At 45.0% G+C, this 132,211-nt stretch overlaps 2 protein-coding genes across 4 annotated transcripts; one reads left to right on the top strand and one right to left on the bottom strand.

Annotated features, from left to right (window-relative positions):
- Positions 1 to 11,401: 11,401 nt before the first annotated feature.
- Positions 11,402 to 31,894, bottom strand: Tgfb3 (transforming growth factor, beta 3). Of its 3 annotated transcripts, none has more exons than XM_013014047.1 (8): positions 31,478 to 31,853; positions 30,982 to 31,129; positions 22,657 to 22,820; positions 22,265 to 22,394; positions 17,633 to 17,740; positions 15,995 to 16,166; positions 13,562 to 13,715; positions 11,402 to 12,113 (listed from the first exon to the last, which is right to left on the bottom strand). In XM_013014047.1, the coding sequence occupies exons 2-8, from the start codon at positions 31,085 to 31,087 to the stop codon at positions 11,955 to 11,957; spliced, it is 993 nt and encodes a 330-aa protein (XP_012869501.1). In that variant the 5' UTR covers positions 31,088 to 31,129; positions 31,478 to 31,853; the 3' UTR covers positions 11,402 to 11,954. The 3 variants fall into 3 exon arrangements, with proteins under 3 accessions (XP_012869501.1, XP_012869507.1, XP_012869493.1); XM_013014053.1 differs by having other exon boundaries at positions 31,520 to 31,853; XM_013014039.1 differs by having other exon boundaries at positions 30,982 to 31,894.
- A 3,890-nt stretch (positions 31,895 to 35,784) lies between these two features.
- On the top strand, positions 35,785 to 111,093 carry Ift43 (intraflagellar transport 43). Its single transcript, XM_013014188.1, has 9 exons — positions 35,785 to 35,852; positions 38,233 to 38,325; positions 63,138 to 63,202; positions 91,550 to 91,582; positions 92,447 to 92,493; positions 109,760 to 109,832; positions 110,053 to 110,128; positions 110,594 to 110,656; positions 110,816 to 111,093. Exons 1-9 carry the CDS (start codon positions 35,799 to 35,801, stop codon positions 110,933 to 110,935), a joined length of 624 nt encoding a protein of 207 aa, XP_012869642.1. The 5' UTR covers positions 35,785 to 35,798; the 3' UTR covers positions 110,936 to 111,093.
- The last annotated feature ends 21,118 nt before the right edge of the window (positions 111,094 to 132,211 follow it).

Genomic DNA, 132,211 nt, shown 5'->3' with positions numbered 1-132,211 from the left:
CCTGGGCACTGTCCCTCAGCTCTTTAGCTCAAGGCTAGCACTCTACCACTTGAGCCACAGCACCACTTCCGGCTTTTTTCTTTTTGCTTATGTGGGGCTGAGGAATCGAACCCAGGGCCTCCTGCATGCAAGGCAAGTGCTCTACCACTGAGCCACCTTCCCAGCCCTGAAAGATGACTTTTTAACTGTGAATAAAATACTATTATTTTCATATGACTAATGCTCTCTTGTGCCCTTTATAATGTTCACAGTGCTTTTGTGCGGACCAGTTTACTTAACTCTTCCAGAAATGGAGTGAAATGAGTTACTTCCAAGTTACAGAGAAACAGGCTGAGAAGATGGCTCAGTGGTAGAGAGCTTGCCTTGCATGCCTGAGGCCCTGGGTTCTGCAGGCTTGTGCCGTGATTTTTGAAACTGTAAATCGTGATCTGATAGTGGGTCATGGAGTGACTTTAGTGGGTCACGTGTAGACTCACTCGAGCCAGTGGTGCTTGTCCCCTCCCTGTGGTGTCTTCAGCAGCTTTGTGTTATTTGAACCTGCTTGTGGAAATCAGCCAACAACACAAAGTTGGAACTTTTGTTTGTTTTACCACTGACAGTTAAACATTTACTTAGCACACCTCAGGCCACAAACCATCAACTTCTTGCTCCCTCTCAGTGGAACCAAATAGAATAGAAAAAAAAGAGTCCATGTTTAATAATTAAGTTTGCAAGACTTCTGTTTAAGTAATGAAATTTATATGTTAAATGACTACATAGGATGTCCTCTTTAACTATACATTGACATCCAAAAACAGTTCAAAAGTTAGTGGCCAAGCCGGGTGCTGGTGGCTCACACTTGTAATCCAGCTACTCAAGAGGCTGAGATCTGGGGATTGTGGTTTAAAAGCCAACGCCGGGCAGAAAAGTCCCTGTGAGAAAAGTCCCAATTAACCACCCAGAAAACCAGAAGTGGTGCTGTGGCTCAAAGTGATAAGAGCAAAAACGGCTCAGGGACAGTGCCCAGGCCCTGAGTTCAAGCCGTACAACCAACACACACACAAAAAATCACTGGCCAAAAGACCTTTCATTTACTTCTGACATCCTTCAGGCAATTGAAAGGACTTTTCTGATATTCAGGCCTAGAATAGGTGCCCAGCATCCTCCATTCACATCATATCTTGTAAAGGAGAATGGAACCTCCTGTAGTTGAACTACAGGAGTTTCTACCAGACTAACAGTTGCTGCTTCAGAGTTGATTAAATCTCTACCCACATCTGTCTGATCTTTTAAACTCAAAGCAAAACTCAGAAACCCCACCAAGGATTTTCTACAATAAGCAGAAAACAATTGTTAATATTATTATGGTCTAAAGATGAGTTGCTGGTATATAGCAAAAATTAGCTTAAGGCCATAGTTTAACACATTATCTGAGCATTCTCATAAACTCATTTGTGTGTGTGTGTGTGTGTGTGTGTGTGTGTGTGTGTGTGTGTGTGTATACACACATGTACGTGTACATGTACACATGCACTTACGGGTACGTGTTCCATCCCAGAGCTTGAACTCAGAGCCTAGGTGCCGTCCCTTAGTGTTTTGCTGTTTGTTTGTTTGTTCACTCAGGGCTACAACTATACTACTTGAGCCATACCTCTACTTCCAGGTTTTTGGTAATTTATTAGAGATGAGTATCACAGACTTTCTTGCCCAGGTTGGCATTGAACTGTGATCCTCAGATCTCAGCCTCCTGAGTACCTAGGATTACAAACATGAGTCACCAGTAGCTTGCCTAAGAAACTTTTTTTAAAAGAAAGAATTGTTTCATAAAATAAATCACTTACCCTATAATAATTCCTTTTGTAAATCTAGAGTTTATATCATATAGAAATAGAGCTCACATCCTTAGATAGATTGTGCTTCAAAAAGCATGGTGGTTAGACCACAGATTTAGATCCCAAAAACCTTTATTTAGGTCAACCTTACACATTTTAAATTTCCACGAAAATGTAATGATTGAATATTCCCATTGAACAACAACAAAAGTAGTTGTCAAATGTATAAAATGGTCTCCCCTTAAGAAACTACTTCTTCCAGGTACCTGAAACTCACGCATGTAATCCTAGCCACTAGAAAGACTGAAATCTAAGGATTGAAGTTCAAAGCAAGCCCAGATAGGAAAGTCCATGAGACTCTTATCTCCAGTTAATCACAAATTAAAAAAAAAAAAAAAAGAAGTGGAGCTGTGGTTGAAATGGTAGAGCACTAGCCTTGAGCACCATAGCTCAAGAGCAGCACCAAGGTTCTGAGTTCAAGCCCCAGGCCTGGCACGCGCACATGCATGCATGCGCGCATACACACACACACACACACACACACACACACACACAGATTAGCAACTTACATGTAGCTACAAAAAAGAATACCTTTCACTGTGCAACATTTGAAAGTCATTCAATAATTTCTCTCTCTGTTCCATGATATAATTTTGTTATGTATGTTTACTGGTTTCATATAACAAGAAAATGAGACACAGTAAGGGAACATGTTGTCCTCCATATCTTCAAAGATAAATTATATTCATTTTTCTTAGAAGAATTGGACTCAGTAAGGCATGATGCGGTACATGCCTATAACCCCAGGTAGAGGCTGGAGGATCTTGAGTTTGAGGCTAGCCTGGAATACATATGAAGACCCTGTCTCAAACAAAGGGAAAAATAACTACTTACAAAGCAGTAGCAATGGAATTCTTTCATTTTTTAAATTAACATTATTCAAGACTCGTTTGCAGATAGAAGGTAAATCTTCCCCTAGGTAGACACTTGACCTAATGTTGGTTTTTGACATCTGTGACTTGAACCAAGGGTTTTGGTTGTTCATTAGGAATGACCACGGATATCTGGGAGCACATGTAAGTTGGAGCTCCAGCTCTGCTGCCATGGCCAGCTCATGGCAGTTACCCCAGGGCTGCCTTTGCGCTGAACAAACCTGTTGCAGCTGTGCCTGGCGCCTTTATGTCACCCAGGCAGGGTTTCATGAAATGGATCTGCTGTTCTGCTGCCTGTGTTGTTCATTCCTCTGCTGGAGCAGTGCCCAGGAAGGTGAGGGGGCAGCAGGTTAGCCTTCACTCCCCAGCTGTCCCTTTCTACTAATGTCACCAGAGTATAAATAGATTGATTTGCACAGTATAGTTTCTATTGAACCTTTGCTGCTCATAGGGTAACACTGCTATTGGTCATTTTCCTCATCTATCAGCAGACTATATACCAAGCAGCTCCCATGTAAATATTTACAAGCAAAAGGCCAGGTGCTTTAGGTCATGTGAATATTTGTAAGATGTAGTCTCTGCACTTAAAAGAGTATTGCAAAATAAATGTGACAGATGAAAGACAGAATCTCTCCCCTTGTCCCCCCAAAAGTGAATGAAATGATAATTCAGATCATTTTGGAATGTCTGATCAGCATATCTCTCAGACACTCAGGCCTTCAGAGAGAGCATGAATCATAACTCTGCTCTTCCCTCAGCAGCTCTCTATTGCCAGGAGATCCTTGTAGTGCAGTTACCTTAGCAAAGGTTGGTAAGAATGTCTACAAATGCTGTCATCCCCTCCTGTGGCCCTAAACACAATCAGGTGCTTATAGAACAGCAGATTAGAAGAAAAACTGGGTTTATGGGATTGTTGATGGTTGCCAAACCAGCATGATGTGTTTTATAGGTGCTTTAAGGTTTTTAAAAGTAATTCTGAATATATTTTTATATTGTTTATTGTCTTTAAAATTCTGAGTATTAATGATCTGAAATCTCAAAAATACATAGACTGGCAAGCTATAATTTAAAAAAAAGAAAGACTTAACCATCTGTTGCCTCCAAGAAACTCACCTCACTGGTAAAGACAAATGCAGGCTTAAAGTAAACGATGGGGGGAAAAGGCAAGTAGTATCTGACAGCAGTTAGGAACAGCCATATCATATCTGACAAAAAAAACTTCCAACTGAGACAAAGTCACTTCATATTGATTTAAGAAAAGGAGGATAATCTACCAAAAGGATATACACAAATGTTAGCACACCCAATCATCCAACATTCTGTCAGGTGATTTAATAGCCCATTCTTGCCAAGAGATAGATGCATCCCTCCCCCAAATCAGTAAGGAAACTTCATAATTAAACAATATATGGTAACAGACATCTACAGAATATTCTACTGAAAAACTCCAGAACATACATTCTTTCCAGCCTACAGAACTTTCTCCAAAACAAATATTTTAGGACACTAAGTCAGCCTTAACAAATGTCAGAAAAATGAAATAATTTTCTGAACATTATCAGAACACAGGGGAATCAATAGAAAAAAAGGTATATATAAGTGTTAACATATAAATTTTTAGATTGATTTTTATGTTTGCGTGAAAAATGACACCAAAAACCTCTTAGATCTGATGAACACTTTTGGAAAACAGCAAAGCTCAAAAATTAGTAGATTTTCTATATACTCATAATGGGAACAAAGTCAAGAAAACTGTTCTATCCATAGCCTCAAAAAATAATAAATACCTAAGAATAAATCTAAGGAGATGGAAAACCTAAAATTTGTACTTAAAATTATACTACAAGACCATAGTAATAAACAGTTTTGGTGCTTACACATATAGATCTAGGTAAAGAATATATACTACCCCTGGAGAGGGGACCCACAAAGCTTCAGCCATCTAATTTTTTTTTACTAAGATGCCAAAAGCACAAATGGGGCAGAGACAACTGAAAATCCACATATAGCATATTCCTCTATCTAGTTCTGAACAAAAATCAGTTCAAAGTGGATCAAAAATCTTTTCTGTGTATATTTGTATGTGTTTGTTCATGCACATGTACCATTAACTAGGGTGGATTGAAGATCTTAATGCAAGACCTGATACCTCAGAACTAGTAGAGGAAACATAGAGAAAAGACTAGAAGATGCAGGCATAAGAAAATAAGTACCCCCTAAGATATGTATTCAAATGTTTTTTTTCTTTCATGCGATTGTTTCTAACACATTTATAAGATTATTTTTTTGTTGCTTTGTATGTCCCTCCCCCACGGTATAACCCCTGCTTTCACTGTATTTGATATCAGTATAATTTGTGGAGGGGAAGGGAAAAAACAAATGGTTTAAATAGGGATACAAGTGGACCCATTGCAACAATGAGATGGACAAGTAGTTATGTCAAAAAACGAACTTTATAACTTTGGTGGTGAGGGAGGAAGAGTTGGGGGGGCGGAGGGAAGATGGGAAGGGGAAACAAAGGAGGAGGCTACAATGCTTGATAAGAAATGTACTCATTATCTTGCCCATGTTTTTTTTAATAAAAAAAAAAGAAGCACCAAAAGTAGCAAATGGGATTGCTCAAATGAAAAATTTCTGCATATCAGCGGGGCACCACTGGCTTACACCTGTAATCCTAGCTACTCAGGAGGCTGAGATCTGGTTTACACTTGTAATACTAGCTACTCAGGAGGCTGAGATCTGAGGATTGCAGTTCAAAGCCAGACCAGACAGTAAAGTCGGAGAGACTCTTATCTCCAATAAACTACTCAGAAAAAGCCAGAAGTGTCTCTGTGGTTCAAGTGGTAGAGCGCTAGCCTTGAGCATAAAGAGGTTCAGGGATAGTGCCTAGGCCCTGAGGTCAAGCCCCAGGACCTACAAAAAAAACAAAAACACAAAACTTTCTGCATATCAAGGAAACAACTATTGGAATGAAGAACCAACTGACAGAATGGGGAAAAAATCTTTGCCAGCTATTCATAAGATAAAGGATTAAGAGCTGGGAAGGTTGCTCAGTGGTAGAGTGCTTGCCTTGCATGCATGAAGTCCTGGGTTCCATTCCGGAGCACCACATGAGCAGAAAAAGCCAAAAGTAGTGCTGTAGCTCAGGTGGTAGAGCACTAGCCTTGAGCTGAAGAGCTGAGGGACAGTGCCCAGGCCCAGAATTCAGGCCCCATAACAACAACAAAAAAAAAGATGAAGGATTAATATTCAGAATATATTAAAAATTCCAAAAATTAAAGACCCAAAGAAATAATCTTAGTAATAAGTAGACAAATTTAAACAAAGCATTTTGAAAAAAAAGTTCAAATGTCCCATCAATATATATATATATATATATGCATATATATATATATATATATATATGATTCCATTTTTAGCCATAAGAGAAATAAAGTCAAAAATGACATTGGGACTCCATTTTATCACAGTCAGAATGGGTGCCATCAAAAAGACCAACCATGACAAATGCTGATGAGGATTATACACTGTGTATATATACTTACACACTTAAACACTGTTAGGAGTGCCCATTAGTGTAGCCACTATGGGAATCGGTGTGGAGGTTCCTCGAGAAACTACAGTGGGAACTACCATATGTTCCTGACATGCCACTCCCAAGCATATATCCCAAGTTAGGTAAATTGGCACAAAACAGAGACATCTGCATACCCATATTTACTAGCAGCACTATACCCCGGAGCACTATACACTATGGAATCAATCCACCAACCCAAGTGCCCATCAAGTAATGAATGTTGTTTTTATTTTTTATGTGGTATATAGAGGTAATGATAGGCAGCAAGATAGCATCTGCCAACAGGGTCATTCAAGTAGTCAAGTCCAAATCCTCATTAATTAGGTTCCCTGAGAGAAGGAACAATCCTAAACTGCAGTGCATGAGACACTTTGAGATCACAGGGTCCCCATCTCACTCTTCTCTAGTCTCCCTACATTCAAGCGAAGTAAACCAGTAAACCACCCAGATTTACTGCATCACACCCACCAGACCATGCGGAAGTATTAACACATGACCTCAGACACACAATGAAACTTGTAGCTTGAGAAGAAACGGGATCTGCCCACACTGGACATACAGACCAATCATTATAACTGTTGTTTGCTATCAGACAAAAGAATTAGCTTTACAATAAAGGACTTCCAAAATGACAAGTAACAAATGTATAGTAAGCAGCCTTCATAAATATTCTGCAAAAATATTCTCCACAAGCTTACCTAACCTTATAGTGTACATTTTTAATGTTAGGCTATTAATTTATTTCTGATTATGAAGCATTACCAGTGATGAACTGTTGAAGCACAGGGTAACTTGTAAATTACTGTAGGTTTTCCATAATTTCACTTTTCTTTCTGTTTCTGTTGGATCTGGAAAGAATTCATAGGCAGAATTATTACTTTATGAAGGTGATTTTCTTGAAATTAGATTAGGACCAGTGAAATAGTATCTCCATTATATGTTCTTGAGCCCAGGAGTTCAGGACCAGCCTGAAGAACTCAATGAGGCCCTGTCTCTTGAAAGTAATAAACTAAAATAAATCCTTTTCTCCCAGAAAAAGAAGAAAATGTCCAAAAAGCAATGGCAGAAAATGAATGTTTCAGGAAGGTTTCCAACAAAATTGGTTTAAATTGAGTGGTGTTCTTCAAGGGGAATGTCGCTGACATGGCTATAAAGGAATAGAAGCCACCCTCTTCTCTCAGTCACTTAGTGGTTGCTCTTCTTTTTTTCAGATCCCACTCACACTGACAGATGAACCACAGACACCGGAAGAACCCATTCGCTGCTCCTGGGTGCGAGATTGCGGGCAAAGCATCCACCAGCATGGCAGGGGTCCATAGTATTTTTTTGCGGCCTCAGAGTCCCCAAGGCCCTCAAGCAGAAGTGGCAGTAGATGGTTGCCATCAGCCAAGCCAGACTTGTACTGAAACAACAGGAAAGCAATCCTCTGAGCTTGGATGGAACTTGGCAGTGGGGATGCCGAGCTGCTGCACTCACCCACATCAGCACATACTTATTTTACCTCCCCTCACCCCCCCGCCCCAACCTGCTTAGGTCTTTGTACCTTTCCTGCTGCTGCACAGAGATGATATAAAAGAGGCTCTTTGGCTATTTGCATTTTGCTTCCTCTTCTTTTCCAGATTGCACTATTAAGCTTTATTTTCTATGTACAAGCTTAAAGTCCCCATATCATTATTTATCAGAGCTGTTCTTCCCTTTTCAGAGGGCCTGGGGGAGGGGAGGCACACACCACAAGTTCCCCAGCACATGGAGACAGGGTGGCATGCTGCTGATGTGAGCCACGGTACAGGCAACCCTGTGGAATTACTGATTTCTAAGATTAATAAAGTAATTCGATTTTTATTTTCTTTTTTTTCCATTTACTAATTTCCTAACAATCATTCACAAACAAGACTAAAATGGGACCAAATGGCCTTTTTATTTCATTGCCAATTTTTTAAACTTCATTTTAGAAATGTGGGCTATCCAGAAATTTTGTTTCAGCAGATGTCTGTCCTCCCTCCGGAGGGAGGCTCCCGCCTCCCGGAAGTGGGAGTGTGCAGCCGAACCTCCCCAGTCTGCCCTCCAGCAGCAGGCACACCAGTGTGGTCCTGCATGGCATGTGACCGTGTCACGGTTGCGGCGCACACTGCCTCCCACGCAGTGCATCCAGATAGTGCAGCATGGCCCCAACCCCTGTCCCCTGCCCCTGCTCACTGACTTCCACGCCTTTCCTAGAGAAAGGTTGGAGCCCACTGAATAGGATGTTCTTGAAAACAAGCCATGGTCAGACTGTTACAGCAGGTCCTATAGACTCAGCACTGGAATCCAAAGAGAGAAATGACACCCGAGAAGACAGAAAGAAAAAGGATTTTATTGCCTTCTTAGTGAATGAAAACAAAGATTTGAGCACATAGAAGCATCTTGTTTGCTTGGGAAGGACAAGGACTCACAGTTACAGGAGAGGGGAAATATATCGTATCTTCCCAGAGTCTTCTGGGTAATAGTTGGAGGACCACCTTAACTCACTTGTTTTGAGTTGGATAGAAGACAAATTGAGATCCTATTTCCTTATTGCTATGTAGAATTAAGAGATTTGGAGGATCTCACCAGTGAATCTTGGGTAAAGGGATACAAAGGTATGATTTAGAGCAACTACAGTGCATGGAATTGCCCTGCGTGGCCAGTCAGTTAAAGCTGACCCACAGGTGCTAGGAACAGACTCCAGGTCTTCCCTACCAAAGCACTTTCAAGGCATTCTTACTGGTACTAGACTTGAACTGACAATGAACCAGATGAATCATTTGAGCCTTTCTCCAGCAGTGTCATTCCCAGTGTCACTGCCCTCAAAACAAGTATGTCTGTTTGTTTGTTTGTTTTTTTTGTCGGTCGTGGGGCTTGAACTCTGGGCCTGGGCGCTGTCCCTCGCTCTTCAGCTCAAGGCGAGCGCTCTACCACTTGAGCTACAGCGCCACTTCCGGTTTTCTGGTGGTTTATTGGAGAAAAGAGTCTCTCGGTCTCTCCTGCCCGGGCTGGCTTTGGACTGCGATCCTCAGATCTCAGCCTCCTGAGTAGCTAGGATTACAGGTGTGAGCCACCAGCGCCCGGCAAGTATGTCTTTTTGAAGAGATCAAAATTCAAGTGTCCACAGTGCCCACCAGTGGTACATGGAAAGGGGAGGCTGGGTTCCAGACCTCCTTCCATATTTGGATCTGCTTGTTAACATGAAGGGTAGCGCTTGAACGTGAAAGAACATTTGGAATCACGGTCTTTGGGACATTTCAGGAAGTACCTCAGTTGCGTTGGTTCATTAGGGTGAACGACAGAGCAACCTTTTAGCCATGTCCTGTGAGGCTGGATGAAAAAGGAGATTTAGTCTCAGGCCACTTCCTTATTGATGTTCCAAATAAGGACCAATGTTGAATGCAAGGCACTACTTCTCTCAAGGGAGTTTTCAGCTGGCCTGGACCCTACCCCAGCATACAGATGATTCTAACACTGCAGCCAAAACACATAATCCTCTGCTAAAATCTTAGAACTGCCACAAGTGAACAGACTGACACTTGGAAAAACAGCCACCATGGCTGGCATGCTGGCCTGCAGCACATACCCCTTTCTCAACCCACTGGCTCCTGGGATAAGACAGCACATTCCCACAGCCAGAATTTTCAGGCAGGGGCATATAAACCCTTAAAGGGCAATAGAAGTAAATGGGTGCCCCAGAGACAAAGTCAGAGAAGCCTTAGAACTATCTGGACATGGACAAAATGGGGAACAAAGTCTTGGAGACCTCAGAAGAAACAAAGTATGCACACACCTAAACACATACAGGCATGAGCGTAAGTACAACCTCCATCCTGTGGATTATAGCTTCAGATGGACTCTGTACCAGTGTTAATGTGAGCTTGCTGGAGGCAGGTGGTTTGGGAGAGAGGGGGTCCCTTGCTCTGCTCACTCCCTGTGGAAGGCTGCTTCAAATGGCCGATAATTTCCAAGAGCAGATGTACACCAGTGAGCCACAGCACAATTGTGTAGAGGCCTGGGCACTGTGGTTGGAATTGCGCTTTTCTTGCCCTCTCCCATTTCCAAACCACAAGCGAGAGGCCCAGAGTCTGAAAAGTGTTTCCAGGTTGGCTCCTTTAGGTGTAACTCAATGACAGAATTTGCCTCTGGGTCTATTTGCCTGAGACAGTTTCTCTAATGTTCAAATCATTTGAGAGCTGAGATGAGATTTCCAAAAATGATGATGTGGATTGTTAGATAGAATACACAAGCCACATTTCCATATGTAAAAGTTCACACCACAGAGTTATCTGGAAGTTAACTTGGTGCAAATCTGAGCCAGTATCTCTGTGTGTCTAAAAACATGTTCCATGAGAGGGAAGGGTGCACAGACAATAGGGCCCTCCTCCCAGATGGCAGAGGCAGCTCTGTGCGGCCACCTTCTAGCACGCTCACACCAAGCAGTGAAGTGACCTTTGCAATTATCTGCCTAGGTTCCAGTTATGTCTGAACAGTAGATGCAGGCATGGAGTTAATGAGAGGGTAAGAAGGCTACTTATGGAGTCAGACATTCATCTTAGAAAAGGTTTTTTACTGTTCTAGAAACAATCTCCCAGAAGATGAAATCATCCACAATTCCCCCCCAAAATATTTATTTATACAAAAGCTTTTAGAGTAATAATTTGTATTTGTTTTTGTATCTCAGGCTATGCGTCTGGGGCCAAGTCACTCACTGTGTGGTACATGTGCAGCTCCCCAGTGCCTGACATAGCACCTGCTTCCAGGAACATCAAGGGAACACAGGGTTGTAGAGGGCAGGAGAAGAGGAATCCCTGATGCCCAGGCTGCATGGACCCAGAATCCAGATTCTTTCACCCTGACCTGGAAGGTGTCTAGCCAAATGTCCCAGGGGAAATGTGATCAAAGGAGAAGCTGGGAGGAGGGGCCCAGAGGGCAGACAGGAAAGTTAATTCCCACCCTTTCTTCGGAATTGAGCATCTCCATGGATCCAATAGAGTTGCTTGGCCCAGGAACTCACTGTAGTACCTGTAATAAGCCAAGATGCTGACTGATGGAGAGAAGACAGTTTGAAAATTAAAAACAAAAAGAGTTGTCTTTAATCCCAGGTAATGCAAGATACAATTCTGGGACTTTGTCTTGGTAACCTGTCTAAAAAAAAAAAAAAAATTCTTGCCTCCTATAACATCATCAGAGTCCCCAAAGCAGATATGGCACACCAGTAACCCAAACTACAGATCCAAAGTATCTTCCAGTTTGGCCACCTTCTGCCCCACCTCCTTCCCAGGGTAGCCCAAATCCCATTGCCACTTGCCATCCCTCTTCCTCTACCCCAACACCTCTGTGTCCACTTGCCCTCCCTCTTCTCTACCCCAACACCTCTGTCTGCACCACAAAAGTACTGTGTTCTAAAAGAGTTCACTTCCCCTAACCAATCCACACTTTCTTTACCACAGTGATTCTCAGAGCCAACAAGAAAGAGAAATGTTCCAGAAGGAAGCCTCCATTTTAGCTGTTCACCAGGAGCCAAGGGTTGTAGGCTCCAGGCCTCTAGGTGAGGTCTGTTGCTTCGGTTTCCCAAGGAACGGGGCCGTCAGCAGTGGCAGTTCTCCCTTCTCTGTTGCAGGCTGGGCCTCAACTGCACTTACAGGACTTCACCACCATGTTGGAGAGCTGCTCTACCTTGGGGGTCCTCCCCACGTAATACAGAATGGTCAGGGGCTCCAAGTCCTGGGGCACGCAACAGGGTGAGGCAGATGCTTCAGGGTTCAGGGTGTTGTACAGCCCCAGCACCTGGAGGTGGAGACCATAATATTTAGAGGTGAGAGAGAGAGAGAGAGAGAGAGACATTGCAAGCCCTCAGTCCAGGAACTCTACTCTGAGGGTGGCTCCGAGATGAGCAACTGGTAGAATGGCCCCTGCTGCTATTGAAGAACAATTACAGGACCACAGTTCAGTGAGAGACAACTTGTGTTCACCCTCTGGAGCAAAATGCAGAACACATACACTTGTCTGAATTACTAGTTTAAACAGGTGGCAGTTATTGGAGGACTTCTGTTTGATAAGGAAGTGCTTTGCTAGTAAGAAAACAACTCCTTTGCCCTTCCTTGCTGTAACTGATCACATTAGTGAAAAAGGTTTTCACTAACTAGTGTCGTGGGCCATTTAGTAAGTGCCCAGACAGTATGCAGCCCTGACTGTCCATAAGTAAATGTGACTGACAAACCACTGCCCTTTTCTATTCCCCTTGGGGAAAGGCAAGTTTCAGAGGTTGAGCTCACTTTCTCTCTCTCTCTCTCTCTCTCTCTCTCTCTCTCTCTCCCTCCCACCCCCCTCCTCTCTCTCCTCACTGTCTTTCAGAATACCTTTGTACATGGTACACAAGTGCATGCTGGCACTGGGTCTTGAACTCAGGGCCTGGGCCCTTTCCCTGAGTTTTTTTGCTCAAGGCTAGTGCGCTACCACTTGAATCACAGCTCCACTTCTAGATTTTTGCTGATTAATTGGAGATAAGACTGCTGGCCTTTCCTGCCTAGGCTGGCTCCAAACTTCAATCTTTAGATCTCAGCCTCCTTAGTAGCTCGCATTACAGGCTCAAGGCCTGTAATGTAATGTTTCTGCCACATTACAGGCTCAGGCCTTACATTCCTTGCCAACCAGGTCATATGACGGTTAACTTCCATAGTTCAAAATCTTTAGTCAAAGCAAATAAAAAAATTAGTCAAAACTTTTTTGAGGGATTCTGGGGATTGAACGTACGGCCTCAAACATGCTAAGGATAAGCTCTACCACTGAGCTATACCCTCAGCCTCTATGATAGGATATTTTTTTGTGTGTGGGGGGGTCCGGTCGTGGGGCCAGAACTCTGGGCCTGGGCGCTGTCCCTCAGCTCTTCAGCTGAAGGCTAGCGCTCTACCACTTGAGCCACAGCACCACTTCTGGCTTTTTTTTTAACTTTTTGCCAATGTGGTGCTGAGGAATCGAACCCAGGGCCTCAGGCATGCAAGGCAAGCGCACTACCACTGAGCTACCTTCCCAGCCCTCTATGATAGGAATTTTAAGGGCTTGGTGGGATGTTCGTATTGGGCTGGGATGCCAAGATCAGAACATTTATTAGAGGGATTTTACTCACCCAGCTTATCATTCACTTATTCAACATTCAACCCTTTATTCGTGCTTTTTAACAAATGGCCTAGTTGGCTGACCCTCAGGATTCTCTTAGCATGCGCCCTGCTCCGTACCGTGCTGTGGGTTGTGTCTGTGCTGCGGAGGTATGGGCAAGGGCCTGAGCAAAAGTTTGCATAGTAGCCCTTAGGTTCGTGGACCCATTTCCAGCCCAGATCCTGTCGGAAGTCAATGTAGAGGGGGCGCACACAGCAGTTCTCCTCCAAGTTGCTACAATGAAAAACATTTACAGGAAATCAGGTTCAAGTGCATGGGATGAAGAGACCCAAAGGCATTTTCCTATGTTGAAAACCAGGATCCCAAAGTTGTAATAGGAGATAGAATACTGCACGAGGGACAGTAAAGAGGTGGAAGTCTTGTCCCCTTGTATACCACAAATCAGAATGGATATAACATGCTCCATATACAAGCAAGTCCTAGAGGTTTCAGTCAAATCAGCTTTGTTGAGATTGGTTTAGTGATAGCTTCTGCATAACTAGAAATAAACTCGAAGCTCATGCAGCTTGCATACTACCATATAGTGTGCTTTTTAGACTACCTTTAGCCAAAACAAGGCCTCTCCTTCTAGCAGAACCACGATCTACAGGTTACCAAGTTGCCAGACCTCAATCCTGTTGTCTGCAAGAGCCCACTTGGCAGTGCTGCTTGCTAAGTGGGCAACTAGCCTCTGCTTTCAGTGCATTTCAGCTGAGACCTGGAATGTGTCACTTCCAAAGACAATGACTGGCCAAAGTCTGACTCGTAGGAACCATAGCAGACTCTAGGGTTGTTCTGAAGTTGCCATTCCTAACCCTTTTCTCCCATGCCACCTCACATGACAGTCTGCAACACTACTCATTTTTCTGGCCATTGCAGGCAGAGGTGGTGATATGAACTAACAATGGCCAATCAGACATAGGAGAAGGAGGCAGGGGATGAAGTCGAGGTTTTGCAAAGTTTATTTGTTTTGTTTTTGTGACTTGAACTCAGGGCCTGAGCATTGCCCTTTGGCTTTTTCACTCAAGTCTGGCACTCTACCATTTGAGCCACAGCTCTATTTCTGGCTTTTTGCTAGTTAATTAGAAATGATCTGATGGACTTTTCTACATGGGCTGGCTTTGAACTAGGATCCTCAGATCTCAGCCCACTGAGTAACAAGAATTACAGATGTGAACCACTGGTGCCCTACAGGCCAAGAGTTTTTTATTTATAAAAACCTAAACTGGGGATGTCACTCAGTGATACAGAGTTTGCCTGACAGTGCAAGGCCCTGGGTTTGAGCCTAGCACCATAGAAGTGGGGAGAGAATAGAGATTAGTTATAAAAGCAACAGAGGGAAGAGAATACTACTAGCTCATTCCCCGCTCTTGTCTTAAACATGGACCAGCTCCTCCCTCGTAATACTGTGACACGGATGAGAGGATGAAGAGCTAACATACCAATCACACCAGGCTGGAAAATGGGAAATCTGCGTCCTCAATGGCACAGTTATGCAGCCCGAACAAACCCAAAGCTGCTACCACAGACCTCTTGTGAATAGAACTTCTGTGGCTGAATTCATTGTTGCTTGAAGCCAAAACCAATCATGTCTCACTGATAAAGACACACAGAACACTTCTACATGCTAGCCTGCAGACAGATGGCAGCAACCACAGAGCCTCTTCCAGATCTTTCTGCTCTCCAGGTGTGAGATCCCTCACTGATTCGGTAGATCATCGCAGATACAGTTCCAGATCACAGAGATTTCCCAAGTCATTCTCCTGGCTGCTTCAGGCAGCTTGTGCAGCCAGATCCTGTGCTACCTCTGCCCTTACCCCCAGGGCTTTCTGCCTCCCCCATCCCTACATCCCCAAGCCTCCCCCATCTTCCAAAACACTAAAATCCCACCCTTGCTGAAGCCTGTCCTGTATCTGTGCTGGAACCCCTGACTCCCGCTGTGCAAAGGACTTCACCCTGACCTTCAGGTACACAGACAAAACATCCCTCCTGTGTATGTGAGCACTTCATCTGCTCCAAGGAAAGGGACGAAGCTGGGTCTTCTCCATCTACATCATTGAGTAACAATGGTTACTCGAGAATTTCTGAATTCATTTAATTTCTCTAGCTCAGATTTTCCATATAAAAAGAGGCTACCCTACATTCCTCCCCTCTCTACCCAGTGGCATCCTTGCTTCCTCTACTAGAACAGAGCAAGCATTTCCTGCAAACTCCTGCAGTGATTTCTTCCCACACAAGCATGCCCCACAAGGACTGAAAACACAAAAACCACCAGGAAGCTTCAGGCAAGCATCCACCATCCAGACTATTTTCCCAGTACACTCTGCTCACGCTTTCCCTCATTGCTCCAGCCAGGCCCTGATGAAGTTGAGGTGCAGGAAAACTGGAAGCTTTGCAAAAGGTTTCCAATCAGTTCTGTGCAGTGCAGTATCTGGCTCCATGTGGGTTACGTCTGAGGTCTGCACCACAGGAGACCCAGGGTATGTTGTGGTCCCCATGGGGCCCAGGCTCACCGGAAGCAGTAGTTGGTGTCTAGGGCCCGCTTTTTCCTCTGACCCCCCTGGCCTGGGCTGTCGAGCCGGTGTGGAGGAATCATCATAAGGATCAGATGGGGGTTGTGGTGGTCCTTCTGCTTCTTGAGGCGTCCCAAGTCTCCACGGCCATGGTCGTCCTCATTGTCCACCCCTGCAGAAGGGCAGGAAGAAGACAAGCTCCAATCTATGAAAAGCAGAGCTGTTAGAGGCTGTCTCCTCACCCTGGCCCATCACTGCCAAGGGGCGTCAGTGCATCCATGAGAGGGCGGGGGCGGGGGGTGAGCTGTACCTCAGGATCTCCTGTAGGAAAGCTGAGCTGAGCAATCGCTACCAAAAGAACTCAACAATCACGACAACCGTGCTCAGATCTCCTCACAAATCCTGCACAGAATGTTCCAGAGGACAGAAAGCCCTTCCTGAGATGCTTCCTGGAAATCACTGTGAAGCCATGACGCATCTCTATCATCCGGTGGACAGCTAACACTTGCCTTTGAGTTATTGAGACAAGAATCCAGCAGGGTGAGTGTAAGGTATCCCAATTTAATATAGTTTGAATGGGGGTGGGGCAAAGAAACAAAACTGAATGACAGCAAATATTTACATTGTACTTATTGTTTCAGACATGTATTCACTATAAAATTCAGGTGAGATAATAGAGTGTATGTTATATGGCTTAGCAAACTTTTTCTGAGAAAGGCCCTGAATCCATCTGAACCTTTTCTAACTGAAGAGGAAAAAACAAACAAGTCTGACTTAGAATCTCAACTAGCTGGAGCTCTAGTGTGTGAAGGACAGAAGCCAACTACTCATCAAACTTTACCTGACAGGACATGAGCATTAGAATTTACATATTAACATGAAGGGGAGTTTCACCTTAGCCTGGCCTCTAAATGAGGGCTCTGAATTTCTGAGCTCTGTGATTAGGATGTGAAATCCTTGGCATTAAAATTGAAAAAAAATTTCAAGAATTGAGGTTAAAAGAATGACAAGATGCAGGAGGCAAGAGCGCATCTTTTCTCAAATGAGCCTCTGACGGCAGGCATTGCTCAGGTGCCCAAAACGAGACAAGGAAAGGAAAAGATAGCTTCTCTGAACTCCAGAGACTGTCAAAGCTGAGGCCCCTGAACTCCCAGCTACTTCCATCTCTCCACAAACACATGTGGTCAAATGCCTGAACCCTGAAATCATCATCAAGTCTCAGACAACCCCTGGGTAAAGATCAGGTAGGCCTGATAATTTTAGGAAAGCTCAGTGATACTCATGTTCAGGGCACCATAGTTTACTAACTTTAGGGAGAAAGAAGACAGCTATAACTTGTTGAGTGTCCTTGGTGCTGCTTTACATGTTATCTCATTTAACACTGTGAAAGAGATACTGGTGACCTTGTTTCCTGGGGCTCTGAACAGCTAACCTACTTGATTTCACCCAGAGCTAATTCAATCTCTAGATCTGCATGTTCATTGCTCTTGGGAGAAAGCAGATTTACTGAAGTAAATACTAGTTAGCTATCTCTTCTACGAAGAACATTGGTTTCATGGGGGTCTGGTTGGGTTCTCCTGTTCTGTCCTGTCCCATGAACTGCCCCACCATACTCTCTCACGCATCCATTACTGTTACCTTTGAATTTGATTTCCATCACCTCATGGACATTTTCCAGGATGTCTCCGTTGGGTTGAAAGGTGTGACATGGACAGTGAATGCTGATTTCCAGACCTAAGTTGGACTCTGCAAAGTAAGATCCAGAGTCAGTGAGAAAAGCACTGTGTGTGATCAGGTGAAGGTGGGCCAGGAACTGAGTGGTACAGAGGGTCACAGGAGACAGAAAGAGCTTCCAAAGCTCAGAATGGGCCTTGGTACCATACAAGTTGCTATATTCCATGTACTTGTATTACATTATGAAAAGAACTGGAAGTGACCATTGTAGCTACCAGGAAAGGGAATGTAAATGGTCATCCATTTTCAAAGGACAGTATTAAGAGAAAATGTCACCACCTACAATGCACAGGGGAGAATATAGGAAGTGAGTACAAAGGAGGAAGGAGCGATGACTTCCCCCTGCAGTAAGGCAGCTAGAAGAAGGAGCTGGGGTAGTTTTAATGAACCACCGAACACCATGTATACTTCCTGCTCAAGGTGTCCGAGGAGGCCCAGGAGAGACCTTGAGTGGCCACGTTCGGATTGTTGGGTAAGAAAGCAGACAGATGTTTGTGTGGGGGAGAGTAAGTTCGTGTGGTCAGCATGACAGAATGGCCTCACTTGGCCAATGGAAGACACAGAAATGACAGCAATAATCATCAACACTGTGGAGCATTGCTGCAGGCCAAACACTGCTCTATGGCTTGTCAGACACTAGTACATTGAACCTCAGTAATCACCCCACTGGGCAATCACCCCATTATGTATATGAGGACAAATGGCTCAAGATACAGTAGTTGGTAATTTTGGGATTCCTAGCCTATGAACTGTGGTGCCAGAAACCCAGATCCCACTGTTTAAAAAAAAAAATAGTGTCTTTCTTACCATGTAGCCCAAACTGGCCTCAAAATTACAAGCCTTCTGTCTCAGCCTCCCAAATGCTGGGATTATAGGTCTATACGAGCATGTCTTGCTTAGATCCCACATTCTAAGATGTTAAGAGACAAAGAATGGCAAAGAGTAGACAACAGAGAGCACCAAGAAAGACACCCACATGTTTACTGAGATGCAAAATGGCTTTGCTTTCTTAGTATATAGCCTGTCCTGATCCAGGAAGCTGGGGGGGGAGGGGCAGGGGAAAAAGGGTCCCTGCCCAACCTGGCTCTACATACTAAGAAGCTAAGAAGCAGACCCTAAGAATAATAGCACAAAAATGTGAGGATCCTTGATCCTGGACAGGGCTCCAGCCAGCTCTGGAACCTAGGGCACAGCTTGGGTAGCTGGTGCACACAGGCTCTCAGATGCTTGCTAAGTGACTCCAAGACCTCTCAGATAATGCAGAGCCTCATCCATCTAGACCAACCATGGCTTTAATTTAGAGTCCATTTGCAGCCTGGCATGAGGCTGTGAACTTTGATGGGACTCTTGAGCTCTGTATAAGCAAAGGTCTAATGTTCCCAAAGAAAGGAAGGCAGAATTTGCCTAGGCGGGAATTTGACATTTGCAATGAAGAACCAACCTCAGAACTGGCAGCAGTTGGGATGGTGGGTTAGGAAGCAACAGGTTTTATTATGAAATTGTCTTTTCTAATGTCTCAAGGAGGATGGAAATGATTCTCTCTGTAGGCTTCTCATTGAGTTCTACAGCTGTGAAAATAAGAACTCCAAGTGCCCAGGGCTTCAAAGAAATCCAGGTGGAGCTGATCTGAATCAGACAGGGAAGCTAAGAGATTAATTTCCCCAGCCCCTCCTTTCTGTGGCCAGGCAGAGAACGTCTGAGTCAGAATTCCCAAACAGTGCTGCTGTTGGCCGAGCCTCATGGGTTCTCCCAGCCTTTGCCTTTGCCCAGGAGCAGGAAGAATCTCCAGGCCATCATCTGCCAACTCAGCCACCAAAGAGGCCCCTTAGATGGGGGTTTGCAAACTGAGTTTTCACACTTTGGCAGTACTGGTGTTTGAACTCAGGTCCTTGTTCTTGCTAGGTAAGTACTCTAGCACTTGAGCCATGCCCCCATTCCAATAGAGGAAAACTCAGTGAGAGGGGAAAAGGGCAGATAGGGCTACCGTGCATAACCCTCACCAGTAAGGGACAGACCTAACCGAGCACTGTCATGAGACACATGGAGAAGAGACTCAAGTTCTAGTCCAGCTGGATGACCTTGGACTTTAACTACTCTGGGCCTCAGCCCCTCTATCTGGTATGATGAAAGCTTTGTGTGTGTGTGCCAGTCCTGGGGCTTGAACTCAGGGCTGTCTGTTAGCTTTTTTTGCTCAACGCTACCACTTGGGTCACAGCTCCACTTCTAGCTTTTTTTTTTTTTTTGGTACTTAATCTGGAGATAAGAGTCTCCATGGACTTTCCTGCCCAGATGGGCTTCAAATCACAATCCTCAGATCTCAACCTCCTGAGTCACTAGGATTCCAGATTGGTACCTGGCTGAAAGCTTATTCTTTTAAAAAATATTGTTATTATAAAGGTAATGTACAGAGGGGTTACAGTTACATAAGAAAAAGTACATTTCTTTTTGGACAGTGTTACCCCTTCCCTCTGAAAGCTTATTCTTATAAAATATGCTGAAAGTTGAGCTGGGAAGGTGGCTCAGTGGTAGATTGCTTGTCTTGCATGCATGAGGCCCTGGGTTTGATTTCTCAGCATCACATAAGCAGGGGGAAAAAAAGCTAGAAGTGGCGCTGTGGCTCAAGTGGTAGCATGCTAGCCTTGAGCTGAAGAGCTGAGGGACAACGCCCAGGTCCAGAGTTCAGACCCCACGACCAGACCCCCCCCCAAAAAAAAATACGTTGAAAGTCTTGACATTTTCTAAATATCTTTGACCCTTAAAACACCTCTATGAGGCATGCTGCAAGGGTACCATTCTGTCATCTTCCAGGTGAGGAGCCACAGTGAGTGAGTAAGATATTGAGGACATGGAAAGATTAACATACTTATTGTATAGTTCTATTTGGATGACCATTAGACTTTTTAAACTTAATTGCCAAAACAGAACTTGCCCTTCACCCTCTTTTTCCAGTCTTCCCTATTCCAAGATGCCACTACCTGCCTGCTATTCCAAAAACTTAGAAGTCAACCAAGATTGCTCTTGTGTATTAACAAACTGTTGGCTTTACCTCCAAAATATGGAACAAGCTAAACACTGGTGGCTCATGCCTTTAATCCTGGTATTCAGGAAGCTGAGATCCAGAGGACCATAGATCAAAGCCAGTGTAGGCAGGGAAAGCCACAAGATACTAAATCCAAAATAACCAGGGCTGGAGATGTGACTTGAGGGGTACAGCACCAGCCAAACAAGCTGAGCAAGTAAGTGCAAGGCCCTGAGTTCAAAGCATAATACAGTGTGTGTGGGGGAGGGGAGTGAAGAATATGGAACAAATTCATAAATTTTTTTGGTCAGTCTTGGGGCCTGAACTCTGGGCCTGGGTGCTGTCCCTGAGCTCTTCAGCTCAAGGCTATCACTATACCCCTATAGCCACTTCCAGCTTTTTCTGCTTATGTAGTGCTGAGGAATTGAACTCAGGGCCTCATGCATGCAAGGCAAGCACTCTACCACTGAGCCATCTTCCCAGCCTGAATCCATATAATTGCTATGACCAGCTACTGTCCCAGTCTAACCCATTGACTTCATCCAGACTATTGCAATGGTGTCTAACTGATTTTCCCGCCTTTTCCTTTGACCTCATGGTAACTAGAGGAAGGAATCATTTAAAGGTATAATCAGTCACTTTACCCACATTCCCAGCTTGCTGACAGAATACTCCTGGATTTTCATCACACCTGGAATAAGTCCTAAATCCTTTTTGTGGCCTGAAAGATACTAGGTCATTTCCTATGGTCCCAGCTCATTTTACCCCACTTGCTATAACAAATCAACTTGCTTTACAGATGAAGACTTGGGCCTTGAGGTTTCCTTTGCTTAGGACAGCCTTTACTTTACCTTCCACCTGACCTTCCAGGGCTGACTCCTGCTTATCAGCTGGATGTCAATGCAGGCTTCCCTTCCTCAGAGCATCTGATCTTGGTTCCACCCACTCATTATGGCCTTATGCCTTTTTTATTTTGCATAACTACCCACAGTTCTTTTTATCTTTTTTCTATCTTTTTTTCTTTTTTTACCAGTCCTCGGGCTTGAACTTGGGGCCTGGGCTCTGTCCCTGAGCCTCTCTGTGCTCAAGGCTAGCACTCTATCACTTGAGCCACAACGCCACTTCTGGCTTTCTTCTACTTACGTGGTACTGAGGAATCAAACCCAGAGCTTCATGCATGCTAGGCAAGCACTCTACAACTAAACCATATTCCCAGGCCCCACCCACAGTTCTTACTTATCAGTATGTTCACTTGTTTAATATGTGTATGTATCTGTCCCAACAAAATGAAATCCCATGAGCCCTGGGACCTCACCTGTGTATTCACTGCTAAATCCCCTGACTTCGACTTAGGCCTGACTTAGAACAACATTTCAGAAACACAGATTGAGTAAATGAAGGAAAAACAGAATCAGTGGCAAAGCTAAGCTTTGAACCCAGGTCTAAAACACAAGTCTCTCTTCTTCTCTGTCACAATGAACAGCGGGTCCTGAAATGCTTGCCCTGGGGCCACCTACCTCTTCGTAACAGCCACTCACGCACTGTGTCAGTGACATCAAAAGACAGCCACTCGGCAGTGCCTCGAGTGGGCAGGTTCTTGCCACCAATGTAGCGCTGCTTGGCGATGTGCTCATCTGGCCGGAGTATCTACAGGGCAGAGAAAGGAATAACTACCCAAGGCCAGGATACTATACCAAAAAGAAGTAGGTCTCCAGGCAGGACAGGTGGACAGAGCAATGAGAAATCAATGTTTTCCAGATGCTTTTACACACCCCAAGTAACCCATCCCTCTTAATGACAAATCTGGAAATGGAGGCTCAGAGAAGCCAGGATTCAAATCTATGTCTGCTGTGCCTAGGGAAGGTTGCCCAGGGTGGAGGAACTGGCTTTTGGGCCTAGGGATGGGTACCTGAAAGAGCTCAATCCTCTGCTCTGTGCGCTTGGAGCTGGGGTTAGGCACCCGCAAGACCCGGAACTCAGCCCGGAACAGATTGGTTCCATTTTTTTCCACTGAGGACACGTTGAAGCGAAAAACCTTGGAGGTAATTCCTTTGGGACAGACAGCCAGCTCATCTAGAAGACAAAGGAATGGAACACAATGTGAACCTCTCAGCAATAGCGAGCCACCAACAGACACGTGTTCAAGTGGCCAGAGTCCTGCCTGTGACCTCCCTAGATGCCGGAGGCCTCAGACCTGATGGAGATAGGAGGAAGTTTCTTGGTGACCTGAGAGTCACACAGTCTTGAGTGAGGAGCAGGGAGACCTCAGAGGCCCAGGACACAATAGTAAGACTGATGAGTGAAGGGTAATTACTCTCTCCTCCCACCACCTTAACATTCCAAACCCACTGAGCTCTCTAGCCTGATTTTCCTACTCTCCTACAAAATCAAAAATTCCCCCAAGTAGTGTAGTTATCTTATAGATATTTGCTTCATCCAGGTTCATTTGGGCAGTCATTCACTTATTAACCATCTATAGAGTAAACACTATGCACTACTAGCATTAGCCGTGGGGAGGTAAAAATGAATGGACACAGTCCCTGCCTTCCAGGGGAGAAAGGTTAAGGGAAGTCATTAACACATAGACCCAGACTGCAGGGTCAGAGAGAAGAGTCCAGGGGTGGCTGCAGGAAACAAGAAGAGGAAGAGAGCAGGGCCCTTCATGGAAGGGAGGACTGGCTCAGGAGGGGGAAGAAAGAAAGTTTACAGGGAAAGTGATTCAAAGAGGTAAAGGGAGAGGAAGAGGGACTCAAAGCCACAAACCTGCAGCCTGGTAAAGGAAGGTCTGGACAGCAGACTGGGAGCCACCTGCAGGGTGGCTGAGAAGCTGAGAAGCTGGATTCATCCTGTCATGTCATGCTGAGAAGCTGGATTCATCTTGTCCACCACAGAGAGCTATAGAAAGAATACGCGCAGCCAGATGCCAGTGGCTCATGCCTGTAATCCTAGCTACTCAGGAGGCTGAGATCTGAGGATCACGGTTCAAAGCCAGCCTGCGCAGGAAAGTCCATGGACTCTTATCTCCAATGAACCACCAGAAAACTGTAAGTGGCTCTGTGGCTCAAGTGGTAGAGTGTTCATCCTTGAGCTGAAGAGCTGAGGGACAGTGCCCAGGCCCAGAATTCTAGCACCATGACCGACAAAGAAAAAAAAAAAAGAAGGAAGGAAGAAAAGAAGGAAGGAAGGAAGGAAGGATGAATTTGAGCAGCACAGTGACAGACTCAACATCATGAGTCAATCTTGTATGAAGCAGGGTTCATGCAGCAAGGAAGCCACATCTTGAACCTAAGAGAAACACAGATGAGTGAGTGACTGAGTGACTAAGTCGCTACCATTGGTTCTTTTAAGTCTGTGTCCTTGAGCTGGGTACTAGTGGCTTTCGCCTATAATCCCAGGTACTCAGGAGGCTGATATCTGAGACTCTTATCTCTAGACAACCATCAAAAAACCAGAAGTGGAGATGTAGCTCAAATGGTAGCAAACACATACACATTCGCTCTTTCTCGCTCTCTCTCTCTCTCTCTCTCTCTCTCTCTCTCACACACACACACACACACACACACACACACATACACACGAGTCTGTGTCTCTGACAGCTTGTTATGGTGGCCTGTGTCCCCTACTCCCTGCAACTTTTTCCCCTGAGTACTAGACAGAAGGGAGCAGATTCTCCACTCACCACTCCAAACCAATTAAAGAAGAAAGCAAGCCAGACCCTTTTCGGCTCCTGTGAATGCTACAACCTCCAGATCTGAGGAGTGTGAACACTCACAGAAACCTTTCTACACAAATGGTAACAGTAGCCAGAACTTGAAATTCAAGCTCATGGACCCAGATTCCACACATAATGGACATGGCTGAAATGAGCTCATAATCACCCCTAGGGTGGTTTAGGGAGTCATGGACAAGGCGGGACAGATCAGACACTATGAAGGAGCAAATGTGCTACTGATCTTTAGGAAAGGATGAGTGTGTCTCTGGAAATTGCCATCTGGTGGGTCTGACATTGGTTCTTAGGAAATTAATGGAACAGATGTTAGGAAAACAAATGTATGAATGCAGTTAATGATGCCCTGATTAATAACTGGCCTTGAAAGAACAAATACAGAACAAGAGCAAGAAATCAGAACACAAGGCCTCGAGCATAGCAAGTACTTTAACCCTTGAGCTACACAATGTAGTAAATAAGTTGACAAGTTTACAACTCTGGACATGGATAAGCTACTTAGACTCATGACCCTCCCAAGCTGACTTCAATCTGGTTTCAGTCATCCAAGCAAGGGCAGTAACCATAAAGAGCAACTCAGGCCAGTACCCTTGGCTTACACCTGTAGTCTAGTCAGAAGGCTGAGATCCATTGGATCATAGTTAGAAGGCAGCTTCCAAAGTAACCAGTAAAAATCTGAGCTGGAGGCATGCTCAAGTGGTAGAACACCAGCAGAGCAAGCAAGCTGAGCAAATATGTAAAGCCCAGAGCAAGTATATCAAGGTATCAGGGCTTTAAAAAAAAAAAAAAGGATAAGTCAGGGTGACATGCACCTCTGCATAAAAAGGAGAAGGAAGAAGAAAAATGACACCTGCCACTGAGGAGAGTCAGACTGGGTTTAAGACATGGGAAGCCAGGATAGGGAGAAAGCCATGTGCTAAGAGAGGTTAGTCTAGTGACCATCCCTCCTTGGTTTCTTCCAGTCTATCACTCCTACATCTGTGCCCCAAGATGAACTCCTCATAGAACTTTTAAGGCATTTGAAGAAAGAGGTAGGAAAGATCGTTTGCTGTCATGGAGGTGAACATGAACTCTTCACACAAACACAGCCAAGACCAACCAGAAGGGTCTGGACAAGGTCACACAGGAAGGAGCTGACACTAGCAAGCAAAGCTCCACATAACCATCGTGATGACAAAAAGAACTGCCTGGGAAAGAAAGAAATATAAATATAATCCCCTGGACAATGACAGCTGCCAAGTAATAACCATGTTTTAAATAATTGATGGAATGAGAATCAGAGTCAGAGTGTGAATTACAGAACGTAATAATGCTACCTTACATTTTCCACAACACTTATTAATTCATCTGCTTTTCTAACGATTCTTGCAAGTAAAGAGAATAGATAAAATTTGCTATTCTACAAATGAGAAAAATGAGTATCAGAAAAGTGCAATGCTTTTCCCAAGATCATTTAGATAGGAGGTGGCAGATATGAGATTGGAACCCAGGTCTTCTGACCACACTTCATATATTGAAGCAGAGACCCTGGGAAGTCATCCAGCAGAAAGATACTTTTGATTTTGCTCTGGGGAGGAAACAAAAAATAAGTACACAAAAACTAGGCAAATACAGAATTCATGTAAAAATTAGGAAATAGTAAACTGCTTCTAAAATGTTTTCAGACACCTGGCTACTAGGTCTGCTTTCGGTGTAGACATCCTCTTTCGGCTTGTTCCAATGTAAAACCTGGATCTGTAGCACAACTACCTGGGACTCGTAAGGTCTTACTACAGACCCCAGTAGTGGGGTAGGTGGGTCTATAATTGCCTGCCTGCCTGCTTGCTTGCTTCTCTCTCTCTCTTTCTCTCTCTTTTCTTCTTTCTTCTTTCTTTTTCTCTTCCTTCCTTCCTGTTTCCTTCCTTCCTTTATTTCATCTTTCCTTGTTTCCTTCCTTCCTTCCTTCGTTCTCCAGATGACTCTCATATACAGACAGAGTTGAGAACCATTGTTTATAATCCATAATCCACTATGTCAGAGGTTTTAGAAATTGGAGAAACCACTGCCTTAAGGACTTTACACTTTACATAGATTAACTTTTAAGTGCATCAGATGTATTATTTGGCCAGTGCATCATGTTTTAAATGTCTGGATTTGAAGCCCATAAACATTTTAAGTGTATATGACAAGTTGGGAGATGTTGACAAAAAGACCCAGAATTTTCTGTTCTTTGGGGGAAATGACAAAATGTAGTCAAGTTGGTCCCACATTCCTGAAGGTAAACATCAGATGGAGCTGAGCAGAGTGACTTCCTCTTCCTACAGGTCTCAGGCCTCCCAGGTCCCCTCCTTCCCCCCTGCCACACATCTATGTTCTCCACGATCCCAAGTGCACAAGTGTCCCCTGTGTCTTATCATGGTGCCTGGACCATGGCTTTTCTTCTAGACCTCCCTGCCTGTGTCTTTAGGTCCTTGTATTAGCCAGAGGCTTTCCCTCATTCCCTTGCTCGTTACGCTTGCTGAAGACACAGGCTCTCTAGGACGCTACCTCCATCCCCAGAAGTTGTGATGGTGTTAGGAAGACGCAGGGGCTGGGAATCCACACCCACCGGCCTCTGGGCTACCTTTGGAGAATCACTGCCATACTGTACATACAATATCAACCTCTAGGGTCATGAGTTCTTTCAACATGAGACATTTTAACTTTTAGCATGAACAACATCTATGGTTAGTAGCTAAAAGTTAAAATACCAAGTTTTCTTTTTTCTTTTTCTTTTTTGGTTCCGGTCATGGGGCCTGAACTCTGGGCCTGGGCGCTGTCCCTCAGCTCTTCAGCTCAAGGCTAGTGCTCTACCACTTGAGCCACAGTGCCACTTCCAGCTTTTTTCTTTTTGCTTATGTGGTGCTGAGGAATCGAACCCAGGGCCTCATGCATACAAGGCAATCGCTCTACCACTGAGTCACCTGCCCAGCCCCCAAGTTTTCTTTTTTTGCTCAGGAATTCTGGGTTTGTTGATTGTCTGCCTTTGGCTCAAAACAAGCGTTGCCCAGCAGACACAGCTAATTCTAGGACAGAAGCTAAATTGTCACCTACACTGATGATGCCTTTGGTGACAGAGGCACTGGAAAGGTGGCATCTTTCCCTACCATGTAGCTCAGAGAAGGTGCCTACTCACCGCCCATGGCAAAATCCTAGAGAAGTGAAAGGTTGCAGAGTCTTGCCTGTACTCTCCAGCAGAGGTAAGTGAACCATCTGACTTGGTGATAAAATTCTTTCGAGAGAAAGGGAAGTTAGAGGTCCTTTCGGATGTTACAGGAGAGGAGACAGAGAAACAACTTTCACTTGCCTCCAGCAGCTTGACCTACTTGAGGCTTTTCATGAGATAAAGAAAATTCTTTCATTAAATTTGGAAGAACATTTGTAGCAATATTAATTACCTGGACAAACATCAACCAACCAACTACTACCAACAACAACAAAAACACCACGGAGAACTAGGAACAAAACTAGTATTATCCCCAATCAATTTACCACCTGGGTTATTAAGGCAATTTATTGCGTCTGTCCTCTCTTGCCAAGATCTACATGGAATTTATCTGTGTCCTAAATCAAAGTTCTATGGAGCCTCAAGGTTAAAAAGTGAACTTTTAGAGCCTGCCACAGTAGCTCATGCCTGTAGTCCTAGCTGCTCAAGAGGCAGAGATTAAGGGGATTATAGTTTGACACTAGCCCTCAGATGAGAAAAGTTCAGAAGGCCTTATTTCAACCTAGAAAAGCTAGGTGTGGTGCATATGTCTGTTGTCCTTGCTATGCAGGAAGTGTAAATAGGAGGATCATGGGCCAGGCTGACTCAGGCAAAATTAGAAAATTAGACTCTATTAGAAAAATAGCTAAAAGGCAAAAATGGCTGGAGGAGTGACTCAAGTGGTAGAGCTTCTGCCTAGCAAGTGCAAGGCCCTGAATTTAAATCACAGTACTGCAACACACACACACACAAATAATGCATTTTCCATGTATATTGGTACTTTATAGCACATATTCTGCACCTATCCTGTCTGGGTGAGAACCCTGCTCTTTTTGGACAAATTATTTAATGGATATGAGTTTGATCCCCTCATCTATACACTGAGTGACAAAAGAATGCACAACAGGGCAGAGCCACCGGATAGCCTGCCTCTCCACTCGCACCACCAGAAATTCTTTCTTTCTTCGTGTTCCTCCCCAAAGACTCTTACTTTCTCACTACATCTCCTGTGTTCACCTCCTTCTGACTGTCAGTCTACTGGAAAAAAAGAGGTGGCTGAGAGTGCTAAATGTGAGAGAATGGCATCTCGTGACCCCTACTCTGGCACCAACACCACCAACACCCTGCTGGTGCCACATCACAGATCCAGAATCCCCGCACGCACCTGGCCTCAGGAGTTAAGGGCAGGTGTCCCTCTCCCACACCTCTAGGGACTGGCTCTCCACCGCTCAGCACCGGCTGGGCTTTTGTATTTCTTTTCTACTTAAGTGTGCTTTGTGAATTTAGGGCGAACTCAGCACCTGGCCAGCTGTGGGGCGGGCCCAGGTCCACATCTGCTCAAGCTCCACGTCACCTCCTACAGCTGCAGGGACTGGGCCTGCTTCCTGTTGGCAGCTGAAGGTTCCAGTAAGCGTTGCCTGCATCCCACTGAGCACCCGCACCTCCTCACCACCCAGAACAACATTCTGCTGGCTGTGCAGAGTTGGTCCAGACCACACCACCATTCCACAACCCCATGGCTACCCCTACAGGCAGAAGCAGCTCAACACCCTTCGGGCCCTGCTCTGCCCTTGCCCCAGGCCACCTCCCTTTGGGCCCAGAGTCTGCCACACCTGTGTAGCCTTGTCTCCCAATCCCCTCTCCCTTAGGTTCCTCGTCCTCATTCAAGCCATGAAGGTCTGAGTCGTTCCCTGCCCTCCCACCCCTCCTTACCCTTGTCTTTCCATAGACTTCTCCTGCTGGCCTCAGATGACTACCCGCCTCTGCTTTCATGAGTGACCACAGAGTTGAGGATTCAGCCATGTAGCTGCTAGGTGTCTGTGGGCACCGCACTGCCAGGCAGACCCAAGCCAGCACCACTCAGAACCCCTGGGCAGGGAGTTCTAACTCTTGTCTCACCTCCTCCAGCCTTAGCCCTGCATGGTAGCCACATCCTAAGGCAGAGCACTCCAGGCAGCCACAGGAAGCCGCAATGGGAACCCCTGGCCAGAAACCACAGGCTCCTCCACCCAGTATAGGCCAGCTCCCAATGGGGCAGTTTTCACCTTTATCTAGAGCTGGTCCACCCATTGGTAGCCACTGTTTCTTCTCTTGAGCCACCTTCCTGGTCAGCCCATGACCACCCTTACCCTGCAAGCTCCACTTCAGCCTCCCACCCCTACTCAGGCACAGCTCACCTCCCAAGTGGGCCTGGACTGGGGTAACCAGGGCACGGAGGACACCTGCTGGTAGGAAAGCAAACAGAGCTACTCCCTGCGTCTGGCGCATGAGTGGCTCACATTCCTCTTTCCTGGGCTGTTGGTTTCTCAGCATCTGCCAAATTTCTCTCTTGTGTTGAGGTTTTTTAAATCCCCATTCAGTAAACACACATGACTTCCACACGTGTACAAACACACACAGCCGTCTCACCCAGAAGCTTCCTAGCTCCTCAGCAGATGGGAGCCTCCTGGGAAGACACACTTCCACTCTCACACCCCTGCTGCCGCCTGGGAGGGGGGGCCCCTCCCCCCTGTGCTGCCACCGGGCCCACCACCCACTCTTCAAGATGGGTAGATGCGAAGAGCTCCCAAGCCCTCCTCTATACTCCCAGAGCCACGACCTGCTCTCCCATGCCCGCTGCCTGGGGGGGGGCACATTTGCATATATGAAGCCATATGAGTTCCTATGACCTCCACGTCTGGGTACATGTGAATGTGTGCATACCCCTCCCCCACACTGCTCACGTGGGTCACGTGGGTGGGGTAGACCCAGGGACTCAGGCAGCCAGAAGCTGTCTCTTGCCTGGACTTCCAAAAAGCTTGACAGACATTAATTTGGGGGCAAGGTACTATGCTTCCCAAGAGTTGGAAAAACTGAACTGGAGACGTGTCACACGAAGCTGTGGAAACACCGAGAAGAAGAAGAGCAAAGTGTCCAGGCTCCAGGCAGCCCAGCCCTTGATGGTACCCATATGCTTACAGTTACCCATATGGTCACATGGGCAGGAACCCATCTGTTTCCCTGGACGGCACAATGTAATTCCAAATTAAAATCAGTCAGGGATATGATGTGAGTTCAGCATGCCGTTTGGCTCTGAGGCTCCTGGCCTCCCAGAAGTATCTGGCTCTTACTATTACTGCTCTTTCCTTCCCCACCCACCTACCACCCAGCACCAGAGCCTAGGTGCCAGTGAGCCCTGGGGCACTCTGCTGTGTCGCCCCCCCTCCCAGCAGGCTCCTTCCATGCAGTTCCCTACTCCAGTTCATCCCCTTCAGAGCAGACACGCAGTGAGCATTCCGACTTACTGTGCTCCGCCAACCCCTGGATCATGTCGAATTTATGGATCTCTTTGGCATAGTATTCCGACTCCGTGTTTTCCTGAGTGCAGCCTTCTTCCCTCTCTCCCTGCATCTCCTCCAGCAGTTCCCGGGTGCTATTGTAAAGTGCCAGGACCTGATAGGGGACGTGGGTCATCACCGATGGCTCAGGGGGGCTGGTGAGTCTGAGCTTGCTCAAGATCTGTCCCCTAATGGCTTCCACCCTCTTTTTCTTGATGTGGCTGAAGTCCAAAGTGGTGCAAGTGGACAGGGAGAGGCTGACCGTGGCAAAGTCCAGCAGGGCCAGGACCACCAGAGCTCTTTGCAAGTACATCTTCATGTGTGAGCCGGGGAGAGGGGTTGGGGGGGCAGTGAAGCCTGGCGAAGAGGAGCCCCCAGCAGACGTGCAGAAAGAGGGAGGAAAACCAGGCAGCCTCCCCAGATCCCAAACACTGAGGCTTGGCAAAAGGGTGCATGAACTCACTGCACTGCGAGAACTTCAAGACTTCCAGGAAGCGCTGGTTACCCTGAGGACGAAGAAACGGACTGTGTGTGCCGCGGAGCTCTGGGATTCTTGTCCATGTGTCTAAACAGGTTTTGCTGGGCTCTGATTCCCAACAGGCCAGGTGGAGGGCAAGCAGAGGGCTGGGAGGGGTGGCAAGGCAGCTGGGAGTGGGAAGGGAGCTGGAGTTTTTCCTTAGGTAAAAATAAATAGAGCGGATATCTGATATTGCCAAACACCGCTTGGCGATGGGGAGAAAGTGGGTCTTTTAAAGAAGGCACAGAAGGACCAAGGGCTGGAACTCAAAATCAAATGGTTTGCCTTGTGCTGACGGAGAATAAGGGAAGGGGTAGGGGGAAAAAGAGGGGAGGGGGGGATGGTTTAAAAAAAAAAACAAAACGAAAAACAGCAACCACCAAAAAACCAAACAGTCAGATCACCAGTGAGTAGGTGTGGAAAGGCAGGGCCCAGTAGCCGCTGGCCCGGCTAAAGGTGGGGGCAGTGTAGAACACACTTGTCTCTCCATTCATGCTTTCCCTTTTGTTTACACTTCCTCGGGGGCTTTCTAAAATGACTTTGTTCACGCTGCCTCCCGTCTTCATTGGCTGGGATGCATGCGGGGTTATGTGCACTGGCAGGGAGGGAGGGCAGGCCTCTAGAGATCAGCCCCAGGAATCCACTTAGACGCCCGCCACCGCCGTCACCCGCATCGCAGCGTGTCTTCTCCCTCGGCCATCGCTTCTGTGTCCCTTGCTTCTCTTTAAAAAAACAAAACCAAACCAAAAAAAGTCAGAAAGGAAAAGAAAACAGAAGGCAGTTCACTGCAGTCCACTCCGGAAAGCGCCTTATTCCTCCGTCCCCAGCTTCTTCCCCTGTCTCTGCCCTCTCTGGCTCATTCCCTTGAACTTGACGCTGAGCTCTCTCTCTCTCTCTCTCTCTCTCCCTCACACACATGCACACACACTCACACGCGCACGCACACACACACACACACACACACACTGCTTTTTCTATTTCTCTCTGCTGTAATTTTATACCTCCCTCCCATGACGTCTGGGGCCTGGGGTGGGGGTGGGGGGGAGGGAGGGAGGGAGGGACCGGCGCACGCAGCCCCTTTCGCTGCACGAATGTTAATGTTTTAAACAGGCACCGGAAAAGCCGAGCCCATTTGAAAATACTTTGCGAGTCCTCTCGTTCGACGTGGTAACTGAACTTTTTTCCTCCCCCCCCACCCCTTTTTCCCTCCCCTCTTGGAGTCACTCCTGCTACACGTTGGCTGTTTTTCTGGAAAGTTACTCGGCCGCCGAGCCCCCTCCCTGCGGCTCCCGCAGCCCCTCCGCGCGTCCTGGCCGGCTGTCAGTGCGCGCTCTCCCGCCGGCCCGCGTCCCGGGCCGCTCCCGGGCCAGGCCTGGCCGCCCGGGGCGGGGCGGCGGGCACTCCCGATCGCGGGGATCGCGCGCCGTCCGGCCGCCAGTCTTCGCGGACCAGTCTGGAGGGAGTCGGGCCGGCTGGAGCTGAGAGCGGGACGTGGAAACATGGTGGCGCTTTCCGGAAGATCGAGGGTGCCCTCTGGCGAGGCCCGGCCGCCAGTGAAGACCGGCCTGGGCGGCCGCGAGCCCGGAGGACCCGGGCTGGGCGGGGTGGGAGTGGGGGGGCCGGGGATGGGGGTGCTGCGGGAGAGGAAGACCACACCCGGCGCCCGGCCGGGGGAAATCGCCGCGCTCGCCACGTGCGCCTGTCCCGCGCACCGCTCCCGGATCCCGGAGGCCCGCAGGGCACCGAGGATCGCCGAGCGCCATACGGCCACCGTCCCCAGCCCATTTCCCAGATGGTTGAGGGGATACTTGCTCTTCCCACCCTGAGCTGCAGGCCTTCTACCCTGAGCAGCTGAGTGGGTGTCTTCCCTACACACACACACACACACACACACACACACGACTTGTGCCTGACCTGACCAATTTTTCCCTCACCCAATTTCCAAGCCTCACTCTAGCCTCCATGGACTCTTCCCAAGAAGCCTGTTTTCCTCCACAAATTGAACGTTAATGTAGCTCCAGGACAGATGAGGAAACTGAGGCACAGAGAATTTGGGGTTTTGTTTTTCAAGTCACAAAGAGTGAGACAGGATGTTGAACACAGGTTCTCTAGTTACTGTAGACATTATTTTCATTTGCATATGAAGAACTAATGAAGAACCCTAGGTGTAGATTTGCTTGGAAAGTTGTCAGCCAGATCCCAGTGGCTCAGGACTGTAATCCTACCTTCTCAGGAGGCTGAGATCTAAGGATCTAGGTTCAAAGCCGTTCAAGCCAACTCAGACAGGAAAGTCCCTGAAACTCTTATCTCCAATTAACTACCAAAAAGCCTAAAGTAGAACTGTGGCTGGGCTCAAGTGGTAGAGTGCTAGCCTTGAGCATAAAAAAAAGCTCAGGGACAGAGGGCCTAAGCCCTGAGTTCAAGCCCTAGGACTGGCACACACACACACACACACACACACACACACTCACAAGGGATTTGTCTAAGGTCACATAGCTAGTAGGTGGCAACACTGGGGTTTAGGCCAAGGAAATCCATTGCCAGAGTCTGTGCACTTAACCCCTATACTATACTGCCTCTATTTGAGAAATGGTTTTGATATTTGTTATATGCCAGGCATATTCCAGGTTCTGTGGATAAATCAAAACACTCCCTTTCAGGGAGCAAAAAATTAGAGGCAGTAGTAAGGCAGCAGAAGAGGCAATAAATGAAATGAATACATAAATTATATATATGATAAAAGGTAAGCGACAGTGAAAAGTAAAGCAGGAAGGGGGACAGAGACTGCACGGTTGGAGAAGAGGAGTGTTGTGATTTAAAATAGAGTGATCTGAGGAAACTTTATGGAAATCCTCAAACAAACACTTAATGAGTGCAAACATTGCAGAAAATTTCCCCTTCTACAACATAGAAGCTCCACTTCTATTAAATTAGAGTTTCTTGAGATGGGGCCTGACATCTGTATTTACAAATACAACTCTCCTATGATTCAGGTGCTGGGCAAGGTTTGGAAACCCCTGTTACATGCTCTTAAGATTTGGAGCAATGACTCTTTCACCAGATTGTTGTCTAATAGAATATTCTTTCTGAGATGCAGAATGATTGAGCAAGAGACTTTAGAAGCAATTTTGAAAGTTAATTATAGATCCAGAGTGGCTCTGTTCTGCTTACACAGAGACTTGTTAGCAGAGCTAGAATGAGAGGTCAACTCCAGTGATTCTCAGGCCAGTATGCTCCTCATTAGGCATAGGAACACAGAATTCTGCTTAGGAAACATGTAGAGTGAATGATTGGCCTGAATAACTTAATGGGTGCGTAATAAATGTTTGCCATTCTGTTTTAGGAGTACCATTACCACTTCCAATCCTTGCTTTTAACCTGTGAAAACCTAGGCCTTACCCTCAGCATGATATTGGAGATATTGTTCATTTTCAAGGTCAGAGCCCATCTTTGGTGAGTTACAGTGACCAGAGCCTGGATCTAACCCATTTGTGTTGACTTAGGGACCTCACCTGGTAAGAGTCAATGAAATTTGAACTTGACTGCCACAAGGCTGGGAGTTTGTGGCTCCTTCCCCTCTATTAGCATAAGAGAATGGTTGATACCTACTAGTATGAGCTAGAGAAAAATGCTTCACTAATAACTGCTGTTATTAACTGTTACTCTGGCACTTATCACGAAAGTTCTTTTCATAAAGCTATCTCAAGTGCCTCAGTGTCTTGCTTTGCACTTACAGCTGTATATAAGCAGGGGTACAGATGGTACAAATGCACACAGTCCCTAAGACTTAACTTTTTCCCACCGTCTCACAGGAGCAGCAGTGAGTTTTGATATGTTTTTTAAAAATGTGTGGGAAGTCAAGCAAGGTAGTTTAGGAAAGATGTGTTTTAAAATAACAAAAAGCTGAAACAAGGATACAGGTTGACCTACTGTAACAATGAGATGTACAAACACTATGTAGAAAACGAACTTTACAACTTGGTGGGGGGGGGAGAAAGGGGTTGGGGAGGTGGGGAGGAAGGGGATGGTGGGAAAAGACAAAGAGGGGGGTAACACTGCTCGTTACCTTGCTCACGTAACTGTAACCCCGCTGTACAGTATCTTTACAATAAACAAATAAAAGAAAAAAAAAAACCGGGAGGGTTGGCACGCGGAATCCAGGTGTGGCGTGGCGGGCCCTTTAACTATTGGGATGGAAGGGCGGGTCGTCGTCAGGAACGCGTCGGGTCGCTTGGTTTCCAGGAAGTGACGTCAGAAGGCCGCCGCGATGGAAGACTTGCTGGATTTGGGCGAGGATGTGCGCCGGGACTCGGCGTTCTCCGTGAGGACGGAGGAGGGGAACTGGGGTTCCGGAGTAAGCGGGTGGGGAGAAGCGACCCCGTCGGCCCGGCTCCCCGGAGGCGCCTCGGTCGCGGGCCGGCGGCCCCGCAGCGCTCGGCGGCGGCCCGGCCCCGCGGCCTCTCGCCCCGCCCTCGAGGCTCCCGAGGCTCCGGCTGGCTTTCCTGAAAACCTTCAACACGTAGGGAAACACGGGGACCGCGGGGGATTTCTGAGCCGGGGGCCCCCAGTGCGAGCCTGGCGTGTAACCGCCGGCTCCCGGGGTGACGGGCGGGAGCGGCCTGGACCCGACCCTCGCGCCTGCTCCCCATCCCGGGGTTTCCCTCGGGGCTGCCCTGGTCAGAGCTGCCAGGCTCCTGGGCGCGGCGAGGAGGCCTGGGGGAACGTCTTTTCCTCCCTGTCAGACCCGCACCCCCAGGGAGATGGGGGTAGCCTGATTTTCATGGTTGGAAGTCATCGAGATTTTTGAACGATTTATAATGTAGCGGAGAGATTAGGCCCCGAAGTCATATGGAGTATAGAATTGTTACAAAGCTTAAAAAACACACACACACACACACAACGCGTAATTCCCCCCACACAGACACACACACACACACACACACACACCCCCCCCCCCAGCCTCAGTTTCCTGGGGCCTGAAATGGACATGCTGCTGTGAAGACGCATACATGGAAAGCACTTAATACAGTGCTAGATGTGTGTGGATTTACCTGAAGAGCTTAGCTGTGGTTGCCTCCAAGAGCTGTGATTGGCCCTAGGATAGCCAGTAAATGACAGAACTTAATTCCAGACATGAATTCACAACTCCTGTCAGGCCTCTATAACTTGGGTTGTGTGTGTGTGTGTGTGTGTGTGGTTTTTTTTTTTTTGCCAGTGACTGGTTAGGGCTTGAACTCTGGGCCCGGGCTCTGTCCCTTAGCTCTTTTGCCCATTACTATACTCTGTTACTTGAGCCACATCTCCACTTCAAGCTTTTTGGTGTTTAATTGGAGATAAGAGCCTCAAGGACTTTCCTGCCCCGCTAATCCTCGGATCTCAGCCTTCTAAGTAGCTAGACTTACAGGCATAAGTCACCAAGGTATAACCCTTAAAATTAGTCAAGATTGTAGTCACTAAAAGATTGGGCCTTAGTATCTGCTGTGAAACTTTGCAAGTGTTTTAAAGTTGTGGAATAGCATTGGGTGTCTTCTCTCCAAGGGACAGAGAGGAACACCTCTCCCAGGGATGGGCAAATTAGAGAATGAAGCAGGCTATTTGACTAAGGAGAATATGGAGCTTATCTGGCCTTTCTGATACACGAACTTTTCTACTATCTATCTGAGGATATGGCTATACTTGCTCATTCTTTTCCATAAATGTATATTGAGCCCTACTCTGTCATTCATTGACCTAGCTGATAGAGAGACAGCAGGGACCAAAACATGGGTCTTCTGTCCTATTAGAAGAAAATAGGCAATAAACAGACAGTTTTCAAATCATATAAATTAGGTTTAAGGTGTTTTGTGTTTTATTTTTTAAATTTTTATTTTTTAACCTGTGGCCCTTTTTTAAAGACAAGAGTTTCAAAATGTTTAAAACCTTAAAACACATGTCAGTTGTTAGAGCTTTAGTAAACAGCAATTAGAGGCATCTTTGAGATTTTAACACACTATATGTCATATATCATATTTAGATACTACAACAAATGGAAAAGGGGAGCCTTGGGTGAAGGTATAGAAGTGTCTGCCTTGAGAAGAAAAGGAGTTGCCTATTATCAGGAATATTTATTTACTTGCAGAAATGATTCATCTGCTCAATAAGCTGCTTCTTTTCTCCCCCACCCCCCCTTTTTTTTTTGCCAGTTGGTCCTGGGCCTTGAGCTCAGGGCCTGGGCTCTGTCCCTGAGCTCCTCTGTGCTCAAGGCTAGTGTGCTATCAATTGAACCACAGCCCCACTTCTGCCTTCTTCTGAGTAGTTTACTGGAGATAAGAGGCTCACGGACTTTCCTGCCTGGGCTGGCTTTGAGCTGTGATCCTCAGATATCAACCTCCAGAGTAGCTAGTGTGACAAGCATGAGCTACCAGCACCCAGCTTAACTGCAGTCTTAAGTAGAAAAGTAACTTTGCTTTTGCCATCCCTATAGGTATTAAAAAGTAAACTTCATTGTCACAAGCCCATTTCTAGTTAATAGAACTAACCTCAGTTACCTGGTTTTAAGGAGTTAGAACACTTTGTATGAATTTATCCAAGTTATTCAAATACCATTCTCCATCATGTCATCCTAAATCTGGTCTTTGCTTACCTTCCCAGAATTGCCATCCTCATAATGGCTTAAATAACATTTGATTACCATCAGCATTACCCTCTGTCTGTCTTTCCAGGGCGCCAAGATGGGTCGCCGAGCTCAACAAGAACCAGCCCAGACTGAGGACTATTTCAGTAGCAAGAATTCTTCATTACCTCTGACTGGAGAGGTGAGTGCTAAAAAAATAAACGAGGTGTATGGCTCAAGAGGAGAGCTCTGAGTTTAATCCCCAGTATACAAACATACAACCACTGCAGAAATGTTCTTTATGAATGAGTGATTTGTCAATGAACAAAGATTTGGTATTCCATACTTCTCTGGCATGCCAGCCTTTCCTCTTATCTTGGTTTTGGAATTCTCTTCCAATTAGCAGGAAATGAGAGAGGAGCAATATATATATATTTTTTTGAGGACAAACTAGTTTCTACACCAAACTATTGGTGTAGAGCTTTTTAATTTTAGCTGCAGCAAGGGTCTGGACAGTTTCAAAATTCAGTCTTTCAGTCAAAATTTAGGCTTTAATTCCTGCTGAATAAATGCCAATGGTAGATGCAGATGATCAGGTTGGATTATATATTTGCTCTCAGCAGGGACCTGTATTTTCTGCAGTTTGCAGAAAGGGCTTATTTACTGGCCTTGCTTCCCTGGAAACTTCCTAGTGGCCAGGAGTTCTGGGAAGAATCACCTTGCTTCTTTGAGAAGTGTGGGTGAGAGAGATGAGCAATATTATTATCAAAACTTTTTTTTTTGCCAGTCCTGGGGCTTGAACTCAGGGCCTGGGCAATGTCCCTGAGTTTCTTTTGCACAAGGCTAGCACTCTACCACTTGAGCCACACAGCACCACTTCCAGCTTTTTCTATTTATATGGTACTGAGGAATGAGCCCAGGGCTTCATGCATGCTAGGCAAACACATTGTCTCTAAGCCACATTCCCAGCCCTGACCAGGGCACTCTTTTACTCACAGCTTCTTTTTACTTTCCTCTTACTATTTGAAAAATCTGCCTTTCAAGAGTCAACTGGAAGACCATCCCTTTTGTTAGTTTTCCCTGACTTCTGCTGTCTGACTTAGAGCTCCCTCCTGTCACTTCCTTAGGACTGGTCCCATTTTACACTCATTGTCTTCTTCCAGCTCTGTCTGTTCTGCAAGATAATGAGTCCTTGCCAGTTTGTCTTCTTTCCTTTTTTCACTTAGATGTAAGTATTGGGTATAGCAAATCATCAGTAATAACTATGGCAGCCTGACAAAATTGGTGACCAGCCCTTGGCCTTGTGACCCTAGGGGGCACATTGTGGTGGAGGTACTAGAAACTGTGGGGCAGGTGCCTCTTCCAAAAGGACAACTGCTACTTAGTGAAGCTGGTTGAAGCTGTAGGCAAACAGATTACTGTGATGGATCAGATTTTTCAAGAGAAGCTAGCTTGAAGGTTTGTTATTGTCATTGTTGCTATTTGTTTTGTTTCTTCTTCTTCCTTTTTTTTTTTTTTTTTTGGCTGGTCCTGGGGCTTGAATTCGGGGCCTGAGCCCAGTCCCTGAGCCTTTTTGTGCTCAAGGCTAGTACTCTACCACTTGAGCCACAATGCCACTTCCAGCTTTTCCTCAATAGTTTATTGGAGAGAAGAGTCTCATGGACTTTCCTGCCCCAGCTGGCTTCAAACCGTGATCTTCGGATCTCAGCCTCTTGAGTAGCTAGGATGACAGGCATGAACCACGGATGCCCAGCTTGTTGCTTTTTGTGTGTGAATGTATGTGTGCGTGCTGGGGATAGAACCCTAGGTCTTGCACATAATAAACAAGCACTCTACCCCTGAGCTTTACTCTTAGCTTAACAGTCTAAAGTATCAGATGAGAGCAACACATTTTTGTAAGTTATCACTGATATGCAAGTTATGTTATCAGATGATCTAGTTTTGGCCGGAGGATTGTTGGTTTGTGACTTTGGCCTTCCCATTATTGTACTTACTACATTATATTGTTTTTCAGTTGTTTTCTTGCCTGCTTCTCTTATGTGAATTTCTGAAATGCAGAAGGTGTATCTTATTGCTTTATCCTCTCATTTATCATAGTACCTGGCACAATACCTGGCATAGATGTGCACTTGCAACTGCCAAGGGGATGTGCAGAGTTTCCAGTGTATATTTTATATGTTAGAAGCTGAGTGGGGGTTGGGCAGATAGTGAGTCATGAGAGGACCGTTGGGGAAGAGGGATGATGTAGTAAAGTAGGAGGGGGAGCAAAAGTAGTTATACCAGACCCCATTCCAGATCTTAGGGGAGCTTTAGCTTCAGTAGTCTATGTCTTTCAAGAGAAATGACTCAAGCCTGTAATCTTGGCTACTCAGGAGACTCAGATCCAGAGGATGTCAGTTCAAGGCCAACCTGGGTAGAAAAGTCTGCTAGATTCTATCTCCAAAATAATGAGCAAAAAGCTGACAGATACTTGGGAGACTGAGGCAGAAGGATTGAGTTGGAGCCCAGTTTGACCTACCCAGTGAAGCAACATCTTCAAATACAAGAGAGAGGGAGGAAAAGTAAATGACTGGGTTGCTGGAAACCTTGTCACAGTTTCTTGTCATTTCACTCTGTTCCATAGGAATCTAGGAGAATCTATTCTGGTACTGATCCATTCATCCTACCCTTCATTTATTTATTCACAAATATTATTGTGAGTCAGATATCATTGAGTAGAATTCAATGATCAAAAGAGACAAGATCTTTTGCCATATGGAATTTATATTCCTGTGCTCATTGGCAAGTAGGAGACTAATTAAAGTTCCACTTAATTGTGAAAGAGGTTAGTGGATAGATGAGTCACCCTAGGATGAGCCAGGATGTCCAGGAATGACATTAATAGCTCTTGAAGCCTTAGGTGACCCTCATACCAAGGTAGCTCCAAAGCTGAGGTCAGCAAGCCTTATTCACCTGCCATCCCCTTCCCTGGTTTCTTAGGTGAGATTCAGGGCAGTGAAAATTCAATTCTACTTACAGACTAGGATAGACCTTTCAAGTTTTCAGGAGGACTAGCTTGTTTTTCTTTTTGAGACTCTGAGCCATAATACTTTTTAGGAGAACATGATGAAAAGTCATCCTGTACCTTATCCAGCTGATGCTCCTTTTGGGATTCCAGGATGCCAGCCTTTCCTTCCTGGGTTAATTGAGGTTTGAAGCAACGTGGGCAGCCCACAGGGCCAGATGCTCACTTGGCTGTGTGGGACTTTGGCTGTTTCTTTCTAAAATTAGATCCCAAGACTTGTGTGTGTGCCCATTTACATTCCGACTCTGAGTATATCACTTAATACATTTATTTTTTTCCCTCTTGCTGACTTTATTCTCTGTGAAGATATACATGAACATGTAAATGTGGTACCTGGAAGCTGTCAAACAACTGTGGTTACTTTAGTGTGTTAGAGTGAAGTAGAAATTGTTCTCAAACAGTTAGGTTGAGATAGTGGAGTTGGGAGCTATTGTGAAGAAGCAGAGAGAACACAGGGCTTGGCATCAAAAGATGAGGGCTCTGCTAATAGTCTGGATTTTAAGCCCACTAATCTCAGGAATCCTCTATTTTCATTACTGTCAAATAAAAATAGTACCCACTAGATTGATGTGTAGATTGAATGAAATGTGCGTTTAACTTTAATAAACTGAGGAGCCATGACAAGCATCCATCCATTCAATAAATTAGTGCATGGATTAGTCTTTGGAGAGTGCTTTGCTGTTTTATTGAGGGCTGCAACTCATTTATCCCATAGGTTGGCAAGCCTTGAGGAACAGAGTTTCAAGCTTTCTGGCTGCAGTGGGCATTCTTTATGAAGAGTGTACCAGGCAGGCCTCAGGGTCAGGCAGGCCTGGGCTGACAGCCAGGCTGCAACCCATTATACCTATGATTGAGCAAGTTAATCAGTCCCTATGCCTCTGTGTCCTCACTGGTAAAATAAGGATAACAATATCACATATCTCATAGGGTGGCTAGCAAAAACAATAGCTGATACATGGAAAGCCCTGAATACTGTGATACATGAGTGCTCTGCATGTTGCTAACCATTATTACTTCACTAGATCTTGTAGTTTTGTTTTTAAAGTTACTAATTTTTTTTCTCTTAACTATTAAACTTGAAAGCTTTTAGGCTGAAGTTAGCCTTCAGTCATACATGTTTGATTTGTGCCAAGTTTAAAATTTAGTTATCATTTAAAAATTGGAAAATTCACAAAATTATTTAGATTTGGTTGTTCTCATGAAAATTGGAAGTTCTCACCCATCAGGAATGATGGGCTGGCATTCCTTTGTGGTGACACTTGGCTGGAATTTGCTGGTGGTATTGCGTAGGTGCTAGGCAAGTGCTTGAAAACTGAACTACACTTCTGGCCCCTCCCCACTCCTTTTTTTTTTTTTTTGCCAGTCCTGGGATTTGAACTCAAGACCTGGGAGCTGTCCCTATGCTTTTTTACTCAAGGCCACAGTTCTACTTCTGGCTTTTAGGTGGTTAATGGGAGATGAAAATCTCACAGACTTTTCTGCCCTAGACTGGCTTTGAGCAGCAATCCTCAAATCTCAGCTTTCTGAATAGCTAGGAAATTCAGGCATAAGCCACCAGCACCAAATTTACTTCCAGCCCTTTTAGAAAAACAGACTATTTTGAGCAAGATTTTACCCTTGAACTTTTGATCCTCATGCCTCAGCACCATGTCCTTCTTGATATATACCAGGTCACACTGATTTATTTGATCTACCTAGATCCTATTTCCCCTTAAGTTGAAAACTTCTGCTCTCTTAGAATAGGTTTATTTTTCCAGTATTCTTCCGCATCTACTAGAGCTGAGTCTGGCTCCATACATCAGAAATTCATGTCCAGTACTTTACTGAAAGAAGTAACTTTTTTCCTAACATAGCAAGAAATGTGTACAGCAGAATGTGTAGACACAGCAGGATGACCTGTCATCTTAGTCCCTTCTTGCTTCCAGCTCTGTCATTTGGAGCTTATGACTTTTTTATTCATAGTTGCAAGATGATTGGTAATTGTCCAGGGTTTAGGAAGGAAGACAGTTGGAAAGCTCAGGGTACAATGCCAATTAAGTGTGCCCCTTGTCAGGAATACAGTAGCCAGAGACCTCACTAAGTGGATATATGTTTACAGCTGCTTTGACTTTCAAGGGACCTTTTAGCCAGGACAGAATTGGGTCTCATAGCCAGTACTCCAAGTGTAGTTTTTACCTGTACATTCCTCTGTGATAACTAGACTTTCTTGGTAAGGGGAAGTAGCTGTTGGATAGGCACTTCAAAACTGACATGATTTTTTTATAACTGATATTTATACAAAGCTTTTCTTTTCCCCCATACAGTTGAGTAAGGAAATGAAGAAATATTTCTAGTGGCTTATTTAAAAAATTTGTCTCCAGGGGCTGGGAAGGTGGCTCAGTGGTAGAGTGCTTGCCTTGCATGCCTGAGGCCCTGGGTTCGATTCCTCAGCACCACATAAGCAAAAAGAAAAAAGCCGGAAGTGGCGCTGTGGCTCAAGTGGTAGAGCGCTAGCCTTGAGCTGAAGAGCTGAGGGACAGCGCCCAGCCCAGAGTTCAGGCCCCACGACCTGACCCCAAAAAAAAAAAAAAATTGTCTCCAGCGTTTTAAATTTCAAGTTGGATTTCAAGTCAGCGAAGACCCTGTATCCTAGCATACATGAGAGAGTTGTCCTGTGACCTGTTTCACAAGTCTTCTTCTTTTGGTTATTTTTGTAACATGTTAGGGCTTTGTGCTGTACCTGTGGCAGTCCGGGTACTTAAAGTTTTCCACCTGCTATGAGAGAAGAGGAAGATCTCTTCATTTGCTTAGACATTCTTTAAATTTCCGAGAACCTGACTGCCTAATTTTACTGAATTGATCTACCAGGAAGATGAGCTCTTTGTGTCATTTACTGACTTGACTAGATCAGTTGTACCAAATTCTTGGGGGAGGTTGTGAAGATCAACTTGGGCAATACATGTAGAGAATTCCAGCACAGTAACTATTACATGATTCTCCCCAACAAATGGTGTGACCTAAGAAAACTATGACTAGCTGGGCACTAGTGGCTCACGCCTGTAATCCTAGCTACTCAGGCGGCTGAGCTCTGAAGATCGCAGTTTAAAGCCAGCCTGGGCAGGAAAGTCCGTGAGACTCATCTCCAATAAACCACTCAGAAAGCTGGAAGTGGTGCTGTGGCTCAAGTGGTAGAGCACTAGCTCAAGGACAGCACCCAGGCCCAGAGTTCAAGCCCCACGACCAACCCCCCAAAAAAGAGAAGAAAACTATGTATGTGGGGGGGGGCGGGGGGCGTCAAATGGGTTACATAGTTAAGGTAGCAATTTAAATAGATGGTAATTGAAGTTTCTGGATTTTACTGGAAGATAGTTCTATGATATGTCTACATGTCTGCAATATGTAACTTTCTCTGCTAGCTATACTGGATTTCTCTACCTAAGAAGAGATTCTATTGATAAAAATGATTCTGCTCTTACATAAATAGTTCCTTTAAGAAAGAACCCAAATACTTTTAATCCATAATGATATATTACACTAAGTTTAGGTAAAAGTAATTTTTGGACTGATCTTTTGGATGAGCATTCTCATTGGTTATAAATCATTTATTTATTTATTTTTGAACCAGTTCTGTGGTTTGAACTTGACCTTGCATTTGGCTTTTTCATCCAAGGTTGGTGCTCTACCACATAGGCCACACTTCCACTTTTAATGTTAGCTTTTATTTTGTAGATTTTTTTTTTTGTTCATAACAATAATAATCCTATCCTACACTGTAGCAGTTGACACCTATCAATCTGATACAGCATTGTAGTTAAGCCTTGGTTCTTGAAGAGGGTATATTATCATCTCATTTACTTGTGAGGTTTTTGGGACTTTAAGGCCTTGGATAAGTTGTTTAGTTACTCAACTCATCTCTGACTATAGCAGGTGCTTAACCACTTCCTGACCTCACCTACTTGACAAGTGAATGCCCAGACCTCTATGGAGAAAAGGCCTTTGGAGGGAGCAGAGAGATTCTGGGTTTTTCTCTTGGACTCTTTGGCTATGGGATTGAGTTCTCACTTGGTCACCCTTATTCGTCCAATTGTCAAGAGCAGTGTTTGAGTCACAGCTGTTCCGTTTCTCCCCCCATGCCCTCGGTGTTCCTCCGAGGACGCAGAGCTGAAAGTTCTCCAGAATCTTTTGCAGGAATCTGAGAAATGCTGCTGGACTCATGTTCCCAAATTAGGCCAATTTCCTCATCCCCGGCAGCCTCCCTGAGCTGGAGCTCCCTCAGTGCCTTGCATTACGTCCTTCACCCTCTGCCTTTCCCTCACTGGTCTGCCAGCCGGACAGTTATTTTCAGCCCAATAGGGTTATCTGCTGACCCTTTTTGGTGACATTTTCTTCTTTCTCACAAAAATAACTCTCTTGATTGGTCACATTTTTCAGCCTTTTTCGTAGTCCCTCTCCACCCAGCTAGAGTGAATGATGCTTTGATAACATTGCTGAAGAGGGATGTGGGGAATTTGATTTGGAGCTGTTCATAAGGAATGCGTTTTCCACACTTCATATTTATGTCATGCTTTACATGTTTTAGTTTTGAACTGTCCCTTGGGGTGGCCAATGCATATCATCCTTGGGGCTGGCCACTGTTTGGGAGGGAAATGTTGTGTCAGGGCAGAGCATCTCAAGAAGCTCCTCCAACACAAGCTGTGGTCTAGGATCTTTGAATGCCCCAGGACAATGTATACCATCTTGCTGGCTTCTTCCAAGTCCTGGGGTAGATATTTTTGTTTACAGAGCACTTTGAGATTCCCTTCATCCTTTCTGAGAGTTTGACATGAGAAATACCTATTGAGAGCTTAGTTCAGTGGCACAGTAAATTAGCTATTGTAATTTGAGGACTTCTCAGATTACATTTTTGTTATCATTTTTTCCCTCTAATCTCAGCTCTGCCAGTTTATATCAATAAACTGGGCATATTTCTGGCAAGTAACTAAACCACCCTAAGTCTGTATCCTTATCTGCTAAACCAAAGTAATAGTAGTTCTCATTTCATAGGGTTGTTGCAGAATTAAATAAGAGAGTATAGAAAGCTCTTAGTAGGATTGTTGTGCCTGGCACATGCTAGTTGTTACTGTTACTTCTCTGTATCACATGAGAATTAAAGCATGATATCAATTGAATCTTTTTTTTTTTTTTTGGTTGTGGGGCCTGAACTTTGGGCCTGGGCATGCCCCTCAGCTCTTCAGCTCAAGACTAGCGCTCTACCACTTGAGCCACAGTGCCACTTCTGACTTTTTCTGCTTTTGTGGTGCTGAGGAATCGAACCCAGGGCCTCATGCATGCAAGGCACTCTACCACTGAGCCACTTTCCCAGCCCCAATTGAATCTTAAATTTGCAATATTGTTCAAGATACAGAGATACTCATATTTCATAAAACAAACTGATCTTTGGGGCAAATAAGCATTTAGATGAGGAATCTTTGATGAGAGTTCCTTGTACCACTTGAGACCTGTTTTGTCTCCTGTTCCTATGCCATTTGCCAATACATTTCTATTGCTATTGACTAGAAGTTGGCAGATGATGTGGCTTGCATTGAGGCATAGGAACAGGAGACAAATTCCAGACTTTCCCACACCATTTTTTAGTGTTGAATATTTATATACAATTCACATTATTATAAACTTAAAAATTCACCTTGTTAGTTAGGTACTGGTGGCTTATGCTTGTAGTCCTAGCTACTCAGGAGGCTGAGATCTGAAGATTGGTTTGAAGCCAGCACTGTAGAAAAGTCCGTGAGATTCTTATCTCCAATAAACTACTCAGAAAAAACTGGTAGTGGAGCTATGGCACAAGTAGTAAGAGTGCTAGCTTTGAGCAAAAGAAACTTAGGGATAGCTCAGGACTGTCACACATAAAAAAGAAAAGAAACAAATTCACATTATTATTAACTTAAAATTTTCTCCTTTTATGCTTAAATAACATTTGTTTTTTAAAGATAACAATGACATCACAGCTTATGATAAGTATTTCAATGATGGAGCAGTTCCAGATTATAACTGGCATTTGAAAAAATAGTAAAGCCACTGGCATTTCAAGAATCAGGACACCATGAAGGTAAACGTGAACTGAATTGTTCCTGTGAACAATTTACTCAGAATTATGAGACTAGTGGTAGAAAGAGAGCCAAATGCCCAATTTTCATCCGTGTATGTTTGGCCAATTGTTAGTGCCAGGGATGAAGAAGATAGTGCTTCACGAGAAATAGTGTGTAACCATTTGGAAGAGTCATAGTCTAGAGGAACTTGAGGGAATGAGGCAGGAGCATTCTCTTGGGGGCTTGGATTTGTGAGGTTTTATAGAATGATCAGGCTGTACTTGATAGAGCTGCTGGAGAAATGAGGTTCCTGAGAGAAAGCCAGGTTTTAGGAGAAGGGAGGAGCTGGAGAGAATAGGCTATCAATGGAAAATGTCCAGTCTGCTTAGGATCATGAGATTGTGAATTTATAAACCCTCATTGAAATCATTAGCTAGGCTACATCATTTCTCATTATTTGACTATCATTCTGCTACTTCTCAGTAATTATTGTGAATGTCAATAATTACTGAGAAGTAGCAAAATGATAGTCAAATACTCTTTTAGTAATGATACTCTACAGAGGAAGGTACTCACTAAGGTTGAACGTCATTGAAACATTTTGGGTCAGTCACTTACTTTCACCCAATAGTAATAGAGAATATGTCTCTGCATTTAGACATTTTCTTTTATGTCCCAGTCTTCCAATGGCTTTTTGGGTGTAGCTTTTTATATGATTTTTGTAGTGGATACTCTGGGGATTAAAATATGATTTCTAGCTGGGTGCCTATGGCTTACTCCTGTAATCCTAGCTTTCAAAAGGATAAGATCTGGGGATTAAGAAAGTCTGCGAGATTCTTATCTCCACTTAACTATCAAAAGGCCAGAAATGGAGCTGTGACTCAAAGTTATAGAGCACTAGCTTTGAGCACAAAAGCTCAGGGACAGTGCCCAAGCCATGAATTGAAGCCCCAGGACTGGCAAAAAAAAAACAAAACAAAAGTATGAATCCTTATTACCAGTTACTTCATATTGTAGCGCTTTATGTAAAAACTTTTGTATTATTGATGTCATATTTAAAAAGTACTTATAAACCCCACAGTACAAGGGTATTGGTGGTTTATGTCTGTAATCTTAGCTACTTAGGAGACTGAGATGTGAGCACTGCAATTCAAAGTCAGTCCAGGTAGGAAACATTTATCTCCAGGTAACTACTAAAAAGCCAGAAATGGCATTGTGGCTCCAAGTAGTAGATCACTAGCCTTGAGGAAAAAAAAGCTCAGGTACAGTGCCAAGGCCTTGAGTTCAAACCCCAGGACTGGTATACACATACACAAATTCTCAGTTTTATTGGCTGGTATCTCTTTAGATTGTTTTTCTGTCCCATTTTCACTCTCCAATTGGAGGTTCTAGGACTTCAGTTTTGTGAATGTTAGACTTCTCATTATCTTATAGGTTTGTCCATTGTTTTCCAATTTTGTCTTTTTTTGGGGGGGAGGGAGCCTGGTCGTGGGGCCTGAACTCTGGGCCTGGGCACTGTCCCTCAGCTCTTCAGCTCAAGGCTAGTGCTCTACCACTTGAGCCACAGTGGGCTTTTTTCTTTTTGCTTATGTGGTGCTGAGGAATCAAACCCAGGGCCTCACGCATGCAAGGCAAGCGCTCTACCACTGAGCCACCTTCCCAGCCCCTCCAATTTTGTCTTTTTAAAAAACTGTATGTATGTGTTTATGTGTGTGCATGTGTGTGTGTGTGTGTGTGTGTGTGTGTGTGTGTGTATTTGTGTATTTGTCTTTTCTTTTTGGTACTGGGGATCGAACCCAGGATAAGTACTTTGCCACTGGGCTGTATCCCAGCCGCCACCTTTTTTTTTTTTTTTTTCTGGGAATCAAACTTAGGGTATTGTACTTGGTAGGCAAACACTCTACCATCTAAACCATACCACCAGTCCAGTCCTTTTTTGCTGATCTGTCTTTAAGTTCACTGATTCTTTCTTCTGTCTCCATGCTATTGTTAAAATTATTAGTTGAAATTTTCATTTCAAATATTATATGTTTAAATTCTAATTTTTTTCTCATTTTTTATATATAGCTTCTATTCTCATCATGATTCCTCATTTGTTTATTCACTATGATTATCTCTGCCTTTAAGTCCTTTGCTTATATGAATAGTAACTTCTTTAAAGTCTTTGTTAATTGCAGTATTTGGGTTATCTTAAAGTTAGTTTTTAAATCTGCTGTTCTTTTGACTATGAGTCGCATTTTACTTTGCTTTACATGTCTAATAATTTTCATTTGTAGATCATGGTTGATACCTTGTAGAAACTTGGATTTGGTTATCTTCTTCCAAAAAGCACTGAGTTTTGCTTTAACAAGCAAATTGTTGGTAGTAGAACACTTCAGTTACTGCAGGCTCGGTTTGAGGCTTTGTTAGGTCAGGTCTATTTTTGTTTTGCCTTAGTCCTAGAACAAATCTTATTGTCTTGGGAACTGGTCTTCTAAGGCATGGTTCTGCTGAGCTTTTGATCACTACGTATATATTGGAGTCCTTATCCTTGTATGCAATGCAGTGGTTAAAGAAGGATTTTAGGGGATGTTTCATTGCAGAAAAAGACACTGTAGTGAGTTTTAGCACTGGTAGCTAGGAATGTATTTTTTCTTTGTTACCAAATGAGAAAAGATTGAATGTAAGTTTTTCATAGATTAAGTTTATTAAATTTAAAGGTCCATTCCTTATCTTGGCTTATATCCTTTATAATTTGAAGAGATTGGGCAGGTCCATTCTTTAATGATATGATTTTGAGAAGGAATGGTAGTTCAAAAAAGATTAACAAAATTAAGTTACTAACCTGGTACCGTCAACCACATCCCAACTCCTAAACAAAATATTATTGTTTGAAATACTGATTATTCATGAAAATCAGAAGTTTGAGAAACAGTTCTGCAAGTTAAATTTTTTTTAAGCTCACTGGAGACATTTTGAAGTTATATGCAATGGGACAGCAATATATACAAGACAATATGTTGGAAATGATCTGTATAACTTGGGGTGTGGGGTGGGGGGAGGGAAAGTAGGAGAAAAATGAGGGAAGAGGTAACAAGTTTGACTAGACATGTACTTATTACCTTACTTATGTAATGGTAACCCCTCTGTACATCACCTTTACCATAAGAAAATGTGAATCTTAAAAAAGAAATTATATGCAATGGGGCTAATTTGCCAGCCATGACTTAACATCTGTGCTTACAGTGTTTTCTCCTTGAGCTGTCACAACTGAAGCAGGATAAAGAACTGTAGTGTGTGACCTGTGATGTCCCTGATCTCACCACAGTGTGACACAACATGAGGAAAGGAGCTAGCTAGGCTTCCTTTCAGATGGGGCTGACAGCCTAACGATTAATAGCTCTCTTTCAAGCTCCCCCCACTTTTCCATCATCACCCTTGAGAAGTCTCATGAGAGATCAGGTTTCTTAAAGGTTGCGGCTTGCTTCTCCCACCCTCCCTTCACTCCAAGTTATTCCACTCTGGATTTGGTTGAGGTAGCAAGTCTAGACTGTGCTTACACAAAGCTATGAAGTCATAGGTGCCAAGTGGGGCTGCTTCTTAGAGTGTTGGGAATTTACACCCTCACCATCTTGTGCATTTCTGGCTACACATGTTGGATTGATTTTAACAAATGGAAGGGAGTGAAGAGAATGACAGAAATGTATAGGTTTTCATTTATGATGAAAGTTGAAAAGAATGTTTATGTTGGCTGAGTAGCAAAAAGTATAGGGGAACGGAGCATGTCTTTGTAAGTGTCTAGAAGGTATGTAGACCCAAGAAGGACGAGGAGAAGGAGAAAGAGAAGGAAGAGGAGGAATTGATTTAGAGTTGATTTAAATATATCCCAAGGGATAGAATTAAACTTAAAAGGATGCCATCCAAGGTGGGAAAATCCAGGGTGAGTTCTAAGCATAATTTTCAGGACTAAAATCTGTTCTCTCTAGTTCAGCCTCTTCAGAAACTACTGGCAGCTCTATCTTATGAGTGACTTTGAGTGCACAGTGTAATGACTGTTGAGCTATGGGATATGGGTCTTTTTATTATAAAGTGCATGTGACTATCTGGGGAAGTACGACACCGCTGAGAGCATTTGCTGCATACTGGCTGGTCCTGTCATTTATGCATGTGTCAGCGAGAAGCAGAGCTGTAGTTTCCTCCTCTTCATTTGAGTACCTTTAAAGATTTCCTGGTAGGGAAGACAGAGTAGACGAAAACTAGATCTCGGAATGAAACACGTGCAAGGCAGCCCCAAAGCAAAGGCCCTGCTATGCATGACTATCAAAACCATGCCATTGATCAACCCCAGGCATGAAAGACTTGTCCTCCAGACTTTGCAATTTATTATTGATTTCTGATAAATAATAAGGACCATCCCCAACAAGAAGTGCTTGCTCTGTGGCAAGGGGTTGTTACTTGGGCCTACAGTACATCTGCAAGGGACTCATGACTACTACTCTTACTTTACAGAGGAAAGGAGGCTTTGTGAAGATGCAACTAGCTCAAGGCTACTTAGCTATAAAATGGCAGCTCTAGAATTAGAACCCAAATTGTTATTTCTTTACTCCTCTTCCTTCTCACCCCCACTCCTACATCCTTGTATTATTAGTAAGAAGCCAAGATAGGAAAGATCACAGTTTCTGACAGAAAAGGCTATGAAACCATCTGGATCAATTAAGGTGGGCATGATAGTGTGAACCTGTCATCCCAGCTGTAGCAGGAAGAGAAAAAAATAGGAGGATCACGGGCTAGGTATTTACCTGATCAGGAAGAGAGATCTTATTTCAGAAATAACCAATGAAAAAAAGAGTTGAATATGGCTCAGTGGTAGAGTACCTGCCTAGCAAGCATAAGGCCCTTAGTTCAAACCTGAGTACCACCAAAAACAAAAGCTGTTCTTATTGCCTCCTGGTAAACCCACTTCTTCCTCTCTTATTTATTCCATCATTCTTCAAAATGACTCCTTGGTATGAGGAGACTCTCTTGTGGCATGCAGTAAAGACCCAGCTACTTTCCAAGTGCAAAAGATTTATATTGCATTTAGCCTGTCACAGTTTGGCACAGTATTCAAGTTGTTTCAGTTTATTTTTGGCCTCACTTTCTAATCTTGCCTGTATCCTTACCCTTTCTCTCAGCAGAGGCCTCACCAATGGGGTGGGGCTAACCCATGTTACTTTCTGGTTCTCCTATCTTATTTAAACGTATTTGTATTGTTAGTAGGTACATTTGACTTTGTCCCAAATATAAATGAAGCAGATGGTCTTTTCAGTTCGATCTTCCCAGTTTTCTTTATAATGTCAAGCTAATGGCACAAGATTCTTACTCTCTAGCATTTGGTTCCAGCTCATTTCTCTCTTTTTGCTGGCTGCTGTGTCCTTCCAAGTTCATCCTGGCTGGCATGCATGTGGCTACCAGGAAGTCTTGTATCGGCTGGCTTTCTGAAAACTCTACTGACATGCTGACCTGGATTTGAATCCTTGCTTCATGACTTATCACATGAAATGATTTGGGGATCTCAGTTTCCTTATCTGTAAACTTGTTACATAGTAGAGCATGCTTCACTGAGTCATGAGATCCAGCAAAGCAACTCTCCTGAAGCTTTGGAGAGTTGTATAGTAATCCCTCAGAAGATGTTAACTATTATTACTATTATTATTATTTTGCCAATCCTGGAGCTTGGACTCAGGCCCTGGCCACTGTCCCTGAGCTTCTTTGCTCAAGGCTAGCTCTCTACCACTTGAGCCACAGCGCCACTTCTGGCTTTTTCTATTTATGTGGTACTGAAGAATTGAACCCAGGGCTTCATGCATGCTAGGCAAGCACTCTACCACTAAGCCACATTCCTGGCCCTATTAATTAATTAATTAGTTGATGCCTTCTTTTACTATGCCTAGGTTAGTACTACTAATCAAGTCTATGTTTTCTCATTTTTTTATGTTTTCTCATTTCTTGATGTAGCTTCCAACTACTTTGTACCTACTCAAATTGATAACTGTCCCATGTTATCATTTCTACCATTTCCCCTCTTGCTGCCTCTTGCAGAATTCAATATGCTACAATTCATAAAATCACAAACTTGTAGAACTGGGAGGAATCACTCTTATCATGAGCAAAGCTCAAGATCTTGGTACTAGAGTGGTAAAGCCAGGAGCAGAAGCAGATTACATCATGTTATTTTAGTCACACTCTCCCCGTATCCTAATTTCATATATGCATATAAACACAAAATACCAGTCACAGTAAGGTGGGGGTTGGGAGAGTTACATATATCTGAAAGTGAGGGTCTAGAGGCGTAGTTCAAGCTATAGCACTTGCCTAGATATGTATGAAGCCAGCAATCCACAGCACCACAAAAACAATAAAAGTACATTTTTTTCATCACTTCTAGTGATGGATTTTTGCTGTAGTTATTCTCTGGTCTTGGTGGTAGGAATTCCTTGCCATTAAATAGAGAATATCTCTGATCCTATTCAATATAGTACTTCCTTGAACATGTAAATCCATTCCTCATAAAAAGAACTCTCCCCTACACCAACCCTTCCATTTTTCTCTTTGGTTAACCTGAACTTCATACTCTTAACTTCATTAGTATTTGGGTCAACTTTTCATTAAAATTAGAAACATTTTGAAAAGTAGAAGTTATACAATGAATAGCATACACCTATCACTGAGATTCATCTGTTACTAACATTTTCCCATGCTTTGTTATAATTTATAAAATATTTGAAATTATGTGATGTCAGGAAAATGAACCGTTAGATGTATATTTTAATGTTTTTTTCTTTCATGCATGTGTTTCTAACGCATTTATAAGATTATCTCTTTGTTGCTTTGTATTTCACTATATTTGATGTCAGTATAACTTGTGGAGGAGATGGGGAAAAACCAGTTGTTTAAGGATACAGGTGGACCTGTTGCAACAATGAGAAGTACAAGTTGTCATGTCCAAAACGAGCTTTACAACGTCGGTGCGGGGGGGGGGGGGGGGAGGGGAGGGAGAGGAAGGAGAAGGATTGGGATTGGGGGGGAGGGGGGAGGCTGGGAAGGGATGTGAAGGGTAAACAAAGGAGGAGGCTGCAATGCTTCGTAAGAAATGTACGCATTATCCTGCCCATGCAATTGTAACCCCTCTGTACAGTATGTTCACAAATAAAATAAAATAAAATTTATTTAAAAAAAAGCAAAAAGCAAACAAACAAACAAACAAAAGAAATGTACGCATTATCCTGCCCATGTAATTGTAACTCCTCTGTACAGCATGTTCATAAATAAAATAAAATTAAAAAAATATTTGAAATTATAAGGCTGTATTGCATAGGATGCATATATATAATATTTTTGATGCATTATTTCAGTAAAAATGACAAATATTATAACCTGTTATTTAAATGCTTTAGCATATTCGTGAAGAATGCTCTCTTCCCAGGAAACCATAGAGCTATACCTTAACAGTGTTAATAATTCTTTAACACTTATTACCCAATTCATATTTGTTTTCTCATTTTCTCCAAAATTGCTTTGTGTGTGTGTGTGAGCGCGTGTGCACACGCACATGTGCATGCCTTGTACTAGAGTTTGAATTCTAGAACCTAAGCTTTTGTTCAGCTTCCCCCAACCCTTGTTCATGGCTTGATGAGCTCTACCACTTGCAGCATGCTGCCAATCTGGCATATTGCAGGTTAACCGGAGATAAGAGTCTCTTAGACATTTCTGCCCAACCTGGCTTTGAATCTCAATCCTCAGGTCTCATCCTTCTGAATAGGATTTTAGGAATTAGCTACTGGTGCCTGGCTAAAAAATTTCTTTAATTAAAAAAAATTTAGTTAGCTGTACAAAGGGGTTTCAATTCAACAAATCAGTTTATAAGTATAGTGCATCTTGATCAGTATTACTCCTTCCATCATTTTCCCTCATCTCAATATTGCTTTTATAATACATTGTTTACAGTTTAGGTTCCAAGCAGGAGCCACATTATTACATTTCTCTCTATGAAAGTCTTTTAATTTAGAATGATCCTTCACCTTGCTTTCATTCTCCTTTAATAGCATTGACTTTTTAAAGAGATTGGGTCAACTGTTCTATAAAGATTCTCACTTTCTGTATTTGTCTGATTCTCTCTTCCTGGTGACAGTTAACTTTTTCCTCACCTAATTTCCAGTAAGCTGGAAATTATATTGAAGGTTTGATTAGGTTCTAGTGAAACATTTTTGGCAGGAATTTTTCCTGGATGGCTCTGTGGCAGCACATCATGTCCATTATTAATGTTGCTGTTTGATCACTGAACTAAGTTAACAAGAAATAGTTTCATTGTGAAGGAACATTCTCTCCCTTCAGTAGTGTGGAATGTATGGTCAGTTCTTTGAAACCATAAGAATATCCAGATCTTTCCTTCAGTCTCTTACCTCCTCGCTTTACCATCCATTGATGGTCAAGATTCTTTCTTAGGTTTAAAATAGAATTTGTTTTATATGTGCACTTCAGCTTGTTCTTTCATAGAATTGTGTTTACTGAGTTAAACACAAGTTGTAAGTTCTATTATCTTCCTTGATCTTAAATCCACTAGGGGAAAACTTGGGTGTATGATGGGACCTGGGGTTTAGGAGATAGATGGAAGCATGGAAGACAGAATGGAGGGATGGATCCCTGCAGGGGTGCACATATTTCTAAGTGTCTGTCTTGCCTTTCATCAAGCATATAAAGAACAGCTCTCTTCAGTCTTCTTTTAAATTGCTAGGGAAAGGACAGGAAGTTGGCTTTTAGTAATTTTAGTTTAGGTGTGGGAACTGTATGGTCCCTAGGACCTGAAAAGTGGATAAGGTGTGAAATTTGCACTGGATCTTACTTAAGTAAATGCCTTTTGGCTGGGAATATGTGCATATCTCTCTGTGTGTGTGTGTGTGTGTGTGCATGTGTGCGCACATGTGTGTGTTGCAACAGGATGCTAGTTGGATTAAGTCCCTAGGACCTGAAAAGTGGATAAGGTTTGAAATTTGCACTGGATCTTACTTAAGTAAATGCCTTTTGGCTGGGAATTTGTGCGTGCGTGCGTGCATGCATGCGTGCATGCGTGTGTGTGTGTGTGTGTGTGTGTGTGTGTGTGTGTTGCAACAGGATGCTAGTTGGATTAAGAACAGCCTGATTCATTTCTTTGGTGGTGGGGATGGGAATGGGGGTAGGATTTCTCCAGGACTTCTGAGAGTATATGAGAAGTCCCTGAACTCAGAAGGCTCCTTTTTTGGCACTGCAACATTTTTCTGTGCCGGCATCTTAAGAATCTGGGGGAACCATATAAAGATCAGAAACAAGTTTGGCCTGTGAGTCTCCCTCTGACATGGTAATTCCAGTTCTTTGAATCCTGGCCCATTCGGATGAGACCAAATAAAGAGACTATTTCCTGAATTTCCCGCTCTTTGCCTCTCACAGGCTCCTTTTTGTAGCAAGCTGGTATTTCAGGACTGTAGCCTGCAGTCACGTGCTCCTAACCCTTACAGTCATTCCTGCCCCCCGTTTATTTTTGGAGAGAGTGTATTTTTACTTCTCTTCAGGAGCTATGTAGGGTCCTGCCCCCTCTGCCCATCGGTGGCAGCCCCAGCAGACTGTTCATTTCCCACACTCAAGATGAAACTCCACATACAAGAAAGGACAGAGGGATGCACAGAGGACTACCATAACAGCTTCTATTTCTGTCCCTCTTGGTGTTGCATATTTTAAGACTTTTCTTTCTTTAAAATGATTTGGATAATGTTACCTGGCAGAAAGTCAGCCTGAATTGGAAATTGTTTTTCCAGTTGATGTCTTTGTGGCCATGCTTCTGCATTTCAGAAGCTAAGTAATTTGAAGAATAAACCAAGGCTTGTAAATTGTAGGACCAGGCCTGTCTTCTGGGATTTAAGATCAGTCAAGCTCTAGTCTGTCTCCAATCCAGTCATTACATGCAAAGTATACACATTGGGAGTAGATATATAATGTCTTTCCAAGAGCTTGATCAAGGAAGTTCTAGAGTTGGTGGGCTCCAAGCAAACAGTGTCTCGGTTGTCACAGTCTGCCAATAGTTTAAATGTCCAGTTTTGAAAATGAATCAAGAACATACTTCTTCACCTTTAAATATATACTCAGTATGTGATGTGAGTTATTTTACAGAGAACTTGGACACATAAAATTCGGGGGGGGGGAATCATGTATTTGTGTCTTCTCTGGACTTACTTAGATATGGTGGGCATGAAAAGGAAGCATCTCTTTTCCAAATGGAAAAATCCCTGGCTAAAAGCTTTCAACTCTTCATTGCCTAGCTAGGAACCAGAGTTCTGACAGTTCAGCTGGTAAGGGCATTCCTAGCCTCTGATATGTCAGCTGGGAAAGGAAAGCACACCAATGCTAGCATCTAGGTTAAAATGAACAACAATTGTAGCCTGGCCAGAATGCCTTTTCTTGTTTCAGACTGCCCTTGGGGGAGACCCGTGAGACTCTCTTGGGATTGGAGCTGGCTAGGTATCTAGATGTCATCAGAGTTCCTAAAAACAGCATTCAGACATTCTGGAGTTTGACTATCCAGGCAAAAGGATATGCAGGACTTTCTGCATTATATGACTAAAAAGCAGTCATCTGCTTCCATTTCAAACAGTTTGTTTCTACTTAATTTTAGAATACTGAGTTGTGATGAGGGAGCATCAGCTTCCACTTACAGCCTGTGGTGTACCCACGGTGACAGATGTGGAAAGGCTCAGACACTGACCATTATAGAAATAGAGTGGCAACATATGCTCTAGGAATAGTGTTGTGTTTTCCTGGCATCACTATACCATCATATCTGGTTGTTTCTGGAGTGTTCTTCTTTGATATATCTAATGCAGTACAAGCCTTGCTTTCCCCATAAATAGAGTTTCCTGGACCCCTCCTTTTCCTCAGCATATCCCAGTTTGGTATAGTTTAGCCCTTTGCTATGTTATGCAAGTGTTATGCAGGAAATACTACTATTAAACCTACCAGAGAACTACAGAAATGTGTGGAGCTGTCCTGTGGCTAAGGGATTCTACCATAGCTCCACCTCTGGACCCTGGATGGACCTTTCTGGAATACCATGCCTCTGTTTCTCATGGTAGGGGTGTTTGCAGAAGCATTTCCAATTCTTGGAATTGGGACTGTAAAGAGCCTTCCTCCCTCCACAACAAATCTGAAGATGCTTCCCTCTAAATGCACCCTCCAAACTTCTCTCTGTATACACAACTAAGTTTTACTTGTTTGTCCTAGCCTCCCATCTGCCTCCGGCACCTCTAAGACCTAGTGAGTGGGAAACAGGAGGACTCCTGTAGTTTCTGCCTCAGTTTGCTCTGAGGATTGTACCAGGAGCATGTCAGTTCTTGAAGACCTCAGTCATTATTGAAGAAGACACTTGTTTTTAGAATTTGTTGTTAAACTGGACTGCATATTAGAGGAGTGACTTGTACACAGTGAGATTTGTTTTGTAGTTGCCGCTAGCATTTTACAATAGGGGGAGAATAAGCAGAAATGTGGCTTGCTTCTACCTGTAGTTGGAAAGGATCTTCATATTTTCATTCACTCCTTAACAGCTGTAGCTTCCTGGAGTTTGTGGTAACAGAAAAGAAAGCCCATCATTTTGGTGTTTAGCATATTAAAAAACTCCTATTAACTATGCCCTCTGGTTGTCAGACTGGCAGGAGAAGAGGCTAGGCCAGCATCATTGTTTTTCTCCCCAAATGCTTAATGTATTTTACTGGACATGTTGACATGAGTAATGATGATTATGGTATAAGGGTAGAAACAGGTAGAGTACTATGTGCTGGGCACTTCTTTGAGCACTTATCCATTGGGTATTGATTTAATCTTGCCCTAGTTTTAGGGATTACTCAAAAGACTGCCTTATGAAAGAAGTTTATGCCACTTAAGATCCTCTTCCATGCTGTCCCTTCCCAGTACAGTTTTTGCTCTTCCTGTCTCCACTGTGACCTATATCACAAAATAGAAAACAGTGGCTTTAGGCAACACAGGTTTCTTCCTATCTCATTGTGGATTCTTGGCATTATACAGGATTGGCCAAGCTCCCAAAGAGACTAGGGCACTCCCTCTGTTATGGCATCATGATTTTACTTGGGTCTTTCTGTTCTCTCAACTCGTGAAACAAAGAGAAAAAAGCAATTGCTCTAGCTCTACACATCTAGTTCAGGGTCTGTACACCTCCTGCATCAAGGCTAGCTTTGATGAGTGAAGTAGAATTGAGCTAAGACAGATATGCTTTCTGTTTGCACACTGTATATGTATATAAGAAATCAGGACAGTGAAGGTGGCTCAGTGGTAGAGCGCTTGCCTTGCATGCATGAGGCCCTGGGTTCGATTCCTCAGTACCACATAAGCAAAAAGAAAAAAGCCGGAAGTGGCGCTGTGGCTATAGCCTTGAGCTGAAGAGATGAGGGACAATGCCCAGGCCCAGAGTTCAGGCCCCATGACCGAACCTCCCCCCAAAAAAAAACCATATAAAATGATGCTAATCAAAATGAACTCCAAGATATGTGAACAAGAGTTTTTTTTTTTTTTAATGTACTGTGTGAAGTTCTTTCTTTTTTCTTTCTTTTTTTCCCTTTTGGTTTATCTCCTTGTCACTATTTTTGATTTTGGTACCGCGTGTCTTGTATCTATGTTTGTCTGATTTGGGGAAGGGAAGAGCAATAACAAAATGTTGAGACAGGACTGGGAATGTGGCGTAGTGGTAGAATGCTTGCCTAGCATGCATGAAGCCCTGGGTTCTATTCCTCAGTACCACATAAGCAGAAAAAAACCAGAAGCAGAGCTATGGCTCAAGTGGTAGAGTACTAGTCATGATCCAAAGAAGCTCAGGGACAGTGCTCAGGTGCTCAGGTCCTGAGGTCAAGCCCTAGGACTGCCAAAAAAAAAAAATGTTGAGACAAAGGACAAAGTTTGAACTAATGCAGCATTAATACTCACAAGATACAATGCTGGAAATGAACTTTACAACTTGGGGAGGGGGAGGAAGTAGGGTGGAAGGAAAGTGGGAGAAAATGAGGGAGAGGGTAACAATGTTCCACAAGAAATGTACTCATTACCTTACTTATATAACTAATCCCTCTGTACATCACTTTTACAATGAAATAAACTGGAAAAAATAAAGAGAAGGATGCTCTCCCATTTTATTCAAAACACTTGGCATAGCTTTCATTTTCACTTCAGGCAGACATGGGGACAGAGAACTCCCTACCACAGGAGAAAGAGCCACACCGTGCAGTAATAGTAGATGGCAACTGACACTTGACTTCAGCAGACACTTTAGCAGGAAGAAGACAGAAAGGAAGGGTGGGGACTGTGGCAAGCTGCATTATACATGTTCACTCTACAGGGGGTGGACAGCTCCTGTGCAGCCCCAACACTACTGGATAGTTCCATTTTCAAGAAAAGTTAGAAACTGAATTTTTAATGTGGAAATCTTTTGATAAACTTAAAGCAAAAACAAGAGAAACCATGTTGCTGAACAAAACATATGGTTACCAGGCTATGACTTTATTATATTATCACTATATAGTATGTCCTTGGGTAAAGAAATATACACAGCCTAGGGAAAACAGCAGTAGGCCAAACTGCTGTAAAACATCCTTAAGGAAGCTCAGTATGGTTCAGTTCTCCTCATAATTTTGTCTCCCCTTCACAATGCTTTATGCATCTTAAGAGCTCAAGACAAGGTCCTTGGATCTGCCTGTACACTACTTTGGCTTGTGAGAGTCTTGGGTTAATTTGACTCTAGCTGGTCTTTACAGTTCCAGTGCTTTGTATTGCCTAACAAATCTGCCTCTGTGCTTCAGGTCTAGATGCCTGAGACAGGGAATTCAATTGGTTCTGACCAGGTCTGGTACACCCCCAGTATCTAGGAAGTTCACAGAATGTGAACTTCCAGCCTGTGGATGATGAGTGTGGGTAGACTGGGAAGCAATGTGTGGCCAGTTTCTCAGTACATCTTTGGACTTCCCTCTGTAGAGACAAACAATAACTGAATTTGGGAGGTTTCTATCTGAAATATTAGGAGCCTTTCTATAGCTGTGTTACCTGCTTCTTGCATAGAAAACTTGAGTTTGTTTTCTGTAAGTGCTGCTTCCATTTCCCAGATGCTAAATGGGTACCGGTATTCCCAGACTTGGCTCCTTCTCAGTCATTTCCAGCAGGCTCTGGCTCACACTGCAGAAAGGCCGCAATTGTACATGGAGCATGTCCTTGGCAGGCGAGGGCACCACTAGGGAAGCAGGAAAGAAAAGGTGTCAGGGTGTGAAATAAAGGTATCAAAAATATAAAGCTATTTGAGCATATCGAAGGGGCTGTTATTTTAAAAAGTGAATGCCTATGTTAGGCATTAGGCTAAAGGAAAAAGAGACCACAATGTCACATTTTAGTCCAAGAGTCAGCAAGCTACACTCTTTCTGCCAAATTTGGCTTGCTGCCTGTTTTTGTTTCTGTTTTTGAAATTCAGCTCAACTTGTTTTTCCACTTATATAAACTGTCTCTTTCTCTATAGTATTAGAGCTGCATAGTTGCATTGGAGTTTATGGCTCACAAAATAAATGTATACCACCTGGATAGTATACATCCTGGGTAGAAAAAGGATCTCCAACCCCTGTTATCAAAGTAGCTTTTCAGGTTAAGAGTGACAGAATTCTGTGAAGTGCTTTGGGAAAAGTAATGGTTGAGTAACCCAAAACAGGAAGTGTCCTGGTCTATCTAACTTACATGATTTGGTGGATTCATTGATCTTCTCTTGGTGTTTTTAGTTAGTATATGCTGGGTCAGAATCTTATGCACTTGGGTTTCTTCATGAACCCATTTCTGGGCTCAAATAATTTAAATAGACTTTTAACCCATCAATTTTGTTTATGTCTTCTAAGAAAGCCTCAATCTTATTTCTGTTACTACTTTTTCCTTTGATTCAGGTAATAAAAGTTAAAAAGTTAGACCATTGCTGGGTGCTGGTTGTTCACACCTATAATCCTAGCTACTTAAGAGGCTGAGATCTGAGGATTGGAGTTTGAAGCCAGCTTAGGCAGGAAAGTTTGTGAGAGTCTTAAAATTCTCCGGATACCACCAAAAAGCTGGAAGTGGAGCTGTGGCTCAAATGGTAGGGCACTAACACACACACACACACACAGGAGCTGTGGTTCAAATGGTAGGGCACTAACACACACACACACACACACCCTCAAAAGAAAATATACAAAACAGAGAGGAAAAATTCACACACACACACACCCTCAAAACACACACACACACACACACACACCCTCAAAAGAAAATATACAAAACAGAGAGGAAAAATTAAATTGGAGCCTCTAGTTAGGCACATGTAGTTAATTAACACTAGATACTATATATCCATAATCTCATTACAAAATTAGAAGCTGTTTGAAATGTTTTTTTAAAGAAAATGAATATGTACATTAAACTTTCTCATATCGTTAAGTATTTTTGTAAAATAGTTTTGCATTATTTGCATAATATATTCATGTGTATTCTGCCATATACTCAGTTCTTCATTGCTGATTATTTTGATAGCTTCCAGCTACTTAGTATGCAGAAGTAACAGTGTGTTCTACTGTGTTTATTTTTTAGGGATAAATTCCTAGGATTAGAATTACTGGCTCAAAAGCCTAAAAAGGCTGGGGTATAATTATATACCCACTAGGAGGATATGAAACCACCCAGCTTTTCATACTAAATTAGAAAGCCTATTGTATTTTTCTTCATTTGTATTTTAGTTTTACATTTTTATTGAGGTTGACTGTTGGTTTAGATGACCCGCTCATAGCCACTGTAATGTTTGAATGCACATGTTGAATGATGGTGGCTTCTCTTTCATTGCAGGCCCCTCCTCCAAAACCACCTCGAAGGCAGGGAGGCTGGGCAGTTGATTCTGGAAAGGTGTCAAAGTGAGTACCAGCAGCCTATGTGGATGGGGGTAGGTGGTGGGGGGTACACCAGTCCTTTGTCATTTTATTGAGATAAAATTCACATACCAGTTAAAGGATACAATGGAATAATTCATAGGATAGGCACAGAGCTGTGCCACCATCACCACAATCAGTCTTAGAACTTTATTTTTATCACACCCTACTCAAGAAACTTTGTATCTAACAGTGGCTTCCCACAGCCTCCTAATCTCCCCAACTCTAGGGAGCAATCAATCTTCTGTCCCTGGGATTTGCTTATTCTGGATGTTTTATGTAAATATCATCATATATCATGTAATTCTCTATGACTTGCCTTTATTGCTTGCAAAGGATTTGTAATGTTTACCTACATGTAGCATTCTGTGTTTTTAAAGTACACGAATGAAATTGTGCCTGGCTACTGGGATGAACTTTGCATCATGGCCACTCTGGACATAGATGGTTCACAAAGAGCAGGCCAGATATCCTATCCCATCACTCTGTCTAGTTGGCATCTCATGTTTACTGAAAGGCAGTGCTGTCATTTGGCAGGCGTATTGGGACTGTGACCCTCCAGTATTAACTCATCAGCTTACCCTCTTCTGCGAGGAATAATGTAACATCACAGAGCATTCATCAGCCCTTCGTAAGCCAAGTGGGTATGGATGCAGCTTCTGTTTTCACCAGGCTGGATGATGTTGGACAAGGTGTTTTTTGTTTTTTTTTTTTGGTCCGGTCGTGGGGCCTGAACTCTAGGCCTGGGAACTGTCCCTCAGTTCTTCAGCTCAAGGCTAGCACTCTACCACTTGAGCCACAGCGCCACTTCCGGCTTTTTTCTTTTTGCTTATGTGGGGCTGAGGAATCAAACCCAGGGCCTCGAGCATGCAAGGTAGGTGCTCTACCACTGAGCCACCTTCCCAGCCCCTGGACAAGATGTTTATACTGCCCAAGCTGCTCAATGGAGGCATTGGTGCTCCCTTCAGTGTAGTGCAGGAATATGGTGGCTGTTTGTAGCCCTCCTGGCTTCTCTGCAGCTTAGGCTAGAGGCTGATCCCTTGTGATTCCATGTGGAGGGATATCAGAGTACAGTGGTGTACTTAGGAGCCACAGCTTACCCTGCTTTTAAATCCTCACTTGTGCCGCTTGTGTCTCAGGGACTTTAAGCAAGTGGCAAGTGATTTACCTATCTAGTCTCAGTTTCCTCATCTCTAGAGTGGGTTAAAATAGCTCTTACTTGAAAGGACTCTTGTGAGAATTGAATTGATTCATATGTGTAAAAGTGCTCAGAAGAGAAAGCATTTAGGAAGCATTCTAGATGCTGACTTCTGTTGCTATAATGATGATTGTGTGGCTTCGAATATATTATTTTTCCTTTGCCAGTCCTGGGGCTTGAACTCACAGCCTAGGTTCTATCCTTGAGTTTCCTTTGCTCAAGGCCAGTGCTCTACCATTTGAGCCTCAGTTCCACTTCCAGCTCTTTTGCTAGTTTATTGGAGATGAGTCTCATGGACTTTTCTGCCAGGGCTGGCTTTGAACCATGATCCTCAGATCTCAGCCTCCTTAGTAGCTAAGACTATAGGCATGAGCCTGTAACATCCTCTTGTTGCATATCTTTATACACTCATGAAGTTCTGGAGCTTTTAGATGTTTATGTGGGTATATTTTGGGGAAATAATTCCAGGTTAGGAAAAGCAAGGGCTGTTTTGATGATCAGGAATTGTCTTTAATCATGAGTTTACCAGCCTTAAATATAAGAATGTCAGACTTTCTAAGCTTTTTTAGTCTCAGAAGCACTTTTAATGTACATGGTGTTAAGAATTGGACATAATGGCCTGGTGCTAGTGGCTCATGCCTGTAATCCTAGCTACTCAGGAGGCTGAGATCTGAGGATCACGGTTCAAAGCCAGCACTAGCAAGAAAGTCTGTGAGACTCTTATCTCTAATAAACCACTCAGAAAACCAGAAGTGGCACTGAAGAGCTCAAGGATAGCACTCAGGCCCAGATTTCAAGCCCCACGACCAACCAAAAAGAAAAAAAAAATTGGACATAGTGAATGAGTGATGTCTTCTCATCTCTGCTAGCATCAGGGAATGCATATGACCAAGAGCAAACTAGGACCCTGGACACCCAGACTAAGATCTTTGTCTCTGGGATGGTTTTATAATGACTTTGTCTTTAGTATGGAGAGAGCAGTCCTAAAACTTCTTGCTGCTCTTCAAAGGACAACATTTGTCTGAAACCCCAGTACTTGGAAGGTGGAACCAGAAGGATTGTAAGTTTGAGGCAAGGATGAACTGCATAGTGAGACCCTGTCTCAATTTTTAAAAAGGGCTGGGCACTCATTGCTCACATATGTAATCCTAGCTACTCAGGAGGCTGAGATCTGAAGATTGCAGTTTGAAGCCAGCCAGGGCAGGAAAGTCCATGAGATTCTATCTCCAATTAACATCTAAAAACCAGAATTGGAACAGTGGCTCAAAGTGGTAGCGCACTAGACTTGAGCACAAAAGCTCAGGGACAGGACCCAGGCGCTGATTCAAGCCTCATGACTGACAAAAAAAGAAAAGTCAAAGGTTTCTATGCTAATTCAGGAGTGGCAATGAAGTCTCTTCTTGTTTGTTGGATAGGAAGTGACAGCAGAACAAATTTTAAAACACAGCATCTGATTCAGACATACCTGGGTTGGAATTCAAGTTTCAGTACTTCACTGGTTGTGTAAACTTGAAATATTGCTTGCTCCTATAAAACAGTCACAGTGCATATTACAAAGATTCATTCTGAGGATTGAATGTATAATACAGGGAAAAGCACCCAGCTTACTATTAGTAGCTAATGCTGCTATATTTGTTAATAATTGACAATTACTTTCTGGCATGCACAGGGTCCCAGGTCTCTGAGCTCTGTAACTGTAAAACGTTGCAGTGTTGCACATGACAGTGCTGGCTGCTGCCTCAGGACTTGTTATTCTCTCCCAGTGGTCTTTTGTCACTCAGATGCTGTTAAGCCTCTCTTTTCTTGATAGGATTCAGCACTGGTTTTTAGTGACTTTGAAACACAAGTCTTATGTGCTAGAGAGAATCTTGGATAGGAGCCTTATTTTTCTAAGATACTAGGAGATTTTATTATAATATCTAGAAATGTGGAAATAAGACAAACCCTCTGTCTTCCTCTTAGAAAACAAAATATTATGACAAGTATTTATTCTTCCAGCAAAAATATTTGAGATTTTTCCAGATCAAGTCAGTTTTCTCTTGGAGAGAGATACTTTTCCCTTCTTATATTCTCTTTTCACAAGTTTTACCTTGGCTGACTCCTCACTCAATTTGTGTTGTTTGTCATTAATAATGTTGGAGGGTCAGGCAGATCCTGAAACTTACTTTGTGCTGTGTCCACATTCATTCTTTGTGATCCTTTAGCCTCAGATTTCATCTGTACACCAATGATGTCCAGTCCTCCCCCTGGACATCCACTTGATGTTTCTACTTAGTTATACAACTTCTTAATTTCCATGCCTTGTTCCCCTCTTCCTTAATCCATATCTCTATATTTCCTCAGACCTTAGTAAGGGGCAACCCCATTTTCCTAGATCCTCCTACAGTTACATTGGAGTCACCCTGACAAGGGGTCCAAGAGGCCAGTGCTGAGCTACATTAAGGACCTCCCCCATTAAGGTTGGAAACATAGCTCTATTTGCAGAAGGCTCTCGGGAATACCAGAGTATAAGAGCAGAATTCTAATTGAGGCATTTCTGTTCAAAAAATCAGAAGCAGCAGTAGGCACACATTGTGAACAAAATGAATGGCTAGTACTAGCCATGTGACGTCAGAGAACAGAGTCATCTCTAAAATCAGGGTACACCTTTCAGAAGATCTGAATTCTGATGAGCATAGAGGCTCATAAGAGCATTCAGGCTGAAAACTTGGTGTTGAGTGGTTAATAACCTTAGTATGGCAGAAAATTCACACTGGGAATACTATACTTTTTGGATAATAATAGTAGTGTTCTAGGCACCTGCCACAGTTCAGCTGCCATAACAAACTACCTTATATTGGGAACCTGAACAATGAACGTTTATGTCTCAAGTTTTTGGAAGCTGGAACTCTGCATTCAGTCCTAACTAGCATGATTGGGTCCTTGGTGAGAGACTCTTCCTGGCTACATCATCACATGCTTCTTTTTTTGTTATCTGCACAGAGAGAAAGGTGTGGGAGTGGGGGGAGAGCGAGATCAAAAGTGCTGCACCTTCATAATGATTTGTAGACCCAATCACTTCCCCAAAGTCCCACTTCCAAACATCATCACACTGGAGTTTCAAGTTCAGCATTTGGGAAAGGAGAAGGAAGGATGGACACACATTTGGTTCACAGGTGCATCTTTGAAGTGTGTTATATCAACTCTTGGGTAGCTTCTATTCAATGAGATGGTATCCCTTACAAGGAAGGTGGGAGGAAAGTGACATCAAGGTTGTCACCAGTGGAAAGTAGGAAGTATCCCCTTCTTGATCTACTTTTCCCTTGTATGTGTCTCTAATTGAGGAGCTCAGCACCAAACAATATGAGTTCTTAGGGTAGCCTTACTTTATATAATGCTACCCAAGACAGAGAACAGAGCATTTGTCAGCCATCTCCCAGGGTGCCAGAACTCATGCTCACCCCCAAGGCATGAAATAGAGTAGAGTTCAGGGATTGCCTGGGACCTGGAATTACAACCTGTCCCTTCTCTTGGCATAAAAGGCATAGCTATGAACAAGATGCCATCTTGGAGCCAGTTTCCCTTGGCTCTAAAGTTGTCTAAGTTGGGGCACTTTGAGTTGATAGGTCACTGGCTTGGCTGTGGAGAATAGAATGAGAGGGACCAGACTTAGTCAAGAGAAGAAGGAAAGGTAGTCTGATTAACTTTTGTCTCAAAGTGTCTGTTTTTGGGTTTGTCCCTGCATTGATCTGCAAGGGAATGAGGCAAGTAATGGCCCCTCAGGGACTTTCAGGACTTTGCTCTCAATGTCAGCCGTCATTTTCAATCACCCTCTCCCTCCCAGCCATTAATTTTGGCCCAGGATCATGGGGACTTGTCCATCTATCACTCCTAATTGACACTAAATGATCTGTCAGTTTATTGATGAACGGCAGGAGTGGAATTGTCACAATATATTTTACTTTCTAACAACTCCTCCTGACAATTTTACCTTGTCCATCTCACTCTCCGCACATAAATCTCCATTGGCCGCTCATTCCTCCTCTCGGGCTGTTCTGGTGCCAGCCACTTCCACACCATCTGCACGTGTCAAGGACATCAAGATGGCGGGAGAATGCCGTGTGCTGGTCCCGAGGTTACCCCCCTTCCCTCCTCCTCCACTCTTTTCCCTTCTCTCTCTCTTTAATGGCATAGATGTTCCAAGAATACTAAAGGGCTTCTGTGCTCTTCCTCTGTCATTGCCATATCAGAGTCTCTTTACCTTCTTGTTAGCAGCAAGTAGTTAATGCTTATTAGGCTTCAAAAGGCAAAAACTCATAGGGCTGGAGGCGACTCTAAACACAGCCAGCTCGGTTATGGGCGGCGCATCCCCAGTAAAGCCTGTTCCTCAGAAAGGTGTCAGAGTAGTATAGCTGGAGCTTCCTAGTTGCTGTGTTGTGTGCTGTTCTGTATGCAGGTGTGCCATAATCTAGCATTCGCTGCCGTTGGGCCTGCTGGGTCTTCCTAGTCCTGCTGAGACTCCTAGGCTGCTTATCTGTGCCTGTGAGAAGTCTCATTCGTCTAATCGGTTTGCCATCCAAGTGTTACTTTTAAATGCTCCATGTCTTGAAAGATGGGGAGTTACTGAGTTAGGCACATCTAAGGCTATACAGTTATTTAGGTTTAAGAAGATAGATGGATGGATAGGAAGAATCCATTATCCTCTGGGAGATCTGAGGAGCCTCACAATGGATAAGGAATGTCACTGATTCCCTTCCTCCTTCCTTTCCTGCTGGAGGTAATTTTTGTTAATTGGCAAAGACTGTTTTTGTTTATTAACCCTCATGCCTATCAGAATTAATAATAATTCTTAATATCATCTGCTATCGAGATCATATTCAGTTATTCTCATTGTCACATAGATGTCTTTGTAGAATTGGGATTGTAAAAAAGGACAAATCAAGGTCTCCCATTGTATTTAGTTATGTTTTTAGTTTTTTTATTCTGTAGCGCTGCAAACACTTTTTCTTTCATGCCATTATTTTCTTGTTTTGTTTTTGTTTTTTTTGGTAAGAAACTTGTCCTGTAGAGAGCATCCCATATTCAGGATTTGGCCCTTTTCTTCCAAGTCATGATGTTTGACTTATTTCTTCATCCCTCAGGTTCCCTGTTATGTCTTTTTTTTTTTTGGTCCGGTCGTGGGGCCTGAACTCTGGGCCTGGGTGCTGTCCCTCAGCTCTTCAGCTTAAGGCTAGCACTCTACCACTTCGGCCACAGCACCACTTCTGGCTTTTTGTGCTTATGTGGTACTAAGGAATCGAACCCAGGGCCTCATGTATGCAAAGCAAGCACTCTACCACTGAGCCACCTTCCCAGCCCCCAGGTTCCCTGTTAAAGGGACAGTTCCATTTAATTGTTAGCTCAATTGAGGCTCAGAAGTATTTTGTAGGTTGGGCCATCTGCATCTCCTGTCCACATCTGAAGGGTCAGGTGTGGGAAGGTTCAGGCGTCCTTCACTTTACCTCACTTCCCATCCATTTCCCTGCTACTGGCTGTAGCCTACTGATGGTAGTTGTCTAGGAAATGGTTTCATTAATGGTTGTCAAATAGCAATTTTCTAATTTTCAGTTGTTAATGGAAATTGCTCTGTAAAGAATATCTCCATATCAACCATTTGGTTGTCCTCTCAGATCTGTGTACATGTGTGCATGTGTGTGAGTGCCCTTGCGCACATGTGCGTGCACCAATCCTACAACTCAGGGCCTATGCACTGTCCTTGAGCTTTTGTGATAAAAGCTAGCACTCTACCACTTGAGTCACAGCTCCACTTTTAGCTTTTTTGGTAGTTAATTAGAGATAGAGTTTCATGACTTTCCTGCTTGTGCTGGCTTCAAATCATGATCCTCAGATCTCAGCACTATTGAGTAGGTAGAATTACTGATGTGAGCCACTGGTACCCTGCTTCTGATCTTTTATATTCAGAAAAATTTAAAACCTATGAAAAATGTTGGAAGAATAACAGAGCAAGCATCCTTATACCTCGTATAGCCAGTTGTAAATGTTCACCTACTTTCCTGATTGTCTAGTTTAATTTTTGTCTTTATTTTTTGCTGTAGCTGACTTTGTATTACTGGTAACTAGAAAGTGATTACTGTGTAAGAGATTTTTGTCTATATCTTTTGCTTCTGGATCTATAGTACTTGGTACATATGGTGTTCATGGTGTATCAGTGGGTGAATTTTGGACATTTCTTACAGAAGTACATTACTTAAGAAGGGATCAAGTAGCTGGCAAAGGTACCATTGATTCATACCAGTGATCCTTACTACTTGGGAAGCTGAGATGGAAAGATTGTGGTTCAATTAGCCTGGACAGAAAAGTCCATGAGATTCCATTTTAGTGGAAGATGCTTGATATGATGATGCATGCCTGTCATTTCATCTACATTGTAAAACATAAAATATGAAGACTGTGGTCCAGAAATGCACCAGAAGAAGGAAGCAAGAGCAAGACACTGAGTCAAAAATAAATAGTGCAAGCCAGGTCCCACTGGCTCATACAGGTAATCTTAGCTGAGGTCTAGAGGATCACCATTTAAGACCAGCCTGGGCATAAAAGTTGGTAAGACTCCGTGTGCAAAATAACCAGCAAAAACCAAGGCTAGCGGCATGTCTTAAGTAGTTGAGTACCAGCCTAGCCATTGTGAAGCCATGAATTCAGACCTCAATATCCTCTCCCCCCCCAAAAAAAAAGGATTATGTATCCCTGAGTCCTAGCAAAGTAAAATAACTTAAATCTTGACCAGTAAACACATTTTCACTTATTTTATTTTCAAGGAAAACAAAGCAGAATTAGAAGCATTGAGAATTTGTTTTCTCCATGTTAGTAGCCAAAAATAATAGATATTATATGACCATGGATCAACTGTTGATTCTCAACAAGGTTCGTTATCTAGATAGTATGAGGCCATCTGTGCAGTTACATTTGAGGTGGTTGAGAAGGGAAGGTCTCGGATCGCTAATTGCACACTATCTCCCATTGCTGTACCCAAGTATTGGGTCTTGTCCCTGTTTCTGTGGCTTTTGGAGAGATGCTCATATGAGTGTCCTGCTTAGATGTTGCCTCAACTTAATTGTGTACTTTGTGTGCATCTGTGCTTTTCCTCCAGGTGCTTCTCAGACACTTGTAAGCTTACCTCACTTGCAAAGTAGCTTTAGGGCTAAACAACATCGTATCTTTTAAATGTACTTAAAGTGTACAGTTTATTGCTGAAGATCTTACACATGCTGTAAGATCTGAAGCTGAGGTAAACAACAGCCAGTCTGTGAGCACTGATAGAATGAGAGAGAAGTAGGAATTCTCCAGGAAGTGTAGTAAAGTGGGGATATGTCAAACACAAACCTTCCCTACCTTCAAGCACTCATATTCATAGTTTGATTTCATGTGTTTAGTAGCTAGTGGAGTGAAATGAGGACCATGGAGGGATAATGAACTGGAGGGATAATGGCTGACCCACTTGTGGGTGAAGCACATAGTTGTGTCTTTCCATCCCAGCCCTTGAAGCTGCACAGTGGTGTGTGAATTATTCAACCAAAGGTCCCATGCAAGGGTGTCAGGAACAGCATGCACTTGTTCATTGCCTGGATGTTTTCTTGGCCAGCACAGACACCAGGGCTGGCTTTATTTAAAGTGGAGGACAGTATATTTAACCTTCAAACTGAAATGTAGTCAGATCAAGAGAGGATGATCATTTCCAGAGGTCTAGGGCAAAAAGAGCAGGATGTGGACACTGGAGAAATCCTTAGGTTTCACTCATTATGTATAACTTTTTACCATCTTTTGAGACATGAGGACTCTTGATGAGTTTTAATTGTATTTATTTTCAAACAAAGACTAAATATACATAGTTTTAATTTCAAGAGATATGAAGGATGTAGTACACAATGTGTCTCCTTTCCCTGCTTCCTATCCTGAAGGCAAGATTTTGTTTGCTTCCACTTTGCATTCCCCCCAAAAAACACAGGTTAATATATTCTTCTCTCCAACTATGGCACAAACAGAACATATCTATTCTGCACTTTTCTTTTATCTTAGAACAGTATTTCTTCCTGATCTTTCTGAATTTCCATACAGGCAGAACTGCCTTTTGTTGTTGTTTGGTTTTGTTTTTGAGACATGGTTTTACTCTGTACTCCAGGCTGGCCTCCAATTCATAGTCCTTCTGCTTCAGACTCCTGAATGCTGGGATTACAGTTGTGTACTACCACCATGCCTGGCAACTGCCTCATTTTTAAGGGCTGCATAGTAATACAAAATTTCCTATCTCTATGAAGGTAATTGATCATGTATAAACAGCAGACATGGTATTTTTCCCAGGTTAAAAAAGCAGGCTTGCCGTGTTTACTCATGGAACAGCTGTAAGTGGACCCTGGGAGGTTTTATAAAGGTGCTAAATATGGCACATAGGGTCTTACAGGCTACAGAAGAGGTATAAAGTGTTCTTCATGATTTCTCCCAGTAAGATTTGGTGGGAAGACTCTTTCATGCACTTCTGCTTGGGTGGATGTTTGACACTGAGCAGGTGGTGATGTTCAAGGATATAATTATTGCAATTCAGGGCCTTGGATTGCTTGTCTAGTGTCACATTTACTTATGCAAATGACTAAGTGCTTCCCAGTTCTTAGTAGTTTGTGGGCACTTCACTTGCCACTGTGAAAAGCAGGGCAGTCTTCCGCCAAGTGGCCCTCGTCACATCTGACACTAGGACAGAGTGAGTCCTAATGCCCTAGAAGAATGGCAAAGTGAAAGAAGAACCATGAGCACCTGAGGTGAACATGCTGTCTGTGCCCATGCACCGGGGAGAGGGCATCTGGGCATCCACACCCAAACGATGCCAGGTATACACACCAGTCTGGCCTCCCCAGAGCCTTCCTCCAGCTTCCTCTTGTCCTTTCAGCTTTTCTTTTCTTTTTTTTTTTTTAAAGGAAATCTGTCCCTCAGCTCTTCAGCTCAAGGCTAGCGCTCTACCACTTGAGCCACAGTGCCACTTCCGGCTTTTTTTTTTCTGCTTATGTGGTGCTGAGGAATCGAACCCAGGGCCTCATGCATGCAAGACAAACGCTCTACCACCGAGCAATCTTCCCAGCCCCCTTTCAGCTTTTCTTAACTAAGCTGCCCTTGACCTTTACTGTCATTACAAACTAGGTGTGCTTCTGGAAGGGGTTTTCTGCCTGTCTTGTGATTGCTTTTACTTTTGTCCCTGCTCCAGTTCTAGTTTTGCATAACTGAAAACTCAGTGACTAGTGCTGGTCATTTAGTGGAACCATGTGTCTTGTAGAGTCGGAACATCTCTAAGGTCAGGAAAGGAAGGAACCCACAGCAGTATCTCTTAAAGACCACAGGCAGAAAGTACTGGCTCCTAGAGAATGTGCCTTTGTGTGGGGACCCTCAGGAAAGCTGGAGCCAGTGCTCCTAATTCCAATGTGTGAATCACTGCTTAGGGTCTGTGAGTACCTATCCCTTCCATTGCTGGGGAACTCACTGAATCTGTTTTTTAAATTAGGTCCTTTTTCAGTTGTACAGGCAAACTGAGAACACTTTGCTAATATAAAATTTAAGCAAAAGAAAAAGCTAAACTTACTTGTAACTGCCATCCCCACCAATCCCAGCCACTGCTCCAGGAGTAGCTACTGTGACCCTTTGGTGGTATCATTTATGTGCTGCAGTGGATGCTCAGATGCCCTGACTTAGGAGAGTGCAACTTAAGAATCTGGGTTTGCAGTATGTGAAAGTAGTATATGAGAGCAGAAACTATACTTTGAATTTGGTTCTTATTTCAGTACCACAGCTTCCTGTCAGCTACATGGTCACAAGGGGAGATGTTGACCCTGTTGCTAAACTGTGGCAGAGTCCATTAAATGCATTTCCAACCTACAATTGGTTTATTTTCACCTAACCCTATTGTAAGTTGAGGAACATCTTACAGGAAAAAACTTTTGTGTGTATGCTGGTATTGGGGCTTAAACTTAGGGTCTACAAATGCTCCTTTAAGCTTTTCACTCAAAGCTGAGTCTCAGACTTTTCTGTCCAAGCTGAATTCAAACCTTGATCCATAGATCTCAGCCTCCTGAGTAGCCACTATTATGAACTTGAGCACCCAGCATCGAGTGTGTGTGTGTGTGTGTGTGTGTGTGTGTGTATTCAGGATAATATTAAGTGTGTTTAGCATCAATTTTTTTGTCTTCATATATAGCCTAGGCTGTTCTTAGTGCTATGATCACAGGTATGAATCACTATGCCTAGCCTTGCTTTTATTGATTTTTATTTTTAAGTTTTCCTTTAGCAGTAATTATATCCTGGAGCTCTTTTAATCCATGTAGATTTACCTCATTAAAAAATGCTTATATATACAATGGAATTCTATGCCTCCATCAGAAAGAATGACACCGCCCCATTTGTTAGGAAATGGAAAGACTTGGAAAAAATTATATTAAGTGAAGTAAGCCAGACCCAAAGAAACAAAGGTCCCATGGTTTCCCTTATTTGTAATAACTAGTATACGTCTAGGACAATCTTACCAGACAAGCAGTAAAGGTCAAAAGCTATGTACATATGACCATATAAGATGATGCTAAGCAAAATGAACCCCAAAATAGGAACACAAGAGTTGTTGTTGTTGTTGTTTGTCGCTGTTGTTTTTAATGTACCATGTGATTTTTTTGTTTCTTTTGTTTGTTCTCCCCCCATGGTATAACCCCTGTTGTCACTGTATTGGATTCCAGTGCCCTCCATCTTGTACATACATTTTTCTAATTTGGGGAGGGGAAGGAAAATACTGAAACAAGGATACAGGTTGACCCATTGTAACAATGAGACATACAAGACACTATGTTGAAAATGAACTTTATAAGTTCAGCGGATGGAGCAGAGCGGGGAGGAGTTGGGGGAGGGAAGGGATTCTAGGGGAAAACAAAGGATGGGGTAACAATGCTCTATAGGAAATGTACTCATTACCTTACCCATGTAACTGTAATCCCTCTGTACAGTATCTTTACAATAAAAAAGAGAGAGAGAGAAAATGCTCTAGCCTGGCACTGGTGGTTCATGCCTGTAATCCGAGATCTGAGAATTGCAATTCAAAGCTGGCCTGGGCAGGAAAGTCTATGAGACTTTTATCTCTAATTAACCACCAAAAGCTAGAAGTAGAGCTGTGGCTCAAGTAGTATAGCACTAGTCTTAAGCAAGAGCTCAGGGACAGTGCCCAGGCCCTGAGTTCAAGCCACACAGCTGACAAAGAAAAAGAGAAAAATCTAGAGAGAATGAGTGAAAGGGTGACATTTCCAAAAAGAAATGTATTCTTTACCTGACTTACGTAACTGTAACCCTTTTCCCATCACCTTTATAATAACAATAAAAAATTAAAAAAAGAAACAATGCTCTGTAATTCTGTAATATATGTGCAGTTTGCCTGTTGGTGGACATTTAAGCTCCTCTTTCCACCACTACTAACCCTTTTTTTAAAAAAAAAAAAAATCTCGATTCTATAGGGAGTTTGCATCTTCATCCTCAGAAGCAGACTGATGGGCTCTGGGCCACACAACAGAGCCCATTTGTGAGCATCCTGCTGTCCTGAATAGCCTCAGCTGTGTGGATGACGACACACTTGTATCGTCATAGGCACCTGCTTGATGGTATGGGTACATACACGTAACAGTTATTGTGACTGGCACCTTGCTAAACTCAGTCCTCGTGACAGAGCCCTAGGAAGTTGGTACCATCTTCATGCTTGCTTGCAGATGAGGAAGCTGGTGTTCAGAAAGCTTAGGTAGCACACTCAGGTCACTCAACTGGGCAGTAGCTAGCCAAGATTTGAACCCAGATAAGTGAGTGTCGAAGTCACACTGATCTTCTCAGTACTTGGCTGCCTTTTGGCCTTTGGCTCTTGGTACGTAGCTTAGTGTCCTTGCCATGGTGGAGCCTCAGTGGACATTTCCCGGGGGTTGGGTGATTGGCTTCACCATGTCTACCCTGAGGAAAGCAGCAGGGAAACGGGGCGGGGGGGGGGGCTGATCATTCCTGACCCTTCATGGGCCTGGCTGCCCTAGGAGCTGTGTGCCCGCCAGCCACCTGGCCCTTCAGAGAAGGTGAGGGCGAAGGATGCAGCCTGCTCTTAGGGCACAAGCCAAGGCCACTCCAGCCCTGCCATTAAAAGGCTTAATTAGGCTAGTCATTAAGTTCAATTAGGCATTGGAAACGATTGTCCCCTCCAACCCTGCAGTGCCCTCCAAGAACTGGATCCATTCCCAGGCAACCAGCACTAGTTACTGGTGCCCGGGCAGCCCCTGCCTCTGCTCTGGGGACCGTGACTTCAGTGTGCAGAGGGAGGGGCTTATAGTGCAGCTTTTGACTGAACCCCTTCCTCCCCTTCCTCCCCTGAGATGTCCCTGTGCTTTCATCCTCTGCCTCTCACTGCCCCATTGTGTGCATGCTTTGGACCAAGGTTCTTTGAGGGGTTTGGACTCATCATTTCAGGATTCCTTTTCACCTGTGGCATAGTTTGATGGTGCAAACAACTTGGAAGTTAAGGCAAGGGACAAGGAAAAGCAACACATACAATGCCAAGCCCTGCGTGGGAATCTTTGGAGAAGCATAGGGTGGCATCCAGCAGCCAACTCAGTACCTGTGGGTTCTATTTCTTCACCTTAGTGAAAATTGAGTAGGGCCAGGTGCCAGTGGATCACTTTTATAACCCTGGCTTCTTGGGAAGTAGAAGATTGGCTGTTTGAAGCCACCCCAGGCAAAAAGTTAGCAAGACCCCATCCCAACCAATAGTTGTGCATGCTTATTATACCAGCTATATGGGAGGCAGGAGGATCTCAATTCCAGACTAGCCTGGGCTAGTTCACAAGACTCTAACTCAGCAGAAAAAGCTGGATATAATGTTGTGCAACTGTCATCTCAGCTATGGGAAGAAGTGTAATAGGAGGATCTCAGTACAGACCTGTGTGGGCAAAAGTGGAACTGTCTTGAAAACATCCAGCACAAACAAGGGCTACAGGTATGGTTTATTGGTAAGGTACCTAACAAGCATGAAGCCCTGAGTTCAAGCCCCCATACTGCAAAGAACAACAAAAACCCCAAGATTTCTTAGGCTGAAATAGAGTAGTTACTTGCCATGCCTACAACCCTGGTTTTATCCCCACTGTCCCCAAACGAGTAAGAGCCACTAAGTAGTCTGAAAGGTTTTCACCAACTCAGAAGGCCTATGTGAGCATCTGACACACTTTCTAGGTGGCTGCCAGAAATAGGATGTTTTAGACCTTGAATTACTGCTTCCAAGTAGAACAGTTAGCCTCCAGTGAGGCAGAATAGACTGTCCAGGCTGAGGCTCAGAGGAGGCATGGGTGTAGTGTGTTCAGAATGCGCACAAAACAGGGCTAGAGCTCAGGTTTGCCAAGGGCAGTAGAAGGAGTAGATTGGTAATGGAGGAAGGCCCAAGGGCAGGCTCCTGAGCTGCAGGCCCAACTTCAGTTTTCAGCAAATAAGTGTCACTGAGGTGCTGACAGGTGAGCATAGCACAAGGGTTGCCTTGTCATACACTTAGGAGCAAGATGTGAGTATGTGGGTGGAAAATTCCATTTTCCCCAGAGCAGAATCATCTTTGTAGGATAACTGACCAACCTCTCTCCTGCTGTCTTAATACTCAGCACTTCACCGCAGACACCAGACTCCTGCCCAGCAGACCCCACCTGGTGCTCAGCTCAGGTCTCCACTCAGGTCTCACGCTACATAAATGAGGTTAATGTCAAATCCCACAGGGTTAGGACTCAGCCCCACAAGACTGCAGACACCCTCAACTTCAAATGCCAGCTGCCAGCCTCTGGTACCTTCTTGACCACTGAATGATAATTCCTCTTAGGGTCCCATTAATTTGCTGGCGCAGCTCACAGAACTCAGGGAAACCCTTTGCTTTCCATTGCTGATTTATTGAAATGCATAGTTGAATGGATATAAATGAGCTCTTAGGTGGAGAGAGAGAGATAGTATGAAGGTAGGCAGGGTTTCAAGCCCCATGGAATTGGGCTGCGCTGTTCTCCTGTTATGAGATACATATTGTTCTGGAAACTGTCAGAACCTACTCCTTAAGTGTTTATAGAGGCTTCATACCTGGGCACGAGAATCACTGGGCCTTGGTGTACACTGTCTCACCTCCTCAGAGGTTAGGGGTCAGGGATGAGGGGTTGAGAACTGGGACTAGAAGTTCCAACCCTTCAACCCCACAGACACTTCCTTTGCTTTGGTCACCAGCCCTCCTTCCCCGCCCCTCCACCCCCCCCTCCCGTCCACCCCATCTTGAGGCTCTCCTAGAACCCTTAGCTGGCAGTCTCATGGTATACAGAAAGATCCTCACAACTTGGAAACTCCCAAGAATTTAGTAACTGTGGACTAGGAAACCCGGCATATACTTTCCTACTGTAAATCACGGAAAACCACTCTGAAGGGCTCTCCTATTCTGTTCTGCATAGCCGGAGTCCTCTCTGTAGGCTGTAGATGAAGATGTGGACAGCCTCTGCTCATTTTCTGTCTCAAGTTTGAGACTTTTTCTCTGACAGGTGTTGACTATGTCTCTCATTTGTATGCTGAGAACTGTAGTCCTCTGGTGTTTCCACTTCAAATCATAGCTTTCTGTCTGGAGATCATGTACAAAAATTAACTGTGATTAAGGCTGGGGTTTCCATAGGTTTCTCTTCCCTCCTGGATGAGACAGGGATTGCATTTGCCCCTAGAACCCACTAGACCAGCTGTGGAGTTGGGATTTATCTACCCACAAGTAACAAAACTTCATTAACAAAAGCTTACACAGCAAGGTGTTGGTCTCAGGAAAGAGAGGACCAGAGCTCAGCAACTCACAGTGCAGGCAGGGACAGAGCTCATCCATCTCCCTCCCTACCATTCTTAGTGTGTTGCTGTTGTCACCACAATTATACCTCATAGTTGTGAAATAGTGGTTGCACCTCCAGGTCTCACTTTTGTTTTCCAGGCAGGAAGAATTGGGAATGACTGACAGTAAAAGTGAAGGTCTTGTTTGCAAGTTTGTTGTTTGGAGACAAGGTAGAGAAAGCTCTTTCGGAGCTGCTCCATTTTGTCATTAGTCAGCCTCTCTCCAAGCAAGAGAGGCTAGAATATTTTTTATTAAGCTCAGTTTCATCCTCCTTCTCTCCCCGCTCCCACCCCCACCCCCATTAGAGTTTAACTGAAGAGAGTGGACCAGGAGATGGCTTCGGGGAGGTAGCAAGCCATTTCTGTGGTCTGACCCCATGAAAATTCAGAATCACTGGGTAAGAATGTTCTATTTAAAGATGTCAGGTGACACAGGTGAGCTAAGTAGTGCAGATACAACTTTACTTAATTCCAGAAGCTTCATAGGAGAATCCTTCAGAAAGATTTAAAACTAGAGTAGTTGCTTTTCAGATGGTGATAAACAAAAGCGCCCGAAATGAAGGCAAGGGACCAAGCTATAGAGAAAGTGAAGTAGGAGGTGGGACAAAATGAGAGGCACAAGCTGTGAATGCTGGAGGCTACACTTTGCAGAGAGAGCAGCGGGCAGCTGGGCACAGTGTGTGTGGGAATGGGACCAGTGAGGAAGACAGCATCTCCAGCAGTCGGGAGTAGGAATATTTATAAGAGTGGAGGAAGCCATTGTTGCTACTTCCTGTGTGCTGTGTTCAGTCACACGCTGTGTAACGATGTGTGAGTCAAGGACAGATCTCCTAGCACAGTACTTCCGCACTGCATGTAAGATTGTTTGTGTAAGCGTGCTCTATGATGTCTGCAGAAAGATGAAATCACCTAATGATGCATTGCTCAGTATATATCCTCATCATTAGGCTAGTGCATGAGGGGTCTATGCTTTGCCATAATGAACATACAAATATAAGTAGAGTGTGGTATTCTCATCAGGTTTGCAGTTTCTTTTTTGAGTGGCTTGCTGAAGAGTACACATTTAGAGAATGATAAAACTGACTTGAACGCAACCAGGCCATCTCTCTTAGTTTGTTCGTGCTGCTGTAACAAACACCAGCCAACTTGGGACCATTCAAGAGGTGGGATCAGAAGGATCACAGTTTGAAGCCAGCCTTGGCAAAAGATTAGCAAGATCCTCACCTTAGCAAAAGGAACTAGGTGTGGTGGTACATGTCTGTCATCCCAGCTAGTGGGGGCGGGGGGGGGGCATAGGTAGTAAGATCACAGTTTGAGGTCAGCCCAGGCAGAAGCACAAGGTCCTATGTGAAAACTAACTAAAGCTAAACAGAATTGGAGGTGGAGCTCAAGTGGTAGAGCACCTGCCTAGCAAGTGTGGGGTCCCTAATTCAAACCCGGATTCAAGCTACTGCAAAAGAGAGGAGAGGAGGAAGAAGCTTGGGCAGAACTGGGGAAGAGCCGTGAGCAGGGGAGTCTGGCCCCTCAGCTTGGAGATGGAGAAAATGATGCCTAGGGACATTAAGTGACTCCGAATTATGGAATCTTGGAGTTAGAAAGGCCCTTAAATGTCACCTTGCCCTACAGCCCAAGGTCATGCAGCTAATTAGTGTAATGGAATGTGCCTCACATTCTTGCCTATTCTCAAACCTTGAGAGCTGCACACATTCATCTCAAGTTCATGAAAAGGCCACGCACTGTCCTATTTGTGCAAGAGCGAGTCTGTTAGAATAAAACCGTCTTTACTGCTATCCTCGGGGACCCTCACAGCAATGAGATGTTGATCACATGAAGCAATCTTATTGAACAAAAAAAAAAACTTTTAAGGAAAAAAGTTGCACTCCCCTGAGCCAGCCAGTCTCTGCTAAGGGGGATGGGCTGCCTTGTGGTGTGAGCGGCTGGGGGCCAGGAGGGATGAGGAGAGATGCAGCCATGGGTGGAAATTCTCCCTACAGAAGTCATCTCCTTGTTCTCCCTTTGATGGATTCGAGCTCTCTCAAAAAATAAAATGCATCTGTGAACATCACACCTCCCTTTCCTTTTCTTTTTAGTCCTTTACTGAGAAGGAACTGAAAGCAGTCTGAATAGAAGCAGCTTGGGCATGTGTGAGCATAGATATTTGCAGGAAATGGAGACCCCCCCCATCACCTGATGTCTTTAAGACTGAGTGGGTTTGACTCACACTGCCCCCACCAGGGTTGGTTTCTGGAGCCTCAGCCAGTGTTTTCCATTTTCCTGGGGTCATTATGCAAGACCCTGGTTTGAAGTGCCAGACGCCCTTGGATGGCATTTGCCAGGGATTCACCAGGTCACAGGCGCTGAGTTTTCCAGGGGCCATCACACACAGCTCTGTTCATGGCCTGTGGCAGATGGGATCCTGTGAGGGCAGCAGACCTTTTCTCTGCACACCTCACACTTGGGTGAGGCCGTTTGCATGAGTGTATTTCTGGATACAAAAGAAAAACAATAGGTTCATTACTAAGGAAATCTTTACAGGTTTTTCCATTACCAAGCAGGAAAGTCTCCAGGAGAAGTAAAACATCCATTCCATACAGTAATTGAAAAGGCATTTCCAGTACCTCATATCTATAATCCTAGCTACTCAGGTGGCTGAGATCTGAGGATCGCAGTTGAAAGCCTAAGCAGGAAAGTCCATGACATTCTTATCTTCAATTAACCACCAAAGAGCAGGGAGTGGGGCTGTGGCTTGAGTGGTAGAGCACTAGCCTTGAGAAAAAATAAAGCTCAGAGACAGCACCTAAGGCTCTGAGTTTAAGTCCTAGGACTGGTACCAAGAAGAAAAAAAAAAGCCCACCAAAAATAAACAAAGGAATTGCAATCAAAGTTTTAAGAAGCGCTGAGAAGTTTGTCCTGACTTGCTGTGGTTGCCAGCCTTTCACCCACACAGTGGTGAATCCATGCTCTTCCTTGCACACCAGTCCCTCTGACATGTAAATGTGAAAAGTCAGTGGATGGCTAGGGTGCCACTTATTTCCCTCACCCTTTTAACAAAGAAGCTATGGGCTCAGACTATAATAAAATGAAATGTGTAGCTTTTATAACTGACTGGTTATGTTTGTTTTCCATTTCTTTTAAGTACATTTACTAAAGCAAAAGTAAGAATGTATTTAAAATCTACATGAAGTCTGTACAGAAAGTTCAGAGCAGGAACAGATATCCTGGCCATGGTGGGCAGAAAGGAAACGATGTCCTAGTGCAGTTCCCAGCTGCTCTTTCCTCACTGTTCTTTCTCTAGCAGAGGAATAAACAGTTCCACTCAGCTGCTTTGTGATGGCATTCCACAAGTCTCTGACTCCTGAGTAGCTAGGAATACAAATATGCGTCACTAGTGGCCCACTCTTCACACATAGACTTCTGTGCAGGGCAAGTTTCCTATTAGTCATAGAAATGTCTCTTTATTTGTAGCTAAAAAGAGAAAAAAAAGAACTCAGTGAAAATTAATTTCCAGCCCATAGATCCCTCCTGATCCCTGACCAGTGTCACTGTGTATTTATAGAGCTGATTCCCTGCGCAGCACCATGTGTGAGTCTGCCCACCGGCCCAGCCAGCTCTGATGCCATCCTTACTTTCAGCCACTACCTTGCCTGCATTTCAGCCTCACCAGGTCCCCTGTTGTTTTCTGCACACACCTGGCCCACTCCAGTGACCCCTGTTTAACAAGCGTATCTCTCCCTTGGCAAGTCTTCCAGAAAACCTCCCCAGATTCCTCTACCAAGAGCCACTAGTTTGCTCTTTGGTGACAGTTTGCTTACATCAGCCTTGCTTGTCGTGGGAAGTTAATCACAGTGGAACCAGCAGCACAAACCAGGCAACTGAACGTGAACATAGGGAGATTGTTTTAGGTTTCCATAGCCACCTAACAGCCTCAGTGTGGTATGGGGTCTCTCAGATCCTGAAGTATGAGTTGAAGGAAGTATTAGTGTTATTTCTATTATGTTCTTCCAGGAAATTGTAAAATACTGAGCAAACAATCCTCAATTCCTAGCACCTTGAAGTAAAACTTTCTGGAGTAAAACTGTATTCAGTTGAGATACTTAAAGACTAGATGCTGAACTCTCTGCCACCTTTTCTTGATATTAAACATATACGCACATAATGTGGTTCCATAACTGTTGATAGTTATTAAAACTTTTTTTATTTTATTCTATTTAAGTGGTTATACAAAGGAGTTGGCGTTTAGCAGATCAGTTTATGAATATAATGCATCTTGATCACTGTCACCCTTTTCAACATTCTCACCCATCTAAAACTTTTTTTTAGTGTTTGGATTTATTTTTATCTTGTGGTGAACTTCCTTAGGAGTTTTTAATTTTGCCAGCAGGGGGCAGACTACACTCAGGAATTGCCGTGTAGTTTACCACCTTCAAAAGGACAAGGCTTGCTAGGACACACTATGAACTATGCTGGCTAAATGCTATCGAATATGGCAGAACCTCAAAGTGCTCAAACTTGGATGCCACCACTACCACCCCTTCTTTCTGTTCTGTCACTTAAACTCAGCCTGAGATTTTTTGTTCAAGACTATTGCTGTACCATTTAAGCCACAACTCCTCTTCTAGCTTTTTGGTAGTTTTATTGGAGATAAAAAGTCTTACAGATTTTCCTGCCTGGGCTGGCTTCGAATGGCCATCCTCAGGTCTCCGCCTCGTGAATAGCTACGAATACAAGTATGAGTCACCAGTGCCTGCCTCTTGCCTGTCTTTCTAAGGAGGAAGGATATATAATAGCAAACTAATCTGTACTGGATGCCCAACACCTGAATGGCAAGAAGTAGGAACTGAGGAGAAAGGATGGGCAGTCTAGCTATCAGAAAAGATTAAAGTGAGAAATCAGAAATCTCAAGGCAAACCTTGAAGTAGTTTGGTGCTGGTTTAGGGTTAGCATGGTCCTCCTGTTCCCCTAGCCAATTTTCCTTTAGGAGCTTGGCTTTTGGCTGCAGAATTTCATCTTTTTACAACAGAGCTAGATGAATGTCCTCCTGTAGTTTGTTTGTCTCATTGCAACAAGTTGTAGTAGCTAGTGTTTGTCCAGACCCTTCTCCTTCCTCCTTGGTCAGAAGCCGTGCTGTGTGAGGGGTGAGCTGCTGGTGGGCCTTGCTCTGGGCCAGCTATGTTCTCGTGCTTGTGCTCAGTAGTGCTTGGTTCTTCATGGAGCCTATTCAGTCTTGGAGCAGCGAGGTGAATCTAGGGTCTGGTGTGGGCTATGGATATTAACTAGCTTCAAGGACACTTCTCCCCATTTATCCCAGTTATGTCCCCTGCTAAAATAGGTTAACGGTGTCTAATTAACCACTGAACATTGTCATGCTGCATAAAGATAGCATCCTGGCTCTCCTCTGAGCCACGGTACTTTATCTCCATTTAGATCAGCGCAGTGTTCCATTAGGCACGAGAGGAACATTTCAGCTGAGGTGATGTTTGAGTCAGGGCTGTTTTCAGCCTCTTCTCAGAACCCGGAAGCAGCACTTGAGGCTTGGGTCTGGTGGCAGAGGGACTGAAGTTTTTTTCTGAGCCTCTTTCCTAGGAGCATGCAGTCAGAGTCCCTGAAGTTGGAGTCATAGCCACTCACTGATCGTGCCTTTTGTGTGTGTCTTGATCATGATGGCCAGACCAGGTCCCTGATGCAGTCAGAGGACAGCAAGGACAGATTCTGCAGGCAGGTGGGCAGGGTTTTCCACCTCACAGCCTCCTGGGCCTCATGTAGACCAGTCACAGGACAAACTATGGGATCAGACTTGTCCTCAGCCGACTAGAAGAATGTCTTCATGGTCTCTGAATGCCAAAGAAAGAGGTTGCATGCAAGCAAAAGAAATGTCAAAGAGAGGGAGTGTGGAGGGGAAGGGTCTTTTTTTTTTCTTCTTCAGTAATATAAGCTGTTGGGTTATAAATAAACTTATATAATAACACACTAAACAATTAAAGCAGTGCTAACTAACCATCAGCTGTAGCCCTGCAATAAGCTGAAATTTCCATTGAATATCGCCATCCATGGAAAGGATTATTTGGATTTGAAGCAGAGACTATGGGAGGACATTTCTGTGTGTATAGGGCTGCCACGGCTCTGTCAGAAAGAGTTATAAACGGGGCTTTGCAGCCCCACAGCCCCAGCTTACATCCCAGCACTACTGCTTTCCTGGTGGTGTGGCCTTTGGCAAGTTACCATACCTGTCTTGAGCTCCAGTCTCCTTACCTGTAAAACAGTGAATTAAATGAGATAACATGATCATATATATTTGTTATATGTCATTATAATAAAAGCAACATATAAATAATATACTGTTAGTTCTCAGTGCCTAGTGAACTCAGTAAATGCTGACAGATGCTATCCTCAGCCCTCACCCTTTCTATGTTGCTTTTTTGGTGTTTTTTTTTTAATTACAAACTACATTAATTGAAATGTTGCCTTATTTATTATGAATTAGGTGAGAGTGTTTTATATAGCTCTGTATTTCTTTTTTTTTTTCTGTTTATTTGGTGCTAAGGAATTGAACCCAGGGCCTCATGCATGCAAGACAAGCGCTCTACCACTGAGCCACCTTCCCAGCCCCACGTTGCTTTTTTGGAAGAGCTGTTGAGACCCTGGGAATGGGATATTTCCCTTGAGGTCAAAGACTGGGCATGGTGGCTCAAGCCTGTAATCTCAACTACTCTAGAAGTGTAAATGGAAGATTGAGGTCCCAGGCCAACTTGAGAAAAATGAGCAAGACTCTATCTCAACAACAAGCTAGGCATAGTGGCACATATTTGTGATCCTAACTATTAAAGAAGGGATATTATAGTCCAGAACCACCATAGTAAAATTGTATTTGAAAGACAAACTAAAAGCAAAAGGGCTAGGCTATGACTCAAGTGGTAGTGCTCCTGAGTTCAATCTCTAGTACCAGGGGTTGTTGGAGGGATGGGCTGTGATCAAATCCAGGAGGAAAAATGAAAACTAAGTTCAGGTCAGAGAAAAGCCAGGATGAAAACCAGGAAGGAACTGGGCTCCAGTGGTTCACACCTTATTCCTAGCTACTCAGGAGGCTGAGATCTGAGGATTACAGTTAGAAGCCAGCCTGGGCAGGAAAGTCCATGAGACTCTTATCTCCAGTTAACCAGCAAAAAGCCAGAATTGTAGCTGTGGCTCAAGTGGTAGACTGCTAGCCTTGAGCAAAAAAGTTTAGGGACAGTACCAAGTCCCTGAGTTCAAGCCCTAGTATTCTGTTCCAAAGAAAGGGGAAGGAAGGGAAGGGGAGGAGAGGGAAAGGAAAGGAGAGAGAGAACAAACAAGAGGGAACTGCTGAGCTGAGAGACTGGGCTTTAAATGAAGGTGGGAATAGAAAGACAACTTTAAAGACATACCCAAAGCTAAGCATAGTGGTGCATGCCTGTAATCCCAGGTACTTTGGAGATAGAGGTCAGAGGATCTCAAGTTTGAAGCTAGCCCTGCACAATTGGTGAGACTCTATCTCAAAGACAAAGTATGTAAAACCGCAAAGACTGGGGTCTGGCTTAAGTAATAGAGCTTTGCACGAGAAGTATGTGTTTAAAGAGTGCCAGTGGCTTTTGACAATTGTTTCTATTTGCAAAGTACCACGAAGAGATGGTGTGATTTCCCTTTGCCAAGCCACAGTCTAGATAGAGACCTTCACCAGCAGGGAGGGAAGACACCTATGCGTCCTTACTCCTGTTACCTGCGAGTCCACAAGGCAGGAGGTGAGGAAGGATGTTTACTCTTGTCCAAAGGCAGAGGTTCAGCGCATGATGGAGGGTCTCTTAAAAAGGAACCTGGCATTTCATTTACTTTTCAAGGTGCTGGTTCAGCAACCTCGGAGCTTTCCATTTTGCATAGTGAACATGTGGCCCTAATACAATCTGAATTTCTCTGGCCTGCTGTGGTGGCAAGTTTCTGGGCTCCCGCTTGATTTGTACTCTGGCGTGAGTCTCAGGAACTCAGCTCAGGCATCCGGGCTTCCCCCTGTGGGCCTTTCAGCCCCCCTAGCCATTGCCTCCTCATCTCACCCTCCAGGTCAAGTTGACGTTCATTAACACTGCCAGCAGAAGCAAGGAGGCACCTCGGGAGAAGGCAGGCAGGTTTCTGTTTTGCTGCTTAGCAACTAGAGTGTCCAGCTTCAGATCTGGAATAAGGTTGGGGCACTGATTCTCATAGCTGTGACTAGGGCCCATTTCTAGAAATTACTACCTCAGGGGGCCTATCACATGGCCATTGATGAAGCCTTGCAAGTGTGATTCTGTCATGTGCCACTAGTTTAAGAATTACCTGTTTAAAAGATTCTTTCCAGCTTTCAATTCTCCAAACTGTCTTCTACAAGTAGGGAGAGTCAAGAAGGGACTGTCTGCAGGGGAAACACAAACAGAGGTCTGGGTGCTCTAGGGCTGGCTTGAGAGCAGTGTGTTTGGGCCGAGGGTGCCGAGGGTGTGAGTCAGAGAAGAGGACCTGGTTTCAGCTGTACCACTAACTAGCTATGTGATCTACCTCTCATTGCATAGTAAATGGTACTCCTAAATACACATGTCTCTTCCCAGAGCTCAACGGGAGAGTAGTGTTGATAGGTGTGGAAGTCGTTAGAGAGTTGACAAGTACTGTCGGTGTGAGGTGGCCTCACAAGTATTATGTCCATCACCAGGTTCCCAGCTCTCTGTTAGCCCTTTCTGGAAACAAAGCTCAAGGCCCCTGGGCAGTGGTGGATGGGGATGCCTGGGGCCATGCCGAGCTCATCTCTGCAGATTGCGTGCCTCAGTGCTGGGACCCACCCACAGGCCCCAGCAACCACAGCTTCTTCTCCTCAGTTAGGAAAGGTGTGTCTGTGTGGGGAATATTAATCAGAATATTATCTTAGCCTCTGCCCCAACGATCTGTGAGAGATAGGACCTCAGCCCTAAATCCTCTGTTTACATACTCTGATGGGCTGTTGTAGACCACTGTGTTTTATCTTTCTGTTTGTTTTCTTGTTTGTAACCTGTCATTAGCAATTTAAAATACATATTATTATGATAGGTTTTATATGTGTGTATGTATGTATGCAAAAGCAAGGAGTTTCCATAATACTTAAACCATTTGAAATATACTTCTTTTCTATGCTTTAAAAAATAAAGACCAAGGGGCGCTGCAGCTCAAGTGGTAGAGCGTTCACCTTGAGCTGAAGAGCTGAGGGACAGCGCCCAGGCCCAGAGTTCAAGCCCCACGACCGACAAAAAAAATAAAATAAAATAAAGACCAAGCCGGGCGCTGGTGGCTCACGCCTGTAATCCTAGCTACTCAGGAGGCTGAGATCTGAGGATGGCGGTTCAAAGCCAGCCCGGGCAGGAGAGACCGTGAGACTCCTATCTCCAATAAACCGCCAGAAAACCGGAAGTGGCGCTGTAGCTCAAGTGGTAGAGCGCTTGCTTTGAGCTGAAGAGCTGAAGGACAACACCCAGGCCCAGAGTTCAAGCCCCACGACAGACAAAAAAATAAAATAAAATAAAGACCAAGAAAGAAAAAAGAAATAAAGAAGAAAGGATAATAGCAGTGTGCTCCCCTGATCTCATAGATCCCTAGTGGGTCATGACCTGTAATCTAAGAAACATTGTGCTAGATTTAGGGTCTTCTGGGCTCTGTGTCATTGTGCTTCCTGAAATGCCTTTGGGGACCAGATAGATAAAGAGAACTGTGCAGAGGATTTTCTTGTAGAGTATCTTCTTGGGATACATACGTGAATTATTGCATATTCATATTGCTTTGGAGACAGACCCCTCTACCAGGTCTCTTCCCCTTTAGTCTTGGCTTTCTCACATTCATTCTCACTGTGCAGAGTAGGAATTAACCTGCTTGTCTTCTGTCACCTTTCAGAAAACTTACAGTGTAGACTCAGTGACTGAAAACTAGTCTTGGGCCTCAATGGAAGGGAGTTCCCGGACCACCTGAACTCAGGCTTCTCTTTGCAGTTCCATTGTGCCAGACTTTTTGCTGAAAGAATCCAGATATCTGGACTTTGGTACAAAAGCTCCCAGTTGTGGCAGTGAATTCATGTTCAAAAGAATATACAGTAGTGTGGTCCAGGTCAAACTCCACAAGGCTCCAAAGTGGCCAGTTTTCTATCCATGACCCAGAGCAGGAATAGGGGCTTCGTCCCACTAAGTTTTGCTTCTCATAAGCAAAAGGTACCCCCAAACCTATCATTTCTGAGAGGGTAGAGGGTGGGAATGCAAGAATGAACTCAAGAAAGAGCGCCCGCACAAGCACGCCACCTGAGGGCATCCTGCTGCCTTGCTTAGGGCTGCCATTTTGTTCTCTCTCTTTCCTCTGGTGGATGGTAACCGAAGTTCTTGAGTTCTCACTAAGAGGAGAGAAAAGAATAGGGGCTGTGCAGCAATTAATCAGAATATTAAACTTGCCCCATTTGGGTATCAAGTTGATAAATAACAATTTGCTCTCCCCTCCAAATAACACTATCATTCTTTCCTTCAGACAGAACCATATTGCTCAGGAAAGGAGTGACTACATGCTAGCAGGGATATATTTTGGTATACAATGAGGGCATTGGTCTGGTCTGGTCTGCCCAGACTCTTTGGTCTTGTTCTTCTCTTGCCCATTTTTATCCAGGCACTGCTGCCCATGGTGACATATTGGTTGAGTCATTTGAACAGTGGGTTTGTAGAATTACATACTGACAAGGACAGTTAGATACAGTGATCCCTGGGCATGAGAGGAAATAAGACAAAGGGCCTACCATCATCCTCCTACCCAGACACGGCCTCAGTAGTCAGTCTGCATTCATAGTCCTTGGACGTAGAACAGGCATCAGAATGGGACATCACTAAATTACTGAAAAGTATTCTATTTATAATTTCAAATGTTTAAAATTATTTTAACCGATGGACAATTAATGTATGGTTAGACTCTTGTAGGGCATAACTTATATCTTGTAGAAATCAGTGGCTGGCTCCACTGCAGCTCTTATTGGTAAGGCCATTGTCAAGGGCCTTGGAGAGCACCCTACTGCTAGGCCATATGACATTGACACCACCCTTTACCTCTGCCTGTCATGGTGGTAGATTTCAACAACAACTGTAATAATAACTCCCTTATTGTGGGAATTTTTAGACATAAAGAAATGTAATCACTGGGCTGGGAAGGTGGCTCAGTGGTAGAGTGCTTTCCTTGCATGCATGTGTCCCTGGGTTCAATTCCTCAGCACCACATAAAGCAGAAAAAGCTGGAAGTGGTGCTATGACTCAAGTGGTAGAACACTAGCCTTGAGGTGAAGAGTACCCAGGCCCAGAGTTCAGGCACCACAACAGATACACACACAAAAAAAAAAAAAAGAAAAAGAAATATAAACACCATGTACCCCCAAACCCAACTAACCGCAATCAACAATTGCCAGTCTTATTTAGACTTTCCATCAGTACTTTTCAAAATGTCAGTAGTGACCTTCATAGATTAGAATTGCCTGGGAATTTGTTTAAAATATATCATTCTGTACTGAGGGTGTGGTTCAGTGGTAGAGTACCCTGCCTAGCATGGGTGAGGGCCTGGGTTTAATCCTCAACATCTCAAATAGTAGTGATGATGATGGTGATGATAATGATCATGAGGATGCTGACAGTAACTGTGACATAAAAGTACATAGTCATTGTCTGCCTCTTCTTCATATCAGCTGATTCAGAAATCAATTACTGCAAGCCCAGCATCCTGGTTCTCATAGAATGTCTTAGGCTCATCCTTTACCCAGTGCTGGCCATGTGGTCTGTGGTCCTTCATGCAGATGAGACAGAAGAGCACTGGCTGAGACTGCAGCCTAAACCACATGGCCAGCGCCTCCTCTTTTGCTCCTGGGAAGCTATATGTGCTGATAACTAACAGCACAAAATAAGACCCAGAGCCTCTGCTATAAGAAAATATTCTGCTAATGGTCCCATTCATGATATCTACTTGAATTTCAAGTTTCATGCTAAATCTGCACTGAAACTCAACGATTTAATTTGGGGTTACACTGATATAAAGTTGTAAGCAGGCTCTACTGTGTCTCTAGTTCATTTGTTCTGGTTATGGGTCCGTAAGGAGGGATTCAGGCAAATCAAGCCCTTGGTATGTTATAGTTTACCCCCACAGTTCTCATTCCTCAAGATCCTACCGTGATACATGACACTCATAAGTTCTCATAAACTTCACCTTCTTTTCTTTTTTTTCAGATTGGTCAAGAAAGCTCCGGAAGAGATAGAAGAGTATGTTTCCAGTGATCTTAACTATCCTTTGGTGACCTTGCTCAGCTATTTCAGTCTTGGTGGTCATTCTCTTCAGCCTAGTTGAACACAGTATTAAAGAATAAGTATAATTTGGCGCTAGAATTATGCATAGTGAAGCCAGAGCTTGGGTAATGCTCCTAAACTGAAGGTCTGGACTCTGGCATCAATGTCTGTGTCATATTCTCACCATGTAGGGTTTTTTTTTGTTGTTGTTGTTGTCTTTTGACATGGGGCCTGAACTCTGGGCCTGGGCACTGTCCCTCAGCTCTTCAGCTCAAGGTTAGTGCCCTACTTCTTGAGCCACAGCACCACTTTTAGCTTTTTTCTGCTTATGTGGTGCTGAGGAATTGAACCCAGGACCTCATGCATGCTAGGCAAAGCACTCTACCACTGAGCCATCTTCCCAGCCCCACCATGTAGCTTTTAAAATGGTACATCCAGGTATTGAGGTAATGATTTGTTTTTTCTGCTATAATAATACAGATTTCCAGAGCATGCCAGGCCTTCACCTAAGATTTATATCAAAAAAAAATAAAGGGAAAGAAGGCTTATAGGTTCAGGTGGTAGTAAAGGCAGGGCCACCCAGTCTTCTACCTCCAGGAGCAGGAGGAGTATTTTTGTCATAGTCTGTGTGATGATTCCCCGTAGAATGGTTTGTTGAATGCCAGGGCAGGCACCATGGTAAACTCATTTATCAAATTAGATTTGACCAAGAGCATAGAGGAAGAGAGGTCAAGAAACATTTTTATCTTGGGAAAAGAATGGGTACGGTAAAAACGGAGGCTCTTCTTTCTGGGTTTGAAACTCATTTTTTTCCCTCCTTTTTTTCTTTTTTGGGGTCAGTCGTCGCCTCAGACAGAAGAGCCTGTACGGATCAGATGATGGAGGAGGTAAGATGCCCTAGAGTTAGTCCAGAGGTCTTCCAGAGGCCTCTGAGCCTCCTGAAGATTCCATGAGCTACAGCTAAGGTATCATTTTCTGTAGCCCAACTCAACATTTGCAGTGGTCTCGCCATATGTCACCCTTCACACATGACTTACCCCATTTTCACTGTATATGAATGTTTAGAATGCATTATGCAGTATGAATCATATGTTATATATTGTAGAACTCATTTCTAGAATTAACTTTGCTCAGAGAATTACTTGGTTGGCTAGTAAAGGCTGCTTCTTTGAACTCAGAATGTCCAGTAGGCAGGGGCCTCCCAGCATGACTCCCTCATACTCAGCTTTGAAAATGCCTGTAAGGAAACCTACTTGTTCCCTTAGTAGAGTCACAGGTTTGGGTTGTTTTTCAAACAAAATAAAAATGCATTGACGCATGAACCTGGGAAGACCAAGAATAGGAGAGAATGAAGAAAGGGTTGACCTTGATCAAGATGCATTGTGCTCATAACCTTACCTATGAAATTACAATCTATTTATACAACTTAACAATAAAATTTAAGGGGTGGGGAAGGTGGCTTAGTGGTAAAGTGCTTGCCTAGCATGTATGAAGCCCTGGGTTTGATTCCTTAGTACCACATATGTAGAAAAGGCTAGAAGTGGTGCTGTGGCTCAAGTGATAGAGTGCTAGCCTTGAGCAAAAGCAGATCAGGGACAGTGCCCAGGCCCTGAGTGAAAGCCCCAGGACTGGTAAAAAAAAAAAATAATAAAATTTAAAAAGTAGAGACTCTAGGGCTAGACACAGTGGCTTATATCTTAATTCCAGCTATTTGGGAGGTAGAGATTGGAAAGACCATGGTTTGGTGATCCATGTCCAGGCAGAAAATTAGTGAAAACACCCCTACCCATCTCAACAAATAATAAGTCAGGTGTAGTGACACCCACCTGTGACCCATCTGTATTAGAAGCCTTAGGTAGGAGAATCCAGGTCCAAGCAGGCCTTGGGCAAAAATGTAATTCTCCCTAAAAGTAAGCTAAAAAGCCAGAAAGGCTAGAGATGGCTCAAATGATAAGGCCTTGAATTCTCATCCAGGCACCAGTGGCTCACTCCTGTCATCCTAGCTACCCAGAAAGGCCTTGAATTCTCATCCTCAATGCTACTTTAAAATAGTAGTCTCAGCCAGGCACAGTGGCTCACTCCTGTAATCCTCGCTACTCAGAATGATGAGATCTGAGGATCATAGTTAAAAGCCAGCCTAGGGGCTGGGAAGGTGGCTCAGTGGTAGAGCGCTTGCCTTGCATGCATGAGGCCCTGGGTTCGATTCCTCAGCACCACATAAGCAAAAAGAAAAAAGCCAGAAGTGGTGCTGTGGCTCAAGTGGTAAAGCGCTAGCCCTGGGCTGAAGAGCTGAGGAACAGCGCCCAGGCCCAGAGTTCAGGCCCCACCACCGGACCCAAAAAAAAAAAAACCAGCCTAAACAGGAAAGTCCATGAAACCCTTTACCTCCAATTAGCCACCAAAAAGCCACAAGTAGAGATGTGACTCAAATGATAGAGCACTAACCTTGAGCACAAAAGCTCAGTGACAGCACTCATAGTTCAAGCCCCAGTACTGGAACAAAACAATGTAGTCTGTGGAAGCAGGAGATTGAAAACAGAAACAATTTCCTGTTTCTGTTTAACCATTGTCTTTTGGTGCAGTGCAGGGCTGGATGGCATAGTGACCTCCTCTTTCAGCTCTCAGCAATTGGGCTCACTTCCACCTTTTACAAGGGCTGTGGCCCTTTACATCCTGGGGTCCAGTTTTGACAGAACTGAATAACTCAAAACCAGAGGAATAATAAATCCTTCTGGCCAACCAGAAAGTGTTTTTATTCCTAAAGGACAAGCTGAGTTGAGCCACTTCTAGCCAGGGGCGATCAGAGACTTAATTCTGCAAGTGTAGCAATCTGGATGATCTGAGAGCTCCGAGTTTAAGGGTAATTGCTCAATTTTCTATCCATGTCAACAGGGAAAATAGGTGAAAGTGGCTGAACACAGCCAAGCAATGAGGCTGGAAGACACGTGGGCTGTTGATGGAATTAGAAATATGCTATCTCTAGAGAGCTATCTCTCCATCACCCCCGTGTCTCTCCCATTCTCTGTTCATATCTGTCTCCAGGTTTTCTCTCTTTCAGGCTGTTTCTCATACTTTGTTTAACCCTTCTATCCTCCATACTTATAACTGGCCAGCTCAGGTCCACTGAGCCTTTTCAACTTTAATGAGGAGAAAGAAAAAGTGAAAGGAATTCTTTCAAAAAAGATAAAAGAGAGCTGGGTTCTGGAGGCTCACTCTTGTAATCCTAGCTACACAGGAGGCTGAGACATTAGAATTGCAATTTGAAGCTAGCCTAGACAGGAAAGTCTGTGAGATTCTTATCTCCAATTAAACATTTAAAAAAGCTAGAAATGGAACTGTGGCTTACTTGGTAGAGCACTAGCCTTGAGCCTTGAGCAAAAAAACTCAGGGACAACATTCAGACCCTAAGTTCAAGATATAGGACTGGAACAAAAAAGAAAAGACAAGAAAAGATTAAAGGAGACTTTAAAAAAATTACTTTATTGTTGTTTTAGAGGTGGTATACAGCAGTTACCTTATATATGTCAGGTATAAGTACATTACTTCTCTTTTGCTTAGTATCATCTGTTCCTCGTTCTCTCATTCCCTCCCTCCCATCTCCACCCATGTGTTGCATGGTTCACATTCATCAATGTCCAGTGCAGTCAGTGTGCTCTGCTGCTGCACATTTTCACTCATTTTCCACTGATTCTATGCCCTTCCCGCATGTGTATATACCGCATATGAGGTAAAGAATACATTGTCATCCAAAAAAATGATAAAGACAGATTAAGAAAAGGTCCTTTGTTTCCTTAGCTTTAGAGTTTGTTTCAATATGTATATTATTATATGTACATAGGAAGAGGTGCTTGGGTATTACAACTTGGTGCTTTTCTCCTAAGACTATCCTCTTTTGGTCTCACTGTACATGGGTGACTAGAATCCTGTATACTTGGTGATATCCCATTGTGTTTTCAATCTAACTTCTTCATATCAGGGAGAACATGCTGATCTTGGCTTACCTTGCTCAACATGATTTGTTCTAGTTTTTCCATTTCCCCGTGAATTTCATTTTATCCTTTCTAATGACTGTGTAAAATTCCACGGTATATAAGTACCACATTTTTTGGATTCATTCATCTATTGTGGGGCATCTAGGTTGTTTCTGAATCTTGGCTACTGTGAACAGTACAACAATGACCATGGATGTGCAGGTGTCCTTGACGTGTCTTGGTTAAGATGCTCAGGATAGATGCCTAGGAGTGGTATGGCTGGGTGGTAGGGAAGGTCTGTGTTTAGTTATCTCCAGCCTGCTTTCCAGAGTGGTTATATTAGTTTACATTCTCACCAGCAGTGCAGTAGGGTTCCTTTTTTTCTACATCCCCACCAGCATCTCTTGTTGTCTGAATTCAGAATGTTGGCCAGTCTAACTGGGGTAAGATGGTATCTCAGAGTTGTTTTGATTTGCATTTCCTTTACAACCAAGGATAATGGGGACTTGGCTACCTTACCCCATTTGTGCTTAGTAAGTACCTTCCATTGTCCTTCATCAAGCTTCATTCAGGAAGTATATAGGACTTCCTGAGTAGTTCCTAAGCCTCATTCTTTGACCTCCCTAATTTTACTTATACCTACCCCTTGTGGGTTATGAAATAATGCTCCTTAATTTGTGTAACTAAGTTCAGAGTTGTTAGGACACTAAGGCCTTCCTGCCCTTCTCTGACTCATGCACAGCAGCTTCATAGTTCATGCCCAGGGTTGTGGCAGGGCTTGGGGGATGCATACTCACTGGTCCAAGGATCAAACTGCCTTCCCTTTTGTCTGTGTCTTGTCCTATTTACAGGATTTTGGGTAGGCACTTGGAAAAAGAAGTCATTCCCGTAGGAAATGGTATTGATCATTAATGTTGGTAAGTGTTTGCTGTGAGCTAGGCACTGTGCTAACTGCTTTACCTGCAGTACTTTAGCTAATCCACACAATAATTCTGAGGAGACAGTGATTATCAACGCCTTACAGAGGTGGAAATGAAAGCTTTGTGAAGTTAAATAACTCACTGAGGTCATATGGCTAATAAGCAGTGATGTGCTGGTAAATTAACCGCTGGCTCTCCAGGGGAAAAAACAGACATGATAGGTAGTGTTTGCCAATTACTGTGGTGCAAATACTCCCACTGTGGCTGGTTTCAGGCTACCAACATGATATCACTGACCACTCAGATATGGGATGTATTGGGTAGCATCGCATTGCTATATTGTATTTCCACTGTGAATTACATTAGGTGTAAATTATTGTGAGAGCATTGGTACAGTCAAATGTAGTAACATACAGGAGGTAGTGAGTTTTGAGGTGTGTGTGTGTTGTGTGTGTGTGTGTGTGCGCGCCAGCCCTGGGGCTTGAACTTAGAGCCTGGACACTGTTCCTGAGGTTTTTCTGCTCAAGCTAGTACTCTACCACTTGACCCATAGCTTCACTTCTGACTTCTTGGTGGTAAATTAGAGATAAATGTCTCATGGACTTCTTGTCCCGGTTAGCTTTGAACTTTGACCCTCAGATCTCAGCCTCCTGACTAGCTAGGATTACAGGTATGAGCCACTGGCCACCTGGCCAGGTTTTTAGCAGTGTGTAAGTTTACATTGATTGATGTGTATGTTTGACAGTCTGGTTTTAGTCAGTTTTTTTCCCTGACTATTACAAATCACCTGATAATGAACGGAGTTCTGTAAAGACAGAGTTCTATTTTGGTTGTTAATTGGTTGTAGCCCATTGCTATGTATTTCTAGAGGGGTGGTAAATAGCAATAGCAAAAAAGCACAAGGCAGAGAAAACTCTGTACCTCATGAAACAGGAAGCAAGAGGGAAAGGAAGAGACCAGTTTACATGATTATCGAAAGTCCTGCTAGGCTCCATCTCCTAACGTTCTACCATCTCCTAGTCGCACCACCCAGGGATCCAAGCCTTTAACACTTTGGCATTTCAACCTCCAAACTACAGCAAACCTGCATGCAGAATTCCCAAAAATTTAGCAGGTGGGTTTTTGAGCAGATATGAACTGCTTTTCTGCATACTTGCACTAGTAAGTGGTAGAGCTGGGTTCAGATGTGGTCTCTGTGATTCAATCCTCTACTCTGAAAGGCCTGTCTCATTTGCTCCTAGCTGTAGTTTTGTTCCTGTAGATTTTCCCTTCAGATTTGTTCTCCTCTGTTGGTTCTTAGAGTTACCCATGGCCCATTTTCTCAGCTCTGCTAAGCCTCTCACTGTGAGGTCTTGTCCACAGCAATATCTGAGCTGGACAGAGATTCCAAGAGGCCCACGTGTTAAAGCTCTCATGAAATGAAGCATATTTTTCAGGTTTGACTCGTCCTCTCTTCCTGTTATCTGTTCATCTCGATCAAGCCCACTGAGATTGCTTTTACATAGTGAATTCTTGTGCTATGCTGAATCCTTCAGAGGGGAAAACCAACTTTAGGAGTCTCACCACATGTTACAGGTAGTGGTGCGAATATTGGGAAGTTAAGGAGGCTTGTAAGTCCTTGGAGTTCCATGTCCGTAGCTCTCCCAGCCTGGATCTTTGAGACTCAGCAGAGGAAAAAAATGAAGTGATAGTACAGAGACACAGGAAATTCTCCTGCAATGTAAAAGGCCTCAGTGAGTAGTGCCATAGTATACACTCTGTGCTTAGGCTGCAGTGGGCCAAAAGTGGAGTCTGTGTAAATCAGTTGCATTGCAGGAAATTAATTTTATTAGGGTACTGATGATATACAAATGAGTGATCCTTTATTTGCAGGCCATGATTGTGGCTATGGGACATTTGGAAAGACTATTATAAGCAGTCTGTTAGAAAGAGTTGTATGTTGGGGCTGGGAAGGTGGCTCAGTAGTAGAGTGCTTGCCTTGCATGCATGAGGCCCTGGGTTCAATTCCTCAGCACCACATAAGCAGAAAAAGCCGGGAGTGGCACTGTGGTTCAAGTGGTAGGGCACTAGCCTTGAGCTGAAGAGCTGAGGGACAGAACCCAGGCCCAGAGTTCAGGCCCCACAACTGACCAAAAAGAAAGAAAAAATAGAAAAGAGGTGTATGTTGTTTAACCTTGTTAGATGTATTTTTCTGGACAGCTAGAGTAAAGATGTCATAGAGACCTTATTCATGTATGTATGTATGAGTGTGTGTGTATACATGTGTGTAAGTATGTATGTGTATGTATTCCCCCCCCCCCGGGCTTGAACTCAGGGCCTGGGTACTGTCCCTTAGCTTTTTCACTCAAGATCAAAGCTGTACCAACTTGAGCCACAGCTTCACTTCCACTTTTGAGTGGCTAATTGGAGATAAGAGACTCATAGATGTTCTTACCCAGGTTGACTTTGAACCTCATTCCTCAGATCTCAGCCTTCTTAGTAGTTAGGGTTACAGGCATGAGCCACTAGTGCCCAGAAAGACATCACTTTCCTCATCTTGATGATAAGGAAACTTAGGAACAGAATTAGCAAGTCTTTATTTATTTATTTAGTGTTGGCAATGGGGCTTGAACTCAGTACTTTACACTCTTGCTTGGCTTTTTTTCATGGCTGTCACTGTACTACTTGAGCCATACCTCTACTTCTGGCTTTTTGGTAGTTATTTGCAGATAAGAGTCTCATAGGCTTTGAACCACAATCTTCAGATCTCAACTTCCTGAGTAGCTAGGATTATAGTCATAAGCCACTAGCATCAGCTTCAGAGTTAGCAAGTCATTGTATAAGATCAGCAAGTTAGAGCAGGTCCAAGACAGCTTCCTGACTCTTAATGGGGTGTACCTTCTGCACTAAAAAACTCTCTAGACCAGGGATCTGAATTTAGATCTTCTTGGTAGGCAGTTACATCTATATTCCTGGAAGCTAAGAAAAAAAAAAGAGCTCTATGATTGGCCACAGCTGATGTCCAGAGTGAATATGATACCAGAATAATGCCATGGACTTCCCAGGACTGACTTTACTTGTTTTTACATAGCTCAGAATTTTGCTGGAGGTGGGGCTGGGAAGGTGGCTCAGTGGTAGAGTGCTTGCCTTGCATGCCTGAGGCCCTGGGTTCGATTCCTCAGCACCACATAAAGAAAAAAGCCGGAAGTGGCACTGTGGCTCAAGTGGCAGAGCGTTGGCCTTAAGCTGAAGAGCTGAGGGACAGCGCCCAGGCCCAGAGTTCAGGCCCCACGACCGGACCCCTCAAAGAATTTTGCTGGAGGTGATTCAAAGTCCCAAGGTGCCAGCCTACACTATCACAGAGAGGATTTCCAGGAGCAAGTTGAAGAGATGTTTGGAGTTAACAGCAGTATACAGCAGAGACTGGTTTGGCTGTATTCTAGCCCCAAAAAGCATAGTGCCAGGGGAAGTTTTGATAAACAATGTTACAATTGGAACAGATTTAGTTAACTCAGTCATAACCCTCCTATTTAGATCCAGCTAAAAAGAAGCCCAGAGTCCTGATCAGTCCTGGCAGAACAAGGAGAGAGTGCTTTATGCCTAGTTCAGTGTCCTAAAGTCTCTAGACTTCCCAGAATTCCCATCACAACATCTCAGTCCAAAGGGTTGGCACTAGCCTCTTTCCCAGGGAGTCTGTTTACTTTGTTCATGTAGTAGCTTACTTGCGTGCCCTTATCTGAAGGGGCAGAGTAGAAGAATGCAAACGAAAGTCCGTGTCATGCCTGCATTTTAACTGAAACAGGTTTAGAAATACAAGGAGAACATGCCATCAGCGTCCTGTTATGCTGTGGTCTTCTTGGAGAAATGTGACTGGCGGCTAATCAGCCAACCTTGAGAGCCCTTGCAGAGGTGAAAAAGAACTATATTTTCCCCAAATCAGGCTAGAGATCAGGGTTTCTGGTCTCATTGAGAAGATGAAGTTCGTCCCATTTAGACTTGTGTGGCTGTCCAGAAATGGCTGTGAGTAGGTTCTAGCCTTCAGGGAGGACAGGCAAATTGAGGATGAGAACAACTGAGACTACCATGTGTGGGCAGGCCCACACCAAGGTGAACTACAGGCAAGGAGCTCTAAGGCTCCTTAGGTTATATGACTGGAAGGAGCAGCTCAGTGTGCTGAAATGTCTTTTGCAAATGATAGGTGCTGCAGAAAGAAAAAGCCCAATGCTCTGTACAATGGAAAAAGACAGGTAAAGTAAGAGAGCTGCTTTGAATAGGCTGTGTGCCTGAGATGTCTGGGGACTGAGCACAGAGCTGGCTCAGTTCTCAGTTGTAAGGGTGACGGCCAGGTATTGTTCACTTGAGATGAGAAGGGACAGGTGTGTTGATGCATCTGATACTGGAAGTAGGACATCATCTAGCCCTCACTTGGAGAGAAGTCTTTTCCTCTGACACTTGCATGTGGACCTGAACCAGCAGCACCAGGGATGGCAGCAATCTGGAAAGAGGTACCGGGAAATTCTCTCACTCTTGCAAGAAGCGGACTGATGGTCAAGTGGTTCTTCCTTCTCAGCTTTCTAGAACTTCACAGATGTTCACTATGTGTGGAGTGTGTGTGGCCTCGCCCATATACACACAGGAGGACACATTGGGAATGTGCTTCCTGAGTCCATAAGTGTGCTTGACGGACTGGGTTTACCTAAAAGACCCTTTAAGAGAAAGCTCTTGAAAGATGATTACAGAATTGAGACACCATCATTTAAAAGTGCCCGAGGCAAACTCCTTTGAAAATTGCAGCAGCGGAGGGACAGAGAAAGAACCACGCAGCCCTTGATTGTTGCGCTGCTCCCTCAGGACCCGTCCTCCCCCTCCCCCTTCGTTTCTCATCTGATAAGAGAGCGAGCAGCAGTAAGACTCCTCATCTATCTTATGAAAATCCGATTCTGAATGGCTGTGATCAAAACCAGCTGGCTGTCACCAGCAGTGGCCTTGCGCGGAGGGAGCCTCTCAGAAGCATCCCGTATGTGGGGGTGTCACGGGTGCCACTGATCAAAGGAGCAGTTTTTTAATAAATATATATAAGGAAAAGATACAAAACCTAAGGATTTAGAATAAAAGCAGAGTGGTTTGTCTTGTTTTTCTCTGCGTTACACGAAGAGGATGAAATAGAATTAGATTTGCCTGGTTTCTGTCACACTTTGACCGTGCCTCTGTGAAATCACTCTCTGTCACATTAATACTGTCGCACTCATCCTCTCTTGGATTGAAGAGAGTGGACTCTTCTTCAGACTTCATTCCTTCCAGCCACTCAGTGTGTGTGCATGTGTGTGTATATGTGCTGGTCATGGGACTTGAACTCAGGGCGGGGTTGCTGTTCCTGAGCGCATGCGTGCACTCTCTCTCTCTCTCTCTCTCTCTCTCTCTCTTTCTCTCTCTCTCACTCTCTCTCTCCTCTCTCCCTCTCTCTGTCTGCTCTCTCTCTCTTGCTCTTTCTTTCTCTTGCTCTCTCTCTCTCCCTCATTCACTCACTCTCTCTCTCCCACTCTCTTGGCTAATGCTCTACCGGTTGAGCCACAGCTCTACTTCTGGACTTTTGGTGGTTAATTGGAGATAAGAGTCTCACAGACTTTCCTGCCCAGGCTGGTTTTGAACCATGAGTCCTCAGATCTCAGCCTCCTGAGTAGCTAGGATTACAGGTGTGCCTCAGTGCCTGGCTCCACTCATTGTTCATCTCATGTAGTCCTTAATATATCTTTACAGACAAAAGTTGCAGAAATCCACCAGGAAGCAGTGAAAGGAGGAGGGAGGAAGCATGTCTTCATTTCCTTTGTCACCAGTCTGATAATGGTCTTTAGAGGCCACTCTGCCAGGTGACAAGTCTTCTCATAATTGTGTACTTTAAGGCTCTGGGCCAACTGAGGTTTTTTCCCCTCCCCTTGGACAACCCTGTTGGTCCCTGCTTGTCTCTCATGAGCGCTGCCTGTGAATCTTTTACAAGATTCACTCATCTGTTTTTTCAATACTGACACCTTTAGCCTGATCAGTGGTTAGTGGCTGGCATGGCTCATGGGGGAAGTTTCCCTCTGGGGTATTACATTCATGGCTGACATCTCTGTGGGTAACAGCCTAAGGATAGATATTCACAGTGCAAACTTCCAGGGGCCCAGTGCTTCCTTAGCACACTTCCTTCCCTGTTGACGATTCAGCCGGAAACCACCCATGGGGAGGCCTGGTCTGTGTCAGGCGTCAGTCAGGCCAAGCTTTTGTCTCCACCCAGGATTGGCCAAAAGAGTTGTCTGAGCACTAGCAGCTCTGAGGAACAGTGTTCACCTTCCTCCTCTCAAGGTCTGTTCTGTTCCCCAGCAGCATTAGCAGAGAATCAGTGTAGCAGGAACACAGGGCACTTCAACATCTGGAACACAGATAAAAAGAGCCACCTCACACTGACATCCCAGGGCAGGTGCCTCCTCTGTCTCCCTGCAGCACGCACTGGCTGCACATCTGGGCTGTGGTCCTTCTCGCTCCTGTGTTTTTGAATCCTGGTGCTCTGGTCACCAGCACGGTTCCCTAGCTCTTCTCGCCTGCCAGTAGCGAGGACAGCATGGACCCGGGTTGCTCAGCCAAAATCACAAGGGACAAGTCTTAATAAAGCAAGCCTGCCAAGGACCTGGAGACATGTTTGTGCCCCTTGTCCCCTGATTTGGGGAGTGCAGGGGACCACTCTGGAGCTCCTCCGAGACCTCTTTCTCTTGTTCCTTCAGTGTTTGAAGCCTGTTGCCTACTGCTTTCCCCCTTTTCCCTTTAAAAAAAAACTCCATTTTTTTCCACTTAGAAAAAAATTATTTATACGATTGAGATCCACTAATTAAAGCCATTTTCTGGTATTTGGTTACTGGAGCGTTTGATGTCTCTCTGACAAGACCATGAAATGCACGGGGTGTCCACAGGGACAGAATTTGCTGAACACGGCTCTTTGTAAATGAGGGGACATAGTGTCGCAGCAGCTCATGAATATGAAACGCCCATGATGCCACCTCAGTGGACTTGGGAACACAGATGAATCCTGTCATGTGCTAAATGAGACCAATTTCTTTCACTTAACTTCATCTTCAATCAGACCTTCTTCCATTTGCCTGTTTAAAATTCCCCCTACGTGATGCAGAAGGTAACAGCATTCAGTAAAACAAAGTTTTGCAGCTGCAGAGGAAAATCATAATGATCTCTGGCTTAAAGTTGCCATCTCCTAAAAATGTGGATGTTGTTTTCTTTTGCTTGCAAGCTCTACTAATATGTGTTGACTTTGGGCACAGAATTAGGATTGGTCTGGGCTGCTTTTACTGGGGGTGTCCTGAAGCAGCATGCCCAGATTGTTTTCATGTGGACTGGCAGTTGAACTTGGCTCTGAATGGTGGGTGTGAGCCTTACCTGCCTGTAAATCCCCTGCAGCGGCCAAGCAGGGTGAGAAGAAGCTTGGGAAACAGGCATATGGGCTTGAGAGCAGTAGTACATGAGGTGAGGGGCCAGATGTCAGTAAACATCCCGAGGGGCCTGGTAGGGTAGAGGTAAGCCAACTACTTGTATCATTTTAGTAAGATGTCAAAGTGAGAATGTGCTAGAATACAGAAGAGACTTTATAGCTTTATAAAAAGCCTTTCTGGATGCATACAGAAATCTCTGACCAAGAAAACCAGCAAAGAGCTGAGGACCTTGCTCCATGTAAAACACTTACCTAGCATGTTCAGGGGCCAGGGTCTATCCACAGCTTTGCAGGTGATAATGGGAGCGGAGGAGAGGGAAAGGGGAAGAAAAGAGGGAAGGAAGAGAGGGAGGGAGGGAGGGATTGAGGGAGGAAAGGAGGGAATAAAGGTAGGCTGGCAGTAAAAAGAATATGAACTAATGGGACATACAGTGGAGGGGCTCCCTTCCTGAAATGTCACTGCCCAGGTAGGACCAAAGGTCAGGCTAGGTAGCGTCCTTTGGGTCTTCCTTCTCACAAGACTTCAGTGTTTGTTCCAAGTAAAAAGCCTGCATAGTGTTGGAGGTACACTCATGTCCACCTAGTAAACTCGCTTCTGTTCCGGAAATGCAGACAGCTGGATGGAAATGCAGACTAGTGCAGGATGTGTCAAGAGATGTGAGGCCACCTCACCAGAAGAGGCAGCTTGGTTCTTGATGTCAGGCCTTGGGAGTGGAACAGAACCCTTCTGGGATTTTGTTTGGTAGTTAATGGTTTTGTCCCCTGTGCTAATGTTACCCATGATGGATGTATCTCGGGGTAAACAGCCACTTCTCACGTCTTTGAAGCCAGTTCTGACTGATCTAGTGCTATTCTGTACATTTATAATATTTCTTTAGGCACCACTTTCTTCTCCCTCCCTTCATCCTTCCATCCCTCCTTCCCATCCTTTCTTTCTTTCTTTATTCTACCAGCAAAACTACATTTATTTATTTCTGTGGTTTTTATCTGGTATTTGCTTTGTCTGATGGGTCATTTAGGTGCAGACACTAGTGTTCTAATATCAAGATGAGTTTTCCTCCCCTCCCCCTCCCCCTTCCCCTTGCCCTCCCCCTCTTCCTCTCCCTTCCGTCACCCTCTCTTCCCCGCACTCCCTTCTCTTACTAGTACTAGGGCTTGAATTCAGGGCTTCTCCCTTTCACCCAGCTTTCCTACTCATGCTACCACTTGAACCACACCTTCAATCTGGCATTTTGTTGGTTAATTGGAGAAGTCTTGAAGACTTTTCTGCTTGAGCAAGTTTTGATCTTTGAGTATCTCCAGATTGCAAGTTACTTTTACACTTTTGCCCATGCTACCCTTTGCTTCAACTCGCAGCTGCTCTGTCCTTCGTTCAGGAAGACCTTCCCTAACCCCTCACCCATGTCCCAAATTCTAAATTAGATTGTCTCCAGACTTCACTAAATGCATTGTGGAGCATTCATTCAATAGAATACTATTTAGACAATTATTTTAAAAAATAAGAAATCCCCACATCTGTAGAGGGTGCCAGACAGTGCGTATGTAATGTGATTTGCAGGCATTCTAAAAGGACTGATGTGCTGTGATATTTGTAAACTCTCTTCAGCAAATTCTACACAAGAAATTAACTGATTGCTTCTAAGGAGATGACTGGGTCTCATGGCAGGAGGTGAAATTTTATGTTAAACTTTACCCTAGCCTTTGACTTTATTAACTATGCTACTTTTACACATTCTCTTCTGAAAAACAGTCATCACTGGGCAGGCTCAAGATTCTTGGTTCTTCTTCTTACTATTATTATGATGATGATGATGAAGATAGATAGATAGATAGATAGATAGATAGATAGATAGATAGATAGATAGATAGATAGATAGATAGATAGATGGATGGATGGATCGATGGATGGATGGATGGATGGATGGATGGATGGATAGATGTTTTAGTTGCTCACTAGTACCAAAACAAGACTATGTGTGTTAGCACTCTTAAGCTTTGCATGTTAAACTTTAAAACCTGAGTGAGACTAGGCCACCAACCCACATACTCAAGTCTGTCTCTGACTCAAGCAAAGTAGAGCTGGACCATTCCTTTTAAGTAATTTAGTGAAGAAGCAGATTTCTGAAATCTGCTTTATTTCTTAGTTTGTTCATGGTTTCTGTGACAGAGGTGTGGTTGGGAAAAAAGATGGAGAGAAAAAGAAAAACAGCTCCCCACAACATATTATGTCCACATAAGCAAGCACTTGTCTGTGATTATAAATCAGAAACTAGAAAATGGTGAAGTTCTTTGAAGTTTGCCCAAAACCTGCTTTGTGGCCACCTGTTCTGCTGGGGGCCGGGAATTGGATGGCCTGCCTCTGCTGCGACGGCACAAGCTGTCACTGCACCGGAATGTTCCAGCTTGCCTTGGCCTGGCTGTCATTGCTGGCTTTGTCCCATGCAGGCATTTCACTGAGTTCTACTGGGCACCAGGCTTCCAATTAGAGAGAAATCCCACTGTGTGGCCAGCCCCACCAGTGCCACTCTGAGTGGCCCCCTTGCTAAGGCCTGCGCCGACCTCTGATCCATCACAGATGGGCCGGCCCCACACTCTTTGTGCACATTTGGAGGAGGAGGTAGGGACCAAGAGGGAAGCCCATGGGAAGCACGAGTGGACATTGGGCAGAAGTGCAATTCCTCTGAGCTTGGAGACGCTGGGCAGAGTTGACAGGACCCAAATGCTAAAGTTGTAGAGGGAATGGGGAGTTTGGGAAGACCCCGTCCTGAGCCCCAAACTCAGCGAGGGGCATTTTCTTATCAACTTCTGAATATTCATCTCAGGCTGGACTCCATAGCTGAGGAATGCCAACAGTGAGCAGCTAACTGGCTCACTCCAAAACTGTCACACTGCTGATGGCACATGGCACAGTCAGGTCCCTGTGCAGGGGCTGTGCTGACTCCCAGCCTGGAGCCCCACTTGGCCAGGGCTCAGGAGCAAGCGGCACTGTCAGCTTGCACAGTGCTAATCACTGAGCCAATGGTGTTAGCATAAGAAGCGGGATCTTAGTGGGTTCCACATCTAGTTTTTAGGAGTCAGGGAGTGGGAGCTACTCTTTGAACAGCTTCTTTCTAGATACAGGACTTGCTGAATGGTGCTCATTATTTTGGGGGTGTTGTGTGTGTCTTTATTTCCTATTAACACTTTATTTTCATCCCTTGTCGCTATCTTTCTCCGCCTGTCTCTTTCTGTTTCATTTCTTGTGTCTCTGCCTCTGCGTTGCCTGCTCTGTCTCTTTCCAGGTACATCATTTGTGAGTAATAATAAAGACAGCAGGCTTAGAACTGACGTTTATGTACTCTGGCTTAGCAATGGCAGAGTCTAAATAATGAATCGGCTGAAAGTGGCAGGAGCCTCCCCAGCTGTTCTTGGAGTGATTCCAGGCCTCTTTTAGAAATGAAGCTTTCTTCACTCTCTCCTCTCTGGACCTTTTCCTTCTTTTGGTTTTTGCAGTTAGTTTGGAAATCCTAGAACTGTCTGGTCCCACTTGGATTTTTTTTCTTGCCCCTGATTGATTTTTTTTCCTGCTCTTAATTGATTAAAATAAAACCGCTCAACCCCTCAGTGATACTGACTTAGAAGAGGAAACATTTCAGGAATTTGGTTTGTCCCGATGAGAAGATGGCCAATTTTTGGCAACTTGAGGAAGTTACTGTAATGAAGTGCTATGCTGTCCCATTTCCTAATGTAGTTAGACTGATAGAAGAACTGGCCTGGTGTTCTGCATGCATCTGTGATTGTGTCTGGACAGTTCAGAGAAGGAAAAACTCCATGAGACAGCAAGAAAAATAGGATGGTTAGAATCAGTACTGTGTTCTAGTAAGCCTGGCAGATGGAAACTCTGCCCTCTGAAACAGCAATGGGGAGCCAGCTCATATCATCTGGCATTCACTAGACACTGTGGGGGAAAGGGGAGTGGAGAGGGCAAACAGGAGAAAATGAGGAAGCGGGTAACACGGTTCAAAAAGAAATGTACTCATTATCTTCCTTTTGTAATTGTAATCCCTCTTTACAATCAAATTTACAATCAAATTGAAATAAATAAAATGCCCTTCAGCTGCAGGTAAAATGTGGTGGCCAGGACTGGGACTATTGCTTTCTAGAGCTGATGCATGGGTAGATCTTGGTTGTGAGTAGGTAGTTGCTCACAATGATTTTACATCAGTTGTGTGTCTAACCATGCCAGGCACATTCATTAGTTCCTCCCAGATTTTCCTCTGTCCTGTAACTGTCTCTGAATGCTGGGACTCTCTTTACCTTCTCTACATGTCTCTAGGGAGGTCCACTTCAGGGCCCCTAACCTGGCATAAGCCTCAGAATCACTGGAGAAATCACAGGAAGGATGTCTGAACCCTGCTAGGAGGTTCTCTCGCAGCTGGTTTTGGAATAAGGCCTGAAGCAAAGAATTGCTGAAGCTCCACCTTTTTTTTTTAATTTTAAGGTTTTTTTTTTAATAAATATTTTTTATTGTGAAAATACTGTACAGAGGGGTTACAATTACATGGGCAAGATAATGAGTACATTTCTTTTTTTTTTGCCAGTCATGGTGCCTGAACTCTGGGCCTGGGCACTGTCCCTCAGCTCTTCAGCTCAAGGCTAGCACTCTACCACTTGAGCCATAGCACCACTTCTAGCTTTTTCTGCTTATGTGGTGCTGAGGAATCGAACCCAGGGCCTCATGCATACAAGGCAAGCACTCTACCACTGAGCCACCTTCTCAGCCCCATGAGTATACATTTCTTATCAAGCATTGTAGCCTCTTCCTTTGTTTCCCCTTCCCATCCCTTCCCATCCTCCCCCCACCCCGTACTCCCCCCCTCAGCCAAAGTTGTAAAGTTAGTTTTTCGACATAACTTGTCCATCTCATTGTTGCAATGGGTCCACCTGTATCCCCGTTTTAACGATTTGTTTTTTCCCTTCCCTTCCACATATACCAACATCAAATACAGTGAAAGCAGGGGTTCTACCATGGGGGAGGGACATACAAAGCAACAAAGACATAATCTTATAAATTTGTTAGGAACAATCACATGAAAGATCACCCTATTTTTTATTTTTTTATTTTTGGTCAGTCGTGGGGCTTGAGCTCTAGGCCTGGGAGCTGTCCCTGAGCAATTCAGCTCAAGGCTCATGCTCTACCACTTGAGCCACTTCTAGTTTTCTGGTGGGCTTTGTGTGTGCGTGCGTGTGTGTGTGTGTGTGCGTGTGTGTGTGTGTGTGTGTGTAAGTGATTACATAATTTCCCAAATTTCACAGTATTGTGGGATAGTGATGCTCATTTAAAGTCACAAACTCATTCTAACTTTCCTGGAGCAAATTGTCTATCACAGTCTATAACATATAACTGCATACACATATACACCATACATGCGATCAGCTGCATGGGGTTATTTAGTAGTGGTTCGACCAGATGAGTGGAAGTTCTTTGTTTCTTAAGTTCTGTTAATTTTGTCGTATCACATAACATTTATTTAACATCCACTTAGAGAGAGCATGTACTGTTTGTCTCTTTGCTCTTGGCTTACCTCGCTTAACATGATTTCTTCTAGCTCCATCCATTTCCCTGCAAATGCCATTATTTTGAAGCTCCACCTTTAACCCTAAAGTATGCCCATCATTTGGTACCTGAAGGCAGGATATTGAGTCTAAGTGTCCCTTGGGTCCTGCCCAGCTACACCACTGGTGTAGATGGAAGGCACACTGGAAGTGGAGAAGCAGGCAAGATCCCCATCCATGCTCTGCATAGCTGTGTTTCTGCCTCTCGTTGCAGATATTCCCATCATCCCAGATCTGGAAGAAGTGCAAGAGGAAGACTTTGTTTTGCAGGTGGCATCCCCTCCAAGGTACGTTAAGTTAGGTGTGAAGCAGAGAACAAATGAATGGATATATCCACGTACCATCTATTGTGGACCTTGCAGAACCAGGTGTGGATCCCAGGCTTTGTGGTGATGGCTCCATCCACTTTTCTCACTTTGTTAGGACATTTTGTTTACATTCAGTGTCTGGGGATGGTGCTTCCTGGAAGCTCTTGTGATTGTTTCTCAAACTCTCTCTTACCTTCAGCATCCAAGTGAACCGGGTGATGACCTACCGTGACCTGGACAATGATCTCATGAAGTACTCAGCCTTTCAGACCTTGGTGAGTGGAATAGCACATGGAGGAGTGGCTCTAGGTCCCCTCTGTGGAGAGAGCTTCAGTTCCTCAACAGCTGTACACACCTCCACATTCACCTCTGTTGGCAGCATCCTTGGGCATCATGCTGGGTGACATGACCTACAATATTCCCAGGCATTCCAAGTGCTGGGAACCTGCTCCCTGGATGAACACTGGGTATCTGATGGTGCCTGGTGGCCACCCTGTTGTCCTCTGCCCCTGTGGATATGGTGTCACCATTTCCTCTGGTGCATGCCCAGCCTGGAGAACTATGTAGCCTTCCCTTCTTCCTCAGTGGCTGTGTGGTTCCCCTCATGGTTGTATGCTTCAATTAACACACTTCTGTGGGTCTCAGTTTGGGGATTTCTAATGCACACAAATGCCTCTCCTTTGTGAAAGATACTTGTGACACCCTCAGGGCCCCTATGCCTGCCATTTGTGCATTTACAGGATGGTGAGATCGATCTGAAGCTCCTCACCAAAGTACTTGCACCAGAGCAAGAATTGCGAGAGGTACGGTAACAGCTCCCCACTCCCAACCTTGTTGCTCCTAGAGTCAGCAGGCTCCCAAGCTGGCCTGCACCTCCGTGAGGCCTAGGTGAGATGGGAAGTTGGCTACAACTGAGGGAGAAGAACTTCCTTTGTCTTATTTAGAGCTGTCGCTCTTGGCAGGATGACGTTGGCTGGGACTGGGACCATCTGTACACGGAGGTGTCCTCTGAGCTTCTCAGTGAGTGGGAGCTGCTACCTGAGACGGAAGAGGACCCCGAGGTAACCCCTCAGAACACCTGAGCTCGGAACCTGTGCACTGGACTTGAGCAAATGCAAAGAGCCTAAAACCAAAGGAGCTCGCAGCAGCATCGAATTTTTATATGAAATATTTTGTAATAAAAGTATTTTCAGTAGACCACATTGGATCATACAAATGCAATAAATGGCTTTATTCTGTGGTCACTTCCTTCATTTCTTTCCAGCACTCTCTTTATGAGTGAAGGAGGACAGCATTTTTTTATTTTTATTTTTTTGTAGTGTGAGATTGAAACAGGGTTTTGGTGTGTAGCCCAGGCTGGCTTTGAACTCTCTTGAGTACTGAGATTACAAGCATGCATTACCATGCCTGGCAAGACGGTAACTTTTAAATAATCTGATGGGAGCTCTGAACTCTCACATCGTTGAAGAGCATGAGGATGGGTGCTCCAATTGGTAGTTGTCACTTCTCAGGACGCCTCAGTAGCTCCCTAGAGGAGAAGACCTGGAGGCGGAGTGGCAAGAGGTTGTTGACAGTTGCCTGCTGGTGTCCTGGGAAGGCTAGCAGGATGCTTTTCTGACTGTGGCCCTCCGTGCCAGCAGGTGTGCCAGTGGAACTGCCCTGTCACCTTCCTCATGTGCTGGGTAGCCAGCTGTGGGTGTTCTCAGCAGGGCTGGCAGCTGTTGGGACAGCAGTCTCCTTGTTGCCTCTACTTGCCCCCCTCGGTGCCCCCCCATGCCAGTTCTCACTGGGAGGGCCTAGTCTACCTGACCCCACATAAGGGTCCACCGTTCCTCCTCACCCTGCTTTCAGTGACTCCTGACCCTTCCTTAAGCAATGGCTGGTCTGTACTGCTCCCTGCTTTAACACCACCTCTTCCAACATTAGCCCCACTAACCCAAACAACAAGATGCCTCTTGTTGTTGTTGTTGCTTTCTCCAAGACTTCTCTAAAGACAGGGACCTCTCCTGCATGCCTCTTCTTGCCACTGCTTTGACTCAGCCCATGCAGGCTGCCAGAGCTAAAAGTCCACTCGTGGGCCACAGGGAGCACTGAGTGCTTCTCTTATCCTGCCTGGAGAGCCCTTCATTAAAATTCAGAAAAACAAAGAGGCTCAACACATCAAAAACCCACTGGGGGGTTATTTTTGTGTGACTACAGTGCCCTTCCTGGTGAGCCCAGGGCTCCAGAACCAGAAAGAACCTATGCTAGTTGGTTAATTATAAACTCAGGGACTTAGTAGCTTTGGGGTCCCATTTTCTTTTTCCAGAGTCACATTTTCAGTCCAGACACATGTTCTTTGGAATAATTCCTGTGACCACTGAGAAGTTTCTATCCAGGCTGGTTTTGCTTGAGCCTCTATCATTCTGAAACCCAAAGGAGAAAAGCCTTATTTCTAGTCCCTTAATTACCAGCAAACTCCATTGCCTGAGGGCTCCGACAGCCTTGGAGGTCTTCAGTCAGCAGAGCCAGTGACTGGAGGGTCTCTCCTTCCCCCACTTTTCTAACGGCAGCAACAGGATCTAACTTGCATTGAGCTTTCTCTGTGCTCAGTCCTCACAACCCTGTGAGCACACATCCTGTGATTATCCCATTTGATAGATGAGGTAAGTGAGGCTCCGGGAGATGAAATTAGTCAAGATTGAGCACCAGGGATGGAATTCAAAACTAAGTTGCCAGACTCCACTGTGCTTTGATGCCTGTCTTCATGTGCCACCTGTAGCCTTCCGCTTAAGGAAGTGATCTTGCTTAGAATGGACATAATTAGGTGGGGAGCTGGCAGCTCACACCTGTAATCCTAGCTACTCAGGAAGCTAAACTCTAAGGATTACCGGTTCTGGTTTTGCTGCCAGCCCAGGCAGAAAAAGCCAAGAGACTCTTATCTCCAATAAACAACTCAGAAAAAGCTGGAAGTAGTGCTGTGGCTCAAGTGGTAGAACACTAACCTTGAGCAAAAGAAGCTCAGGGACAATGCTCAGGCCTTGGGTTCCAGCCCAGGACTAGCACAGAAAAAAAAAAAGAATTAGAAGTTCTGTAGGAGAAATTGCCTTTCTCCCCATCCCCAAAGCAGGTATCTGTTCTTATCTCTAAGGTACCCACAGGCCTACAATATGGCTATACTCAAGAGGCCTGGCCCTGATCTTGAAACCAGCAAGAGCTGCCAAACAACAGCTCTAAACTGAGAGATTTAAGCCCAGACACAGGTGAAGGCCATGTGCCACCACATCTCCTGTGATATGTCCTTTCCCTGGCCTTGTCCCATGTGGTCTTTACCCAGCCCTTGAGCATCATCTTCAGAGATGTTCCAGAATCTACATCTGCCCAGTTCCTTCCAAGAAGCCTTCCTTATGTGACAACACAGCCCAGATTCTAGGAACTTCCCCAGAAGATGACCAAAAGGGTAAGACTATAACCAAGCACAAAATGGTGCTGCTTCCTCCACGTGGCCCCTGTCTGGTTATTTCCCATCTGTTTCTACTCCACTGGCTCCTGTCACATGGAAGCAGGCTCACCCACCCCTTCTCTTTGACAGTGGGTAGTTACTGCAGAGATGCTGTTTGTAGTTCATTCATTCATTTGTGAAAGATTATTGCCACCTGCCAGGCTCTGTTGTGAGCTCTACAGATAGAGAAGCAGACCGAACTCCATGCCTAGAGCGGGTGCTGGGTATCAGATAACATGGAGGCATGGACAGCAGGAGTAGGAAAGACAATTGAAAATGGGTGTTGAGAAAAGGCCTTGCAGAAAGACCTGAAGAAACAGAAAATGAAGTTGATCTCCAGGCAAATGCTCCAAAAGATCAGGGTTTTCAAGAGCCAAAAGGCTGCCATGGTCTCAGCCTGTTTAAGGGGTAGGAAAAGGTCAAGCTTCCTCTGGGGTAAAGCAACAGGACAGAGGAGAAACCCAGCCTTCCCTGTGTTCAAGGCCGGCCTATCACTGGAGAGGCCTGTGGGAGTGGGATCTGCTCCTGCAAGGAAGCTTTAGTGAAACTTCCCTTGGTCTGTTGTGTGCTTCTTCCTCCCTTAGCCCAGAGAAGCAAACCTGCTAATGCTGCCCTGAGAGGGCAGGGACAATGAGCAGTAGAGGTCAGGAGGTGGCTACTGGCTGCCAGCAGGTCAGGTGGCATTAAGAGAGCCCCACCCGGATTGTTCCATGGAATCTTTCAGGTCCAGACCTAGGGCCTGGAAATTCATCAGGCCAGGCTGACAGTTGAACTTGAGGGCATCTCTAGCTCGTCCTGGCTCTTGGCTTGGACTTTACTGAGACTCGGGACCCTGAAGATGAGTTTTTACAACTATGTGCTCCAGAAGCAAACAAATACCTCTAACCTGTTCATTCAGTGTTGCCTGTCCAAAGTATGGTACTTACATGAATGTGCATACCATAACCCACAGGAGCTGCTGCCAAGTGCAGGTGGGAGGGGAGCAAGGGGAGCTGCTGTGTGCACTGAGAACAGAGGCAGTGTTGGTTTGCTGAGAGTTAGGACCACTAACTTCCAGCCCACAGGCCAAATCCAGCCCACCCTCGTCTGTGACACTTGGCTGGAGTACAGCTGTGCACAGCCATGCTGTGTCTTTACTTGTAGTCTAGTCTGTTACTGCTTTTGTTGTAAAACTTTGTTGCATCCAGGCTCTGTAGCTCACATCTGTAATCCTACCTTTTCAGGTGGCTGAGATCTGAGGATCACAGCTTGAAGCCAGCCTGGGCAAGAAAGTCTGTTAAGAGTCTTATCTTCAATTCACTGCCAAAAAGCTAGAAGTGGAGCTGTGGCTAAAGTAGTAGAGCGCCAACCTTGAGCATAAAAGCTAGAGACAGCTCCCAGTCCCTGAGTTCAAGCCCCAGGAACCACATGTAAAAAAAAAAGAAAGAGAAAAAACAGGAAGAAAGGAAGGAAGGGACAGAGGGAGGGAAGGAAGGAAAAGAAGAAAACACAAAGGAACTTAGTTGCACATAGACCATTTGGCCTACAAAGCCTGAAACATACTATCTAGCCCTTTCCAGAAAAAAAGTTTGCCAAACCTCCCCACTTAGAGGGAAGGATGAAGATGAGAAATAACTATAGGTGTGTTCCCAAAGTTCAACTTATTTTTATCCAGAAAATTTATTGCAGCAGAAGTGATTTGAGTTAGATGTAAGGAAAGACTGGAATGGTGGGAAGATTCTTAACCCTCAGAAAGACAAACTTCTCTTAAGGACTTTCCTTTCCTAGGAAAATTGGGACATCATCTTTCTGGAGGCAGAAGAGGGAGGGATTTCTGAGCGCCTCAGCCCTTTGATGCATTCTGAGAGGTAGAGGTAAGAGCAGGAGTTACTAAGAGGCAATTGCCTGTGGCACTGGGATTAGGAGAAAGAAGAAAAAGCCCAAGGGAGGGGGGCGCTAGGAGCAAGGGAGGGGCAACAATCCAAAAGATACTCCTTTTGGCTAGGCAGAAGTCAGCAAGCAAGACTGGTAGAGCAGACAGAGGAAGAGGCTGCTCCTCTGTGGCTCTGCTGGAGCGAATTAATTCATGGCATATGTTCCCAGCATCTGTCATGGTGACCTGGGCTGGAGGGGTCAGAGAGAGAGGGGGGACCTAGCCAGGGCCAAGCATTAGCCCACAATTCCCGGGCTGTAGGGGCTCTTGGCTGCTGCGGAATGAGGACTGGCCAGCGGGCCTAGGAACATCTGCTACCTCTGCAGCGCTCAGCCCTGCTTTGGGGAGGAGGCACAAAGGACCCTTGTGTGCTTGCTACCAAAAGAACCACATGTTATGGGCGGGGCTGGGAGAAGAATCCTGTAAACTCTGCCAGAGCTCTAGCTGCAGCCACCTTCCCCAGCACACTGGGGTGCAAGGGACAGCAGCAATGGTTGGGGAAGCTCACCCTGGGTGGAGAGGCTCAATCATCTGGGGACCCAAGTATGCTCTCAGGACCCTCATTAGACCATCTGGGCCACCTAAGGAGTTTCTTGTGGGATGCTGGGGAAAGAGAGGCAGGAGGATGCACAGCTAAGCATTTGGAGGATGGCAGAGCCACCCTCTGCTCTTCCAAGTGCTGATTAACTGAGCCAGTGCCTGTATGGCACAGTGTCTGTACTCAGTGAACACTAGTTTTGGCCACACTGAATGGACAGGAGATGGTCACATGTCCCCAACCCTAATTCATGGAGCATTTAGTCCTGACTGGGCTTGAGTATGCATCAAGCCCATGGATGCAGCTGGCAGGCTGATTTAGCCACAGGACATGTTCCACACAACTTACTGACTCTCAAAAAGGGCTTGGGCACTCTTCCTGGGCTCTTTTGCTCAAGGCTGGTGCTCTACCACTTTGAGCCACAGCCCCACTTCCAGTTTTCTGGTGGTTAATTGGAGATAAGAGTCTTAGGACCTTTCCTGCCCAGGCTGGCTTTGAACCTCAATCCTCAGATTCTCAGTCTCCTGAGATGCTAAGATTACAAGTGTGAGGCACCGGCACCCTGCTGTTTACTTTCTTATTCACATTTAAAAATAAAAGGCTTCCTATTGAAGCCTGGATTTCCAGCTGTTTCTGGTCCAGCGATCTGGGGCTGCCTCGCTTGTGGAGGCCATGAGTCCACTGTGAAGCGATCCCCTTTAATGTGGCAGCAGAGTGGCAGCCCCCCAACTTGTGTGTTCCCTGGGTGCCCCTATCTACATGCTGCCTGGCTCCTACAAGCATTTGACGCTGAGAACCCTGCCCAACTTCCTCCTCTTGCCAATGAGGATTCTGTTCCCCGAGGACACCACCCCATGGTCACACTCCTGACATGAACTTGTTCCTTTGTGGCAGGCCAGATCCCTGCCTGATGTAGGCTCACCTGCTATGATCCTAACCAGGAGCCTAACCTTGTGTCCAGTATGGCTCTGACAGGTGTTTACCAGAATCCTGGGACATTTCCAAGACTGACCACTCTGCTACTGGCTGTTTAAGACTGTCTGTCCTGGAGTGGACAGTGTGTTCTCAGGAAGGCACAGAGTGATAGGAAGGTGTCCTTGTAAAGCTGGTCTCAGGGGTTGGAGACCACACCTACCCACAGCTAGCAGCATCTACCCTGGGGGTGAGTCCCTTGCTATGGTGGGAAGGGAGTGTGGTCAGCTGATGGCCTCTGGGGACTCTGTCTTCAGGGTCTGAGACACTCATAGGCCGCTAGATAAGGGACATGGTGTAGTCGAGGACTCAGCCCTTGGGGCCAGTGCAGGAGTCTTCCGTGGCAGTCTCTGTGCAGGAGCTCCTGCTGGCCTGGCCAACCCCTTCTCAAGGCTGTGCTGGGTCTGAGGCTTGCCAGCCCTGCTCTGCCCAGGTGTCAGACCTCTGTGACCACCTGAGGCCTTTTCCTGCTGCTCCTGTTTCTTCTCCGAGTGTCTTCTCCTTCACAGGTGTGACCCACATCGAATCTGTACTTCCAGCCCTCCTTGGAGTCTGCTGCCCAGAGGAGCCAAAGAGTAGGCTGCAGGTGGTCCTGCTTGAGGGGGCAGAGACTTCTGGGAAGGGAGGGTTGAGCGGCAGCCTCTTAAGGGTATGGCAGTAACCCCTTTTTCAAAACTACATACTTCATGCACCCAATGGCTTGCCTGGTGCCTGTAGAATTCAGGATTCTGAGAAAAAGAGAAAGAGAACATCCTTCAGTCAGGTAAGCAGCATCCCTTCCTGCTTTATGTATCTGTCTGTGTTCGTGTGGTTCCTCCTCCTGCTAAGGGGTGCACCCATGTCTGTCTCTCCACCAGGTTCTTCCTCACTGAGTAATGGTCCATGCCCATGGCCAATGAGAGGTGGCTCTGCCCCTTGGAGCCTCTGCCCATCAGCTCAGCATAACAGGAACACTTAGTATAGGAGTCCTGTCTTTGAACCCAAGGCACTGAGACTGCCTTCAGACCAACCTGCTTTAAATGGAGATTTTAAGGGGTTTTCCTAGCGGGCACAGGAAAAATGTCAACATCGATAAGGCAGGGTTTTCAGAGGCGGTCACCTGGCTATGGGCCTCCTATGTCAGGATCTCTCCTATAGAGCTTATTAAACATACAGGTTTCTGGGCCCCCAAGCTAGTAGATCAAAGCCTATGGGTACAGAAGGCTTAAGAATATGCACCCATCAAGGACCTGCCCAAAGCCCCTACCCCATTGAGAAGCTTTGTCTAAAGCAGAGGTTGCAAACTGCTGGCTGAGGCACAGAAGCAGAGTTCCACTTCCCTGTGGGACCCATCCTGCACAAGCCCCCTCTCCCCATAGCAGTAACTTCAAGGGCTAGCACAGTGGTTGGGCTCGCTAGCCATGCCAAGCCCTGTCTTGCCTTTTCCTCCAGGTTTGAGTCCCTGATCACCAGCAATGTGAATGCTTGACAAGCATGGGCAATCGTGGGACATGCTTCTTTCCTGTGGCACCTTTACCTGGCTTTGTTGAGCTCGTCTGGAAAGCTCAGGTTCCACTTTCCTTACCCTGTCATTATCTGTTCTTTGGTAGTTGCTATCACAAGTATGTAGACACACAGTGTGTCCTACATAAATTCACATATTTCACAGAATGGTTCTTAATCCACCTGCCCCAGACCTCCCAGGGAAGGTTTACGAAATGCAGGTACATGGCCTCTACCCCAGATAAAAAGACCATCTCTGGGGGTGGTGCCCGGGAATGTGCATTTTAAACATAGTGTTTCAGATAAGCTCTATGTCTATGAGCCCTGTGGTCTTCTGAAGGAAGAGGGGAGTGTAGGGTAACTAAACACCCCTGGCTAAATCAGTCTCTTGAAAGCAGAGGGTGCAGGCAGCCTCCACTATAATCAGAGCCTCCTCCTCTGGCCTCCCCCATCCCCTGCCCTCTGGGCAGCAGCACCTAGGGCTCAGCCTTCTATCAGAATCCATCAACTGTCACTTTCAGAACTAGTTCATTAGTTCTTTTATTATTACCATTTTTCCTGCTTATCATTATTAATGATCACTCTAGATGGGCCAGGGTGCTGACAGCTCCCCTCTGTCCATTCTTTCTGTCTGTCCTAATCCTGCCTACTTATCTGGCATCAACCTGATCTTTCTCCCTATTTAATTAAGCAGTGCTGGTCAGCACACTACTGCCCAGGTGGAGATGGGAACAATTGCTCTCCTGATAGGCAGAGGAGTGATGGCTTGGCAGCCTGGTCGTTCTACTCATGAGGACAGAGGATGAGTCCTAGAAGGGCCACACTGGTTCTGGAGGGCTGGGGAACTGAGTGACTGAAGACCAGTACCCACTGAAAAACAATGCAACTCAAACCTCAGCAAACCTCTGAATCATGGGGGACTTATTACACAGCCCAGACTCTTGATGCTGCAGGTCTGGCTTTGTGGAGACCATGAATCTAAATCCCTAATGAGCTTCCCAATGGTGCTTCTCCACCGGCATAGACACCCCACTTGGGCTATTACTGCATCAGTGAGCTAACCTTGGCTTAGTGATGGAGCCTGGCCAGGCCTCAGTCCGCCTTGCTGAGAACGGATTGAAGAGGAAATGACTTCAACAGGGGAAGTGTTTGCAATGCAGATTTGAGGTGAGGATGGCCTGAGTGAGGTAGTGTTCAGGACTGAAAAGGGGAGGATGGATTGGACTTGGCCTCTGGCTTGGAGTCCGCATTGATATTCAACACCTGGAAACAGTGGGGATTGAGAGAAGTGTCAAGGGAACAGGTAGGGTGGGGTAGGATGTCCCAAGAGCCACTTGGGTTCCTAATTCGTAGTGGCAAGTAAATATCCAAAGCATTTTGCTCGAAAAACAATTAAGAATCTCAAGACAGAGACTATGGAACAGGAAGCCAATGGTGGGGCCCCTCTGTGTGGAGCCCTGTGCACCTGCACAGTCCACATGTCACCAAGTTGATCCTGGTTGAGATTTAAGCAATAGCAAGAGGGCTGGCCAAAAGGCACCATCACCATGGCGGCCTGTCCCTAACTCTGCAGTCCTTGAGGTGATTGGCATGTCTCATTTCTAATGCCATATGAGACAAAATTGGAGGTCATATGGGCCAAGATTCATAACTCATACACTTACAGGGGAGGTATCACAAATAAGAGAATATGATTGATAAGATCAAAGCACAAGAATGGTCCCCGGCTTTTCACAAAGTCCCCTACCTCTGGGAGAATAAAATCCAATGCTGTCAGTGAGTGGATATTCCCATTTGTGCTGCATTTATTCTGGCCACAATGTCACACTATATTTGTTTGTTTGTCTATGCCAGTACTAGGACTTGAACTCAGGGCCTGGGCTCTGTCCCTGAAATTTTTTTTTGCTCAAGGCTAGTGCTCTACCACTTGAGCCACAGCTCTACTTCTGGCTCTTTGCTGGTTAATTGGAGATAAGAGTCTCATGGACTTTCTTGCTCAGGCTGGCTTCGAGTCAGGATCCTCAGATGTCCGTCTTCTGAGTAGCTAGGATTGCAAATGTGAGCCACCAGCACCAGGAATCACCAAGATGTTTTAATAGAGTACTTCCTCCTTGCAACAACCCTAGGAGCAGTTTGCCAGTAAGGAAACTGAGGTAGACAGAGGCACACTGTTGCCTGGCTCATCAGGCTTGAGTGAATGTCTGCGGTGGAAGACATTGTCTTCATAGAGCTCTGGGTGCAAAGAAGTCGAGATAGAGGTTGCTGACGCACGTGGGGTGCTGTGAGTCAGAACGGTGTTCACGTGTGCCCGGGTGTTGCAAAATGCATAGAAACCCAAGTGCCAGGCAAGAGATGGAAGGATTTATAGCAATTAAAATGTTTTGCCTGGGAGCTGTTTGGAGCCTTTTTTTTTTTTTTTTTTGAAGCAGGAGTTTTCTGACTTCAAGGTGTTAACCGGCCCTCTAAATGGTTTTGTTTTTTAATTGCAGCAAATGACTGTGGAGCCATTAGATTTTTGCCTCTCTGCAGTTATTTCCGAGCCCTTCAGTCCTCCTCCTTCTATTTATTCTGTTTAATTCAGTCAGGTAGCTCCGGGGCAATGGAGATCAATACTTTCCTTTGATAGAAAAGAGTCAGGTTTGAAACCTAGAGATAAAACTGACACATTTTGTATAAATTTAATTAAAAATGCACCTTTAGTGGCTTGTTGCAGGCACAAAGCCCAGTGTCTATCTTTCTATCTGCCTCTCTTCTCTTCCCCAGCCTCTCTCTCCCTCTCTTTCTTTTCCTTGTTCCTAACAGGGCGATCTCTATATCTACCTCACTGCAGAAGCTCATTCTATGATTTTGGACTTGAAACTTCTGTGCTGAGGGACACTAAAAGAAGGGTATGAAATTCTAAGTAGATCAGTCTGGGCCTTCATTTCCCAGGGTGGGCCAGGGGGCTGGGGAGAGAGGCTGAGGGTTTTTGCTTTTCCATTGAAAACCTTCTTCTTTGGATCCTGCAACCTGTGTGGTCAGGGGCTCTTGTGGGCTCTCAGCTGGGCCTGATGTCTTTTCTCCAGGCCTGTGATGGAATCTGGGGGCTGCAGCAGCCATGTGTGCCTTTCTCTCATAACCCCAGGGCTCCTGCACACATTTGTCTTGTGTTTTACAATCCACCCCTTCACCTCCTTCCCTGCTGCCTCTCCCTCTCTCTCCCTCTCCTCAATTTCATTTGGCTTTCCTCATTTTTCACTTGAGTGGCTTTCCTATCCCTGATTCCGCTCTGGCCTCTCTCTGCTCAACACCAATAAAACACACTCAACACAGGTAGAACAAGGTGCCCGGGCGTGGTGTGACAAATGACTCACCCAGGCCTGGCTCAGCGTGGCTGTAAATTGCCCCTCCCGTCGGCCAGCCTAGGCCTGGGTCTGTTTGCAGGAGCCTTCCAGTAGGGGCAAGGCCACCAGCAGCAAGCTGCCAACCTATCAACTTCGCATCCCTTTGGACTCTAGGTCTTCCCCCAAGATAGAGGGTGCTCAGGAAGAAGCAGGGTCATAAGGTAAGATGGGTGGGAGGTAGATGTGGGGGGATGGAGAGACTACTGAGATGTTACACCTGTGGCTTTGGCTGGAGCTGCTAGGAAAAATGCAATTTACTGAATGTCTGAATTATTTGTGTGTAACTCTAACAGCTCCTATGGTGGGACACATACTCTGTGCCAGGCATGGTGCTGAGGTTTTATATCCCATTGTACTGAGTCCTCCCAATAGTTCTTTGTCATGGAGGTTCCATGACTGACTGGACCTGTTTTGCAGATGTTGCCTGATGGAGGCTCAGCAAGGTCATACCTTGCCCAAGGTCATTTGTTCCAACATGGCAGATCTCTCTGGCTCTGAAGTTTGGGTACATTTGGAAGCTAGATGTCCCGTCCATTGCCTGGATGAGGAGGGGACCAGGAGGTGCCTGGGAGGAGCTCGCAGGACTATTCACACTGTTGCCTTCCATGCTCTTGCTGGCCCATACAGCCTGTGGACAGGTAGTCTAGAGGATGATCATTGCCCCTTCTGAAGTGTAGACACAGCTGGTCTGGTATAGCCCCTTGCAGAGGTGATTGGAACAGGAAATGGTATAGGTCTTTCTGTGGCCCTCAGAGGCTCTTGAGATTGTTTTGGGGAACGTGGACCCCCAGCCTGTGACTCTGCAACCTCCTCATAGGCACCTGTCAAGTGCTGATGCGTTCTGCAAGGCAAGTTCAGACCGGAGAGGCCCATGCCTGGAAGAGCCCGTAGACTTCTTCTCTCTGCCGCCTTCCTCACTGGTAATTACAAACACCAGCCGTTTTGTGTCTAAAATGGCCAAGATAATTGAAACGGAATTCAGAATCAGGGCCCTGCAGGCAACACTTGTTGAAAGAAGAAATAAAGATCGTTTGGGTCACGTCTTTTGTAATTTGCGTTTAATAATCGTACTGGGAGGTACGCACAAAGGGACAGGCAGCCTGTGAGCCAGCTCCCAGCCTGCCAGCCACCCTCCCCTGACTGCTGGGGAGGGAGGAAGATCTAAGGAGGGGGGCAGCCATGGAGGAGTGCTGGAGTAGGGCGCCTCTCCCTCCAGCATGGAGAAAGTTCTCTCCTGCATTGCAGGGACCTGAGCAAGGGCCCGCAAGGGGCTCAGGGCAGGTGGGATGGAAATCCTTCCTGCTAAATGCCCTGGCCTCCAGTGCTCTGCAACTCCCACTCACTGCCCCTAGACCCGTGTGAGCTGAGCCTGAATGAGCAGCTGGAGCCTAGGTACGTGCAATGGCTTCCACAGTAGGTGGAGGTGAGGAGCCCTCTTTAGGTCCAAAGCTTGGCTCACTGCACCGCTCAGTCATGCTAGCCATGGAGTGGCAGATACATACACAAGGTGAAGTATAGATAGAGCTTCCAGGTTCTGGGTATGAGGGTCCTCAAAGGCCTGTGCTAATCGCAGTTCAAAGCCAGCCCAGGCAAGAAAGTCCAATTAACTACCAAAGAGCTGGAAGTGGAGCTCCAGTTCAAGTGGTAGAGTGGTAGCCTGGAACACAAAAGCTCAGGGACAGTACCCAGGCCCTGGAATTCAAGATCCAGGCATGAAAGCAAGCAAGCAAGCAAGCAAGAAGGGAGGAAGGAAGGAAGGAAGGAAAGAAGGAAGGAAGGAAGGAAGGAAGGAAGGAAGGAAAAAGAAAGAAAGAAAAGGAAGAAAAGAAGGAAGGAAAAAGAAAAACAAAAGGCCTCCCTTAGTTGTCCTGCAATCATAAGTCCCTAGAACTGCCGGTGGCACAGTGTGTGTGTGCGTGTGTGTGCGTGTGTGTGAGTGCCAGTTTCATACTGAAGAGAATGCCCACCACTAACCCCAGGCCCTGCTCACTCACACAGGCATATTCTCCATTGATCCCCCCCACCATCTCTATAATGATGTCCTGCCTGTCTGTAAGACTCTGGGGAATTTGGGTGTCAAAAGCTGCTCAGCATTGGCTTGACATAGATGGAGAGGAGATGGCATCTATGAGCTCAGGCTTGGAGATGAAATGCTGTATGTTGAAGCCTGTATGCCTTGTACCCTAAGAATGTGGCTTGGAGGCAAGATCTTAAGCTAGGTCATTAGATTAAAATGAACTTCTAAGGGCAGGTCCTACTTCAATATGACTAATGTCCATATAACAAGAGGAAATTTAAAGACAAAAAGAAATACCAGAGGAATATGTACAAGCGGAAAAGCCGGATGGGTATAGTGGCACACATCTGCAATTCTTAGCTACTTGGGCAGTAGAAATCAGGAGGGTCATAATTTGAGGCCTATCAGGGCAAAAAATTCAGATAAGACACTCGTCTGAACCAACAAGCTGGGCATGGTGATGCACTCTTGTCATCCAAGTTACATGGGAAGTGAAGGTAAGAAGACCATAGTCTGAGGCTGGCATCGGCAAAACACTTTAAGATCCTATCTGGGAAAATAACTAAAGGAAGAAAAAAAGGAGGAGAGGCATGGCTCAGGAAGTAGAGTAATTTGCCTAGTAAACTCAAGGACCAACATTCAAATCTCAGTACTGCAAAAAAAAAAAGAAAGAAAGAAAGGAAAGGCCATGTGAGGACACAGTGAGAAAGCGGTCATCTGCGTGCGAGCTGAGACAGAGCCCTCAGGAGAGACCAAAGCAGTCAGCACCTTGATCTTGAACTCCTAACCTACAGAAGGGCAGGAAAGGCAATTTCTGCAGCATAAGGCATTGCATCTGTGGTGTTTTGTTCTGGCTGCTCTAAGCAGATGAACAAACCAGTGCATTGCGGGAAGGCCTTGCAGGGAGACATGGCAGGATGCTCCTGCCTGCAGGCTCTTTCTTCTCCTGCCTAAATTTGCTTGAAAAGCAATGGAGAGAGACACTATCTGTGATCGCACTGGGTTGGAATTTAGAAGGCAAGTGGCTGGAGGGAGGGGGTGGGGCGGGCGGGGCCGAGCTAGCACTTGGTCTTTGCCTATGGTTCTTTCTGTAAAGCTCAGTCAGGGCTGCCCACCACCGGGCTCTGGGCCTAGGACACTCACAGTCTGGCAATGCCTAACCTCCATCTCTTTTCCCTACTCCTAAGATACTTCCCCTAGCCAGGCACTGGTGGCCCATGCCAATAATCCTAGCTACTTAGGCTGATATCTGAGGATCGCTGTTTGAAGCCAGTCTGGACAGGGAAGGCCATGGGACTCTTACCTCCAATTAACCACCCAAAATTTGGAAGTAGAACTGTGGTTCCAAGTGATAGAGCACTAGCCTTGAGAAAGGAAAAACACCAAAAACCAGTGTCTTGGCCCTGAGTTCAAGGCCCCACAACCTGACAAAGATAAAAAGAGAAAGGATCCTGTGTTAATGACACAAGGGCCCTGACACAAACTAGCCATGTGGCTTTTGGGAGCCACCAATTAGCAACATTTCTACACAAAGTACCATAGGCTGCAGTATAGATGGAGAGCTTGCCAAGGTCTGTATGTCCAGGGAGAAGTGTCAGCTCTGTCTGGTCCACAGGTTCTGGTACATTCAAGTGCATTCTTCTCAGGGCAAGGCCTCTGGGCACAGGGTTCAGGAGAGCATGTGGAACACACTGATCTTGGCTCCTCCTTCTGGATAGGTTGGGCCTTTTGAGGAGCAGGCGCTGGGGACCAAGAGGGTGCATAGCAGCAGGAGTTAGAGAGGGGACAAAGAGTAACCTGAATTTTCCAACTTGTAAGAGCTTTTGGGGAGAGGGATGGTAACCATGGGCTTATTAGCATTACTACCCCAGTCCCTATAACTGATAGATAGACTTAATTTTTTTTAAATCTTTAAGTAGTTGTACAAAAGAGTTGCCATTTGATAAAGCATTATATGAATATAACACTGCCTCTTGATCTGTATCACCTCTTCCAACATCCTCATTCATCCCTCCCCCACCCACCTGTGCTCTCACTTTTCTTAATTTTGTAGGATATACATTGAATTCTCGACTGCATTCTCACCATCTTCTCCTCTTCATTCGTCTACCCCTCTCCTCTTTAGCCCACCTCACCCCCTTCAAGTATCTGCTCCCTGGTGTTTGTTTTGTTGAATTCTGACTTTGCTTTTCTAAGGAATTACACGATTTGAGTTCTCCCTTGAATCTATCCTCTCTTCTCATTTTAGTCTCTTCCTGCTGGGGGAAGCTTGGGGTAAGTGGCAATGTCTCCACTGTAGAAAAAAAAATGTAATGGGTTCAGAGAGGTTAAATACTTACTCATGGTTGCTTGGCTCAAAAGTAGAAGAGTTGTAATTGAAATCACAGCATCTTCATGCAGGCCTTTCTTTCTAGAACAGGAATTGACAAAAAGGACATAGACCAGATCGGACCTACTGCTCATTTTAATGTCACCTGTGAACTGAGAACGTTGGGGTTTTTTGTTTTGTTTTTTTACATTGTTAAATGGCGAGGGGAAAAAAATCAAAAGACAAATAGCATTTCATGACAAGTGAAGCACTCTATGAAATTCAAATTTCATCATCCGCAAAGAGTTTTGTTGGCCCAGAGCCATGTTCTTCCATTTACCTATGGTCCATCTGCTTCCGAGCGGCAGCGGCACTGGGAAGTCATGGCAGAGGCTGTGGGAGCCTCCGTGTCTGCAGCACACACTTGCTGGCCCTGGCAGAATGTGTCTGCCAACCTTGTGTGGCTCTCACAATTTGGAGAGGCAAGAAACTTTAGATACCATCTAGTCTGAAAGTCTCCACCTATTCTCACACTATCCCCCATTTTCAAACAAATAGACTGAGGCTCATGGAACCCCAACACTGCCCTGGGGTCCTGGTCTTCTGCCTAACTTCCATCCTCCTCTATATGGCTAAGGAAGCCTAGGCTGGGCTGGAATGAAGCACAACTTGGCATCCCTGGGCCTGAGTCTCCTGGGGTTCCTATGGCAGCAAGTGAGGCCTGTCCTCAGGCTTGGGAACTTACAGCCTGTGAACACCAGGGCCCCAACATGACTGCCTCACTCATGGGGCATAGGTTGTGACTGAAGCAGAGTCAAATCCTGGCTTGAATTTTGGATAGGTCCCTTCAATGATCCATGCCTCAATTTTCTCCCATGGAAATGGGGACCATCCTAGCTTCTCCCCTGTGAAGGAACATTGAATGAGTCGATGTCTGAGAAGTGCTGGAATGGTGCCTGGCACAGTGTTATGGCTGATGACGGTCGCTATTATAGAAGTCCCATTCTAGCCAGCTCACTACTCTAGTCCTACTGGACAGAAGCAGAGATTTCTAGAGGGCCTCTCCTCCCAGAGCTCCTCTTCAGGACCTTCACAGGACCATCAGGTGCCAAGAAAATCTACCCTGGGTCTTAGGTAAGATTAAATATCAAAATCCCCCTGGAGTCAAAGTCTAGAATGAGGGGGAGGAGGGAGACCAAAGGGTTAAGATCACAGGCTAAGTGCTCTGCGCCAGGAGATTAGGGTGCTATGAAAATTAAGAACAACATTTCAGTGAAAGTGAGCAAACTGTGAATATATCTGAATCCCACAAATATAATACAGCATAGGCAAAAAAGCAAGCTGTGAAAGACATTAAACTATGTAGTATCCATTTATTTGGTTTTTTTTGGGGGGGGGTTGTGGGGCCTGAAATCTGGGCCTAGGCGCTTGTCCCTCAGCTCTTCAGCTCAAGGTGAGCGCTCTACCACTTGAGCCACAGCGCCACTTCTGGTTTTCTAGTGGTTTATTGGAGATAGGAGTCTCACGGTCTCTCCTGCCCGGGCTGGCTTTGAACCTCGATCCTCAGATCTCAGCCTCCTGAGTAGCTAGGATTACAGGCGTGAGCCACTGGTGCCCGGCTCCATTTATTTAGACATTAAAATATGCAGAATAACACTGCATATTGTTTAAGGATATATTCTAAGGAAAATCTCAAGAAACATGCAGAGCTGATCAACACTGAATTCAGGGCAGTGAGTCCCCTGGAGGGAGGAGAGATCATGGAAGAGGTACAAAAAGGTCTTTGCCTGAATTTGGGGCAAAAAGGGTAAGATTTGCTGGGTGGTGGCGGCTCGTGTCTTTAATCCTAGCTACTCAGGAGGCTGAGATCTGAGGATTACAGCTCAAAGTCCATGAGACTCTTATCTCCAATTAGTCACCAAAAAAACAGAAGTGGTGCTGTGGCTCAAGTGGTAGCGCACTCGCCTTGAGCTGAAGAGCTGAGAGACATCTCCCAGGCCCAGAGTTCAAGCCCCACGACCAACAAAAATAAAAATAAAACAAAACAAAATAAATAATAAAAATAAAACAAAGATAAAAAGGGTAAGATTTCTTCAACTTAGGATGGATGTATAAGAAAAGAACACACAGACAGACAGACAGACACACACACACATTTCTTGGAAGTGAGTCTTGGGTAACGTCATAGGTATGTAGGTATGTATTTTGTGTAGACAAAGTTCATTTTGCAAACCCAATAGACTTGGTAGGGTAGGATAGGCCCAAGTTTTTACCCTGAAATCCCAAAGAATGATCAGTAAAGATAAATGATCCTGGTGGGCAGTGTGGCCTTTCGTGGCATGTGAGCACACACGCTCCTGACACACTGGCTCCTTCATCCATCCCCACCCTGTCCTCTTGCCCGCACACATCACCAGCTCCTCTCCTGCCCTCTTCCTCATCCCCAGCAGCTCTTCCCCATCTGCTCGCTGGGCTGTTCCTTGCTCTGTAATACGTCCACTCTGGGCCTTGGAGTGGCAGAGGCTCTGGTTGCTCCATCCCTGGTGAGGCAGAAGGCTGAGGAACATGTGTTTCTGGGAGGCAGACACCAGCTGGTAGGGGAGAGATTTGCATATTCAACTGAGCCCCCTCAGAGCCAAGGCAGGGTTGTGAGGGGGAGGCTGTAGCAGGACAGAGGGAGAGGGAGAGCTCTGGTCAGCTAGGGGTCAGGCAGAACAGATTTCAGAGTGGAGAGACAGATGGTTAAAGCAGAGAAGAGAGAGGAGAGAAATTCTGACTTCTACAGAGAGGAAATCATTGAAGAGCTGGAAAATGCCTACTGTCTTCTCTGCGCGTGATAGTTTTCAAAGCGTTTTCATTCCTCTTATTTCTTTTCCAGGAAGCAAGCTTTATCATCATCATCTCCATTTTACAGATGGGAGAAATGAGGTGAAGACAGTGAGGTTCCTAGTTCAAGATCACAGGGTGCTAGTATAGGCTTTTGCATTCTGATTCCAGCATTCTTCCCCATGCACAGAGCCAGCGAAATTTATGGGCTGCATTTGTTCCTTCCTCCCCAATCTCTCTCTCTCTTCTTTATGTGTGAGTATGGAGGCTTGAACTCAAGGCCTGGGCACTTAGCTTTTTTGCTCAAGGCTGAAGTCCACCTCTGGAGCCTCATCTCTACTTCTGGCTATTTGATAATTAATTGGGATAAAAATCTCATAAACTTCCTTGCTTAGGCTGGTCTTGAACCATGATCCTCAGATCTCAACTTCCTGAGTAACTAAGATTACAGGTGTGAGCCACCAGTGCCTGGTTTCAGCCTTTTCTTAATCTTCCCCAATAGGACAGCTGATCCCTTCATTCCACTGAAACTGCTCTCTGCTAGGTCATCAGTGGATGGCCCATGCCACGCCCAACGGTTGCTTCCCTGCTCTCCTCTTCTTTGCCCTCTTCGCAGCATCCCACACAGTAATCACTGAGCCACCCCTTCCTGGAGCACTTCTCTTTGGTCTCCATGGCAACCCCTCTGTGATCTCCCTCTTTGACTGCCCCTCCTCTGTTCTCCGCTCACCTCTGAATACTGAGGAGTCCTAGGCTTAGACCTTTGCCTGACCCTTCTCTCCTCTCTTTACTCCTTAGTTTGAGCCACCTTGTCCAGTCCTGGCACTTCAAACACCAGGCATCCTGAAGGCCCTCACATCTGCTTTCTGCAGCAAGGCCCTGGCCACATGATGGGGCCTGAATCTCAACTTTGGGATCTAAATCTTAATTTGACTACTTAGTAGTTATGTGACCTTGAATAACCTTCCCATATCTCCTCATTATCCCTGAAACAGTGTGATAAAGCTCACTCCACAGTTATTGTGAGAATTAACTGTGGTCAGAGGAGGGGGAACTAGATGGCCTGCGGGAGGGTTTTGCATCGGTGGTTACAAAGGGATGGTGAGGAAAGCTGTGTGGCTTCATCTTGTGTGACTTCAGGAAGGAAGTTAGAATCAGTGGCCCAAAGGTCAATGAGGCAGATGGCTGCTTAGCATAAAGAACTTTCTATGAACTAGGCGTGGTGGCACATGCCTCTAATGCTAGCACTCAGGAGGCTGAGGCAAGAGGATCATAAGTTCAAACCCAGACTTAGCTATACAGCAAGACCATGTCTCCAACCAAACCAACTCAACTCAATCCAAAAAAAGAACTTCCTATGACTAATGGATGCACCAATTGTCACGAATGTGGCTTGTACTGAGTTCCCCCAATGTCAGGGGTCCACACCCTGATAGACCCACTAAGATTCTTTCCAACTCTATAGTTCTCCAGCTGTGGAGGCAGACATGCAAATGAGAGCAAGGGCAAACCACGCTTTATCGAAGCATCTCAAAACCCATCTCTGTTCTCAAGTCCCAGAGAGTGGCTCCCAGAAGCTCCTCTGTAGGAACAAAAGGCAAGAGGTCAGCACATGATGGCCAGACAGCTCTGGCACGCACAGGCTTTGGCTCCCGCACACATCACAGCCCGCCTCCTAGATAGGAGCTCCAAACTGGATCACTGAGGCTGATTATGCCCTGAGGTTCCCTGGTTTCTGAGAAGTGTGTCCATGAGGAAATTCAGACAGAGAAGGGGTAAGGCATAAACAAGTTGACATTTGATATGGTTCCTGGCTCCAGCCCTTTCTAGCACCACTAATGCCTCATTTTTCTTAATCTCTAACTTGAAGAAGGTTCTTTTCCAAGGAGATTTTGGAAGCCTGGAAGGGGACAATGAGGCTTCAGAAGTTCAGGTCTGGGGACTGGGAAGGTAGCTCAGTGGTAGAGCGCTTGCCTTGCATGCTTGAGGGCCTGGGTTCGATTCCTCAGCACCACATAAGAAAAAAGCCAGAAATGGCGCTGTGGCCCAAGTGGTAGAGCGCTAGCCTTGAGCTGAAGAGCTGAAGGACAGCGCCCAGGCCCAGAGTTCAGGCCCCACGACCGGATCCAAAAAAAAAAAAAAGTTCAGGTCCCTGGTCAGTCATGCAAGAAGTTCAAGGCAAAGCCTGGCCTCCTGACTGCGGTGGACTTCCAGCCCACAAGCTGTTTCTCAGCCTTGTTCCAGGCCATCCTCAGTTCCTCCATTCCCACATGTCCTTGCCCCATTTTGCTTTCTTTAGCTTTGCCACTTTGGGGCCTCTGAAAGAGGCTGAAGATTACTCTTTGCAGGGTGTCTGTCACTAGAGGGCGCTTTTCCTCTGTGTGTGGCTGGGAGGGCAGAAATGAAGCTGAACAGATGCATGCTGGGACATCAGGTACTTTCTCCTGTGAGGTCAGGGGAACATAGCACCCTTTCCCAATGTCTTTGGGCCAGACTGAGCATCTGAGTCTCCTTGGTCCTGGTCTTCCCTGGGATTCTGCTTCATGCTTCCTGTTTCTCCTTGAGCTGGCTCTGGGGAGGGGCACTTGAGATGGGAGAGGGAGAGAGGTGCACATGGCAACAGGCAGGAGCTGATTTCCTCCTGGTAGCAGCCTCATTCAGCCCTCTTCCTTCTCCAGTCACACTGGCTGCCTCCCTATTGGCCAGGCCCTTTCCTGCCACAGGGATCTTCTCTGATCTCCTATTCTAAATTGTCTATATTCCAGCTCCAACCTGGCCCTTATCATAACAGCAGTTACTTTTTAGTTCATTTGGTTATTGTCTATTCTTTGCCCACAGTCTTGATTAAAGCCCAGCAGGTGCAGGATTCTGTCTGTTTTGGTCCTTGGGCTCCTAGTTTCTAGAACCTTAGCTGAACATATAGTAGGTACTCAGGACATATTTGCCCAGAGGAAAAAAAAAACGGAAAGATCTTAGAAAATAGGCTGTTAGTGTTGTACTACGTTATAAGCAAGGAAGTTAGAGAGGATGAGATTTATAGGAATCTTACAGGAAGGAGGTAGCTAAGCCACGATTCTGGCCGTAAGTGTGCCTTCGGGCAGGACTGCAGGCTTTCCTCTTTTACCCTTTACTATGGTGTGAGATGGTGTGCACAGTAAGACCGAAAGGGGGAGATTGGGTTTGGGGTTGAAGAACAGCTGAGTGGATCTGAGACCTCTCTCTGTGCTATGGAGACTCGCAGACACTTGTACCACTGGAGGGAAAAACAAGCCACCAATAGGAAGGGTACAAGAAGCCCCATTTTGACATCTATGCTCCCAGCAGACAGCTTTCTGCCACACTGGGGGAGTGGTGAGCACCAGTCCCTGTAGATGGCAGCTCTGCCCAGACCTGGCCCAGCCAGCTTCTCTCAGCCTAGCACAAGGCTTGTCACCAGCAG

This window comes from Dipodomys ordii, unplaced genomic scaffold (assembly GCF_000151885.1).
Source record: "Dipodomys ordii isolate 6190 unplaced genomic scaffold, Dord_2.0 Scaffold2, whole genome shotgun sequence".
Classification (NCBI taxonomy): domain Eukaryota; kingdom Metazoa; phylum Chordata; class Mammalia; order Rodentia; family Heteromyidae; genus Dipodomys; species Dipodomys ordii.
The sequence above is the reverse complement of the archived record's forward strand: the minus strand, read 5'-3'. Positions and strand labels throughout refer to the sequence as shown.

Excerpts from the sequence above, each read along its gene's own strand:
- Tgfb3 (XM_013014039.1), bottom strand. The coding sequence starts at position 31,333 with ATGAAGATGTACTTGCAAAGAGCTCTGGTGGTCCTGGCCCTGCTGGAC. Across the intron at positions 22,821-30,981 it reads CCAGGGGTTGGCGGAGCACA|ATGAGCTGGCTGTCTGTCCC; the intron begins GTAAGTCGGAAT and ends TTTGTCTTCTAG. Across the intron at positions 12,114-13,561 it reads CAGACACAACCCACAGCACG|GTGCTGGGGCTGTACAACAC; the intron begins GTACGGAGCAGG and ends CTCCACCTCCAG.
- Ift43 (XM_013014188.1), top strand. The coding sequence starts at position 35,799 with ATGGAAGACTTGCTGGATTTGGGCGAGGATGTGCGCCGGGACTCGGCG. Across the intron at positions 109,833-110,052 it reads CAGGTGGCATCCCCTCCAAG|CATCCAAGTGAACCGGGTGA; the intron begins GTACGTTAAGTT and ends TCTTACCTTCAG. Across the intron at positions 110,657-110,815 it reads CAGAGCAAGAATTGCGAGAG|GATGACGTTGGCTGGGACTG; the intron begins GTACGGTAACAG and ends CGCTCTTGGCAG.